This window comes from Varanus komodoensis, unplaced genomic scaffold (genome assembly GCF_004798865.1).
Source record: "Varanus komodoensis strain SLA01 unplaced genomic scaffold, ASM479886v1 scaffold48, whole genome shotgun sequence".
NCBI lineage: Eukaryota > Metazoa > Chordata > Lepidosauria > Squamata > Varanidae > Varanus > Varanus komodoensis.
The window spans coordinates 3,495,307-3,603,312 of NW_025336059.1; the positions used below are offsets into that span (position 1 = coordinate 3,495,307).

General features: G+C 45.6%; 4 protein-coding genes across 12 annotated transcripts; 1 reads left to right on the forward strand and 3 right to left on the reverse strand.

Moving 5' to 3' along the window:
• The first annotated feature begins 37,531 nt into the window (after positions 1-37,531).
• Positions 37,532-50,598, forward strand: LOC123030991 (TAR DNA binding protein). 8 transcript variants are annotated; one of them, XR_006416204.1, is made up of 9 exons: positions 37,687-38,203; positions 41,683-41,936; positions 42,797-42,960; positions 43,976-44,116; positions 44,591-44,761; positions 45,975-47,284; positions 48,180-48,276; positions 48,898-48,998; positions 49,512-50,598. XR_006416204.1 is itself a non-coding variant. In XM_044445378.1 (7 exons), exons 1-7 carry the CDS (start codon positions 38,178-38,180, stop codon positions 47,100-47,102), a joined length of 897 nt encoding a protein of 298 aa, XP_044301313.1. In that variant the 5' UTR covers positions 37,688-38,177; the 3' UTR covers positions 47,103-48,038. The 8 variants fall into 8 exon arrangements, 4 of the variants coding, with proteins under 4 accessions (XP_044301311.1, XP_044301309.1, XP_044301313.1 ...); XR_006416205.1 differs by having other exon boundaries at positions 48,180-48,262; XR_006416203.1 differs by having other exon boundaries at positions 48,180-48,998.
• MASP2 (MBL associated serine protease 2) lies at positions 50,552-67,835 on the reverse strand. 2 transcript variants are annotated; one of them, XM_044445372.1, is made up of 11 exons: positions 67,468-67,835; positions 65,353-65,575; positions 64,635-64,812; positions 64,110-64,241; positions 58,708-58,904; positions 58,293-58,440; positions 57,540-57,658; positions 55,634-55,712; positions 54,958-55,095; positions 53,030-53,104; positions 50,552-51,375 (listed from the first exon to the last, which is right to left on the reverse strand). In XM_044445372.1, the coding sequence occupies exons 1-11, from the start codon at positions 67,485-67,487 to the stop codon at positions 50,600-50,602; spliced, it is 2,085 nt and encodes a 694-aa protein (XP_044301307.1). In that variant the 5' UTR covers positions 67,488-67,835; the 3' UTR covers positions 50,552-50,599. The 2 variants fall into 2 exon arrangements, with proteins under 2 accessions (XP_044301307.1, XP_044301308.1); XM_044445373.1 differs by lacking the exons at positions 50,552-51,375; positions 53,030-53,104; positions 54,958-55,095; ... (2 more) ...; positions 58,293-58,440; positions 58,708-58,904 and adding an exon at positions 62,856-63,054 and having other exon boundaries at positions 67,468-67,829.
• A 9,132-nt stretch (positions 67,836-76,967) lies between these two features.
• Positions 76,968-81,052, reverse strand: LOC123030912 (somatostatin-2-like). Its single transcript, XM_044445241.1, has 2 exons — positions 80,951-81,052; positions 76,968-77,192 (listed from the first exon to the last, which is right to left on the reverse strand). Exons 1-2 carry the CDS (start codon positions 81,050-81,052, stop codon positions 76,968-76,970), a joined length of 327 nt encoding a protein of 108 aa, XP_044301176.1.
• A 17,298-nt stretch (positions 81,053-98,350) lies between these two features.
• On the reverse strand, positions 98,351-106,901 carry SRM (spermidine synthase). Its single transcript, XM_044445553.1, has 8 exons — positions 106,636-106,901; positions 104,895-105,015; positions 104,266-104,358; positions 102,422-102,575; positions 101,213-101,296; positions 100,381-100,526; positions 99,646-99,768; positions 98,351-99,000 (listed from the first exon to the last, which is right to left on the reverse strand). Exons 1-8 carry the CDS (start codon positions 106,812-106,814, stop codon positions 98,983-98,985), a joined length of 918 nt encoding a protein of 305 aa, XP_044301488.1. The 5' UTR covers positions 106,815-106,901; the 3' UTR covers positions 98,351-98,982.
• Positions 106,902-108,006: the final 1,105 nt, after the last annotated feature.

Here is a 108,006-nt window from a genome sequence, read left to right on the forward strand (position 1 = left end):
GCATAGGATTGTGCCACAAAGATGGCATCGGCACACAACAATCAGGGATTTCCAGAGGGCTTGCCAAGCTAATGGCAAGCCCTCTCTACCATTGCCAATGGGTCCTAACTGCCGGTTGTCAAGAACAGCAGTAGAATGAGCCTCACTGGGAACCAAGCCTAGAAGGGCATTTGCACCTGACTTGGGCCTCTCCAGGTGAGCTTGAGGAAAAAGTGAGTGAGGCTATGAAGAAGAGGGGTGGAAGTATAACTTGGTGACAGATCACATACATTCCATGTTCAGTCCCTGGCAACTTTAGTGACCAGTCCAGGTAGCAAATGATGGGAAAGACATTTTATTTTTGAGATCCTGAAGATTCCAGCCTTCTCTAGCCCGGAAATCTTTTGGACTACTAGCATTCCTAAGCATTGACCATCTGGAAGACTGATGTAGACCATATTGGTCCAGATGAACAAATGCTCTGACCTGCTTGAAAGCAGCTCCCAGGTTCAATGTTGATTGAAAAAAGCATACCAAAATGCTAATTTTTGTGAAAATCTGGTGGGAAACTTGTCAAAAGGAAATCTGGAAGGAACAGGAATGAGGCAGGCATGGTAGGGGGAATTAGAATAGAGCAAGAACAAAGCAAGAACTGTGGGGAGATGGCAAAAAGATGCTACAGCTTCTGCACAAGAAAACTATTGTTCAACCTGATGGTCAAAGTATGGTAGAGCTTTCCTGACCAGTATAATTCTATTATTCTGAGAAAAACAGGGGAAGTCCCTAGTATGTACACTCCAATCCAAGGACCTCTTATTGCTGTTCATTTAAAGACATAAAAATCTGTTCCTTGCTGGATCTCCAATAAGGGCTCTAAATCCCAACTTTTACTGCAGAAGGATACCACATGAAGTCTAGTTCATTACTAAGTCCATAACCTGTGTCATTCCTCAGCCTTAGAAAGTGTCATTCTCCTCCACTATTGTAATAGCCTGACTGATAAGCAATGAAAAGGGGCCTATATTAAAAGCTGTTAAACTGGCATGAGACAAAAGAGCAGAGAAGCTGAGATAAACCATCTCACCACAGCATTATCTTACAGGAAGAACTAGATCTAGGATCACATCTTAGCTTGCCCATCAGGGCTTATCAAGATATGGACAAATATCTGTCAGTCATGGCTTCAGTTGTGGAATCTGTAAAATTGGAATTGAAACTACATGGCTGGAAGAATAAATGTGTTACCTTCAATGAATGATTAGCAGCCGACATAGAAGAATTACAACTGGCACCTTGAGAGATGGCCTTCAAGAAGAAGAGGAGGACAGTAGCCCAAATGTAAGAACATGGAGAGATATAACCATTTTTTCTGATGGCCACTGTTTTTGGCACAGAACACCTAACTAAAATATTGTTACTTTGATAAAAACTAATTACAAAAGTCAGCAGCATAGCTTACCTATATTAACACTATACCTTATTTCTTCTCTCTGAAAATAAATAATTATTCTAAAAGTGAGGCTAAAACAGAATTTATTAGACTAGGGTTTATTAATGTTTTAATCCTACTGGCAGGGGTCCTCGGCTTGTAATACTAAAGTGCAACTTCCTCTATCGTTATATATTCATGCCAGAAAATGCTACTTGCTTCAACACAGTTGTTGAAACCACAAGTGTCCTGATCCAGGATGCAATTCTGATAGGTGTAAAACTTGCAGCTGTAATGTGGTACGGAATGGTGTGCTGTGGAGCAGAGCACTGTAAAGACTGGGAACAGATGATCTTTGGCCCCTTAACTCGGAAACCACCATCATTTAAAATTGAGAAGAGGTTGATATTTTTGGCTGTAAACTCCACTCAAGGTTGAAGAAATCAGAATTTCCTGAAAATCCAAAAACATGATGCTGGCAGCAAAGAACTCCACACTGAGTGCCAAAGCAGCTTCAAAGACCAGACACATATTAGCAAGATTGTTTGGCATTTTGTACCTGCTGCTGGTTCTGTACCACGTGTGTTGAATCTACTGGTCCATTTGGGCTAGCCTCAGTCCACACAGCAACTGGCATATTCTCAGTGTAGGTGAATTACAGCTATTGGCCATATTTTCAGTGTGCCTGACACCATACATCTGGAACAGTCCTCTGAATCTTTTCTGACATTTTTCTGCCTCTGCCTGGAGTTGGCACTTACCGTTTTGATGCTGGCTGAGAAAATGTTGATTCTAGCTTCTAGGAAATAGGAATAGTTTCTTCTTTCCTAGGTCTGCCTCCAGCCAAATAAACCATTTTCTGAAGTTCTGAGATTGCTCACAGAAATGGACAGCAAATGAAAGAAGCTCTAAAACCTTGAAATGCTGCTGCTTGATCCTGAATTGCTGCTCGATCCTGAATTGCTGCTCAAATTCATTTTCTTTTCTTGCTATCTTTTCTCTCACTCCACTTTTCTTTTCTCTTTCTGCTTTTTCCCAGTACTGCTTCTAGGGCTCTTAATGGATTGGCAAAGGTCTTGAGGGACTGTCAAAGTGACATGGAAACGCTTGTAAAAAAAAAAAAAATCCCCTCTTGGAAAGAGCTTGATCATGGAGCAATGGCACAAAGGAGATCATGCTGTGCACACGCCACAGGCAGCTTCTGGCCAGGGCAAAACAGCAGTGCAAACAGACCTCATTAAAATTAATTCCTTTTTTTTTTTCATTTTAATTTGAAAAGAATGACTGTAGCAATCTCATCTTGGTTCACATGGGTAGAAAGCACATTCTGATTGTGGAGTGTGTATTCCAGTGATTTTTAAATTTTGTTTACTTGGATGTTTAAACAATGAGGACATAATAAAAGTATAGAGATTTGACCTGGCAGTGAAATTGTTACAGCTGCACCTCTGTGGGAAGGTTATTCTATGAACAGGTGCCATAACAGAGAAGTACCTTGAGAAGAGCCTCCCCTGTAGAGCCGAGGCACAGGCGCTTGGGGTAGGGAGAAACATTTATTCAGTAATAAATGCACTATGACTACCATGTATATGGCATGGAATTCACATCACCGAGTTTAAGCTGCTCGTGGTGAGTACAATATGACTGGTATAGCAAACTCGCCTTTTGGTTACACAAAATATCTTTTCCCAGTCATATTGTGGGAAGCATATGTGATAGTAGACCGAAGAACTCTGATTAATGGCCTTTGATAGGTGGCAGAAATTCCAAACCACTAGAAATGATGTCACATCCTATCTGCCTTGCTGAAAGGAAGCCTTCAATGACACTGCCAAATTTTGGTCTATGAAATTTTTGGATGAGGGAAAGGTATGCTTGAGGCAAAAACAATTCATGAAAATTTTCCCATTCTTAACTTTTTTCAGTTTGTGCCACCTTGTTCAGACTTCACAAATGCTTTTGATCCAGTGTACAAGTGTGCATTCTGGGATCACACAGGTATTATAATAATGCCATGTCAAGCCTTTCTATACTAGCCTGTAATTTGCTATCAGTCTGCTGTTTTACATTCTGTGACAGAATCTAGACATGAGCACCACCATGGAGTGTTTTGTTTCCTGCACTTCTGCAGAAAAACTTAATTTCTAGCTAAAACTGTATAACATCCAAGTGGGAGAGTGGTATAACAGAACAGTGAAAATATATAGCAGGAAATCATCCTTACTATTACTTTCATTAAATATTGTATTTTCCCTGCTGCACAATATTTATTTATTTATTTATTTATTTAGAAAATTTCTATACCGCCTCATTCACCAAAGCCTCGGGGCGGCTCACAAAACATCAATTAAAATATAATACACTAAAAATATAAAACGAATTAATATAATATATTTCACTGAAAGTAATGGTTAGACATAGATGGGAAACTGAAGGGTCACAACATTGTCTAAAAACCCATAGACATCTCTGAATTGAGAATGATGAGCATACAATTCATGTAGAAAAGTCCATTCTTACAGTGTCTATCAGATTTGGCTTAGTGACACTACAAAGCCAAACCACAGTGAAGACAATGTTTCCAGCCTTCACTCTGAACTGATGTTTTTGTTCCCCGTTTTGACACCCTTTTCAATGAGTAAATGAGCATATCTGTGTGCATTTTGCAAAGGCCAAGTTTTATGTGAAATGTACCACACATTTCAGCTCGGTCTTATTCTTAAATTTGACTAGAAAAGAGAAAGTCTGAGGTTTAGAGCTGGCTGAGAAGAGGCTTCTAGCTGGCAGAAGCAGCTTCTAAGATACTGGAATGTGGGTTTTTAATTCTCCCTTTTAAGTGAGTATTAGACAAATTTATGAAGGATGGGTCTATTAATGTTATTAGCTATAGAAAGATTATGCTTGGCACTCCGTGTTTAAGAACATAAGAGGAAGTTTGATTGGACCAAAGGCCTCTCCAGTTCAGCATTCGATTTCCCACAGCTGACAACCAGATACCACTGAGGAGCACACAAACAGGACATGAGTTTCGCTTCTGTTGTTGTTTCGGTATTCCATGCATACTCACTCTGGATCTGGAGAATGCATATATATCCATTATGACTGGATCTGGAGATTGCATATATATCCACTGACAGATGACTTCTTCATTACTAATTAACTACTATTATAATTTCCATGCCCCTCTTCAATCAAAAAAGGTTTCCACTAAAGCAACTTAGAAACTGGTGTTATCTTCTTTGTCTTCTAAAGCCATCTATACTAATGGACATCACTGTATCTTGTGGCAACAAATTCCTCAGATTAATTATGTGAATTTTCCCCAACCTGATGCCCTCCAGATATGCTGGAATGCATCTTCCAGTCTGCCTGAGAAATGCTAGAATTTGTAGTTCAGCACATCTGAGACAGCACTGATTGGGTAACACTGGCATATGTGCTAAAATGTACTTTCATTTATTTGTCCCAAATCATTGGTCAATCACTGTTTCATTAAATAACCAGATGACTATAATTTCTACTATTATGAGAAAGGGAAAGAAAGGTCTGCCAACTTTCTATATACCATGCTTATTTTTTAAAGTAGCAGTCTTGATGCATTCCATTTCAGTGTTGCCTCCTCATTTAAAATGTGTGCATTTCTTGCTTATACATCCTTCCCCCTTGGAATTATGAATTTAAATATTTTTAACCTAATAGTCTTGTTTTGCTCAATTATACACAAGAATACAATGAAAAGGTGCAATGCATTATGCCCCTATCCCAGAAGGAGAGGGAATTTTGAGAAAGGAACATTAAGAAAAAAAAGTTTTTGCTCTGCCAAAAATGTAAGGCTGAGTCCATTGTATTCAGTGGGTCTTACTTCAGATTGGACATCTAGAAGATTGCACTGTAAGCAATAAAAATTATGAAATAATTGTGTTTTGGGGGCAATAGCAAAAAGCTATTTAAAAGGGGGGGGTTGCAGTAATGAAGGAGGATGGGTGAAAGAGGCTACACAAGACTTCTGCCTTCAGATCTTGCATCTCTCTTTAAAGCAAGGAGACTGAAAGAAAGCCTGGCCTATCATTCTTTAGCACAGAAATGCTTCAGAGTATTGAGTAGATGGAAATAAGGAAGAAAGGGGACTATTGTGTATGTGTTCTTTTCAAATGACTTTAACAAACCTTTGATTTTTTTTAAAGCAGTCTGTGGCTCAAAAATCTGATATTCCTTTACACTTCCCCACTCAAACAACAGTAGTTTACTCCAGTAGTAACTTTCTCAACCCAATATTTCTCTCTCTTGCCCTTTCAATGCAGCAGTCAGTAAAGTGTTGCAGAGATTAAGTTTGCAGGTTGAGGTTGTTCCTCTTGGAAAGTGCAGGAACAAAATTCATCTAGGGCAAGATCAAGAAACTGATTGTTCCAGCCAATGCATTCCAGATGCTAAGGTGTTGCCCATGAGCATGCTGGACCAAGCAAAGTCCCTCTGAATCAGAGAGCGACCTCTTTCAGCTTAAAGGCCCCATTTCATTTTGGAGAAGCTCATGTGGCTGCATTCCAGTAATAAGTAGAACCAAAGGCAAAAGGAGCAAAGAAAAACAAACAAACAACCTCCAAATACCAGCACACCAACATAAAAGAGAAAAGTTTTAGAATGGAGTGAGAGAACTGCACAGATGCTGAGGAACTGCTAAATTAATAGTGGTTGGGAGAAAGCGCATGGGACCAGAGGAAAGGCCTTCTGAGGGAGCCTGGAGAGCCAAATTGGGATACCTAGATGACAAGATTTGACCCTGAGCCTGAGGTTCTGTATCCCTGCTTTACATCCACCCAGCAGTCTCAAATGATTTGGAAGGGAGCCCTCATGAGTTTTCAAACAGCTATTTCTGCTGTTTATTCCCGCAAACTCAAAACCTAAATGATCCATATGTCTCCAGAACAGAATTAATTCTTCAGGAAAAGTATCCTGACTTTTTTCCAGCGAATATCACCTCCCACTATAGCTTTCAAAGCTAACACAACCTCTTAATTCTCTCCCCCACCACTACCCAAGTGCCTATATCAATATTTTAACATGAGTGTTACAAGGAAAAATGCTTTTTTCTGCCCCCCGCCCTCCGCCAACTCATCCTACCATTTCAACCTCGCATCCTCTCTCTCTCTCTCTCTCTCTCTCATTAAATCAGTGTGATGAGACTTTATTCTATTCCTTAACTAAGTGAATATCCCGGAAATTTAAAATCCCCGAAGCACAGCAACCAGATTCTGAAAGCTTCCAAATCTCACAGAGAATGAACAGCCTTGACAAAACCAGCTCCTTCTTTGCTTGTACGTGACAGAATAAGGGAGTAATCCAGCCAAAGAAAGTGGGAGACAGTTTGAACATCCCCAACCCCATTTGAACACCCTCTTGGAAAAACAGTGCTGTAACTGGCAGGGCTGGGTGTATTTCACCCAACTGTGCAGGCACCAGGGAAAGCACATTGACCTGCCATACAGGGCATTTGTGAGGGTACAGCAATGTTGAAATATTTTGCTTCCTTCAATTTCACATTGCAATTAGTCTTTCATATATGGTATGTGTGGGTAGGATGGAGGAATTATTTTAGTATTCTGCAATTGAAAAAAAAATCCACCAGAGGGCTTAAAGGGGTAAAGTAACTCCCCTTCCAACAAAATACACTTAACATGGGGGAGCATACACCTCTTTTCCAGTAAATCGATGTATTTTGCTCTAATTTTATTTGGAATATAAAAGGAAGGCTTTCGAAAAGTGCTTAGGAGAGCAAAAAGGGGGGAAAATGATAGGAGTGGCATGCACAGAGAAGATTACTCTGTCTGTATTAAGAATCCCGTCCTCACATTTTATTGTTACTGTCAGCCTGCAAAAGACAGCGCTTAAAACAAAATAATACATAATGTATTACAGGGGCATAAACATCAGCAGTCATTTTTATCTTAAAAAGAAAATGCAAAACAAAACAAAAAACCCAACAACCCAGGACAACACAACAACCATAAAGTATATAGCAATAGCGAGCTGGAGGAGCTTTAATATAAATGTTAGCCACTAAGATAATCAAAAAGGTATTAGAGGAAATGATGGAACTAGAGACTTGCAAAGGTCTCCTCAGCATTTTAGCGGCTGCTTTCTCGTTACTTGGCATGGGATGAGGGAAAGAGCGATGCTGGAGAAGAGAATGAAGAAATAGGCAGAGAAGGCTGCTTTGAAAGGGCAAACAACAGCAAACTGCAGGACAAGAGAAACAGTTCTCACTTCAAGAAGAGAAGAAGGATGTTGGGGAAAATTCTATGCCTATTCAAATAATAATTTTATTTATTAAGTTAATTCTTTATACATTATTGATTATATTTATTACATGGCAGGTATCCAGTTATATATGAAATAAGAAACCCTAGTATAAGTAAAATAATGGAAAATAAATACATTTCATGCACCTGATGAAGTGGACAATGTTCATGAAAACTTATGCCAGAATAAATTTGTTAATCTTTAAGGTACCACAGAATTCTTTGTGGTTTTTAATTCCAATAGACTAACACAGCTATTAGAGAAAGACAAAATGCTACAGCTGAAATTGCCACCATATTTCACCTAAAAAAAGAAATTTGCCCCTGCCTTTGGGTGAAACATCTATAGGAATTAAGAGGGAGTCTATAAGAATCCTGAAAATGTTTTTGCACATCTGTGTCATGCAGAGATCTATATTTATTTCCCAGAGCATAAAGGTGTGGTAGTGTCAAGTTAAGTCACATTTTATTGTATTTGGCCATAGGCCATGACAAAATTTACCAAAAAAAAAAAAAAACCCATAGTGAAAAAGTATGAAAATTAATAACAGATGTTAAAATATGAAGAATAAATAAAATAAAAACTAGTTTAATCACTATCAATTAGCCACCCCCTTCAAGGCCACCTTCGATCTAATCTTCAAAGCTGCTAAAGCAAACAGAGACACTCGATAGGATATGTAAGCATTATTATCTGATAATATGGAAACAATCTTCTTGAATTCTGAGTATGCATCAATGGCAGATAAAATTCCAGCTAAAGTTTTATCTTTTGGAGCTCTATAAAGCAGACAGGCCATCACACAATGAGGAAGATTCTCTACTACAAAAGAACCACAAATACATAGACAATGTTCTATTAGAGTGTGAGAACAACAGCCTGCCAAAAGGGCTGTTTGCATGGTTTCAAAATGCAAAGCAGTAACAGACTCTCTGAGCTTATAAGGAGGAAGAGGGGGACATTTGATTTCAAAAGAAGGCCTCAGGCAGAAAGATTCAGATTGGGGCAACAAGAGGTGAAATACATATAGGCAAAATGTCAGTGAATCCAGGGAATCAGATGCAGCAGAGATAACCAGGGCCTCTGTCTCTCAATTTCAACAAGTGCCCATGGATAGCAGAGTGATGGGACAGATGGTCTTCCAGAGTTTCAGGGTCCTACCCGTAAATGAAAAGTTTACGATTCCAGCCTTAGTGCAGGACTCTTAACACCATCTCTGAGCCACTCCCTATATAATAGTATAATTTTCATATAGGCCACCCAATTCAAGAGACGGTTTTTCTGTTGCTGCTTCTACCATGAAAAATTAAAGGTAAGAAAAATATATTGGAGAGTGTGCTTTGAATACTGGCAGGAAAGGCTTTAGGAAAGGATGATGGTGGAAAGTGGGAGAAGCTGAAATTTGAGGTAGGCTTTGATGAGACCCCAAAGTTCATTTCATTCTGGCTCAGAAGAATTTCATTAACCTCTTCACATATAAGTGACATTCCTTACTCCATCATTGAATTGAGCATCCTAGGCTTCCATTTTTATGTTTAAATATTTTTCTAGTCCTCAAGTCTATGACCAGGCAGTCATCATGACAGCCCCCATGCATGCTTCTCCCAAAGGAAAGACTCAAAGCATTGATTCATATCAATATTTCTAGCAGTTTCTGCCTGAAGCAGGTCTTTTGTGAACGTGATGAGTGTGAAAGACCAAGTCACCCCAAAATAGTTTGCATTACAAAATGGAACAATATATTGTTGCTGGGAAAACCCAATCCCTCTCCCCAGTTACTGTGAGGATTGTAGCTAAGCTCAGAGAGAACAGAAAGGCTGAGGGAAGAGGCAAATTAAGTGAGGCTCACTGCTCATCAGAAAGTGTTGGCATGAATGCACCCCTGCAAGCCCGGGGTCCACTACACCACACTCTGTCATACACTTGAATGTGTGTGAACAATGCCTACTAAATTTCAGAAGCCAAGGGAAGGGCAGCTGGGGGAGTGAGGAGTGTGTTGGCTGAATAGGATTTCCAGTTGGCAGTGTACAGATGCACTGGTTTAGACAGTCCAGCATGTTTTCATGCCCTGAAATTCAGTAACGTTATCCTTTCAGGCAGGGCTGTAACAATATGAGCCAATTGTGCTGATTCTCTTTCAAATGCGAGGAAGTTTAAGAGTCTGCAGAGCTTGACAGCACCGTAAAAGGAGGCCTTGTGGGCCCACCGGCAAAGATTCCCCCTTTCTACATGGAGAATGTTCCCGTTAAATATTTCAACTGACATCTGGATCCAAAGCTCTCTGAGCATCTGGATTCCAGCCCTCATTCCCTTCTTCCTCACAACAGTCAGCAAGTACCTTTCAGTCTCTACCATTTCCAGGTGTCCTCGGGGATGGGAAAGTTTTTGCCTCCATTTCCACAAGATTGCCTTAGCTTTGTCACTTTATATTATACAGAATAATATAGCAGGATCAGAGGCCACAGGCAGGGGATGACTTGAGCCTGGAAGAAGTACTTTTCTGAGGGTAGGGAGGTGTATATCAGGAGGTCTAGAACAAAAAGAAGACTGTGTTTTGGTCACTTTTATCTAACCTCATAGTGTTTCCAGGATCATACCCATGATGCATTAAAAAGCCAGAATTTTGTAATGCAAATGTACCATTGAAAGCTGACTTTTTAACTTATCTATATTATGCAAACCGAGTACATTTCACATATAATTGCTTATTTTACATAATCCTATCTTTGTTTATTGTAAAGTAGGGTAAATAACTTCAGGAGTCCTTTGCTCACAAAATCCTTTTTCAGCTACCACTTTGGTTTCCGAAGTTTCTCAGCTACCACTTTGGTTTCTGAAGTTTCGGCGGAGATTGGTCTTACACTTTGATGTCCCTCTTGGCAGCCACAGGGGCTAGCCACTTGGCTTTAAAATTTAAACAATAAGATTCTCTGGACATGAAATTCTGTCTAATGCCAAATACTACACTGAGTACATTTATAGCATGAACTTTCTTCAAGGAACTCAGGGAGCACTCACCACTTTGTTTTTGTAACAGCCCTGTTAGAAAGGTTGTTGCAAGGCTGCAATAGTGGCTAGCGACAAAGGAGTGATAGTTTGACATTCTAACCCTGGGGCAGGCAGCCTGGCACCCTCCTGGTATTTTGGGCTGTGGTTCTCATCAGTTCAGGGCAGCATAGATCACGGTAGGTAATGATGGGAACTGTAGTCTAAAAAGCTGGACAGCACCAGCTTGAGGATGGCTACCTAACCACTGTGCTATTCTCTTGCAACAGATTCATGGAATGCACACATCCCTGCTTATCTTCCTTATCATCAGCAAGACATCAGGGTTGTTTCTCTTGTTCATTCTGAGGTTACACAGCCAAAGGTATTATTCATTTTCTGTCAGGAATCTTTGGGCATGGCAGGATCTTGCATCAGAAAGTAGGTTATACTGGATGGTTGCTGGGGTCACTTTGCTCTCATTTACCACCCACACTTTCCAAGAAAAAGATGCAACAAACAAGCAGGCTATGAAGCAAGTATGTTGTTCTTAAATAACCAGATCATCCTGTGAATCTGGTGTTCAAGACTAGTATCCTAATATAATGAAATAAAAGGGATACACTAGATGAGGAGGTGTATGGCAACAGCAACTCAAACTGTAAGGAAAGAATTGAAACTAAAAATAGAGATAAGCATTTCACCCACCTACCTTTCCCCACCATACTGTCCTCTTCTGTATTTCCTATATTGTATCTAACAATGTAATTGAATTGTAAGCCGCTCTAAGAGCTAATGGTAGTTGAAACAGGAGGCATATGTTATGTAAGTAGAAAAGTTTGTCTTCTGATTACTAGGGCTTGCTTTCCCTTCTGAGAATTGGGTACCCAATATATTAGCAAGCCCATTCCCCAAGTCGCAAGTCTCGTGTAGCCAATGCTACACCATCCATGCTGCACCATGGTTTCCATGTGGACAGTGGATATTTCAGACATATACCATATCTCTTCAGTGTGCCTGTTTAAAAAAATCAGTTTGCTTATTTTAAAAACCAGCTTTTAATTGCTGTTAAAATCATTTCTCAGTTTCATATTTTTAAAATACTAAAATACATGTGTAATAGTGCTTCTTTGTAATTGATCATTGGTTTGGTTAATTTCTTGGCAGAAAATGACAGATTCAACTGTTTGTTGGGCAACAATTGTTTTCAACCTTTCCCAAACAAATTAAACCTAGGATCAATTATAATTACATGCTGTTGTGTGCATATTTCAATACTTTTTGTTGAAAAAATGTATGCAACTAAGCATTTTAGTGCACATTTTAAAAACTGATGTAAAAACAACGCAGCTAAAATGTTCAGGTACCACTGTCTCTTCTCTGTCCGTATGGCTATGTTAGCTACCGGTGTGGACAGAAATGAGTAAGATGGAGAATATTCTCCATCTTGGATGTTCAGACTTTGAGGGCCATTACTTACATAGGGAAAATAGGACTACTCTCACATGAGAGGTAAGTATCAACATGCTTGGTAGAACCCCAAGGTTTTCAGAAATACAAATCTATTTTGGGAGGAAATGTGAAGCAGGACAACCCCCAAAACAGTCAAATAAGAAATGAATGTATTCATTGGCCATGGTAATTATCTGTTGGAATGTGGGGGAAATGGAAAACTGGAGGTGAGGTAAAATGGAATGGCTGGAATCCTGAATAAGAAGCATTTCACACTGTGCTCTTTTTGTGTGTTCCTCTTATATAATAAAAGCATTAAACCTGACCAAATGTGGAATGTCAATTGCACTTCCATATGTAGCTTAGAGCAGAAGAGAAATGAATGCGCAGTGCAAAACACCCTAGACCAGAAGCATCACAACTGTCCTTACCATTCAACTACTAAATACCTAACAGAGAAGACCTTGCAAAGTTTTAATCGTCTAGCCTGCTGCAGAAGGGAGGGTCCCTGGTGCCATCTAGTGCTGTGAAAGAAGAACTGCATAGTTCCTGTATGTGACATGAGAGCTGCAGGTGCAATGGGTTTAATGTGGGAATAAAAGAAGGTCCATATACTATAGTTCACAGTATTGCACAATGTTCATCTGGTTTCCACTTTATTTTGTATCAAAAACAGGAGAGAGAGAGAGAGAGAGAGATTGAGAGAGAGAGAGAGAGAGAGAGATTGAGAGAGAGAGAGAGAGAGAAAGTTTAAAGTGATTTGAAAGGACTTCCAGTGTTTTGTTCCCCTTCCTGTCTCTGGTTTTAGAAGCAATATTAAAGCTTGTTTGTTTAGAGGCAAAAATGGGATGAGTAGCTGTGGACCTTCTTTCTCTAAAAAGAACTGAGATAATTCAACAGTTTGTCGGCAACCCAATATGCTGAGGTTGGGGAAACTGATTGTTGGTCTGTTGTAGAGCTTTTAATGACACAGAATCTCCACACCCTGGTGTGTGTTTGTGTGAGGTGGGGAAGGGGAACAAAAGCGGCAGTATTACATACTTTAATGCTGGTGTCCATTTTACAGATGGACAACAGAATGACTTTGCTCAAGGACATCAAGCAGGAGTTCATGGCAGTGAGTAGAATTACACTCTGTTCTTCTAAGCCTGAAAAGTTTTGTGCTAATAGTTGCAAATTATTTGTTCCTCTCTCTGGCTCCCTGTGTCTAATTGCAACTTTGTCCCTTGAGATGTCCCAGATTGTGGCTCAGATTACTGCATTGCCCAGCATGCTGAAGGAGAGGACTTGGAGGGACTAGAGAAGTGAGAGTTATGTGAAAGTGTTAAGAAAATAAAGACAGGAATAAGCATATGGGAGGAGTAGCCCATTGTCTCTGTATTGGCTTGACCCATGGCAGGTATGGGAGCCTATCGGAGGAAGAGGGAAGCAACACAGATGCCTGCTTGAGAGCGCCGTGGGGGGGAGCATAGATGGCAAAGGGTATAATTATCATCCAATAATCACACCTCATGAATGTTACTCGGCAGGATGTGTTATTCTTCCCCGCCTCCCCTTTTCTTGCATGTCAGGGATAGAGCCAAGCAGCTACACAGGTTATTATTGAGTGAGAAGTGGGAATGGGGAATTTGTTCACAAGAATTGCTTGGAATTCCTTGGTTCTCAATCTCACCACTGCAGCCTTTGGCTGGGTGTGAGCATCTCTGTGGAACAGGCTGTTCACATCCAAGGTCTTCAAAGGTTTTATCAGAAAGTGATAGCCAAAGGCCTTTCTGCTCAGACTGAAGGGTATATAGGTATTACTATGAAACTCCTAGAGGATGCTTTTCATTTTTCATGGTATTTTGCTTTAAGTGCATAGCTGATAATAAAACTGGAAGCTGAAAATGCAACTGTATATGGGGTCAGGAACATCACACAAGTCAAAACTGTTGATTTCTCCATACGTGTAGGGTATACCCCAAGTGTGGCTGCTTTCCAGGGGTATGTTATTGGAAATAGGCAGAAAAGGGGTTCTAGGAATGTATTCAGATGGACGAAGTTTGGTGTACTAAGCACATCTGCAGAGTAGTGCTGGCTAGAGACCATATCACCTAAGCATGCTAAGTAACCAGACTCAAGACAATTCCCAACACATTTGCAAGGGCTGGATAAATGTGCTGCAGTCCTATTTCTTCTCAGAATAGTATCCCTGCTGCTCTGTACAAGCAGGGGTACAGAAGCACAGGCCCAGGGTCCAGATCAATGCCTTGGTAGTTCCCACCCCACCCCACCCCCCGTGTGTGTGTGCATGCATGCGTGCACGTGCACACAGTTTTGTCCCCATTCTAAAAATCAGAAATGCCTCTAAGGCCTAGTGACTGGTAGGAAAAGCTACAAAATAATCTAGGATTTTGTTCTGTTGTTTGTTGTGCCTCACTCTTTTGCCTTTGGTCTCGGCCCATTTGCTGAGCCCAACCTACCTCACAGGGTTGTTGTTGTGGGGATAAGATGGAGGAGGAGAATGATGTAAGCTGCCTTGAGCCCTTTGTAGGGAAAAGGCAGGATAGAAATCGAAAAATAAATAAATAAATAAATAAATTTGCACTGGGCCCTGCCCGGCACTGAAATGCTGTCCCCCAGAGCTTCTCCAAAGCAGAATTCAGGCCTTGGGCTGAAAGAGGTTCCGCATGAAGTTCATGGGAAGAAGTTCATATTCTTAAGGTAGAGAGTAAGGCTCAGACATCCTCATGAACAAATCCTTTGGCAGGAAAGGCTCCAGCCTGCTACCTACAATAGAACCCTTCCTTGCTGCAAATCTAGTTCACCTCTGTGGGGAAAGGATCCATCAGTTGCATATTAAGGAACAGGTTGGCTTCCTCCCACCAGCAGACCCACTTGCAAGGAAACACCTTAGGCTGTTGCTTCACATGTAAGGCTAGCAGGCAAGCAAATTGGCATGGGGAGCATTGTGTAGGCAACCAGTTTTCTCTTTGACCAGGAATTCATGGTCCCATTGTGAAATCCAGACCAGAGCAATTCTGCAATTTCACATGGAACGTGATGCAAACTAAGCTAGCATGTATCAGTAAACATCTTGGGTGGTACAAACCTATCCACGTCTTAGCCTGACATGCCTGTTTGGTTTTTCTTTCTTTCTGAGTCTTCCATGAGACTAATCTCCAAAAACAAAAGCAAAAAACCCCCCAAACTTCCTTGCATGCAACAGTTTCCTTGAACCCAGTTAACAAGGTCCTTAAAAACAAAAACAGAAAGCACCAATGCTGTAAGAAGTTAATCAGAGTATCTGTATTAATTTTTATCTTCGCCGCAAGCTAATAATTGCATTAGAAAGATGAATACATAACGAAGCTGAAACCACAGGAGCTGAAATGGCAGGAGGGGAGATGGAGCTGATCGCAGGTGGAATCCCTCACATTAGAGGGAGCACAAAGACCAAGTGCAGTTTTTCCATAGCCACAGGCAAGGAACCTCCAGGAAGGCCTGGGAATGCTTTAGAGTCACAAGAGATGGCAGTAGCAGCAGTAACTTAGCAACAGAACTGCGGAAGGACTTGGCCCCTGGGTAAGGCCTCCCAGTCTGCTGTCCTTAACGGCACCCCAAATCCACCATCTTGTTTTGATGGCCCTCCATTGCAACAGGCAGGTTGGTTCTGATAGACTTGTAGCCTTGGGAAAAGATGGAGGCTATGATGCTAAGAGCCTGACTTGTTCCCTGCAGAATCAAGAGGAACAAACAGCTGCAGAGGTGGCAATTAACCTGCCACAATTTTACAGGAGGGCCCCCCTTTCCCTCCCAGCACAGCCAGTACTCTGCTGCCCCCTGCGGTGTGTGTGCCATCTCTGCTTGGTTGGTCCACCCTCTGTCTCTCTGGCGCTGTTATGAACCCTCCAGCACACATGGTTAATTAGGGAAAATATCCTTTCTAGCAATTTAAATGATTTTGGCATTTTCAGGAGGGCACATGTAATATTCAAATTACTTCCACTCTGTGCTGCCTTGTCTTTACTTGGCTCATTCTTCCCAGGTGAATTTGCGGTCTCTGAAATGCTCTAATTTCCCCACACAAGCCATGTCAAATATAATTTTGGTGCAAAGTTGGTAATTATACCTAACATCAGTCTGATGTTAAAAACACTGAAAAATTTAGCAAGAAGAGACGAAGGGAGAGACATGCGTGGCTGAGGCCAGAGAATGAAAGGCGGGCACTCCCCCCACTCAGTATTTGTGCTCTTTAATTAATAATAGCATGTTTTCAGGAACTAAAAGGGGAAAAAAGATATGTTTTCCCCGAACCGACTAGAATTCACTTCTGTCCCAACTGTACTTTCTCACTGATGAGTTTGGCTATGGGGCAGACCTGCTGGTGACAACGCAGGGAAAAATGCAAGGCCCTGTGAAGTCCTATGAGATTATATGAACATTTGCTCTCCTTTCAGTCTCTATACAAAGACACAGACACAGACACAGACACACACACACACACACACAAGGGGGGGGGGAGGGATTCATTGTATCTGTTGGCATTTACATGTGACTACATCTATTAGGAAATAGGTTTTTAAAAAATCCTAAGATTTCCCCTAACCTGCCAGCAACAAAAACACCAAAGAAGATTTTTTGTTTTGTTTTGTTTTAAGCCTTTGCTCCAAACATTGTGTTGATTGCTACGGCCAGCATTGTATGTGGTGGAGGAATATTGCTGTTGTTGTGCCTTCAAATGATCTCCAACTTGAGGTGAACCCTTGAATGAACGCTCTCCAAAATGTCCTGTCCACATCCATGCTCGGCTCTTGCAAACGTAAGGGTTCCTGATGGAGTTGACCCATCTCATAGCTGGTTTCCCTCCTCTTTTGCCATCAATTTTTCTTGCATTGCTTTCTCCAGTGTGTCTTGCCTTGTCATGTTGTGCCCAAAGTATGAGAGCCTCAGCCTTTTCATTTCTGATTCCAGTTCTTGACTTGATCTAGGACTCACTTGCTTGTCCTTCTGTTGGTCTAGAGCAGTGAATGCGAACCTTTTAGAGACCAAGTGCCCAAACTGTAACCCAAAACCTACTTTTTATCGCAAACTTTTTATCGCCAACACTGCAATAAAACCTGAATACTGAGGTTTTAGTTGAGAAAAAACAACTCACAGCCAGTCCAAACAAATATATATATATATATATATATATATATATATATCCTTGGCAGTGCACTGACCAGTCATGAGAAAGCTCGGACAAGTTACAGCTAATGAGTCGTGGCTTGTGATGTCATCACCTGGCGCTGCTACTCCTTTCTGAGCATGTGCATGGCCCCTATGTGCACTGTTATCCGATGCTCAGCTGCTGGGGTGACTTGGCTCGCATGCTGACAGAGAGGGCTCAGTGTGCCTGCTGTGGCATGCGTGCCATTAGTTTGCCACCATTGGTCCAGAGTATGCACAAAGCTCTTCTCCAGAACAATGCTTCCAATGTTTCCATTTTCTTCCAGTCAGCTTTCTTCACTGTCCAGCTTGCACACCCATACATAGTGATTGGGAATACAAGAGTGTGGATGATCTTGACCTTGCCCTCCAGTGCAATGTCCTTACAGTGGATTACTTTTTCTATCTCCTTCATTGCTACCCTTTCTAGACTCAGACTTTTCATTTTTCGGCTGCAGTGTCCCTTTGAATTGATGTAAGATGACATTTTTTTGACAATTTCAATTTCTTTCTTGTAAAATTAAAGTTGTGTGATTTTTCTGTACTCATTTTTTCTGTAATGGGGGTGGGGTGGTCCAAGAAGAAACCTCTGGCTCTGTCCTTCACAGTTCATTCCCATTCTCACCATGCTTATGAGAACCGCAGTAATCCAGTAGTCTGCCAAAACTGCTGTAGTAATGCAAATGTCATCAACTAAATTCCTGGGAAAGCCTTTTTGTAGCCACAGTTTCCCCATTTTCTCTGGCGATATTATTTTTCCAGGTAGCTGAAGGACAGTGCCTTCTGAGTGTGATTGTGCTTGGGAGGCCAGGCTAACAAAGTTCTGCAGTGTGCCTCGTTCCATCCTGTCAACAGCACATCCCGGCCGACTTAATCTAAAACATGCCTGGGAATTAACCCTCTCACCTCAGAAGGCTCAAATACAGTTGTAAAGCACAAGGGTGTTGACAAGGTCTCCGGTATTATGCTTTGGTTGGAACTTTAGGGCTCTGTTTTCATCAAATTCTAACTCTTCCCACTCCTGTTCTCCACTGCTCTTGTACATGGAGAGAGATCCCTCCCTTGTGCACACCTTCTGTGTGACTCATACCACTTTACTTCCCAACTTGAGTTTTGTTTCATGTGCGCCCCCCCCCCCCCCGCACTTGCCTTGCACAGAGAGAGCTGCACTGGGAACACAGCAGCTTCCAGCAGGAAAACAAACACCTAGGGAATGGTCATATATGCTTCTCTGTAAGCTAAGCCCATGGTTTTCCTTTTGCAAAAGACTTGTCTGTGTAGGAAATGGGCAACATTTATAGTATTTCTATGATTACTCTCTGGGATTCACCCAAGCTCAGCAGAAAAGGCTTCCCCCCACACTTTTCATAGAAACAATGGTAAAAGGCTGTCTGCCCCCCAACCCCCAGGGACAGGTGGCCACCATAATTGCTTCCTATAGATCCTTCCTGAACTACTGTCTCATTGGGCTCGTGGTGGAGGTATAAGAGGCTAGGAATGACTTTCTGGGCTAGACAGTACCCTCCCTCCTCTAATAGCTTTATTGATATTCTGCCATGCCTTTAAATTACAAGCCTTATCCACAGCTTACCCAAGATTCTCTGTGACATGAAGCTACTAACTCCAGCCTTGAAACAATTGGGAGTTGGAAGCTTTCTGATATGTAAGGGGAGCCAGTGTGGTGCCACGGCCAGGGTACAGAACAGCAAGTATAGAACAGCAACAAACCAGGACTGAATCCTGGCACCCCTAGGAAGCTCTCAGCCTCATGTGAGTAGACAACTCTTTTGGGCCTATGGACCCAAAGATCAGATCAAGGATCCATCTAATCCAGCATTTTGTTCTCACAATGGCCAACCAACTGCATGCAGGATCTCAAAAGCAGGATATGAGGACAACAGCACCCTCCTATCCAAGTTCCTTAGCAATTTGGTGTACAAAGGCATACTGCAATGTGACACTGTTGTGGACACTGCTACAACATGGCTACCATAGCAGGCTTAGCTAGACACAAGGGACAAATAACCTATCCAGAAGACAGAATACAATGTAAAGTTGGGGTCTGCACCCCTACACACTAGACAACTCCTTTATATTCATACTTTCCAGCACCAGTGGAAACCAAATTGTTACATTATTTAGTATGTGTGGGGGTGGGGGCACATGGTTTGGCCACCTTATTGGATGCCAAGATTGAACCAGCATGTTGCCTACCCTTGGCCTAACCTGTCACGTCCATAGTCTAAAATGCAGCTCTGTGCTTCTAGGAGTAGAATATCAAAATGGAGAGCAGTACTGCCTGCATTACACCAGTATCAGATGCCAAGGGATTCAAATTAGGGACTTCAACATGAAAGCCAAAGTGTTCACCTGTCCATGCCATTGAGGCAGCTTGCAGGTTGATGCTGCACCACACTTGCAGAACAGCCAGAGCATGTTCTGTGGGTCATCGGCCCAGCCAGACTAGATACCTGAGGAAACAGCAGTGGCCAGTTTGGACCAACATAAATGTTGCACCAGTCTTGCTTCCAAAATCAGAGCAACTTGTTGCACTAAGCAGCATTGAGGGACCATCGCTCAGTGTTGCAATGCAGAAGCTTCCAGGTTCTATCTACCACATCTCCAGGCAGGGCTTTGCAGAGCTGCTGCAAGTCAATGTTTAAAAAACTGGACTAGATGGACCAAAGATCTGCATCAGTGTGAGGCAGCTTCCAGTGTTCTAATACTTGATTCAGAATAGGGCAGCAAGACTGTTAATGTGGAGTGGCTTACAATAATATATTATGCCAGTTCTCTTCCAACAACATTGGCTCCCAGTTGAAGTCCAGGTCCAATTCAAAGCCCTAGTATTATCATTCAAAGCCCTAAATGGCTTGGGACCAGGCAATCGGAAGGAACATTTTGCCCTCTATGTACCTACTTTGACACTAAAATCTTTCAGGGGGCCTGCTTCAGAAGCCCCCTCCAACGGAAGCAAGCAGGGTGGCTACCAGAAAAAGGACCTTCTCCGTTGTGCCACCCAGGTTATGACATGAACTTCTCAAAGAGGTGCGCCTGGTGCCTACTCTTTATTCTTTTTGGTACCAGGTGAAAACCTTTGAATTTTCTCACTATTTTAACAGCTTTTTTTAAACTTTAGTCTTTATATTGTATTTTATCATGTGCTGCTGCTATATCTCTGTGCTGATTTGGTTGCATTTGCTTTGGTTTTATTGTCACATTGCTTATTTATATATTACATTTGTTTTATGTCTTTTTGTTGTATGTTTTTAATTTTGTAAACCACCCAAAAAGCTTGGGATATTAGGTGGTATAAAAAATAAATAAAACAGACTCCCTTGTCTCACCTGATCCAAACTTCAGCCCCTCTATGACCATGTCTCCTGCCACTGCTCTTAGTCGCTCTGCCTGTAACCACGTCTCTCATACCTAGGAAGGCCTCGGCAGTTATAGGTGGCCTATAAATACATGTGTAAAATAAATACCTTTGATCCTTTTTGTCTGACCCAAGGTATAACCTTCAGTTTAGCCATGCCCATGTCTCCTGCCTTTGGCCCTTAACCATTGCCTACCTGTGTCAAATATGGACTTTGCTGGAACGTGCCAAAAACTAGGTCCCAGGCATACAACTGGTTCAAAACCTATTCAGCAGTCATCACTGCCCCACCACACCCTGCATAAAGTTCCCTGGGAACTATAGCCCTGTGAAAGTATTGGTGTGATGAGGTCTATGTGACTCTGTACTCAATCCTTGGCTATCACATAGGATTTGGCTGCCACAACTTTACTTTTTAACAAACCCAAATTACAACTTCTATAGGTTTCTGGAGCAAGCTGTAGCAGTCAAACCTGTGGGAAACTGGCATCATTTGGCACTGCAGATGTGGCCAACAGTATGATCTTGCCTCTTAACACAGGGTCAGAATGCTTAAAGAACTCCCTGCTCTCATAACAGCTTGCCTCCTTGGTAAGATTAACTGGAGAATTTCTTGTTCACCTCCTGGCAATATCCAAGGTATGTTTCACATGGATGTTTTTTTTAGAAGCCATTCGTTGGCTTTTGGACTCACTGTCTAGGAAAGCACTCCTTAGCCATCCTCTCTGATAGTTTTCACCACCTTGCAAAGACCTCTCTGATATCTTTATTAACTTTGAGAAGCCTGTTCGTAAATGGCATTTTGATCTGCTTTCCTTTGCCTATTTAAAATTGTGAATTGTTTTTGTTTCTGTGGTCACCTGAATTTCCTGGTCACAGTGTACTAGACAGAACTCAGTGTTAGGGTTTTCTGTCTAAATTGATTTTTCTAACAAACCTTTCCCTTTTTAACATTAACTACAGCCATTGTTCAAGTCATTTGTCCCCTTAAATCTGATGCACATCAAATGTGGGATTAAAGGCCCACAGGGCAATCTGATGTGTTCACTCTGCCAGCAGAGAACTTCTAACAGAGTTCTACCAAACATATACCCAACAAGCACTGCTTCTTCAATTATAGCTGAGGTGGTGTGACTGAGACACCTTTAACAGGCTGCTAGCAGCTACTTCCTTATCACCCACCATCCTCAGCGCTAGCAAATACGTCCAAAGGCAATCTCTGTTCCCAAGCACTCTTTCACTCTCCTCCAGATTCCTCACTACCATGCAACAGCTGCATCTGTTTTGAATCATGCCTCTCATTTGGCTGCAATCTGTCAGTTTCCTGCTACTGTCCATGATAAAGAGAGACCAATGCTGTGGCTTTCCATGGATATAATGGCCTAATTGGTGTCTTGTGTGCTGGCGGGGAAAGCAGGGTGTGGAGAGTTAAAAGTGAAAGAGAGGAATGGATTATTACTTTATGGGCAGATCTCTCTTCCTGGATTCTTGCATCCTCTATATGCTTGTCTGGTGTGCATGCAAATTTCTTTTCTTTCTTCTGCTCCAAACTTCCTAGCACATATTTCTGCCCTTCACCCCGCTGCCCCTACTCAAACTAGCAATAGCTCTTCCAGCATCCTAATTGAATTCTTCCCTGACTGAGGCAGCTTTTCCTCATCAGAAAGAAGCTTGCACATGGATCCAATCTTAGTTTGTACAGAACAGGCCTTTGGAAGCTTCTGTGGGTAGCTGACCTTGCTGGGGAAAAAGCCACCACAGCTACTGTTAACACTTACAGTAAGGGCAGGGAGCAGGGGAAGCAACCCCCTACTCCAGAAAAGCTTAACAGGACAAGAACAAATCTGCCTATACACAGCAACCAAACTATAAAGTCCAGATTTCATGTGGAGGAAAACTGAGCCAAGCCACACAGCTGAAACAGAACTCAAATTACCCATCATTGCATTTGTTTGTTATTTGTTATTCTTGACTATCCTGTTGCTCCCTATACCTTTCTGCTTTCTACCCACCTGTCAAAATTTAGACAGCAAATGCCTTGAAGGGTTGCATCTCCTCCATTCCATGAAATGCTATGTTCGTTGTAGTTTCTTATCATATAAGATCATCAATGATGACTAATGATAATAATATTAGGAAGTGTGTGTGCAGGAGCTGGGGGGAGCATATGACATAAAGAACATGGGGATATTGTCAGCAGCCCTGCCACCGAGGCTGTTGCATGGCGCACAATCAATATTTGTTTGTGCCTCTTTGAAGATGGGAGATGAAAGCCATGCTCGCCTGGGCTGCCTTTGATTAGCCTCTCATTTTTAACTTTGCAGCTGCAATTCTCTTTTACTTTTTTACCAAGCATCTCTCCCTCCCTTTCTCTCCCAAGTGCCATACAACTCTGTATCCCCCTGCTTCTCTGGGGGGATATGACTTCAAGGAAATAGAACAGAAAGGGAATGGTGGATGTAAAGAAGAGTGGACAAGATGGGAACCAATAGAGATTGGTGTCACTTTTGTTTTCAATTCCCTCCCCACCCTCAAACCACTACAGGCCCCAGGAAGGGGGGAAATCATTTGTTTCTTCTGCTTTTGAAACTGCACAGAAAATAGAGCAAGTCCCAAGATTTTTACAGAGCTGTCACAGTGAGAGATGATGCACATGAGAACAGAGAAGGATTTCATTCTGGTGTTATGGATTGCAGTTATTTCTATCACTTCCACCCCAAATACCCAACATTATGGAAGGTGGGGTATATGGAAGCAAAACATATATTTCAAGAGCTCATTTACCAAAATAATAAGTGTGCCTAAAAATGCATAGAATGATTGTTGGAGGCTGTAGTGAAAACCTTCATAAGGTTGTACTTCATCGTTGTGGCAGGACTGGGCGCCACATTTTACCTCATTTCTTTTCCACATGTCACATCTGGCTAATGTAAAAAGAAGCGGGGGAAACCCAGCTGCACATGTTTTCACTGAAGCCTTTTTTCTTCGAAAATGCAAACATTAAAGGAAGGTTTTTGCTTTGTAAAACTGAAACTGTAAAATGGCTCTGTAACCCAATCTGGGGGATTAAAGAAACCACATGAAAAAGGGACTAAATAGCTGGACATTTACTTCCGACACAGAATTTGGAGGGGAACATGTGCCTCCCAGCTTGCTGGTTGAAAAGGGAACCTTTTATGAACATCTCCATCTTCTGGTTTTATGTGGTATTAAGGGGAGAGATATTAGGGACATTATTCCTTGGGACAAATATAATTGTCCATGGCAGTCTCAAGGATGCCTTCAGATTTAACCTACCTGATAGGACAAAACCATCCCTAAACTTTTCTATTCATATGAGAACTGCCTTGGGCAATGTGTGTTTAGCTCACCCATCCGTATGACTCATGAGAGACTGGACAGTAGAATTATGTATGGCAAGGAGATGATAATGTGTATCTATGAGAAGAGAAAACATGATCACCCAGTTGGGACAAACTGGTAAACTATGTATTGTTGTAACCCACCGTTGTGTTTTCAGTTGGAGAAGGTTGAGCCATATTACTTCAGCCATATTAGAACCAGCTTAAAGGTTAGGAATTCACTGCTATCAGTGCCTGTTGGGATGTGCCAAGAAAATTGTGCCTTCAAAGGCAGATTGAAAGCAAAATCTTGCACACGTTGGTAGATTCACATGCTACTAGCTTGCTGTGAATAAATCATAGAATAGTAGATAGCTAGAGGGTCATTGGGTTCAACGCCCTGCTCAGTGCAGTACCCCAAGTTAAACAGTCCTTCTCAGATGGTTGTCCAATTTCATCTTGAATGCTCCTAGTATGGGAGAACCCACAACCTCTTTAGGAAATTGGTTCCATTGTCATATTGCTCTAACAGTCAGGAAAATGACCAGATATCAGTCTAACCCCAGTGATATTTTACTAATCTACCTGGGTACACACACCTATGTTAGGTTTTTTATTATAAAATGATCTAACCATATTATGGCACACCAGCCTGAAACACACAGATTCTTCCACTTACAAAAGCTTCATTGCATGGCCCTTGGGATACCATTCTTATTTTGTGAGTAGTGGTTATCTGAGTGACTTTTTGCAAGCCTGGAATAGGCTCTTGCTGTATTTCTAAGCCATAAAACCAGACAATTCCTGACATGGTTGAGAGGAGCTATTTTATAAGCCATATCTTGAATCAGATATGAGCTGGAAAGATGTGTTAGTTCTAGAAGGAATATTTGGGTCTTGATCCAAGCCACAAAGTATTACTATAGCCTTGATCACTTGGCAATCTTTCACTTCTAAAGCCTCATTACAGTGTTTTCTCTTTCATAAACTTCAGTGCCCTCAAATGTCTTCCAGCAATCACTTTATCTAATATTAGGATATTAAAACAAAATACAGAAATATTTTAAGAGACTTATTAAAACACAATTAGCAGTGTGTACAATTTAAGCAGCAAAATCAATTTCTCTTAAAAAAGGAAGAAAATCCTCTCCCACTACACACAGAGAAGTTGATTGGTTGAAAGCCCATACACCTTTCAGGGATAATAAAACTGTCAATCAAGGTCATTTTCAAATAGGGAAATGCTCATCTTTTATGTTTTACAGCCCTCTCAGTGAACATTAAGACTTATGATGCTCCCAATGCAACAGTAGTACTCCCCCTCCCCAAATCTGTATTCATAACTACAGCCATCATATTCCTTTTCTGTGAGAGCCACTCGTGTCTTAGTTTGGGCTTGCCCCACACCTTATCCTTCCAGTGACCAGGATCCTCTGTGATTTGATTCTGATAGCCAGAAAAACAAGTCTGACTTGCTGAAGAGGAAAATGGTATTCTCCATTTTCCCATATACATGCATTGGAGTAGGAAAGTAAGAAAAAAAACAACATATTACTTCTTTCAGAATATCAGAATGAGGAAAAAGCAATTTCTTTCCGATGGTAGTCATAGAACAGATAACACTGCCCCCTCATGTCCAAAGTGAAAATGCCACCACAGGGATCATAGGATTAAATATTTTCCCATGTGAGTCTTGCAATCACCCTGCCTCATTCATGAACTTCTATGGGGATCCATAAGTCATCTACATGTAACGCTTGATTAAGGCCTGCTTCTTCCATTTGCTTTCGGAGCATAAATATAAACAAGAACACAAAAATTAAAGAGGGAAAGACATTATGCTTTTTGACTGGTAGTCCTAGAGTCTACTATCTCCCTGATGCTGAAAAACATCCAAAGGGTGCACTTGTACATAGGTTTAGACAAAAATAGCACCCCCAGTTACAGTGCAACTATATACATGTCTTCTCAGATGCTAAGTTCTACTGCATTTAGTGAGAGTTATTCTTTCATAAGTAGCTCTAACTACACCTGCTAAGGAATAAGTCCAGTTGAATGCAGTGGGATTTATTTCTGGGTAAACATGCACAGAATTGTACTCTTTTCTTTTTTGCAAATATACTGTTTTGGTAGGAGTAGATTGTAACAACAACAACAACATGGGGACTGTGTCACAAAACAAGCATGATCTTTATGTCCATTCACTTCGTCCACACTTTGCATGGTGTCTATAGTGCAATGCCTTGTGTGATCTGTTTTACACTTAGTGGAAACCACTTGGGCTGTGGGCACTGAGCCCAAGAGTGCACTGCTAGGCTAGTGCAGGAGAAATGTAATCAGGATGTCAGCCATAACCCAGGTTACCAGCTTCACTAGTGGTAGGGGCTTCTGTGGCTTTCACAGTTGCATAGAAAGGTGAACTTAAATGTTTTCCTCGTGGCCTCATGGAGACAGTGATGCAAACAGCCTCATTTGCTCAAGGTCATCATTCAGGCTGAAAGCTGCATGGGACAAAATGTATCTTCTTTGATCAAACTTCTATAAAGCAACATGCATATAGATGCTTAAAGTAACAACAAATAAGTGAACAATACCCATAGGCTGAACATATAAGTCAGGTTCTGGCCTACCTGCATTGGCTGCCTGTATGCTTTCAAGCCCAATTCAAGGTGTTTGTTTTAACCTATAAAGCCCTACATGGCTTGGGACTGCAATAACTTTCGGAGCACCTCTTCCAACCCTGATCTTCCAAGATATTGCTCTCAACTTCATGGGCCTTTCTTCAAGTGCCAACCCTATGAGAGGCTCAGAGGGTAGCAACTAGGTGGAGGGCCTTTTCTGAGGTCCCCCCCCCCAATCTTTGGAATCTTCTCCCTGCTAGGGCCCAGTCAATGCCAAATTTGCCAACTTTTGTGCCAGGTCATGACTGCCCTCTGTGCAGATGGCTTTAAAGACCTCCTTGGTTGTCCAGGGTGCCTACACTACACAATACAACTACACAAGTCTTTTCATTGGCTCCAAAGCAAAATTGCTGACCAACTTGCCTCTTGGAGACATCATTATTTCCAGCTTGTAGAGAAAGGGTGAGCCGTTGAGATATTAAACAGACTGGGACAGGGCAATATAATTTGAATCCTATTTATGATTTTTAAAAATGGTCAAATGTAGGAATGATAATCGTGCCTGGCAAGCACTAAAACCAGTAACAGTTAAGATAAAGCTAGAGTTAAGATGGCACATTTTGAATGAGAGCTGGCATAGCATAATGGCTAAGTGGATAAAATATAAATCAGAAAATCCTCATTTGAAATTGTGCCTCTGCCATATACCCACTAGAAGGCATTAGGCAGGCCATTCTGTCCCCCTCCCCCCCCCCCGTTTATCCTGTGCAATATGAGTCATGGATGCCAACATGAACAAGAAGGGATTTGCTAAAGAGGAAGGAGTGGAAGTGGCATGAAATAAAGTAGACATTGCCATAAACTTGCTCCTCAGAGTTCACTGGTGCTCCCATCTTCTGAGGTGTTTGTTCTGGGTGATGGAGCTTGTGCCCCTTCTCCATCCACCATGGTGTGATGTCTACCACAGTACTGGCTATAGATTTGGAGGGCCCTCCATCAAAATACTCATATGAGAATGCTTTCTTACCATAGTCACCACCACCACCACCAGTTAATTTGCCCTCTCCTTCTAAGCTGGATCAGCACCACTGCCCAGAACAACCCTGAAAATGCTGCTAAAGGGTGGTATAGAAACCTTTCCAGTAGAACAAATAAAATAAACATACAAATATAGGAGTGGTGTTGAACCACTTTCACTCTGAGAACTGAACTGAATTCAATTTTACACAAGTTGTTTGAAGAGCCACAGATCTATTTTCTCTTATAGCTGCTACTGTCACAAATGAAGCTTTGGATAGGCATTTCAGCCTCTTGGAGGACAGAAATGTACAAAAGCCAAGATGCTACAAAATGATAGGTGGTCAGAGGCCTGAAGTTCTGCTCCCTTGAAATACCCCAAAAGAGCAGCACTACATAGCATAATGACAGTGGCCCTGAGACTGCAGAGAAGACGGCACACTCTGGCCAGAGCACCAAAGGAAACAATGTCGTTCACTTCCCATTACAAAAAGCAATCCCAGAGAAGAAACATCTGCAGGGAGCTTGTTTCACCCTCTATCAGAATACGATACAATACAATCCTATATTGTATACAATCCTCCTATACAATCCTAATTTTGTAACCAAGTTCAAATTCCTGAATATGCTTTATCCTCCATCCCAATTCCTTTGCCTTTTGTCTTTTAGTTATATTAAGAAACATACACAGTTTACATAACCTTCATTTTATCCAACAATCCTTTGAGGTAGGTTAAATTATAAACCTAGGGACAGTAACTGTCTCACTAATCTTTGTAAGCTGATGTGGGAACTTTCTTCAGCTGAAAAGCATGGTGGCAACTGACTGCCACAGAGACAAAATCCAGGGGCCCTAACAGGAGTAGCAGGCACAGTGGTTTGAATCTCTTCACAGTGGTTCTGAAGGGGTCATTACTTGGTGATAGAACACATTTTGCAAGCAAAAGATATCACATTCAGTCCTTGGCATCTCAGGCGAAGTTCATAAAGAATCCTGCCCAAAATTCTGGAGAGCTGCCGCCCAGCCAGTGTCAACAGTCCAGAGCTAGATAGGCCAAAGATGTGCCTCAGTATAAGGCTGCTCCTGATGAAGCATTGCTCTGGAGTGGTGCTGTGATGGGGGTGGGAGCAACAGGCATTGGGTGGAACTGATTACACTTTTCTCAAAGTCCTGTGTAAGGAAAATAAAAGGGGCTACCCAGCCCTGCCTGGACATTCAAGCAAGCATCTGTGATAATGGGCCCAAGGAGTTACCCAGCTATGCCAAGTGCTGATGCTGGGCTTGGATGAAGCTTCCTAAAAATTGCTTCCTCCATCACTGCCAGGAAATATTTATCTCCAATCCTGGCAAGTCACATCTTAGCAATTCCCCTCCAGGGGTCAGACTTGCTCTTTCTTTGGATCTCCTTGTCATTGCCACTTGGGAAAACGTGCAACTTAGAACAGCAACAGTTCTGCTTCTCAAAAAGACTAGGGCCATCATCATTTTAAGGGGGAAAAAAGGGGGGGGGGAAGAGAGAGAAAGAAAACAAAGGATGCAATGGTTTCCCTAATTTGATTAAGAAAGAAGCTGAAATTAATTTCTCACAATAGTTGCACAGGGAATGGTGAGAAAATGTATGTATTTCATTCAATAGCTGAGGCTCTCTGGGTGGTTAACAAAAGTTAAAAACATACAAAGAAGAAACAACATAAAACAACATAACTGTATAGTATCCAATACTACTTACCCTGGGAAGAATTACAGACACCATTCTCAAGGACTTTGGAGCAACTATGAACTCCACAGATACCCTATTTTAAAAGGACACAGTTCTCATGGCTGCCATATACTTTGACTTTCTGTATAAAGGCAATGGTTTGCATGTCGGCTGGGTCTGATGTGAGCATGTAGGTTAATTTCTGAAAAGGAGGTAGGGCAAGGCTCACATCTGCTCAGGTTCTCCATATTATTTCATCAAGAAGCCTGACCCCTGCAGCCTCCAGGAGGAGGGGCAGCCTGTGGGGATGGGAAAACAGGCTGGTATCCCAGGGCCATAGTCAAGTACTGTACTAAAGGTACTAATTCTTGGACTGTGCTATGGTATGTGTGGCTTCTGGGAATTTAAACATTTCTGCAGCGATTTCACTGTTGCCTGATGAAGAGTTGATGAGTCTCCTTACACATCTCAGGGTTTGTACACACTTTTGTTGGCAGTTATGTTTCACTTGGTGACATGATACCTTTGTCAAAGCCAGATTTTTGTATCCAAAGGGATGAGTTTCTCCTTCTATTTACAATCACTTCCTATCCCTTTAGTGCTACGCTGGAGAGTTTGAGAAACAATCTAAGCTATAAGGAGAGGAGCAGTCACTAAACCCCTGCTGCCTAAGCCCAGATGCCACAAGAAAAACTTTCTCTGCATTTTGTGAGCTTGGGGCAAGGTTGATTGCAAGGCAGGGGCACCTGGCAAGAGCCCATACCACAGCAGAGGATAATTTAGAAAATCCTACTGGAGTTGTTCCTCCTCATCACTATTACAACCTGCTTGTTCACCTCCTGCTTGTTCTGGCCCTGACAATGGAGGTGGTAAGTAAACTAACTGGGATGAAACTAATTGTGGGTGCTTTGCCCAGGGCCTATAGACAGCACTGATTCCAACTGCCTGTTCCTTGATTGGTGAACATGCAGCATGTGGTGGCAGTGCTGGTTAGGGCTAAATGCTCACAGTAATGACCACAAGAAAGCTTTAAACATTGTGGCTAAAGGGTTTTGTCAATTGCCCTTCAGTGCTCCTACATGAAGAACAATCTTCTGAGAGAAATACACAACAATGACACATTGCTCTGTCTCTCCAGACCATTTCAAGTCTCTACTAATCACAAGCCAAGGTGTAATAACTGGACAACAAACATCGCCCCACACGCGCGTGCACACTTTGCCCTTTATAGGGACAACTAAGCAACATTTATTCCTGGCCTCTTTGTTGATGCTGCTGCTTCAAGTCCCACAGTGCAAATGACTTTCTGGTTTTAATGAGAAAACAGCTGCGCTGGAGCAGCTCTGCTGTCGCCTCCTGCTGTGGTAATTGCCAGTTCTTGTATGGTATTTAGACTGGGATCTTTTAACTGCTTACATCTTGCTGTGCAGAGGGAGCTAATGGCAGAGGAAGGCAGTATGTTTGTAGCAGCCACGGCAAAGGCCGCTGTGTGTGCCCTTCGCTGACAAACACACATGTGGATATCTTGCCATCCTCAGCCCAAGGTGTTCACTTGAGATGAAGTGTCCACATGCCTACCTCACCTCTACCTTTCCTTGGTTTTAAGCTAAAATGGGAGAGCCCATTTTCAGAGCAGATATTCACTTGGGTAAACCAGTTTGAGACATTTAGGCACACTAAACTGATGTATTTTTTTAAAACCAGTAAAATGTTACTTTCAGATATAGTTTTCAACTGAGAGAATTAACATGAAAACAATACATCCAGAATCCCTGTTTCCACCTAATTCCCCTCAGTGTAGACTTCAGGCAATTTCACTCCTAGCATTCATGTAGAACACACAACAGACTTTTTCTTTTATTAGTAAGTAAAAATAAACAACAAATTCCCATCTATTTTGGTTCTGCCATCAAAATTTCTACAGAAGTTGGCACATCTATTTTCTAAAAAGTAATATGTTAATTATGATTATAATTTTATTTTATACTGCATTTTCATCTCACTTCCAGAAAATTATTGTCTCCTGATGTGACTTGTGTCAATCAAAAAGAGATGGAGGCCCCACCATTACCTTGCAAAGTAAAAAGATAAGACACACAAGAGGAGGGTGTTGACAGAAAAAGGAAGGCATGGGGTAAAAAGTAATATAGCCCTAGTAAGTCAAAATGGAAATTCACTTTAGCTGTAGGAGAAGTTCAGGGACCAGGAGCCCTGCCATCTGACCAATGGCAACTCTGAGCATCTTACTTTTGGTTTCTGAGCAATGAGGGCTAGGAACTTGTATGTGGTGTTCTTGCTTTTTAAGTACAATTTACTGAGAAAGGAGTAGGGCTGACTTGAATGCTGATGATCCCTTTCAGAAGACTGAACTATTTTATTTATCAGCAATGTTTATACGATTCTTCTAATTCAGAACATTCCTGAAATGATTTACAAAATAAAAACAAACAAAGACAATTCACCCATTCATACCCCCCACATGAATATCATGAAGTCAGAACAGAGATAGCTTGTGGTTGGGAGGAAAAATAACTTTAACAAACACTTAAATCCTATTTTCTCTCTAAAGTAGATGGGCAGTAGGAAAGAGACTGCAAATAGTCAGTACACAGAGGGCAGAGCAGTTACATCAATCAGCCCTCAGAGTGAGTTATTATTTTTGCTTGATACAGGAGTAAAACCAAAACTGGACTGAAAGTTACAAATGCCATGCTTGGGAGTTACCTGTAGCTCAACACTTTAGCACAAAGCTATATTTAGATGCCCGTTAAGTGTTCCTTCACCACTCTAGTGCAGCCTTTATGAGGGCTAGCAGCTAATCATTGCACTGTGTTGCTTGTCCACCCGGGCACACTTAACCTGGGGCAACAAATCATTACTGTAGTGTGTTGTGTACTGTGCTGGTGGGTGCACTTTGCTAAGCACACTTGGCAGCTGCAAGTACTGCCTTTGTTTATACCCCAGACAGCACTCTCTGAACTCTCGCCATAGCAAAAGGGAGCTGGCAAAGCACATATCTGTGTGCCCAATGGTGTTATTAAGCTGAGGAACATGCTTTTTTCTTAATTATCTGGCTTAAAATTGCAAAGAAATGGGAGAAGAAAAGCAATATTGCCATAGAACAATGTTTACATCTGTAGAAAACTTACACACTGGCTTGCACTACATGCAAATTTGAGCTCAAAATAGCCTCTTTTTCTGTTACTGTTTTTACGGACTAGAAAACACAGGTATCTTACCTGCACAGCATCTTCCTTTCCACATTGCTGCTGCTTGTATCTCTAGAGTAATCCTCACTACCATCTTCGTTAGACCAAGGTTGGTTCAGTCACATGCTATATAGGGGAAAAAAAGAAACTTTCAATAACCAGATTTAATAATGGCAGGTGACATGCAAATACAATTGCAATAAAATTATAGAGCCTCAGGACAAACTTCTTTTTTCCTTCAAAGTCAAAACTTAGCTTTGGGACATGAAGTAATTCTAAAGGAAAGGGGTCCTTGAAGCACCTTGTGATGGCTTTCATGCACAAGCAATCCTGCAAAGGAAGTAATCCTTCTAGACATGCTGGGTTCTTTGGTTCTTTACTTAGTTAGAAGCATGGCTAATGAGGATTTCTATTTTGCTACATGTGAAAAGGAGAATGAGATGACATTTTACTTGCATGCTCCCCCATTAGCCATACAGGGAATAGATTTCAAAACGCAGGGCTATCGAAAAACAGTTAATGTATGTCTGCCCGGCCTGGACTGGAGAAACTGTGTGTTCATCTTCACTAGTTTTCTTTTGTGATATGTTACATTTGGAGGTGGCCTTTTAGTTTAGGTAGATCAATGTAGAATTCCCAACTAGCCTAGCAAGCACCTCAGGTGAATCAGGTGAAGTGGTGTAATAGTACATTTTGAAATGCTGGTACACATTATGACAGCCCCTGTAGTCACCAACTCAAGAGGAGCCCAAAAATTCAGTAAGCTGTGCTGACTCATATCAATAAACTAGTTCTAGCCTTTTTCATCTTTACTAGGGACATGGCTTCTGTAAAATTAATGGGTCTAAAATTATCCACTGAAGACCCAAGCACCTCACAATTTAGAGGTAGGGATCATCACTCAGGGGTAGAACATGGGTTTTTCATGAAAAAGGTCCTGCTGGTTTCTCCAGGTAAAGCTGGAAATACTCGTTGCCTGAAACCCCGGAGAGCAATTGACTGAGTTAGATGGAGCAGTTGTCTGACTTGGTATATGGTCATTGCTTATGTTCCTAAAATAGTTTACATCACAACAGGAAACAGTACCTGGTTGCTAATGAAATTATTTTTTTCACCTACTATGAGGCTTGCAATATCACAGGGAACAGGGCAGTCTGAGGGGCCTAGCAGCATCTCTTGTAATAAAAATATGCCAGTGCTGTGTCTCTGTGAGCCCTGGCTCCTCTGCTCCACTGATCTTATGTACATTCTTTAGGATGCCTAAAGGAATGTCTTCTTCCCTATATGCCCTCCTGCCCCTTAAAATCAGCAGCAGAGGCCCTCCTCCAGGAACCGTCTTTGAAAGAGATCAGGAGACAGAGCACTTGAAGGAGGGCACCCCTTTTATTTGACCAATATTTTAATATTAATCAATCTTAATTGCTTATTTAACTTATTTTAACTACTCTATTTTATGTATTCAGTCATGGTATAGCTAATTTATTTTGGTTAGGATTCAGACTATATTATAGTGTAAGCCGTCCAGAGATGTCAGTGATGGACAGCCTATAAATGTCCTAAATAAATAAATTCTAGAAACTCTGGTGTAATATTGGTTAATGTTGCCAAGGGAGGACAATTGTCTATCTGAAAGGCAGCTCGTGGACCATCCTTTATTTGAAGGGCTGTTTTGTCCAATTACCATTCAAAGATAAAAGAACCCTAAGAACTGTTGCCCATCAACAGCATCTGGACAGCAAACTAAACAGGCAGGCACACAGAGCACCTGGATATTCAGGCTTTCTCATTAAGGAAAGATGCATTGTATTTATATGTAAATCATAATAGACATATGAGATACCACATAAAAGTTTTATGCAAATTGTGTTCCTCTTTTGGGATTTATAAGTGACTCTTCATAGAGTTGCCATTAATCAGAGATAATTTGATGACACATCACAACAACGTAAGTGGCTACCCTAGCCAGGTAAGCAAGTGGGAGGGAAAGGGAAGGTTTGGGAGACGAGTAGGAATGGGTAGGGCCTGTGAGAGATGAGGACTGCATCCAATTGTGTCTCCAGATGGAGGCACCATGAAATCTGAATTACGGTGTATCTCTCTCTCTCCCCATATACATATTATAATAACAACTCTATCTGGTCCAATTCTATTTGAAGTTCAATGCTGAAACTGAGGGAAAAGGTGTGTTTGTCAGGACCAGCTGCTCACTCCCCCATCCTGCTCACTCAGAGTGCTAGCTGGCCTGCCTACCCAACTGGCCATCCACCAGGCTCCTGGGCTGTCACAGGAGTTTGCTCACCTCTCCCAAGAGCCTCCCACAGCTGGGCCGAAAGGCAGGTGTGAGCAAGTGGCTGTTGGCCAGCCGGCCAAACAACTAAGTGGTTGAGGCTGCTGCTAGTGCTCATGTTAAGAAACCCAGCAGGAAGCTCTGCAAGTTGCTTTCTTGCTGCAGTAAATGCCCCTGTGGTGTGTGTGCAAATGTACAGTTAATGAAACCTGCAAGCCTCATTCCCTGAGCTCTTACCTATCAATGTTGGCATGTTTAAATCAGAAGAGTTTCAACTGTAGCTTTCTCTTTTTCACCACCTTGGCACTTGAGACCATGTTACATTGAAGGTGCAAGATATAAATTATGAAAACAAAAATGTGTATATTGGCATGTTGTGTGAACCCTGTCAAATTTGCAATTTGGCTTTATGTAAACCTAGCTTTGCTATCAAACTATACAATCAATGAAAAGAACCCATTGTTTGTTGTTAGCTTGTGAACAGTGAGTTGTTCATGGTTATCAAACTATGATTTAGCACCAATAGGTTCATACATTGTATTTGCATTTATACTGCATTTTATTCTATTTTATGAATTGTTGCAACCCTCCCAGAGTTTCAACTACTGGGCAGTAGAGAAATAAAATAAACCCACACTCCATCTATCTTCACATATATTCCACAGCAGGTACCTTCTGAAACTATCCCATTTTCTGCCTGCTTTCTTGATATTATTTGATATATCCAATTATCTGTTTGATATACAAATCAATAGGTATACATTTCATTAGTTAAATCATGCACACATTGACACATAACCAGGCCTAACCACCCCCTTTTTTTTCCAGAAATTAACATGCATGCATCCTCAAAATGTAGCTGACACTGACCAGGCACCAGTCCAGAGAAAGACTCAGACGATCCGGGTTCTTGTCCCCGCTCAGCCATGGAGCCAACTGGGTGACTTTGGGCCAGTCACAGACTCTCAGCCCAACCTGCCCCACAGGGTTCTTGTTGTGGGGATAAGATGGAGGAGGAGAATGATGTCAGCTGCCTTGAGCCCTTCGTAAGAAAAAGGCAGGATATAAATCAATCAATCAAGCAAGCAAGCTAGCACTTGGCAGACAACAGCAGCTCTAATAAAGGGCAATTCACCCCAACCTCCTCCTCTCCTCATCTTTGCAATGGCACCCCATCCTTCCTCCAGGGCACCTTCCTTATACTCTTTCCAGTGCCAAGCAAAGACCTTCCTTAAAAAAAAAAAAAGTCAATGCCACTAAACCTTTGTTTGTATTTTTATCTGTATTTTATTAGTACTGTATTTTTTATTGTAGTAATGAGTTTTTGAGTGGGTTTTTTATCTTAGGGTTGTGAGCCGTCCAGAGGTGCTGGGACACAATAGGCAGCATACAAATGTTTTAAATAAATAAATGGCCTAGTGGGAACGGTAATTGTGTTACATGTTCCCCTTTAACAAGCAATGTAGAAAAGGGCCAATTGAGGGCTGCTCAGGTGCGCCCTCTGGAAGGATTTGCTGGTATTCAGTTATTCTTGAGAATAAATCCTTTAAAAAACCTTTCCCTGTTGTGTGTTTTGGGTATAGGCACCCCAGGACCATCTGGTTGATATGTTTGTTACATTTGTATCAAGTTTGTTTTTAGTTGGGCGTTTTAAGTTTTGTTTTAAAAATTGTTTTGGAACAGTTTAGGATAAGTCATGTCGACAAAGACAGGGGGATACAAATGTTTTACAGTATAAATCGAATTTATTTATTTAAAGTTTTTGTATGCCGTCCCCTTGCTACATAGCCTCAGAACGGCTCACAACATAAAATGCCATGTGCTTTAGTTTAAGTTGATTGTATTTTCTTATTCTGAGGTACGCCATTCTAGTCACCCAAAGGCTATTATCCAAATATACTGTCATGGGGTTGCATCTTTGTTTTCTCTGATTATTTGTCCAAAACGCAACCCCACATAAAACTAGAATGCGTTCTATAAAGCGGACGGAAAAGCCCTCTGCACGCGCTCAGGGGCACCTCAGGGAAGAGCCTTGATTTTTTAACAGCTTTCCTGAGTTAGCTGCTCAACAGAAATAGAACATAAATACTCAAAACCGAATTTAACACAAGGCAATTTAACTAACATTCCATAAATTAGTTTAAAAGAGCGCTTCCTCAGGTATTGCGCATGCGCTCATCCAAAGCTTGCGTTCCTCACTGCAACGGTTTTTCCCGCCCTCTCCCGTCAATGAACGTCAAAGGAGGGCCTCCCTTTTACGCATGCGTAGTAGCCACAAACCGTAGTGTGAGAGCTTCGCTCCAAATTCCATTTCCCCCACCCCTCTCTTCGCTTCCCCCATTAGCTTCACGCATGCGTTTTATAGTTCTGAGAGGACTGGACCGTACCAAAGAATGTGCGTCCTGGGGGGACCACTTCTCACACTAGGAAAAATAAAGATGTATATGCAATAAGATCAATATATATATTAAACACACATATATAATAAAAATATGTATAAAATACCCCTTTTTTACAGTTTTCTGATTAGATGGGAATATTTCATAGCAACAGCCAAAAGTGCAGAGACACCCCTCCTCACAGGGTCAGAGTGGCTCGTTTCGAGACCGCGTCACCAGCCCGTCGCTTTCTGAGAGGAAGGAGGGCGCCGCCATTTTGTCGGCAAGGAGGAGAGTGGAGGCCTGAGCAGGGAGCTCGCTTGATCCTCTTCGCACACGGCGCTAGGGGCAGGCAGAAACAGCAGCCGTTTTTTCGTCCCTTCTTCGCCTCCTTCAGGCCTCGGGCCACCGGTGAGCGCGGGATTGGGGGTTAGGCCCGGTCTGCAGCTGGCTGGCGGAGTGGAGGGCTAGGCTAGGCCAGACCGTACCGTGCCGTAAGAAGGGTTGGGCCTAGCGCGGGAAGGCCGGCGAAACGGAGGAGAGGTTGAACTACATGAGACAAATAGAGTATATGTAGAATGATTTGAAAATATTTTTGAGCTCTATGTTTTGGGTTGAGCCCATATTAATAGTTGTCACACGCACACTGAGTCTTAATTATGGACGTGGCCGGGGCCCGCTGTCTTCGGGTGCCTGGCAAAACAAAACGTGGCCTATAGTTCAGATCAATGCACACTGTTACACTTGAGAGAAACATTTGTTGGGTTCGAGTGTTGGACTGAGACTCAAGAAATGAGAGTCCTAGGCCCGCCCAGTTCGGCCGTGAAACTCGGTGGGCTAAGTTTTAATCTAGTCACTGACTGTTTGCTTAACCTAACTCGCAGGGTTTTTGTGAAAAGAAAAGGAGTTCTTGAAAATGAGAAGTTCACTGAATAGTTTTGGGTAAGGCACTGCTTCTCACCTAACCTTCCTCTCAGGGTTGTTATGAAGATTAAAATGGAGAAAGGGAGTATCCAATATTGATGCTATTTGAGGGTACTTTTACTTGACAGCTGTTGCCGGTAGTACTATGCACGCATATGCATGCACAAAATTATATACATGCATTCACAAATGTGTGCATGCATGTGTGCACATAAATACTAATATACATGCACACATTCATTTCCCATTTGTTATTAACATAGTGTCATTGAAATAAAAGAAAATGAAGAAAACATAACTAACATACAAACAACATGTTAATTTTCTTAGATAAAATTTGAATTGATCGATATAGCTGAAACATATGAAATGTATACTGCATTATATTTCATATAACGCAGATAAACTACTGCTTGTAAGCATTTTTATATGTTATATAAGCATACGTATATAAAGAGTGCAATGTTGAAGCGACAATCTTTATCCAGTATAGATGCAGCCACTCTGAAGAGAATGTGTATAAAGGAGCAACACCAAAGTAATTTCAAATGCATTTAGAGCTAACTGTTTTGGTTTCCATCCCTACCAGTAGCTGTCATGTTAAGTGGATACTAAGAGCAGCTTACAAGATTTTTTTTTCATTTGCTCATAGTCTCTTAGATTTATAGTTGTGTTCAGCTGAACAAATGGAAGGACACTAACACACTTGACAGAAAGTACAATTTCTGGAGCTACAGACCCAGAACTTGTAGTTCATGTGGCCTTAATTTGAAAGATAATTCATAAGCTTTGTATAATTCATCTCTCCTTTTTTTTTTTCCTTAAGAATTTTTGCTTCTTACATTTCAAGCTACTGCTCTTGATACTCATTTGACATCATAGGTACTGATGAGGGCAGAAGGCAAAATGCCTAGTTCTAAATATATTTTGAGATTACCTGTTATTTGGCATCTCTGTATTTATATGTACATCAGTGCAACCAGGCAGACTTAGAATTGCTGAGAGATATAACCAGTCAGAAGAAAAGTCAGTATTTCCAGTAAAGCAACTGGCAAAGCAGGAATAAATGTATCATTTATTATATGTAAGCTACTCATTGGCAGAACATATTTGAATACATAAATAATTATAATAAAAAGGTGCTTTATCTCACCTCTGACCATTTCAGGAATGTCATGATCAGAGGCAACCTACCTCCTGTGACAAATGGGGCATAGTGCTTTCATACCCTGCTCATGGGCCCCTGAAAGCATCTGGATGGCTGCTGTTGGAAACCAAATTACACATGATGGATGAGCTCTGGTCCAGAAAGGCAGTTCTTATCTGCTAGGCACTGTGATATTTAGGGCAGATGCATCAGTGTACAGAGTACCTGTTTGCTGAGAGGCAGTTGCATTTGCAGGTTGCCTCCCTTGTTTGCTTTCCAAAACTGCTACCTCCTTGCAGTATTTCTGACATTCCTAGCAGCATCTGATTGGAAGCATGATGCTATTGTAGATGGATGAGTGACCTTTATTAGGTTCTAATAGGCAAATTAATGGAAGATACGTATTTTAATGGTTATTTGTTGCAGTTGCTGAATAGAACCCCACTTTGGCGTTATGCTTTGTTTACTTATTAAAGGTTAGGGTTAGTGTGAGACATGGTAACTAGGTTACCTAGTTTTTTTAAAAGCAGCATCTTTGCCATGCAGTTTCGTATCTCTTCTTTTATGGACTGTTGTACTCCATAATAATGGTGGCCATCCTGCTTTGTAGTGTTTGGGCTTTACCTTGGACTTTTTACTTTTTAAGCTTTTAAACGGTTTTAATTATAAGTTAGTTTGGGGACCTTATTCCAGCTGAAAGGCAACCCATATATTTACAAATAATGAAGTATGAGTAGCTTCGTGTCGCAGGGATCTACAGTAAAGCATGCAACAGAATAAAATCAGCACAATAATGCAATTGCAGCACACAATAACATATTTAAAGTAAAGTAGCAGGATATCACCTGTTGATGCTGTCAAAAGTTCTTTAATCATTTTCTGCAAATTTCTGATGCCTCTATTACATACTCCTTGTGATGTCCAAGTTATATTCTTTTGCTCTTGAGTTTACTCCCTTCTCTGGGTACCTTGATAATTGTTTTTTCGTTTGGTGGCATAGTCATAAATTGTTTTTATTGTGCTTTGAATTGGTGAACTTTAGCAGCAATTTCATAGCCATCTTGTGGAATGCTTTGTTTGTAATCCCATTTTATGATCTAACTCAAGAATAGATAAGAGATTAGTTTTCCTAAAATTAGTTCATTGTTCAGCAGAGATTGTGCATCAAAGGTAGGCCTTGTGTTGTCTCATCATTTCATTCACATACATCCTTCCTGTTTTCCTTTTTTACTGTGTTCCTTGCTATTTGAATCTATCAAGATTTCCTAAATGCGTACCCATGATGCACTTTTGTGTACATTTTGATAACTGTTTTGGCTTCCCTAATCAGCGTCAAGGTTTGAACGAAGAAAATTTATATGCCAAATCTGCCTGTACAGCTGTTGGTTTTCTAACAACGCTACATCTTAAGTGTGCATCTACTGCAAAATGTTTGTTTGCCTGCCTTTCTGTTTCCTATAGTTAATTGAAGGGAAGCACACTCTGGCCTGAGCAATCCACCAGAGGAATAAGGGCCATTGAGAGGTGCATGGAAAGGTACACCCTCCATGAAAGAACATAGGTGAGACAAATCTGCTGCAGCAATCGGCTAGAGTTGCAAAGAGCTTTCTCCCCCTCCCTTCCCCAGCAGAAAGAACTCTGCTTCAACTGCCAGTTGTCCTAGAACTGCAGAAGTGCAGTGACATATTATTCTGACCTCTGCTGCCAGTGGGCGGACTGCCAGGTAGCTGAACATCTGTTTGAGCAAGACAACCTGCTTGGTTGTAAGCTGGCTATAAATGCACTTTTCCAACTAGTCACTTTGTTCTGGCCATTCTCCAGCGCTTCCTCTACTCTCTTTCCTTGTATGTCCTGTCTTTTCAGTTTGTAAGCTGAGGTTGGGACCTATTTCTTTGAAGCTTTATGAGATGATTTCATCCTGCCTTTCAGACAACATCAAGATGAAAATAATCTATATATAGGAAGATGGGAATCTGCCTTATACTGGGCCATTCTATTTATCCATCTAGTTCAGCTCTCCAGAGACCTTTCCCATCATCTGTAATTTTGTCATTTTAACTGGAGATACCAGAAGTTGCGTTTTGGGCCTTCTGAATGCAAGGCACATACTGAACCACTGAATTACCTTTCCTTATCTTTCACTTAACTGTGTATTTGGAGTGTATGCTGAATGTCTTACTGTGAGAGCCAAGGATGTGTCAGTTATGATATTACTTAAATAGGAAAATAGAGGAATGGCATTTTGCATTTGAGATGGACTTTTACCGAGATACAGCCATTATTAAAACTTGGAATTACCTTTTACAAGTTAGATGTTGCTCACTTTCCTCTCTTTAATCCTTCTATTTAGTAACACCACGGCGGAGATGTCAGAATATATCCGGGTTACTGAAGATGAGAATGAAGAACCCATTGAGATTCCTTCAGAGGATGATGGGACTGTGTTGCTCTCTACAGTTACTGCTCAGTTTCCAGGGGCCTGCGGCCTGCGCTACAGAAACCCTGTGTCTCAGTGTATGAGAGGGGTCAGATTAGTGGAAGGAATTCTGCATGCACCAGATAATGGCTGGGGAAATCTGGTATATGTTGTTAATTATCCCAAAGGTATGTGCTCAGAGTTCTACTTTGCTAAAGCATTATTTACACATAGAACTCTAGTAGGAATATTTTATTTATTTATTTATTTATTAAAACATTTTTATGCCGCCCCATTCGCCGAAGCCTCGGGGCGGCTTACAACATTTTCTTTCTTTTGGCTTGCCCACAGCTTTAAAAAAGCGATCCCCATCACCCACAGAGTTCTGAATTGAGTGAAAAATGGGATTGGTTAACAACAAATAGTAGTGTAGTGTCTAACTTGTAGAACTGGTTCACAAAGCTATTGTGATTTTTCATGGTTCATTTAAAGCTTGGTAGGTTGTCAGGCCTGCAGGTTGTCAGGCCTGCAGCTGCCATCTTAAATATCAGGCTGTGTCTTGTCATGTCATCTGAGTACAGGGTTTTTTAAGTTGTGCAACCCTAGCCAAACCCATAAACTCTTTTAGGGTTGTGCGTGAGCCATTTAGCCTTTGTAGAACCCATGGTTTGGATGACACAACAAGCTGCAGTTGTAGCTTGAATATTCAAAATTACAACTGGGTTACATCACAGCCCACTCGGATTTAAATAAACTATGGTGGGCTGTTTGTGTGAACCAGCCTACCACAAATACATTCCAAGGTTGCAATTCTGAACATAGTAACTAGGTGATAAGCACTATTGAACCCAATAAGACTTCCTTCTGATTAAATTGCCTGTGTTTGCACTATAGGAGACCAATCCTGTGTGTGCTTACTTTAGAATAATCTCTGTGTTGTCTGCACAGGAGTTTGGTGCCAAGTCAGCGTAGGGCTGGGCTGTACATAACTTTAAAATGACCTGCTCCTTCAAAGTCTTCCACTTAACTGGGTTACCTTTCTGTTTAGATAACAAGAGGAAGATGGATGAAACAGATGCCTCGTCAGCTGTTAAAGTGAAACGAGCAGTGCAGAAAACCTCTGATCTGATAGTTTTGGGTCTTCCATGGAAAACAACAGAACAGGATCTGAAGGAATATTTCAGCACTTTTGGAGAGGTTCTCATGGTGCAGGTATTTGACATTCTTTTCCCGGAATAGTGATGACCCTATAACAGTTCGAAACTGCTATTGTATGCATGGCACTGTCACCTCATAACACTTGTAACAGTTGCTCCTAGTTTTGTAGAGGAAGAGAGAAACTAAGTTTTCTTCTACTGCTGTTTAAGCAAGGGAGCAGGATTAACCCTTTTTGTATAAACCATAATTAGCCAAACGATAGAAGTGTAACTCCTGCTCTGTGTCATTAATTTCATTATTATAAAAAGAGCATTATTTAAAGCCTTTTAACCCCACTGCCCAACAGAAAAGACTCCTGGATCAAACAGTCTCTGCCCTTAAACTTTATGATCTAAAAGACTCAGCACAAAAAGAAAAACAGATGAGGACAGAAGAAGAAGATGAGTCAAGTTGGACACTAATTATTGTGACATGGCTCTTATATTTGACCCAAGGGAATGGAAATAATTCAGGGCCACAAGGAGCCAGCCAGAGCATGGTTTTTCAGTACAGTCAAGGGAGCTGAGTTGCCCTGCTTCTCCTTTTTTCCTTTTGCTACAGTTTGAACAGCTTTTAACTTTTAGATGGCATTTGAGGAAGAGAGAAACCTAATGCTGCAGCTGTTCCGAAAGGAAGGCAATTCCTGGTGAAGGCTTCAGCCAAAGAGCAGACATTATCATTTTTGTGTCCCTTCATTTGGCAACTTGGTCTGTGAAATAATTGTGTGGAGTTTTTTTCAGTATTGAGAGCCAGTGTGGGGTAGTGGTTAAGAGTGCTGCCTTGGAACTCAGGTGATCTTGGTTCTAGTCCCCACTCAGCCATGAAACCCACTGGGTGACTTGGGGCCAATCAAAGACTGTCTAAATTACCTCATGGGGCTGCTGGGGTGCCGATTAAGTGACGGGAAAGAGAACCTTGTGAGCCACCTTGCATTCCTTGCAAGAAGGAGAAAGGTGGAGCGTAAATGCAATGTAGTAATGGTGGTGGAGGTGGCGATGATATCTAGCCATCTGATTTTCTCTAACTGTAGGTGAAGAAGGACATCAAAACTGGCCACTCCAAAGGGTTTGGTTTTGTCAGATTTACAGACTACGAAACCCAGGTGAAAGTCATGTCTCAGCGCCACATGATAGATGGAAGATGGTGCGACTGCAAGCTCCCGAATTCCAAGGTATTCCTTGTGGCTTGTTCTTGACTTGTAGTCATGCTGTGCCAAAATCCTTGTCAAGAACTTGTCACAGATGATTCTAGACAGGGAGATTCTATATAATCCTGAATATATTAGCTGTGATCCAAAGAACTGGACACATACCAGATGTCTCGTATTATGTGGGAAGTTATTTATGAAGATGAGGGACTTTGAAGTTGAGTTACTTTATGAAGCCGGTTGTGATATTGTGATTGTGGAAGTAGAGTGAGGTATTAAAGGAAAACAAGCCAGTGCCCCTGCTCAAACCCGTTCAGAAGATCATGTAAGAATATGGAATATATTTTATGATTAGCTGCCACCTGCGTAGGAAAATTGGAAATTGTTCCCTTGTAATTTGTACATGTATATAAGTGCCCTCCATATGTGCATTATTATAGTCGCTGAACAAAAAAGAATTTTCTATTAACCTGAGTCTTTGTTCTGCATTGACACTAGCAAAGTCCAGATGAACCTTTGCGTAGCAGGAAGGTGTTTGTTGGGCGCTGCACCGAAGACATGACTGCCGATGAGCTCCGTCAGTTTTTTTCGCAGTATGGAGAAGTGGTTGATGTCTTCATCCCCAAACCCTTCAGAGCTTTTGCCTTTGTTACATTTGCTGATGATCAGGTATCCATCCAAAGTGTCCGGTTGTGTGGACAACTTGTTCTTAAGAGTTTTCCATTAAGCTTCCATTTATTTCCGTTGCTGCAAATGGCTCATGAACAAGAGCAGCTGCAGTTACTGCTAATGTCACTCCTGTCTGGCACATAATTAGTTTTGCTTTGATGTGTTGCTTATGTTCCATGTACATGTTATCCTGTGTAGTAGCTTACTACGTAGGAGGGGGAGTGAGGCTACACTTCTAGCCATGGCTCTGATGTCATGTGTGCGTCACCCACACATGAAGTGTAAACTTCATGCTCAAGCTGCTGCTTTATGAGGGGGCTCTGTGCCACTTGGATACTCGTCCAGTCAAGGCTCCCGATCATGTGGCATCCCGTTGATGCTCATGCAGGGAGACTCCCTGGCAAATTGCATGCCGGTTGGAGGGTGTTACAAGAGTCATGACTGTTGCTATGTGGTAAGGTCTTACCTGTGAGCAATGTGTGAGTAGGCTTTAAGCTTTGTTTTAACCCAGAAAAACATAACCCTGAGATATTAAACTTGACTGATATTCTGAAACATAACCAAATACCTCTTTAACGGGGCAGCACATAATGGCATTTTGTGGCTTGATGTTTACAAAAAAAAGGCCTTGCAAATAAATGCAGCTAAGTTCCTTACCCAAAGGAGTTGACTAGCCTCAATAGATAAACATCCCTGTTTGCCATTTGTGGCATGCTGACTTTGCAAGGAGAATCAGGAGTAGGGGTAAACCTACAAGGTTGGAAACTTTGTTTCCCTGCTTCCTGGGAAGTAGCCAGTTTCTGTCACAAGCCACCAGGCAAGTTGTTGAACTACTGCTTTGCACAGTTTTATTGTTAATTAGTAAACTGAAATATTGAGATAACCAAAGCATTTGATCATTTCTGTTCTGGAACTTTTAAGTTCATGAGTTTCTGCTTTCAAGACTCCTAAGTTAGCTGTTCCTATTAAGGAGAAACAGTATGAGGTATAATGTACTTAAAATGAATACTATCTTTAGTTCCATTTTTTTCCCCCGAGGAGACCTATATTCTGCACTACAGTAAAGGGATCCGTATGACTTTGCAAGGAGTACTGTTTATTAAAATTAAGCACCTAGATTTGTATGTTGTTACTGTTTAAAAGTTACATGTGTGTAAATTTTACTTTCTTTTCTCTTTAAAATTACTCAGTCTGCATACCTTATTTCTTATAGGTTGCCCAGTCCCTTTGTGGCGAGGACTTGATCATAAAAGGAATCAGCGTCCATATATCCAATGCTGAACCTAAGCATAATAGCAGTAGACAACTAGAAAGAGGTGGAAGATTTGGTGGTAATCCAGGAGGCTTTGGGAATCAGGGTGGATTTCCTAACAGGGGGGGAGGCGGTGGAGGTGGAGGGTTGGGAAACAACCAGGGCAGCAACATGGGTGGTGGGATGAACTTTGGGGCCTTTAGCATCAACCCAGCCATGATGGCAGCAGCTCAGGCAGCGCTGCAAAGCAGTTGGGGAATGATGGGGATGCTAGCAAGCCAGCAGAATCAGTCTGGGCCATCAGGGAACAGCCAGCCACAAGGCAACATGCAGAGGGAGCAAAACCAGGGCTTCAGTTCAGGAAGCAATTCTTACGGAGGCTCGAACTCTGGTGCAGCGATCGGGTGGGGCTCCTCAAATACAGGCTCTAGCAGTGGGTTTAATGGAGGTTTTGGATCAAGCATGGATTCCAAATCATCTGGCTGGGGAATGTAGAGAACCTAACACTGACTCTTTGGTGGGAAATCAGATTTTTTTTTCTAGAGCTCCTGGTAAGTATATTATAAGATGCATATACTAAAACGAAAACAAAAAAAAAACTCCAAATCAATTTGTTCAGCGTGTAGTATATTTCAACAGTATTTTTGACACTTTTTCTTTTGTAAGGGGGGAAAAAAAGAAAAGATTAAATGGAGTTTTATAGGTTTTGTTACATTGAGTTGGAATACATGAGTTGGGATATTGAGTGGCTGAAAGAGAACTGCTGTTTGCCTGACTGGTAAACGGACGCGCTGCAATTTGGTAGGAATTTGTAAAAAAAATTTGATTCCTCATTTCCTAGTCAGCTGAGATCTTTGCATGTTTCAAAAATGGAAGCCATTTTTCAGAAACTGCATCCTATCCTTGTTAGTTTTTTTTCTTTTACAATTTAATTTGATCCCCCGCCATAAGAATTTCTCTCTCTCTTTCTCTCCCTCCCCCTCCCCCCAAATGTCCTGTGTGGAGAATGCAATGTTGGTGTCGGCTTTTTTTCCTTTTAACACTGTCTCCCCTCCTCATACTAAAGTACGGTATGAAGACCTCATTTAATCCTTGCAGTTCATCTCATTTCAAATGTGTATGGAAGAAGCACTTCATTGAAAGCAGTGCAGTAAAAAAACACACACACACACACACAAAACAAAAAAACCCTGCCTTAGGAATATTCCTGTCTCCATGCTTTCCTCATCCAAGACTCCTTCATCACACTGCACATGCTACGTCTTAAGACGGTGGGTGTTCCATTTTTATCCGCTACTCTTTTTATTTCATGGAGGTCGTATTCAACGCTATGAACGCAAGGCTGTGAGATGATGGATACCGGAAGGCTTGTTTGAACTTTTGAAAACCTTGTGTGGGATTGGATTGGTGGTGCCGAGGCATGTGAGGGCTTGGTATGTGCGAGAAAAAGGAGGAGGCGCATGCAGAGAGAGACTTGGTGGTGCATTATGGGATTTTTTTTAAAAAAAACTTTTTTTCTTGGCGCGATGTCCCTCGATCCTGTGACTTTGGTGATGAGAGAGTGTGCGGAGAGCAATGGGAGAGGACGTACGAGTGTTTTTTTTTTCTTGCATTCAGAAGGACATCCCGATCTGGAAGAACTTAATGGGGGGAGGGCTTTTTACTTAGTTAACCAATTAGTAGAATGTGTTAAGTGAAATGAATATCTGTATTTTTTTCCCTCCTTTATGTCAACTCTGCTGTGAATGCTGTATGGTGTGTGTTCTTTTCTGTTTAATGATCCTGTAAGTGTGGTCATGTGAACTGGAGGTGGGGCTTTCGATGGGAACGCCCAGCTCATGGTGTGCTTTGCCAGTGTTTTTGTAGCAAAGCTCATTTCTGAGCTCAGGGGTTCCCTTGTGGGTGGAAGTTTCTCTGTCTGTAAGATATCCATATGAATGCTGTTTGCTGCAGTTCTGTGTTTGGATGCTTTTTATAAGATTTGTCAATGTAGGAAATTCTTAAATAAAACTGATTTAAGTAATATGTGTGTGTGTTTGACAGCCCCTAAGTGCAAAGAATTCATAGGAGTTAACTTGGTGGGGTTTTTAAAAATACCTGGTGTTGGTATAAAACCACTGTAAAGATGTATTTGGTATTTTAAATTTGCCTCTTTTGTTAATGTAGTTGATACCCAGTAGCTTGGCTCCAGTCCCATCTTGGTAGCGTTTTGTGATATACACATCTGAAATCCGGTTCTGCCAAATGAGGTACCCCATCCCTGGTGAGCAATTCCCTCTAGGGTACTGGGTGTTGGAGATAAGAGGCCTTTGAACCCATCTGTGGTATTGACCTATTTCAGTGTACTCTACTTAGATAACTGAGTTGGTGGTACAGTAGTGATAATACCCCACTTAAGGGAATACTGCCAGAACAGTTAGGTTTTCCTGTGTTGAACAACAGGATCCGCAAGATTATGGACCAAGTAGTCCTAATTGTTACACCACTGGTGTCAGCCTATTTATTATTTACTTGATAAAAACGTACAGCTTCAGTTTTGTAGACTGTGTAAGCACCAAATGCATAAATGACCTACTTAAGTGGGTATAGTCCTGTTTTTGTGAAAATTGTCCCAGTACCCTGGAAGATTTCCTTCCTGCTTTCATCTGCTTTAAATCCTTAGAAAAGACACTGATGGACACTTTAAAAAAGGGTTGTTGGGGCTTATGCTGGCATTACTGGTGAATGGTAAAATCCATATAAAATCCAGTACGTGGTTCTCCATGTGAAACAAAATCTGTCAATGTTCCAGAGAACAAATATTTGTTAATGAATTGATTAACCTTTTCTGTACCTAAATCAGATCTCTTGCCAAACTCTGTACCATCTGAATTTTGCATTTTAGTACTTGCACTAATACCATCTATTGCTGCTGAATAACACTTAATATGGTATTCTTGGACTTCCAACGGCTAAACTGTGTCAACCCCGAGAAGGATCAAGAGGGTAAGTTTTATACCTCACTAGCATGGTTTCAGTAATTTGTTTCCACTTGTTTTTTAAAAAAGTAGCCTAGGGCCCCAAATGGAAGGGGGGAATACAGGTTGTGATATTTTAGTACAGTGAGAGCACTAAGGATTTTATTCTCCCCTCCCTTCAATCCTTCAGTGTATTAGAAATGTTTTCAAACATTATTCATACCTTTATTTTTATTTTCCATTAGTGTTGAAAGTGAGCTAATAAAAGGTGTTCTCATAACTTGATTGTCTGGAGTCTTGTTTTGCTTTAACTTTCCATCTATTGGGCAAATGTGATTTAAAGTAGGAAATGAACACAGTTTAACACTGCTAGAAGGATTATCTTGCTAATGAGCTTCATTTAGTCATAAAAAGCATAGTAATTTAACAAAGGCCCTATGTGAGCAAATGTGTTGTGTGTTTCAGTTACCTGCTGAGCATCTCTTAATTACTGAGGCTTCCATATTCAAATAGATGTAATGTTGACAATTTCCTCTTGCAGGCCAAATTTGTGTGGGTGTGAATTGAGTCTTGAAGCACTTTGGTCTCAGCAGTTGCAAATGTAATGTTGCAGCTGATTGAACAACACCTCTGGGGGTCTTGCCGTGTTCCTCTGAGCCACATCTATGGGATATTTTTTTGTTTTTGTTTTGCTGTTGGTACTGCCTACTGATAAGAACAGAACAGTGTTTGAGATATTTTCTTTGCAGTATTTTATAAAAACTCAAGATTAGCTCCTGCTGATGTTGAACAGCTAGTCTCCTGAATTGGCTGTAGAAGAAAAATCATTTAGATCCAATGCCTGTGATTTGCAAAGAGAATGGAAGAAATTGTAGAAGGCAAGTCTGTCAACAGCAATTAAAGTAGCCACGAAGTTTCACTCTTGAGACTTGGAGCATCTTTGCCTCATGTTGGAAGAAACTGCAGAGTCACATTGCATGAACCATCTGGTTCGAGATGGCCGGTGGCTATAATAACGAGTCACTTTCTCAACGTTTTGTTGAGACCCAGGAATATGAATTTTCTCAGAATCAGTAAGGCCCTCTAATCTCCCCTCTCTCAAACAGGAATAACATTTCTACTTCACACACATGCTTTGAATCAAGCTCCAGCACTGGAAGGATCGGCACAATCCCAATTCTTTTGACACCTGAATTTGAGGAAAAACAAAGGTGCTTTAACTGCATGGGGTGTGTGACTGTTCATGCGCAGTGTGGCAGTTCTCCCAGAGGAATGGGAAGGGAGATGAGTTTAAAGGTTGGCTAGTCAAAACAACGCACAGCCTCCCAGGAAGAGAACTAGACAAGTGAGGCAGATGTACTGATACCTAATTTAATACTGCTATTTTTTATTTTATTTTTGCAGTTCTGTTATATCTAAGCATATCCTGACTGAGCTGTCAATAAAAAGGTCTGGAAATGTTTACTACACAGTACTGTATCTATTTACTCGTACATCCTAGTTAGCCGGATAGGGCTTACTGCCAAGTGATGTGTACTTGGGCCTACAAATGTGCAAAACCATTTGTTGTAACAAAAGGAGAAGAGTTTGCATTTGTTTTATTGAAATAAAACAGTAAAAAAAAATCAGTTAAGAATTCCGAGCGATTATGTCTTCAATCCACGAAAGGTAATTCATTACTTTAGTGTATACGCCGTACTGCTCTGCAGAGCCACATTCCAAGCCCCAGGATACGATGCCACCGACAAACCACTTCTTGGTCTCCGTATCGAAAAACGTCAGTGGACCCCCACTGTCTCCACTACAAGAATCCCTCCCACCTTGTTCGTAACCAGCACAAAGCATGTTTTCTGTCACCACAAGTGGCTTCCCTTCCAGAGTGTGGTTTGCATATGCCGCCTTGCATTTTTCTGGATCAACAACATCTAACTCGGTATACAGCAAGGCAGAGGATTGCTGCCTCTTCTCTGTTTTCCCCCAGCCAGCAACCACACCAATATCACTTGTGTTCACATGGAATCTGCTGCTTCTTGCTGGCAGGCAAATGGGAGTGATATTTGCATTAATGGGGACTTTTTGTTTCAGTTTAATCAAAGCAATATCGTTGTCAAAGTTGACCCCGTTGTTTGTAAAACCCGCATGGACAAAAGCAGATTCTGCCCAGGCCTGGTGGTAGTGAAGGCTTCGTTTGCTTAGAAGCCCCATTTTCAGAATTAAGGAAGATGCAGCGTTTGGATTGGAGATGACATGGGCAGCTGTTAAGATCCAGTTATCATACAGAAGTGCACCTCCACCTGTTGATCCCTGTGGGCTGGTGATCAGAACCTGCCAAGGAAACTGACCAGGCAGGGCCCTCTTGCCCCCAAATATCCGCTTCAAAGCATTGGAAGTTTGGACTCCGCAAACTGAAAGGGAAAGAAGTAGGCTCTTTAAGTTAGACTGTCCTTAGGAAAGTGAAATACGAATGTCATGCATTTTTGTTTGCTAATAAATTTAAATACATGTTTCCTAAATGATTTGCAAACTGTTTCCCTGATCCTTAGAAGAATTGTATGGACTGCCTGGTAGGATTCAGCTGTTTTGTTGTGGTTCTGGTTCCCTTCTCTGTTGAAAGAAGATACTTGAAATACGGAGCCACAAACGGCCATGGAATTGGATACTCATGAGAGGATAGCCTAAACTAGGCATTGGTTGCTTGTGACTGGATGCCCTTGACTAGATTCTTTGGAGTGGAATACTGGCATTTAATTTTCCATCTCTTGTTTTTCATTTGCTCAGTAGCTGCTGCCCAGTCAAACCTGTAGGCTTGGTTCTTGCTGAGAGAGTTAGAGCGTGCTCTGTGAGACTGAAGGATGCAAGTGGGAGCTTGTGTGATGCGGGGAGGGAAATTGACTGTATACTGCTGTGTTTGCACATTGAGAGGAATCCTTGTCCAGGCAAGTAGCTTGCAAACTGATCCTTCTGTAGTCATTAGATTTATGCCCCACCACTTTCTCTTTTGTTTAAAGAACTCAATCTTACATCAGACCCTTCCTGCTCTCAGTCTTATCCCCACAACAGCCCTGTGAGGTAGATTGAGATGAGAGGCTGTGACTGGCCCAAAGTCACCCAATTGGCTCCATGACTGAGCAGAGACTAGAATGCAGATCTCCTGAGTCCCAGTCCTAGGCTCTTAACCACGACACCACACTGGCTCATAAATTTTGTTACGTTTCTATAGTGCCCGATAGCTGAATGATCTAACTCTTAACCTCAAGCAAGCACACATGGACCTTTCAGCTAGGAAGGGAAATGGTGCCAGCCAGAAATAAGGGAGAGATTTTTAGATACTTGCAAAAATACTTGAAAATGTCTAATTGTTTTTATTTTAGGGGGAACCAGCCAGGTATTGGGCTAAATAGCTTGGGACCAGTTTGCATGGTCCACCTGTACCTATCTGACCCCACCTGATCAACCATGGAGGTGTCCAGCTCACATACTTGCTGGATTTTATTTATTTATTTATTTAGAGTTTTTGTATGCCGTCCCATCGCTTAATGCCTCGGGATGGCTTACATAAACAAACATAGTATAAAAATACAGATTATACAAATTAAAAACCCAGTTCACTCCGGCTGCAAATTAAAACCTATAGTTAATATTAAATGTTATTAAAATATTGTTTAAATAAAAAGGTCTTAGCCTGGCGCCGAAAAACAAATAACGACGGCGCCAGGCGGACCTCTCTGGGGATATTCAGATACCCTGGATTTCAACTCCCATCTTTCTTGGCTACAGGCCAGGGATGCTGGGAGTTATAGTCCAAAACATCTGCAGAGGGCAGGGTCTGACTTTTTTCAAAATGTTGAAATAATGATTTTCTACCATGGTCATTTTTAATGACAGCATGTAATCTGCATTACTATAACAAGTCAAATTTGAGGTTAGTATGACTCACTCAAGGTTGCTTAGGTATACTAGTAGTAAGCAAGATGGAAGTGCAAAACTCCCACCACCTATATTGAACATATCCTGAGATAGCCTTCGTTCACGTATTCTGTATTTTGTTACATAGGTTACCTGGCTCACAGACAGGAGGTGCTTTTTTCCCTCTGGAATCCTGCCAGAAGCCATTGGCTGCACATTGGAAGTTACCTGCAAAAGCATTTGAATCAACTGAGATGATAGTGGAGAGATCCACCAGAAGAGAGCTGGCTATTTCAGATCAGTGTGAAATCCAGCTCTGCATGTTTCCCAGTCCCTGATAAAGTTTTCACTGAAGTACGGATTGGGAAGGGATCTTGGAGATCATCTAGTCCAGACCCCTCAATGCAGGTTCTTAAATACCTTCAGCATCCATCCCTCATGCTTGTTTCATAAAGCAATCTCATCCAACCAGACCTTCATGTTGGAATTGCTTGATTATCCCCATTGCACCCAACCCATTGAGGTGTTTCAAGCTGAAAGGTAATGAGCAGCGTGACTGCAGAACTTGGATCTTTCTAGCCCATACAAGCAGGTAGGCACACCCCAGTGACCTGACATGAAGTGTGTGTGTGTGTGTGTGCTGTGCCATCACACCAGCTCAGCTAATGACTGGGAAGGGAACCTTTGTTGCATTTCTGCCCCACCCTTCCGTTGGGGAACTCAAGGTAGCTCTTTGTGGGACTGGAATGGGTACTCTGTCCTATTGGCTATATCATCAAGGCATTCGTTACGCACTGCCGTTTCTGACGAAGGGCAACCTACCTGTCCTTCACAGCCCTGCTCAACTCTAGTACATTCCAGGTTGTGACTTTCTTTTATAGAGTCAACCCTTCTCATAATTGATCTTCCCCTTCTGCCTTTGATGTTCTCTAGAATGCTTGTTTTATTCAATGAGTCTTGACTGCATCGGTTTTGTCATTCTTGTTTCTAGGGAAAATTCTGGGTTTAATCTCGAACCCACTAGTTCCTCTTTCTGTCACTCCAGGGTGTTCACAAAGCTCTCCTCCAGCACCCTGTTGCCTTCACTGTAATTTTCTTCATTGTCCAGCTTTCACACCTATACATGGTGATTGGGAAAACGAGTGCGGATGATCTTGGCTTTGGTCTCCGGTGAAATGTCTTTATACTGGACTCTTTTCTACTTCCCTCATTGCAGCCCTTCCAAGACTCAGTTTTCTTTGAATTTCCTGCCTGCAGTCTCCTTGTGAATTGATGACTAAGGTTGAGTGTGCAGAATCTTTCACAATTTCAGTTTCTCATTGACAGTAAATGTTTGTTGTGCATGTAACAAATTTAATTCTTCAGATGTTCATCTTAATGGAGCCCAAACAGATCCATTCATGCACAAGAGTAGGTGTCAACTGGCCCTCAAGTTAGCAGAAGTGTATCTTTTAAAGTGGGAATCCTAAAAATAGCCCGTATGAACTTTGGCCATGGAGTACTGCATTGACTTTTATTTATTATTTGAGGTATTTCTAACCCATCCAATCACTTAAGTCTCTTAAGTGACTTTGCTCACAGCAAAATCTATAAATACAGCGATAAATATAAATAACATATATCCCAAACAATAATAAACTAGATATCCCATGAGTGAAATAAATAAAATTAAATTAAAATCTATTAACATTAAAATATTGGGTGAATAAAAAGGTCTTGACCTGGCACCAAAAAGCATATAATGACGGCACCAGGCCAACCTCTCTAGGGAGCGCATTCCGTAGCTGGGGTGCCACTGCAGAGAAAGCCACCCTCTGGGTATTCTGATTTCCTTCAAGGAGGGTTCCCGGAGCAGGGCCTCTGCTGCAGATCTTAGGGGGCGGGAGGGCATATAGGGAAAGCAGGCATGGCTATTTTGCCTTGAAAGGGGGGACTTAACACAAGAGCTCCTTATAGGCAACAATCCTTAGCAAGCTTATTTGCAAATAAGGTCCCACTGGGACAAATGCAACTGACTTCCCCGGATGCCTGAGCGGGACTGAAACCATTGTTGCCCAAATTAGAGAACATTTTTCTCTTACTGGAATGTTGTGACTTCAGCTGATAGAAGCGACTTGCGCAGTTATACTGGATCTTGGACTGGTATGTGGTGTTACGAGGTCCTGTGACATACTTCAGTTTTCCATTTGCTATCTCCTCAGCTGGACCACAGTCAACAACTGAAAAATAGATAACAGGTTTTAATTTATTGTTTAAACCCCAGAACAGCGGAACTGTGCATGTGGCTTCCCCCAAGTTCAATTCATAGTTCTCTCCAGTTAAGAGTTTTTTAAAGTTATAATTTCACATATTTCACATGTATCAATTAAAATATATTCAGATGCATGTAATACTTATTTTTTTGCCCCTCCCCATTTTTACTTATTTCATTGTGTTTTGATATTTGAATTAAAAAAAAAAAACCTCAAGTGAAAAGAGCCAACTAGCAAAGCAGTGCCAAAAACCTCATACCCAATTTTACTTTCTAAGCCACATTCCGGAGCATGAAGAGACTTGAATTTTCAAACAATTGTTACAACAGTAGGGCTTGGTCTGTTGGCTGCTGAGCTGCGTTCCTGGCAAAGATACTCCTGAGAATGCCAAATTTATATATTTCAATTCAAGCTTGCTTAAGCTCCTACCAGAAACCATGAAATGCGTGATCCACCTGCCTGTTGCATGTCCCTGCCCCCATGCAAACTACGAACATGGACATACTGGTACACTGAGCCATTGGCCTGCTCCAAGAGCCATCCTTCTGACATACTGCTGTGAAGGACTCCACAATCAGCTCGTTCTGTGTGGGAGGAAAAACACAGATCCATTTATTTTCTTCCTGGAAAACAACTGCAGCTCTGGCAGCCCAAACGGATGTACCCCTCTGGAGAAATACCTTTTGTCCAGTATGCACAAAAGCATTTGCCACTGGTTATCAATAACAGCAGTAAGGCAAGCCCTATTCTCCCCTGCCTCAAGCATTGTGTGCTTTTCCAGAGGCAGGCGAGGCTGAACTGGCCAAGCACAAGTGGAGGGGCTCCTGCACTTCATCAGGTCCAGCCTCTTCCCCACTGCCTGGCTCAGTTGCAGGATCTGCGGCAGGCTTCACCAGCCAGATGCCCTCCAGGTTCCGTGGACTACAGCTTCCGTCAGTCTACCAGCATGGCCAGTGGACAGGAACAACGGAGATCATCGTTCCCAACCTTTCGTTAGGCTCCAGACTGGGAAGACGGATTTATGGATCTATTGTGCTTAAGCTTAAAGACGAAGGTCCCTTGATTACTCAAAATCTGCTTCCTTGCCATGTTTATCTTTGTTCTTGCCCTGCTCTTTGGACCAACAGAGATCAAGGTTGCTCCAATCATTGCAGGACAGACTTTCAGACAGTTGAAGATAACTTTTATGTCTTCTTTAAACTTTCCTTCTTCACTTGAAACTTTCCCTGCTCTTCCAACCATTCATTGTAGGACTTGATTCCCAGCTAGGTAAAAGTGGCAGCTTTGGAGTAGTGTCCTACGTGTGGCATACCCTACCCAAGAAGGCTCATCCAGTGCCCCCAAGTTATCACCGAGTAGCAAGTCCTGGCTTAAAAAAGGAAGAATCAATCTCGGGTTTTTAAACTTTTCACATTGTATTTTTTATGACCCAAGCTTTCCCCCTTTCCCTTTTTAGGTTACATTGCAATTATATTGTTTTAGGTGCTACTGATTTTTTTTTTTGGGGGAAGAGGAGATATTTTTGCTTCCATCAGCCACCCTGAAAATGCAACTGTGCTTTTATTATTTTTTATTATATCAATTGAATTTGGGCATCGAAACAGAAGGACAGAAAAGAAGCAGGGCCATTCCACAGGCTGTGTGAACAGACCTGTTTCTTTTGTTTTTTCTCAAGCTTTTTCTGTCCCAACTGAAATAGGCCCCAGTCCTGTCACTGTAAGAACTCCTAGTGAATTTGGTTTTCCTTCTTTTCCTATTCTCTTTTCCTTTTGTGTAATGGCCTTCAGATTACGGTAGCTCTCCAGATGTTTCTGAACTCAACTCCTAGTATTCCTGGCCATGGTTTCAGCTTTTGGGAGCTGAAATCACAAACATCTGGACATCCACCTTCTGTCTACCTCTTATTTAGATTGTAAACCTGAGAGTAAGGACTACCAAGGACTCTCTGGGTGCTTTTAAAATAAAGTCTCTGAGAATAATCCTGGGGCTCCTAGACAGCATCTGAAGGGCCATAGGATATTTCAGTGTCCCAGATCCGAGGTCAGAGACAACATACTGAGGAGTTTTGGTGGGAGGGCAGGAGATGGGAGAGGCTGGGACACAAGTTACCCTGAATCCTTTCCATCCTCCTTACCTCCCCCCTCAAGTTCTTCAGCAGGATAGTGGACAATGCAGGGTAGGAGAGTTGAGAGTGAAAGGTTGCCTCTGCTGCTCTTTCCTTTCTGCATGCAATGGCCCTAAGCCTCTTGAGTTCAGCCCCAGGGTTTTGGATGAAAGAGCCAGATAAAAATGCAATTCATTCATTCATTCTAATTAACTACTTAAATGATATCCACCAGAATAAATTGAAAGAATAGAGCAGTACCAGCTGAAAGATGGCATCAAAACCCAGCTGCAATAGCCGAACCTACTTCCAAGAGCATGTAGCCAACTTCACAGGAGAGATTGTAGACGTCTTTCATAATGTACTGTGCTTGCACTGGATAGATGTGGCCATTGGGTGGTGCTTCAGGGCTGGGGCATGGCAGAGCTGTAGAAAGTTGAGAAACAAACGGAGCAAAGAACCTCTCATTCCTGCGTGTTACAAAAGTAGCGGACTCAAGTGTTTTGCTCATCTGCCCTGGGAAGGTGGAGGCGGCTATCTATCTCCAGCCCCTTGGCTTAACCCCACCCGTGAGATTGTGACCCTCCTGTGCCTCTCGTTGCTCGGAATGAAGTTGCTTCTTCCCAATTTGCTAATAGCCCAAGAAACAGGCTCCTGGTCCAGCTGCCCCAGGGTTGCCCACACAGGTAGGCAGCAGCAGCCCCAGGTTCAAGAAAACAAGGAGAATGTCTCTGGATCAGTGGCCGTGAGGAGGAGAAGCAGCAGGAGATGCTGCTGCCTTCTTGCCGAGTGCCGCTCTGCCTCAAGCAAGGAAGCAGAAGTGATGATGAGGAGAGGCGGGAGCATCCAGTAACCACGGCGAAGAGAAGGCGGCGCACCGATGATGGCTTGCCCAAAGGCCAACAGGAGCGTGGTACCAGGACCTTGAGGTGAGGCACCCGTAGTCCCTTCAGAAAAACCAGGCTGGGGAAAACCAAAGCTTGCCTCAGCCACCCGTCCAAACGGCAATCCCAAGGGAAGGACTTCCAGCGTGGGCACACCCGTCTTAGAATTGTTTTACCTGTGGTGGTGTATTTGAGCTTCCATCCCGTGTGAATTCCAGAAAGGTCCGAGGTGAACTGAACATCCACGACGCTGCTGCGTGTTTCGATTTTTGGAGGGAGCTCCTTGCCACAGAATGGGCCAAACTCTCTCTCCGGTGTTTTAACCTGGAATGGCAAGAGGACAGTCTCGGCCTAAGGACAAATCTGTGTGCGTTTATGCTGTCACAGTTGTCATTTCTTGCTCCCCGTGGCTTCTAATCCCACCTGCTCCAGTTATGCAGATACATACCTGACAGGGAATAACTCTTCTGCATCCCGATGAAATGGATTCTAGTTCACAATAGTTCGTGCTGTAATTTGTGAGTTTTTAAAGATACTCTGCTACTTTTGCTGCAACAAACAGGAAAGGCCTGGAGAACAGGGCCAACTAACCTTTAGGATATCATAGGGACATGACACCTCTGGATGGATTTCTACATCAAAGGATCCCACAAATTCCAGGATGACCATAAATCCATCTTCCACACGGATGCCATAATTGCACTGAGAGAGTTTAGGATATGGGTTGGGATAATGTGGGCTGGTGAACTCTCCCGATCTTGCCGTCAACACAATATTTCGACAGTCAGCTGAAAAAAGGATGTGGGAAGAAGAGAAGTTTTCAGGAAAGCAAATTCATGGAAGCATTTCTTTAAAATGATATTTCTTATAATGGCAATGCTCATTCTAGTTGTGCACACAGATGTGATCATTTAAGCAGTGCTGTTGAACCTTTGGTCCAAATCTGGGGTTCCTTTCTCCGGGGAATATGGAAAAAGTTCCCCATTCCTGCTTGACATGTTTAGTCCCTCAATCTGGATCATAGCCTTCTGCCTCTTTCCTTCCCAAAATCTATGAAAACAACCCACCCCACTGCTGCTCTTTCAGTTGTCAGACATGTGTAGGAGTAGAAATCATCTTTGCGACAAGCCTGGCTGGCATGCTTGGAAACACAGACTCCCCTGCTGGCAGCAGGCAGTTAGCAAGTGCCTGAAGGATTTCTGCTTGTTGACAGTTCTTGGTACTCACTAGGAGCTGGGTGCAAATTCAGATCCCTGGAGAGAGTTTGCAACACCAACTCTCTCTCAACTGATTTATGGAGGTGGTTGGGCAAGGGTTGACTCGACATAAACCCTTGGAATATTTCTGCTTTCTCAGCAGTAAAGCTCTGGGTGATTCAACATCAGAAAAGCGTTCAAGCTTCTTCCATTTCCCTTCTCCCTGCTTGCTTCTAACTTCCCAATATAAATGTGAGGAGAGCGGGGGGGAAATTGTATTTTTCTGCTGGCCTTTTTTAAAAAAAAACTCCTTTTAAAAAGATGCAACTTCATCCTGCCCTCCACCTCCCCACAAAATGGAGAATCTTTGCAGTTCCATCTTCCGTGCCACAATGTACTGCAGCACTTCTTCAAGAGTAAAGCAGAGCATCTATTAATCTTCTTTAACAGCTTTTCCCAGGCTACAGATATTCCATCTGCTGTGTTGATAGAAGGACCCTGGTTTTCTTTTTTGTGCATTGTACTTTTGTCCTCAAAACAGCACGAATGCTGTAACCCCATTCCTTTCTCTGGCACTGCAACTTGTTGAGGCAAACCCTCTTTTAAGATGGACTGACCCTTTGGAAAAGTCTGGAATTGGAAGCCACTTGAATTTACAATCTGCTGTACAAAAGCAAGGACTGGATAGGACCTGGTGGAAAGTCATCAGCTGTGGTGTTCTACTGCAGTGGCACCCCAAGAATTGGACAGTAGTATTGTGGTGTATGACTTTGCCTGTGATAGATTGGTATTGTGTGTGGGAAAGGAGGAGATGAAGAAAGAACAGAGAGAAGAGAGAGGGAAACAGAAAACAAGGAGAAACAGGACACGAGCAGAAGAGGAAAACAAGAAAGGAGAAAGAAGAACTTAAAGAGGAAAAAGAGAAAGAAGGGAGAATACAAGTGAGAACAAGAGAAAGAGTGAAAAGCGAAAAATAATAGTGGCACAACAATGATAAACACATTCTGGTACTGGGAATCTTGGCAACAAGCAGAAACCCTGGTTTGGTTATAGAGGCCAACATGCAATTGGAAGAGTATGAGCGAAGCTGAGCTGGGCAAGTTGTAGCCCAAACGGCATTTCGAACTGTGGTGTCCACACTCTCCAGTGACTGAGCAGGCTAGGCGGGGGAAAGTGGAATTTCCACAGTCTAAAATTACAGTTCTAACACTGCCTAGCTGCACCCTGAGTACGGGGCCCAGTCAAAGCAGGGCATGGGGGAAATTGCCAGGAAATGCTAGACCCATTGTTGAAGATAACAGAGCGTGGCAATCCCATGTTTAAAATTTTCATTCAGGGGCGCATGCAAATGCCGCAGGGGTGTGGTGCTGGAGAACTTGATCCTGAAATATTTTTTAAGCCCCCACCCGCCCCCGCCCCCAAATATTTGGTAAGAGTCCATAAGAGAGTGGCAGGAAGGGAATGGTGTCAGGGGTGCCTGCACGAGTTGGCAGTGCCCCCTGCCAGTCCATGCCAGTGGCATTATGCGCATGAGCCAACATGTGCCGCGGTGCTTCCCAGCCATGTTCTAGACAGCATTTCTACAGCAATTGATGGGGTGCAGGGGAAGGAGTGCAGTGGGGCCATTAAGTTGTAAGAACAGCCAGTTGTGGTTATGACAATGACACCTTTTAGAACTGGTTCGCCTTTTGTGTTTTATACCGTTTTATATGTCACCGCAGGGATCTGCCTTTATTAAGGGCTGTATTTTTATTTCATAGATCTGTAAGTGCAAAAAATCTATAAAATAAAAGTCTTGCGCAAGAGGAATAGGATAATTTTTCACACGGTCCTTGGCCATAAACTCCAACTGAACTTTAGGGGCGCCGGGAGAGCATTCAATTACACCTAGGTCTATATTTTTATTAGAGATACATGGGCACTGCCCACAGGAGACCTGAACTCTGAGAAGCAGGCCTGTCTCAACTTGCGAACTCATGATGGCTGGATCATTAGGTCGGAAATTAACAACGGGCTGTAAATTACATCACTGCATGTCCAGGAGAGTATATATAGAGAGCAAGGTGTATAGCTAAGAGTGGAATTGCTTTGGATTTTAAGGCTGAGCTGAGATGCTCGATCAGGAGTGGCCGATAATCCCATAGTGATGCTGTTATCCTCTGGCTGTAGCGATGTAAGATTTCAGGCAAAGAGAAAGCACATCCTTGCCTGACATGTCTCCCAACACCCAGTCCTGGCATATAGCAAGCTAGAACCTTCCTATTGACTTTCCATAGAAAGTGGGTTTTAAATGCCTATGTTCAGGCATATGCAAGGAGCCGGAGTGGCATACCGGTTAGAGTATGATCTTGGTTCTAGTCCATGAAGCTCCCTGGGTGACACTGGGCCAGCCACTAACTCTCAGCTTCACCTACTTCCCAGGATGATTGTGAGGCTAAATGGAGAGAAGCTGGAGGAGGATGTGAGCTGCCTTGGGCTCCCAGAAGGAAAAATGGTGGGACAGAAACTAACTGAACTTCTAAACCATGAGGTCCCCTCTCCTTCTGCCAGTCTTGCCCCTTGCCCTTCTTCCCTGGAGCCCTAGCCATCCGTGTGTGTTCAGGACTCATGTTACGTGTCGGTGTGGCACACTAGTGTGAGACCCCTGGAGCTGCTTTTGTTGGAAGACTGCTTAACTTTTGTCCTCTTCCTTCTGCGTCCCACTTTCCTTCAGTGTGGTATTTTTATACGTGGTAAGCTTTTGTGCAGGGAATCGCTTGCTTTTGCTGGTTGTTTGTAGGACATGCCGAGAGCCATCTTGACTGAGGGGTGGAATAGAAATGCTTCAATAACAGACACAACGAATACCTCCATGAGCCACGATTTGGATGGTCAGCTACAGCACCTGTCTGTTGATTCTCTTGCAAACCACCGGCTCAAATAAATTATGAAAACTCAAGTATGGAGAGGGCCATGAGGGGTAGTACCTCTGCATGCTTAAAGACCCCTGTTCAAGCCCTGGCATTTCCAGATAGGACTGCAAAAGTTCCCCCCCACCCCCTTCATTGCCAGTCAGTGCAGATTGGGGGTGCTGAACTGCCCTCAGTTCATTTTGGGGGAAGTGACTGGGAGCAGTTTCCATTCCCCGAGTCTGTGGGGCTCTCCACTGTCCTGATCTTAATAGGAGCCACCCAAGCTGTTGAACACTGCCCCCACACAGATTCGGTGCCTCGGAGCCCCTTGCCTCGCTCCTGTAAAGCTCAGGACAACTGCTGCGGTTCATCAAGATCCACACAGACACAGGCAAAAGAGGCAGGGCCAAAAGGGGCCCAATTGAGAGTTGACAGCCGGGGCAGACAGGAGAGCCGATTGGGCGGGTAGGATAGGACGGCGCTGCTGCAACCTTAGTCTAATCGAGAGAAATCATGTGTGGCCCTGAACTTGATGCCAATCATTCCAGCCTTTGTTCTGTACAGTTCTCTTATCAGCCTGGATCATTCACTTTCCTCGGAAGCTGGGCTGGGCATGTGGCAGAGTAAAGCAGGCCTGCAGAAAGCTTGGAAGGCACAGAGAAAGCCATTTTATTAACTGCAGGAGGCAGGCCGGGCCTGAGGCAGAGGGAAAAGGCCCATGCTAGCCTCTGATGGAGCACAGCACTACATGTGATTGCGGTGGAAGGCTGCGGGCGGCTCAGGAGGGAATATCGGCTCGTCTAGCTCCATCTCTGCCTAAGTCGTGCAGAAGCGCATTTAATGATTTCGTGCTGGAAAACAGAGATGGGAGAAGAGAGGGACAGGCAAGGAAAGAAACAGAACGAGAAAAGAGGCTGGTGAATATGACCCTTCCTACACACACAGGCACATTATCTTACAGGGCCATCTCCGGCGTATCTGTTGCATTCCTTGGGGCTTATTCCCAGAAAATGGATGCAGGATTGCAACTTTGACGTATGCTGCTGCCTCACTGTTTAACGTGAGATTGTGGCATTTTATTCTGTGTATTTTTTAAAAGATTTTTGTAATCTGTTCCAGGAGATCCAAGGAATGCTGGTAGACGAATCTTTTAAATCAGCAATACAACAGATAACGTAAATCTGCCTTCCCTGGATCTGTCTTAAGTATGTTGGACTGCAGCACCAATCAGTGCCATGGGAGCTGGAAGTGACGGTTGTTTTGCTGTCTAGACACACATGCAGGTTGCCATGTGGGCGAAAGGTGCTTTTGGGTACATAATGCACTTATTTGCTTAAAATCCAGTAGAAGCAGAATCCCGTGGCTTCTAGTTGCTGTCTGGGTGGCCATAGGAGTCTCTCGCCCTGGAAACTTGCTGAGCTCCCTCCCTCGCTCCCTCCGCCTTTGAAGCCAGCATGGAAAGGCCTGACCTGTGCGGGCTGCATCTCTGAGGCTGAGAGACTTCAGAGATGGAGATTTGCGGGTGTTTGAGGGAGTGGGGCAAGCAGGAGAGAAAAGCTGCTGACATACATAGCGCACTGGTCATGCCTGAGCCCCCCCTGCTTGAGCTCTGGGGAAAGACTGACATGGCCAAGATCAGTGGGAAGAACATGGGGGTGACCTTCACCTCCACTCTCTCTCTGCCCTCCATAGGTTGCCTATCATTACCATCTGCTTTGGGAAGGTTCTAGGCTGCAATGCTGGGTTGCACTGTAATTTTTTTAAAAAAAGAATAAATATATCTCCGACTTAATTTTAGGTCAATGGTTGCGTTGTAAAAAGCCACACCTCTAATCAAGTCGGGTGTTCCAGGTTACCTGATGATCTTCAGAGTTTGGGCCTTCCCGTTTTTTTGGGATGCACTCACCTGTGCAGGTCCTTCTGTCTTTGTGGAGCACATAGCCGATTTGGCAGCTGCAGTAAAATCCGCCCAGGTAGTTGTGGCAATGGTGATCGCACAGCGGCTCGTCATCCAGCTCCTGACTGCACTCGTCGATGTCTGGAGGGGGGGAGAGGAAAGAGGAGGCAGGTGAAGCTGGTGTCCAGCAGGCCACCTTCTCCTTTATATGTCCAGCTGACCTTGGAGATCTACAGAGGAGACTTTGCTGGGCAATTCGCAACCAAGAGAACGACCTGTGAAAAAAGCAGGGCCTTCTCAGTAGCGGCACCCACTGTCTGTAACTCCATCTCCTGTGCTGAAAATACGGCGAATGTTGACTGTTTCTGTGTGAGAACGTCTGAAGAGCTACGGTGGAGCGAAGCAAGGTCCACCCAATCCCATGTTCTGTGCAAACGGTGGCATGGAAAGCCGCCGCGCTCTTCCAAAGCTATGCTGATGTTTCCACAGGGCCTTCCTTTCCCAGAAAAGGAACCCCCCAGTTTCACTTCTCACCTTCAGCAGCAAAGAAGGCCTCGAAGCCTGTGAATTCCTTCTCGTTGGAGTAGTCTGATCGGAAGGTGACAGCAAGGTTGTTGTCGACGGAGTGGTAAGTCTTGTCTCCTGGAGCTTCTTCGGTGTCAGTGCTTTGATGTCCACACAGGGTGGCCAAGACCTTCCCCCCGGAACGCAACTGCAAAGCAAGGCGGGGGCAGAACAAGTGATAACGGGGCAAAGCAAGACGCAACGCCGGCCTGTGGCGAAAGCATTTTCTGCCTTTCAGCCATCCATCCATTCCCACTATTTCAAGCACGTGATTACCGGGACCGGGCCTGCTTTGCAGGGCTGAAGACAAAAGAGCCAGAGCCAGTGACTAAACAGCTGTGACCACAGTACCCAAATGCCAGCACAATTGAGCTCACCACTCTTACTGCCAGTCTGTAAGCTTTAGAAGAGGCATTGCAACCTTTCTGAAAAGTGGCACAAGCAGCTGGGAAACAGGAGTGTGATTGGTGCCTTGGGAAAAGCAGGTGTGGGTATAACGAACCCCAGAGGGCCAAACTGGGACTCCATGTGGGCTGGATTGGATTCACGGGTGTGAGGCTTAACCCCTCACTCCTACATCAACCCTGTTTACATGGGTATAGTTAACCGGGATTATCCCGGAGAGCTTTGGTTACAGGATGGTACAGAACTGAATTAAATGAAGAAGAGTAGAAATGGTTGCACATACTTTCACATAGTCGTATTCGCACCGGTAGGACAGTTCCATGCTGAAGTGGGCAAAATAGATCCGGATGGTGTAGCCACGGGGCACAGTAATGTTCCAAGTCCTTTCCTTGCTGTTTGGATAGACGTTTGGAAAGTCAGGAGAAGCAATCCTGCCATACATCCTCTCCAGCTGCAGGACGTCGCTCAGCACCCCGTGGGCAAAGGCAACTAAGAAGAGGCAAAGTCTGGGGAAGAAAATGGCGGAAGTCAGCAAAGGGTGAGGAGATCTCCTCCTCGACTCATCAGAACATGAGTGAGGCCTGGAGCTGGATGACGCCCGGGGTGCATCTGGTCCAACGTTCTGTTGGCACGGTGGTAGACTCAGACCCTCAAGCTTGCCAACAGGACGGGTGCAACTGTGCCCTCCCACCCATGTTCCCCAGCAACCGGGGTGCATAGGCCTACTGCCTTTGGTGCTGGAAGTAATGCATACCCATCAGGACTCGTCGCCCTTGCCTTCCCTACAAATTGGTTCAATCCCCTTTTAGAACCATCCGGGTGGGCGGGTGGCCGTCACACCATCCTGTGATAAGAGACCGTATAGGTCAAATTACACTGTGAAGATAAACTTCCTTTTATTCCCCCGGCTCAGCTCTGGCAGCCTTCATAAGGCGTGGTCTTTGTGCCTTTTAGCATCTTCCTCTCTGGTGACTTTGTCCTTCTTGACTGCTATTCCTTCCTTCCTCATATTCTTGGCTTCCCCGCTTTTTCCCATTCTTCCTCCCCCCCTCCCCCTCAATCATTTGCTTTTTTCACTCCCATTTCTTTCTTAAGAGCTCAAGAGGAGCAGATGGACAGACTGAGGGCCCACTGGTCCAGCAAAAATTTTATTTTATTTAAACGCTGTTTTAACTGTTCATGGTTTACTTGTTGATTTTAAATTGACCAGGCTGTTTCCACTGTTTTATTTTATGTATTTTATTGATTTGATGAATTTTTGTATTTTATACGGGATTTTAATGATTGCAAGCCGCCCCGAGGCTCATGCGATGGGGCGGCATATAAGTTATCAAATAAATAAATAGATAGATAGATAGACAGATAAATAAATAAATAAATAATTCTGTTTATATAGGGGCCGGCCATCTGCTCACGGGTAACCCTCAAACCAGTAGACCTGCTTACGCACTGGAAGCCTTCCTGAATCAAAAGGCTTTTGCCTGCTGGTGGAAGGAAAGCAAAGATGGTGCTTGCTTGGTCCACAGCCTGGGAGTGACCACCTAGAAGGCCGTCTTGGCTACTGCCAAAGTTGCCTCTGGAGGCAGTGGTACGGAAGCAATTTTGTACACTCTATTTCGTAATGCCAAGTACATTTCTTTGAACCCTTTGCTTTTTAGAACCTTTGTCCTCCAGCTCCAGGATTTCTCAGCATTGGCTAAGCGGGTCGGGTCAAAACACCTGGAGGGACTCATGTTCTGTAGGGTGATGCAGTGTCTTACTTTATAGAGGGCAGTCCTCTATTAGAGCTATTAGAAGACATTCCAGTGTTTGAAGGTGTCCTCTGTTTGGGGGCTCTGCTGTCCAGTTCTTTTGCAAAGCTTTGAAGGTGGCCCTCAACTGCACAGCAGCTTAGCTGCACACCCCCTGGTCAGCTAGCCAGTCTTTTTCACTCCGGTGAGATGTGCAGCATTTCTATTTAAATTATAGCTCTCAGTTCTATATTCCTCTCTCTCTCTCTCTCTCTCTCTCTCTCCCTCCCTCCCTCCCTCCCTCTCTCTCTCTCTCTCTCTCTCTCGATATACTGTATATAATTAGTATATGTAAATGTTAAGCAGATGGGCATCCTTTTCTGTCTTCTTTTGGTTGTCTCAGGTAAGTGGCCACTTACGTTCTAAAGAGGTTCCCCTGTAAAACTATCCAGTCCAGAGACTAAAATGACCTAACGGTATCACTGGACCAGGCCACGTAGGCGATGTGCCACGGTGTAAGTTACAGGGGCACAGGGCGGCCCTTAGAACCCCACATTTAAGAGGGTAAATCTTGTAAGTCTCTGAGTTCTCGGGTATCAAAACAGATCCAAAGAATTGTATTAGGCTTCCCAATTCCCTAGAGAAGGAGATTTTGAGAAGAAAGTTACCTCATTGCTGTGGAGTCCATGGGGAATCTGCGATCAGCGGCTGTCTTTGGGATCTTTGCGCTGCTGGGAAACACCACCCTTCTGTTGGTTCAGTGGTGTTTGCCTGAATTTTGAAATCCAATCCTTATCGCTTCCTTTCCCTTTAGTCCAACACCAAGCCAGTACGGTGGGTCACGATTGATAGAAGCAGACATGCACTCACTTCAATGTTTGTTTTCTCTTTCGTTTCTCTGTTTTTGTGGCTCAAAAAGTGAGAAGTGCAGGTGGCAAACTTTTGGCTGAAGCCCAAAGTATTCAGAAATAGGGTTATTGTTGCAGTCTGGGTGCTGGAACAGAGCACCAAGTCCCAGGAGATGAGTGAAGGAACGGGGAAGTTCGCAAATCTTTTTGGTGCTTGAGAGGAAGGGGAGGGAAAAGTGTTTGGCAATATCGGTTGTGTTTCGTCAGCTGTGTGTTCCCCACTCTTGTGCAATGTGGGTAAATATATTGAGAATTTAGGATCCTTTGCTACAGCTAGTTTATGAAAAACTAAAAGAGAAATATACTGAAAGAGAAAGAAAGAGAGAGGATAGAACATCAGTTTGTACTTCCTCAGAATATTGGGGGTTGTGCACAACACTTGCTAGCTGGGGCTGATGGGAGTTGAAACATCTGGAGGGCCCCAGGGTTAGGGCAGCTGCTTTAAAGAGTCATCATTTCTGTGTTTAGTGAGGATGAAGTGTGTCTGTATGCATTGGAGGCGGGGGGAGCTGCCATCTGTTTAAACTCAGGTGTGCCATTTATGATGACACAGTCCGTGTGTACTTTGCAGTTTGTGTACTGTCAGTAGGAAGCAATGTATAGTTTTTGTCAAATCCATTCCGTCTGGCTTTTACAGATCGTTTCATTGCTCATCTGCACATTGACAGAACTGGGTGTTTCTGGAGGTGGGGTTGGAAAAGAAGTTCACTCCACTTATGCCATACATGCATTTCTTCTGATGTCCCATCAGCAAATTTGCACAGAACCTCCAAAAGTGAAAAGGTCTGCAAAGCCACGGAATCTCTGTGGCTTGGGAAAAGGCCATTTCACTGCTAGGGAATCTGCCGGCTTGATTCACAGAAATCCAAAATCATTTGAATCTGTTCTGGATTTGTTTTGCTTTCCTAGCAGTTGGCTCAAGTGTGCAAGACCCAAATGCAAGCTGATTCCATGGGACGGGGCTTTAAAATGGGGGCAAGTGATGGGTTGGGAAGGTAGGATTCTCCTACCTGTGCGTGCTAGTCCCAATCTGGATCTGAGCTCTGCCTGCTAAAGAAAAGAAATTGCTTCACACAACACACGGTAGCTTAGCAGAGAATTTAAAAGTACTGTTAAAAGCCCCTCTTTTCAACCACATGGTCAGAAGTTCTGAGGAAGGGGGATTCCAGCTTGCCTGGATGCTTGCTGTTGCTCTGGAGATGAATTTCACCTAGCGATTCTGTAATTACACTGCCATCTTATCTCAGTCAGCCCTTGTTATCGGAGGTGTCTGTTCCACAAGGCAACATATACTGCCCTGTCACCTTCAAATCTCTTACAGCCTTCTCAGCCCCTCGATTCCGAAAACTAAACTGGCACTTTTCAGTGTGTCGGGGGGAGATATCCAAGAAAGGATTATTAATATAAAAATACAGAAATAAAAAAGCAGAAAATTCAATTTCAAGCAAGCAGACGGATATGCTTGCAGACTGTGTTTGTCACAGCATTGAAATTCCTCAAGCATCTTTTCTTGATCAAAATATCGTGGGGAGACAGGTTGTGGATGGAGGGAGGATGTTGAGAAATTCTGTATAAGGCTGCCCCTTTTTCTAATTGCAAGAAAGAAAAAGAAAAGGGGGGAAGGAACAGAAAATGTCTCAAGGGTTTCCCCTCTGGGGAGCCTCTTTGGGTTGAATGAGGATGCTGATTATCCTATGTATTCAGTAGTGGTATTTATACCCCATTGTTCAGCCAAAGAGCTCCCAAAAGCTTCCGAAATTCTTCTAAGGTTCTTTGCTTCAAAGTTCTTATGAGCAGACTTTCTGGCAGTTTTCTGGCTGATGAGCGGAGCTTGTCTGGCCCCATTTTTTGGGCAGAGGGAGGACGGAAGTGGTCACCTACACCTGCCTGCCTGCTATATATTATATTTGAGTAAGGGCAGAATGGGAAGACAGGAACGAGGTGAGCCAAAATGATAGAAGGGGAAATGACCTGGCATGGGAGAGAAAGATTATTGTTAAGGTAATTGGAACTGTTGTTAACCTTATAGTGAAATATGATTTTACTATTTATTTGTAAACTCTTTAGGGATCTTTCAATACTTAGCAGTATAGAAATAAAGATAAAAGCATTTCATTTTTAAATACATATCTCTCCCTTCTTCTCAAGGAGCCTGGGTCACCAACAACCCGTATAAAAACAATACCACATATGGGACAGTGTTAAAATCAGAATGGGACCAACGTGGTCCCAATTCTGCTTGATGTACTTTCCTGATGGGCAGCATTTAAATGGCAGGTCTAGTACTTCCCCCCTTCCCCTTTAAACTGGCATTGGCTTGCCCTTCTCAAATCAAAAAATCGCCTGACATTGTAAAGACAGAAATGGGGAATGAGCCAGCCAGACGCGGCACTCATGTCTGTGTCGTGAGCCAAGGTGGCAGTGGAGTGGGGATTGATGAACAGGGAGGCAACAAACTGTGAACTGAGCCAGTAAAGCTACTTTGTGGTAAAGGGCAGAACAGAAGAAGGTGAATAAATGCTTTTAAAGCTAAAGGGAGCACGCTGAAATGCCCTGTTCCTCTTCACTGGGTCTCCGTTGATGGAAGGCAGATTATGTTTTCTTCACCCTGTAGAAGCGAGTGGCAGCCATGCAGTAGAAGAAGGGTTAATAACAGGGAGCAGAGAACACGACTTTGGGGGCTGTAAATACCTCCACCCCTCCCTGGAATAGAGAGGGATATGTCAGCTTCATTCTGTTTCTTGTTTTTCCAGTCTTCAATTCATTGGTTTGAAATGAAGTAAAATGAACACCTCCCCCCACCCCCAGCTTATTTCTAGGCTTCCCCTAATGCAGATTTTTTTTTAAATCACACATTATTGCCTAGTGTATTTTGTGTAGCCCCCTGCCAAACTCTGGAGGGCCACCTTGACCTGGGGTTCAGCACCCCCCTGCATGGCAGCATCACAGAATCCCGTCTGGAACGGCCTGTCTCTCTGTCTCTCCAAACAGAGGGAGTGAGAATCTCCTAAGGGCAGCCGGGTTCTGATTTGGCCCACATTGGTCCCAGATCCTGCCTGCCTGGCCCAGTGTCGCAGAGCCCAGTGGAGAGGACAGATAAATGTCACTTGTAAGCAGCCACACTCGCTCCTGTGCTGTCGCCTTGGCGCTCGTGGCAGCATCCGCATCCCGGGCTTAAAATTCAGCTGGCGCTGACTGCAAGCTGCCGTGGCTTGGAAGTACTGCTGGTGGCATGTATGGGCTTCGTGCACAAACAGATCTCTGCATTAGAAGCAACTCTGGCTGGGAACGATGGCATGTGTAGTCCAACACAGCTGCAGGGCAGCAGGTTCTATTTATTCTTTATTAGTGCAAGTGGAAACAAAAAAACCCAATGTAAAGAATAATGCGCAGAAACATATATATTCACAGACCATATCAGTTAAACTTCAACAAAGGCAGGCCGAATATCCCTGTGTAAATCCATCTGCAAATGGCTGCCTATGTGCCGCCTCTTCAAATTCTGAAAGCGTCGTTTGGTCCTTAATCCATTGCTTTACAGGAGGTGAGCATTTGCCCTTCCAGTGCCATATCATTCTTTTATCAGTCCAAAGGGTGCAGAAGATCCACTTCTGTTGACCATGAGCTTTAACTTCCAGGAAATGGGTAGATCATTTAAAAGAGCACATGTCTCAGCAAATGTGAATGCCTATTCCAATATAACATTTATCTGTATTATAACCTCCCCCACCACCCCAAAGTCATGGATGTGGCAAACACTTTCTGAAGGATTAGTACTATTATACCTTTAGCAGGTAGCTGGCTTAGACTAGCCCAGGTGATCAGAGGTACAGGACTTCAGGCTGGGGAGGCTGTGCTACACACTGCGACCCTCAGGGGTTTTTTTTGTTTTTTACTGTTGACTGGGGCTCATGGGAACTGAAGTCGAAAACATGTCGAGTTAGCTTGGCTGATCTAACCCCCGGTCAGGGGTCAGAGGGACCCTGTTGGAGTGTGGATCCTCAGCCACTGGCCAAGCATGGTGACTCTCGCCCCATGTACGCTCCACTTAGGAGCATCCTTGGCCCCTGCTGGGCAGGCCGGGAGGAGCCAGGCGGACTGAAGACAGTGCCGGATGAGTTTCCCTTTTCCTTCTTTGTCACCTCCTCGGTTCTTGAGCATGAGTGGCATCCCAGTAATGGGAGCTGACATGTTTTCAGGAAAGCGCCGTAATGGAGTCTGAAAGATTTGAGCACCATTGTCCTCCCCCCGCCCTTGGCGCACACACTCCGTTGCTCCTGGATTGCAAAACAACTTCCGAAGTGTATAATTGCAATTTCACACCTTCAGGACAAAAGATCTCCTGGGAAGGGGTTGGGGCTGGGGAGGGGGAAAGATGAAATGCCATGGACTGGAATGAGAGAAGCTTAAATTCAGCTGCTGTTTCTTTTGTTCCATGTATTTCATTTTACTGCTTTGCCAAAAACTCTCCCCAAGTGGTTTACACAGAGTCAGTTGAACAAAACAGTCCAGCAGCTATACCATTTAAAAAGACATGATACTCAAGGAAAAGAAGATGGGGAGGGATGAGGAAAAGAGTCTTTCAGTAGGGTGGGTGAATTGTCCCACCTGTTTCCCTCTTATTTTCCTCTGTACAGCCTCTTAGAATTCAGGCAAATACTGATTTTGTATGATTTTTTTTGAAATGTAGAACTTTATGGCAGTGTGCAAAGATTACTTGAGTTTCAACTCATATAAGTGCTTTGAAAGTGTGAAATTAGGTAAGCTCATATCAAAATGTGAACTGAACAAATTTCTCCCCTCGTGTCTATCAAAGACCAACCATTCCACCCCAAAATGTGAGCCAGTTTAAAAAAAAAAAAGACACCACACCGTTTCAAAAACAGAGCAAGTGCCACAAAAGGATATTCAAAATTTTTTGAAGACTTTCTACTCTCCTTTTCCATGAGATGTTGTCGAGATAAATCAGGTTTCGAAGTGGCCAAGTGAAAAAAGCCATTTGGGCCATCTGTGTTCCATTTGCCGCAAAAGGGCTTTTCATCCATTCTCATTAGGCGGACTTCCAGAACGTGGGCGGAAGGGTGAGGCCTGGGCAGCTGCCCCGCATGCCAAGCTAAGGAGCGCCATATGGAGAGCCCCCGTACAGCATCGGAGGGCTAAATTGAAAGAATAATGGCTCGTCCCTTGGCAGGGCAGCCGCAATGAGGCAAACTTCAGCACTGATTTGTCAGAGGCAATTTCTCGCCATTATGACACCGTTAAGCAGGGACCCAATGGACAAGTGGGAGAGATTAATCTGGCTTCAGCAAGAGGGATGGTCTAGCCTACAGTCCTGTCTTCGTCTTCTTCGGACAACGTACTATCTCTGATAGCAAAAGGAATGCACTCTCTCTTTGTCCCTTCTTTTCTCAATTCTATGGGAAGCAAACACCCCCCAAAGCATTTTTTCGGCAGGTGGAGAATAAGCAAACCGCACAGCATGTGTGCTAAGATGGCTGACCTTCTGGACTATGCTCTGTATCGGGGCGTTGAACTCTTTCACCTGAGCTTCGAATTCCCTTCCAGAGACGCTCTCGGGGGCCACCTTACAGTGGTGGCAGGGGCTAAGGGGAAAGGGGCAGGGTAAAAATACCAACCTATTTGACCTGAAAGCTCTGATGGCCAGAAACGAAGCCTTAGGCAAAGCACTGCAACGTATCAGAATGGGGAAGGGGTGGAGGGGTGGACCTGGAAAAGTGGGGGAACCCCAATTGCTCTGTGGGTGGGGAAAGGGTCCTCTCCAGCTGGCAAGGCTGCAGATGTGTCAGAATTGGCCTGCAAGGGCTTAAATTCAAGTCGGATTTTTCAGGGAAGAGACCCTTGTTCAGTGATGGGGTCTCTTTGGAAACTCCAAAGTTCAACCTCCAGCGCCAGGCAACAGTTGATGGTTAACAGCCTTTTCTTTCTGGGGCCTTGAAGAGTGGCTGCCAGCCAGTGCAGGGTATGCTGGGCTAACCGGCCTTACGACCTGCCCTGATTCAAGGCAGTTCCTTGTTCTCCATGTTATGCTTACATACTACACCAGTTCCACTGAATGTCAGTTTCTTTTCTTCTCAATTCAAGGTGCTCTCTTTGATCTGTGAATCCCCAAATTGCTTTGACCCATTTGCCTTCCTCTATATGGGAACTTGTTGGACAATGTGACAAGCTAAAAAATATATTTCCATTTATTCAGTTGGTTGTTACCTCTATACTCCCACCTTTACCCCTTTTGCAGGGAATCCATGGCAGGTTCTGCAATTTTCCTCTCCTTTCTTCCTTTCACAGCAACTCTATGAGGTAGGCCAGGCTTAGACTCAGAGCCTCCCTGTTGAGAGGGTGTTGCTCCCATTGGGCTTCTTCACCACCCACTCAGAGTTTTGTTCCCCCTAAATATTGCCTTCAGCTTTTGCAAACTTCTGGCTTTCTCCAAGCATGCGGAAACCTTCCTTTTTTCTTTTTCTGGCAGCTCCATTTTAGCCACAAAGCCAGTATAATGCAGCACCTGAATTTGCTCTCAGTCTGGATCAGTGGTGTGGAACCTCTTTCAGCCCAAGGGCCAGAGGGTCCACTGATCAGTGGGGCTGAAAGCACGCAAGGCTAGCCTATTTTATTGAAAACTCTTCTGGTTAGTTACTAAGCCTTAGAAGAGGCATTGCAATTTTTATAGTGGATGGAAGAGAATTCAAAAGCTGGAAAAACACAACAGAATTGGCAGTGGAGTAAAGTTAGGGCTAGAGAAGGGGGTGTGAACACCTGGGCACCTGAGGACTCACTGGGACTGTCAGCTTAAGGGTCTCCCGCTGCTGCTTATAGTGGTGGATGCATGTAGGGCAGGATTTGTTTTGCTGTGGGGCCAGAGATCTGAGCAGATGCAGGCCTCCCTGTTTCCAAAATTGTTTGCTTTTCTACAGGCTGCAGAGTAGTTTCTGTTCAGTCGGATTTTGGCAACGCAGTCGTCTTTAAATTACTTTTCTATTGCTGCGTTTCAGTTTTCTTTAATCCTCTTTAGATAGTTCCGGGGATTTGACTGGTATCTGTTGTGTGTGTTTTAAAGGATGCATTTTATTTTTGTTTCTCTTTTTGACGGTGAGCTGATATTAGAGACAGACATGACAGCTGGGGCTTAGGCGTATTCACGTGTCAGGAAAAATAATGCTGCTGCTGGGAGTAGCCGTGCTTCTGGTGGCAATGCTAGATCTTGGGGGTGCTCTCAGATTGCAAGCCTGATCCTTTCAGGGGAATGTAGCTCCCTCCAGAACAGGTGAGCACGCTTACTGTGCAGATGAATCGCACACAAACCGTTTTCACAGTGATCCTGCCCCAGAGCTGGCGTCCCTGCACATCTGTGGCCACCCCCTTTGGAGGCCTCTTCAGTCGCATCCCTGTATGCCAGCAGAAGTCCTCTCAGCCACCAACACCCATATCACAACATTTTCCACTTTCCTTCAAACCAGACGGCTGTGCGAGGGCCCTTTAGGCTGACCGCCCCTGTGGCTGGGTGGTGGATGGGATGCGGGAATCCGTCGCTGCCTCTCTCCACATCTGCAATCTTCAGACCTGGCACATTCTTTCCATGCGTATCTCCTGCCCCCACATTCTAGCTTGATGAGACCTCCCAGGCAGACCTCTCTCCCCCCCCCCCCCCGGCTCTCCTTGCTTTCTTCCTACCATTCTCGGCAAAGGGCATATTTTGTTCTGGTATTTGTGTATTTGTCAGGCTGCTTTTCTGATGCCTCGTTGACTAGCGAAGCCTGTAGCTGTGCAATTTTTGTCCCTCCAGAGGCTGCTGGAGACGGGATATTTTGATCCTGCCGCTGCTTATCTGCAGGCATTGAGCTGAGCATGATAGGGACAAAGATAAGGTTGTGGGTGGTGGTGGAGAGAATGTCCTCTGTCTGGAATTGCTGGATCATTGTCTGAGAGAAATGAATGGTCAGCTGGTTCTCCTGATTTGCAGCAGTACAAACCCTCTGACAGTCAAACTGGGCAGTGAATGCCAAGTGGATCAGAGCCCAATATAAGGGGCCACTAGGAGATAAGGAGCATCGATGTGATGTGCAGAAGTGCACGAAGCATTGGACTCTCTCTTTCGGACTCTCAAACACAGACACACTGGTGGGGTTCAGACAGCGCAGGAACCCCTCCTGCAGGGCTGAGCATGGGCTGCACAGGGGTTCTCACTGAACCTTGGTTGTTGCTGTGTAGTCTGAACCCAGCCCCTCTCTCATTCTTGCGCACACGTACACTTGCTTTCCCTTCATTAGACCCACTGGAGTTGTGAATGTGACATCCCAATCTGCAGAATCAAATCTGGCCCTCAGACTGAAAGAAGGTTGCCATCCTTGCTCTAGGATGACCGGTCCATGGGAATTCTCCTTCTGCCCTAATCCTGGCACCTGAGAATTCTCTTGGCAATTCCAACTTCCGTTTCCTTAAAGCCTTTCTGGGCAACTTCATGTCCACCAGCCTGTCACCTGCCCTGCAGGGCTCTTAAACTATGAAATTTGGCACTACAAGAAGTGGCTGCCCATTTGGATGGCTTTAGAAAAAGATGGAGAAGAGTCTGTGGGTATTTTCTCCCTTCCGGATCAGGAGGAATAAGATCTCAAACAAGAGATGGTGTATGCTTCCAATCAGTCCGCCCCCCAGGAACCCCCCAAACCAGGTCTGCCCCAACTTAAGCCAGGAAATGGCTACCCCCAGCTCTGGAAAGATACAACAGGAGGAAAGAAGACACCAGAACATCTAACGTCATGTTCCCAGGAGCCTGTATGCCATGCTTTATTTGCGAATGGAGCCATCATAAAGCCAACACTGAAGTCATTCAATGAGAAAGAAATCAAGTGAGGAAACCCAAAACCAAACCAAACAGAACCATGGATGGGCAGATGCTGTTTGCAAGGGCGAGGAGAGTTCGTCATGTGCTAGCAAGACCAGGGATGGAAAGATGTTGCCAACGTTTGAGTAGGTCCTCGAAGGTGGGGCAGATTCTGGAGTACCATTTGATCTGCAGCAACTTGTAGGCAATTGCGTCTTAATTGCTGCTCCTTGCTATGAATTAGCTTGCCGTACTGATTTCTGCAGATCAACCCTCTGTACAAGGGATGGGAAGACCCTGTGGATGCATTTCCCCCACCCTGGCCCTGGCCCTGTTGGCAACCCTACACAGTGGGAGACAAAGTTGGAGAGCTCCCCGATCCAAGGAAAAGGGGATCTGGGGAGTGGGTGCAGCTGGTGTCTTAGCAGGCGGTGAAGGTTTTCCAGAAGAAGTTTTTGCAAGGGGCTTTGCGATCTCGCTGGGTGATGTGGGATAGCCTCCCAAGCACAGAGGGCTCTTCCTCCAGTTTATTGTCAAGCAGGTCTTCAGAATTGGAAAAGGGTGTTCCATCACGTCCCACGTCTGCCCCATCCAAGAGATCGGCCAGCATCTTGAGGATCAGGCCTGAACGAGCTTTGGTTTGCTCCTGCAGTCAAGGAAGATGAGAAAGAGCAAGGGCATGAAGGGAGCCATTTGGTGGAGAGTGTGAATGCCTCGCTTTTATGAATGCCTCAGAAATGGCAGAATTACAGAATTTAGAGCCGTGAGAAGAACTCCTCCTGTCCAACCCCTTGCCCTGGGTAGCAGCTTTGCAACTACAGCCTCCATCGCTGTGCCTGGAGAGACCTCTCTTGGTATCCACTGCTTTAATTTTTTGCACATTAAAGTTTTCACATTTTAAAAAAAATCATGCTGTGAAGTATTGGGTGCGACAGAAATGTGAAAAAGGAAGCCATGGCTGATGGTTCCTGTGTCAATGGGGCAGTGCATTCATTTTGGGTTGCAGCCTGAACTTAGAAGGAACTCTTTATGCTGCTGAAGAGAACAGGGCTCATTACCCCCCTGAATGGATGAATGGATGGACCAATCAACCTAAGGAAAGATTTTCTGCTCTGTCTGTGAATCTGTCTAGGCTGCCAGGTGAAGGTGGTGTTGCTTCATCCTTCTGTGTGGAGAGGCTGCCAGGAATTGATCCCGGGACCTTCTCGCGTTTGAGGTGGGGAGTTCTCCACCACTGAGGACCAAAGATCCCTTCTCTCTAAAGGCAGCCAAATGTTTTGCATGGCTCAAAATGGACAGAGAAGCCTACCTGCAGAGGGAAATGCCTCTCCCACTCTAGGTTTCCACCTGAAATTCCAAGGATTGGCAATGGAGCCGAACCTATTGCAGGAATATGGGTTCAGCACCATGGACAACGTCTTAATAGTTTGGACGAATGCCCCAGCCTGGGGTTGAAGTTTCTCCTAAGGCTTACTTCCCTGCAGAAAGAGGTGTACGTGAAAAATAGGCTGAAATTAGTTTGTATTTTTGCCTCTATCCAGCCTTTGCCCCCTTGCTTCCTTCAAGAGCTTCTTCGAAATTGAATCTGGCCCTTGGGCAAAACATGTTTTGAGAGCCAGTGTGGTGTCGTGGTTAAGAGCACGGGACTGGGACTCAGACGATCTGGGTTTGAGTCCCCGCTCAGCCATGGAGCCAACTGGGTGACTTTGGGCCAGTCACAGACTCTCAGTCCAACCTACCTCACAGGGTTGTTGTGGGGATAAGCTGGAGGAGGAGATGTAAGCTGCCTTGAGCCCTTTGTAGGAAAAAGGCAGGATATAAATTGAAAAATAAAATAAAATAAAATGTTACAGACCCCTGGCTTGCCTCCCCACTGCCTCTTCCTCCTATCTGAATTCACCCAAGATCGAGCATCTCCACACGTACCTTCTTTGCACGGAATGTCAGCCTGAAAATCAGTTGGCGATCATGTGGAGTGGCACATCAAGGCTTGGGCCGTAGCCGTGTGCCTGTGGCGGTTCATTGCCAGGTCCATTTTGTATTTCCAGGGTTCTATTTTTATTATTTTGATCAGTTTGATCTCAAGACTCAGTATAAAGGCAACTTCCTAGATTCCTATTTAAAAACAACTCTTCTTTCAGAGCAGTGAGGACTGAAATCTTAGTTTGTTGTTAAGGGAAAGACCATAACTAAACATTTATTATTTGTTTATTTCATGGATTTCTGTGCTGCCACAATAGCCCATATCTGGGCTCTCTGTGCAGCTCACAATATAAATAACAATATAAAACCCTTAAGCTGCTTTGCATGCAGAAGATCCCAAATTCAGTCCCCAGAATCACCAAATAAGGGCTAGAAATGCCCCATCTGAAGCTCTGAGAGACCATGATGGCCACCCTCTTGTCTTTCTATGTGCCTATAATGGTTTCATAGGTATTTCGGAAGATATCCCGTCCCTGTTGAATATCTTAAATTGGCATGGTCTGCCTTCCCCTTTGCATCTGGTCTCCCAATTAGGATATATTAAGAGTTTCATGTAACAGGTGGCAGCCCAATATGGGCTGATTCCTTTCCAAGCCCCGGTACAGTTACAGTGCACTGGGAGAAGCTACGCCAGTTCAACCTCTGCCTTTCACACTGCTGTCAAAAAGCAGCGACAAAGACTTGATCAGGGAGGAAAGCCGGGCACCGTCACCCGCAGTTTGCTTCTTAGTTTTCTTTTTCCCATTAGTGAAGATGACAGTTCATCACAGTCAAAGCTAAATTACAGAGAGTCACAAGGCAAAAGGCTTTTAAAAATCATCATCATCATCATCAAGATCCTTTGCTTATTTCCTGGCATGTTACAGCTGCACTCTGACCTATTCAACACCTGTATCCTCAATTTAACCCATTTAAGGGACAATTCTGCATGGAGTTAGTCTTCCCAAAAGCAGCATTTCCCATCAGCTGTAGTTGGCTGGGGAATGCTGCGAGTTCTAGCACATTTTTGGTAAGACATTTTTCTGTTTAACTGCGCCTAACATTTTCCTTTAAGCAGCATCCCTGTATACACTTACCTTAGCTTTAGCCCCACTGAAACGAATAGGACTTACTTTTGAGCATACATGCTTAGGACGGTTCTGTTATTTAAAAAAAAAAGTTAGCCCTTCTCTGAAAATATAACAAAATGGGATAACATGTCTGCTTCACCTTGTCCCACTAATAAACCACCTTGTCCCACTAATAGGCCTCTAGGAACAGGCAAATGTCCAAAAGGTGCAGTCTTCTACCCTCTGTTGTAGGCAGAGAGGAACACAAGAACCTTGCAAGTTCCCAATGAAAAGTTAGCCTCTTTTAACCTTTCCCCCCCTCTTTTTTGCAGGATGTTGGTTGTCTTGGGGTGGGACCACTTTGATTAGGCAGTTATACTGTCATAATGGATACACCTGTGGATTCCAGAATTAACCCCCGAAAATTGGGAATTGGTTTCACCTCCCTTCTCTTCAACAATTTTCACCAAACCCTGCCTAACCCTCTCGCTTGACCCCCCCCTTCTCTTTTTCAGAATTTTCCCCAAAGGATACCAGACACATAGCAGCACAGAACCCATCCCAAAGTCAATTCCCTGTGCAGAGCTGTGCGACTGTTCTAGATCAGGGCCCTTCCTTTCCAAGCAAAGAGGCAGCAGCAGCAGCAACGCCTCCGGTGATGCCTTGAAGAGGAACCCCTCTGTTTCGGCAGAAGCTGCCCACTTCATCAGCTGCAGAACAAAGCTTCTGTTGGAATAAAGGTTCTCGTCTTCAGGGAGCCACAAGATTCTTTCGCTGCTTTTCTGCAACAGGCATAGGTACCCCTCTAGAAACCTTTAAACAAGGAATCTATACATTATTTTTTGTTTGTTTTTCAAGGTTGCTTCTTTTGGATTTTTGCCCTGTTTTCTGTAAGGCTGCAACACTTTCTGCACTTCTCCCGGAAGGACAAAAGAAGCCTCATTTAAATGAGAATTATTTCTAAAGGGATCTATACAGGATCGTGCTGTTTATCTTTTGTCCTTTCATTCACCTGGAGTCTTGCTGCTTGTTCTCTCTTGAAGAACCCCTTGCAAGTGCAGGTCACATACCTAGAGATTCTCTCCCGCTTATATATTTAATCCCCATCCCCATTGCTATAGCGGCTTCCTCCTTCACCCTGTTTCATCAGATTCCCCCCTCTTTCCATCACTTCTCTTTCTGAAATACTGATTTCAACTTCCCAACCCCTTTATTTCCATTTCTCTCTGTGTGGGGAAATGCCCCTGTGCACACGCTTCTCAGCAGCCTGCCCTTCCAACGCTTTACCAAAAGGAAGCCAGAAACCCTAGAAGAAGTGCCCTTCGGTACCAGATCCCAGATCATGCAGGAATGCCGTTCCTTTCCAACTCACCCGGCTGCTCTGCACCGAAAACTTATCCTCCCCTGGCAAAGCAGAAGCTCTCGTGCTCCAGACCAAGAGCAGCACGGCTAGGAACCTCGCTGTAAACTGCATGACAGACAGATCTGGGCACTCCTTGGAGAAGATGTGTCAGAGCTGCTTCCCCAGTTTTATCTGGCCTCAGAAGGGGGCTGCAGCAGGCCCTTTTATGAAGTGTCCCCCACCCCCTCCCTCATGAGCTGTGCCAGGTGACGGAGACCGTCAAATCCATCTGGTGAGCCAATGAAACTTCGGAGGAGCCTCAAGGCAAGCGTGGTTGGAAGGCTGAGAGAGCCCCGGTTATCCCAGGGAGTGACAAGCCCAGGGCTGCGCTTTGAAGCAATGGCAGAGGGCAGCGGGGGAACAACGTGTAAGGAGAGAACTCCCAGAGCATGCAGGGGGGGTGTGCGACTCATGCTTTCAGTCTGGGCGTTCATGCTACTTTCTTGTAAACTGGGCAGCTGTCTGCAAAGGCAGGTGTTGGCGGAGCCATCTTCTGGCCTTGTAGCTGGGCAGCCACCTTTGGGTCTCCCTCACAGCCCTACAGCAGACACAGCTGCCCTGACTGCCTCTCTGAAGGCATCAGAATAACCTCAGAGGTGGGCTTTTGGGGTGAAGAGGGGGCAGGACCACTGCAGCCACGCTAAGATGGATTCTGGTGGTGCTCTTTCTAAGGTATTGCACATAGATGGCTAAGTGCTTTGCAGGATGAGATAGAAACATGGAAAGTTAGAAGGGGGTCTCCCGGGCCATCTAGTCTGACCCCCGGATCCACTCATGACATGTCTACCTTGCGTATTCTCCACTCCTTCTGCCCTGCTCAAATTCCCATAATTCCCCAGTTTTATCCTGCCAGTTTAATTTTTTCCTCTTCCATCCTCATCCCCGTTTGCTTGTTTGCTTTTTGTTTTGTAAGCCGGCTTGTTTACTGCTTTGTTTACCGGTTGAGGTTATGCTGGTCCAGGAGCCTTGTTTGGGCTGCGAAGCAGGATAAGAACCTTTGGAATAGAAAGAAATAAAGAGCTTCAACGATGGGGTGGCACATAAATGCAATGCATAAAAACATAGAAACTGAATAAAACTAATAAGCAGAGAAGCGATTTCTTTCAGTAATGCAGGTTGAAATCTCTATAGTACATCATGTATGTATGATTACGAAGGGGCAAATAGACTCAATTGTGCGTTGTAATTAAGGCAAATTGCATTTGCATATGAAGAGCAGTTTTAAAGAACATTGTTTTCTGTGTGTAATTGCACAGTAAAAATTGCAAAAAGACCGATAACTGGAGGCCAGGAACAGAATGCTCTTCTATACTATACCCCTCTGTGCAGGTTAAGAGAGGCATTGTGAGTGTTTCTTAATACGGGTAAATGTTGGCATTTCCTTTGTACGTTATTCTGTGGGAGTAAGGTGGGGTGAAGAACTTGAGGGAGCTGTGCCCCCATTTCTCCCAGTTGGCCAGTCATTTAGCAGTTTCTTGGCTTTTGTGTTGGTCTGTATTTTCCCGCATTCCAGAAGGCTGAACGGTCTGATGCTGATACATTGGGCTCTTCCCCCTTTGACTCCCCTCACCCTTTACTGGAACATGGCCCCCGAGAGCTACTCCAAAGCTGACGTTGGCCCTTGGCTCAACATCCCCAATTTACAGTGTCCGCTGGAGGCTGGAAAAAAAATGACACTTGCAGCCAGGCACCTACCTCTTGCCTTCCTCTCGGGCCCAAATCGCAGCTGACCTCAGAGGAATGCTGGACTTGTGGCCAGCGGACTTTAGCCATGGACTGAGGGGCCATTCTGGGTTCAGCGGTGAATTGCTGCTCCTGATGATCACTCGCGTGTTCTTTTCGGGGATGCCAAAGGGCTTGGACGTTGCTCAAAAGCTTTGTTGTGACCGGCAGTTCCAGAACACAATCTTCTCTTAAGGTAGCATGGGACAGAAGGGATGCTGGTTAATTTGCATATTTAATTAAATGTGAGGCTCTCAATCAGCCTATAATTTGAGTAAAACCTAAGGGAATGTACAGATTGGCACACTTGTTTCCCAGCAAAGCTTTGTAACCCTTTAATATATATATATATTAGGTAGGGGGAAATAATCAGATATCTCAATGTGGGAACATATTAGCATTTAGAAATGAAGACTTTTGATGTTATTGCGAACATACTTTTCAAAATTGTGTGTAGTTCGGTAGGGAGGGCTGCTTTGGATGGCCTCCTATTACTTTTCTACCCGTGTTGAGATATGGCAGGTGGGGAAAAGTGTAGAAAATTACAGCCAAAATGTTTTCTAGTGGGAACAGAAAGAGCGCAGCATCTGGGGAACTGTTAATGTAATTATCACTGTCTGTACTTTTTGAATTTCAATTGCCACCGAGAACCTTCCTGGCCAGCACATTTCTATAAATCTGCCAAATGTGAGTTTAACACTAATGCATCTGCAAAACAAAGCTTATGCCAGAATAAAATGATAATTTTTCAGGTGCCACAGAACTTGGTTGCTTTTCCTGCCTGCCCCATCTACCCCTGTGGAAAACATTAGGGGGGATTCAGCTCAGGAGGAAAAATGGTGATCAAAGAGGGGACAAGACGGGGACATATAAAATTAAATAGGGTGTCTAGAAAGAGAATCATTGAGAACTTTGCCCTCACCCAATATGAAAAGTCAATGTGGTAATCCTATAATGCTTTCAGTTCCGACGTTAGATGTTGCTTTTGACTGTAGATTCAGGCTGGAAGCAAAAGAAAGTATTTTCTTCACACAGCACGAAATCTGCTACCCAGAAGGTGGTGGACATTCCCTTAGGTGGATTTTAAAGAGGCTCAGTGAAACTCATGGAAGAAGAGACTCAGTGTGCATGGTACTATGCATCAGGAAAGCAGGCCCTCTGGCCCAGCCAAGGGCCAGTCTGAATCTGCTTGGGCTCCTAAGCCAGTGCTGTGGGGTTTTCCAGCATGCTGCCCCCCGTTTCCCCCAACCACCAACATTTTGTGTTCCTTTCCTTTTGTGCCAGCTTCCCCCGCTCCTTCTGCAATCCCTTTTCTGAGCCTCAGTTATCAGCAGAAAGGGCTTTAATGGTAATTTGGGCCCCTCCAGTTTTGACTTCTCCCACCCACCACCAGAATGTGGCCCCCAAGAGCCACTCCACCCCAAAAAAATCCCCAAAAACAAAACCCCACTCCTCGGGTTGAAAGAGCTTGCATGCACTTGCCCTGCAGAGCTGCTGCTGGCCTGCCCTCTCCCCTCGTGGGCTCCCCAGTCAAATCTGACTGGCCACTTTTTGAAATGGATGCTGGAGCTTCGGTCTTATCCGGCAGGACCCCTATGAAGTGAAAACGTAGTTCAGAAGAAGTCCTTCCTCAACCAGCACATCGTTCAGCTATGGAATTATTCACCACATATGGCCAGCAATGGACACTGGTGGCTGGGGAACATAGACTTTGGTGGCCATGGTTTTAGCAGAAGCCTGGACCTGAGAGACCCCCGGCCTGACCCAGTGGGAGAGGGGAGAGTTTGGTCCTGCAGTTGGCAGGAAAGGACGCGGCTTTGGGTGAAGCTGTCTGGAGGGATGGCCGTGTCACAGCAGTGGAGGAGGCGTGTTTACTGCTGCCAGTTCTGCAGGAAAAAATGAAGCAAACCCTTCTAGAAAGGAAGGAGATGTATTGGTTATGCATCTCTATCTGTAGCTGTGAGAAATGGTGCACCGCTCAGGAATAGCTCCACTGACATTTCAGGCAGTGGGCAGCTCCTCAGAAACTAGTCTGAATGTTGCACAAACTACCTGTGTGCTTCCTGGCCAACTTCCTGGCCTTCCGGGGGAGACAGAAAGTCCTTGAAAACATAGAAACAGAGCGAGTCAGAAGGGGCCTCCCGGGCCATCTAGTCTGACCCCCGGCTCCAGCCGGCTCCACTCACGACATGCCCACCATGTGCATGTCCAGCCTGTCCTTGAGCACCCACACCGATGGAGCCTCAACCACCTCTTGTGGACGCCCATTCCACACCCTCGGGGTCCTAACTGTCCAGAAGTGCTTCCTGGCATCCAAATGGAACCTGGTTCCCTGAGCTTTGCTCCCTTAGAGCGCATCCTGCCTTCCTCTGCAGGGGAGAACAGGTCTCTACCCACCTCCGTGTGACATCCCCTCACATACCTGTATGTCACCAACAAACAGTACTCCTTCTGTTTCTGATGGCTTCTTTCTCTGTGTCTTTCTCGTGTCTGATCCTGGTATCCAGCACCTTCAGGAGCCCATTGGTGGAGCACACGCTTTGGTTCTGTGTTCAGTCGCTGGCATTTCCAGCAGCTTCCCCAAAACTCTGAAGAGCTGCTGCTGCAACCAGTCCAGTCACTGGGCCCCGTGGATCAAATATTTTAGTAGAAGCCGGCTTTATTTGTTTGTTTATTTTTAAATTTATATGATGCTGACTAGTCGGAGGATTCTCTCGGTGGCATATAATGGGCTTCCTATGCTTCTGTTTCAAATCAGGTCTCAGTTCAGAACCATGAGGACTAGAACCTTACTTTACTATTAAGGAAAGGGTCAGTATAAAAGCAGCATAACTATAATATGTTCTCATGGAAAGCAGAGGCGAAATCTCTTCCCTCATTGTGAAATAAGCATTGTATCTGGAAACTAGTTAACTAAGGAGGGGATTGATTTTTTTCCCCTTAGCTAGAGCAACTTTCTTAAATCTGGTTCCCTCTGAATGTGTTGAAATACAAGTCTTATCCTCCCCACAATGGTGGTGATGGCTGTTGTAGTCCTGAGAGGAGCAGATCGGGTGATGGCTTTTGCAGAATAACCCTCAGCCGCTGGCAAACTGAGCTTGGCTCAAAACCCCAAATGCAAGTTTTGGATCACTGAGTATAGACAGGAAGAAATATTGTGCTGCATGTCGATTTAGCTGGTTAGAGTAGGGTTTACACAGCCCTTTTTAAAAAAATCCTGTACCACCTCCCTTTCCACCTCACGCAGCGATGAAACGAGAGGCAGTGTCCAGAAGGCAACTGAAGCCTTGGAAAGCTTTCAGCACCTTGGACAGAGACGACGTCTCCTCCGAGGCCAGACGAGCGCTCACTTGACATGGTCAAAGGAAACGGTGAGATTCACTGCACCTTTACTTTCTATGTGAAGGGTTTTCCCTTTTCCTAGGTGAGTTTTGTTCATTGTTCCGTATATGGATGGGAAGAACTTGAGAAGGCATCGCAATGAAAGGAATACTATGTCGAGCTCTGGTCATTGCACCTCAAGAAGGCTATTGCAGAATTGGAAAATGTGCAGAAAGGGGCAACTCAGACAATCAAGGAGCTGCAACAATTCCCCACTGAGGAACAGTTACAGCCTCTGGGATTGTTTAGCTAAGCAAAAAGGGGGAAGCGGGGAGAGATGTACAAAATTATTCGTAGTGTGGAGAAAGTAAGAGGGAGACATTATTCTCCCTCTCTCATCTTGGTGGAACTGAGCAGGGTCATCCATGCAGCTGATTCGGGACAGATTAAAAAATTTCCTCACAAGGCGCGTAGTTAAACGATGGAATTCCCTGTCACGGTATTTAGTGGGGGAGTGGACCAATTCCTAGAGAGGAAGCGATCAGTGGCCACTAGCTGGCTATTCTCATGCCCTTAAATAAGATTAGTCCTCATTGCCATGATTCTAGTCCTCTTGGCTTTTCTTCACAAGAACCTTGTACAGTAGGACGCGCTGAAAGTCAGTGGCTGGTGCATAGTCAGTAAACGTCCCATGCTGTTATGGACCCACCCTTCGAAATGCAAAACAGAGTCATAGGACACAGTCTGATCAAGCTTTATTTGAGAATAGGCTCCAAAAATATTTTTGAAGAGTATCAAAAGTTGATACTCTTCCCCAGGGAGACAGAATCAGGAGTTTGACACAGTATTTTAGACAGTCAGCAAGCAAGGTCTTTTTGCCTGATTTCAAAGCGTGTCTAGAGAACAATCAGAGAAAGGCAGTTTTATACAAAGAAATGGTGGAAAGGCTTGGCTTAGAGCCACTAGTCAGGAAATGGCTCCTCCGTAGAAATCTCTCGCAGAGCCCTCTGCACATAAGTAGAAGCACAGATTTTGGCAAGTTAGGTTGTCAGAGAACCCCCAGAGCTTCAAAGGGATTGGTGACATTGGGGACCATGGCAAGGGAAGGACTGTAGCAGAGTAACAGCAGCCTGGGTCTGGTACTCAGCGGCTCCCGGTAGGGCTGAGGAAGAGCTCTTCTGAAGCACCAGCGCTGCTACTTAGACTTGAGGGATCAAGGACTAGCTCAGTACAGGGCTGCTTCTATGTGATGAGAAAATATTATTCATATTCTGTGAGCCTCAATGAAATGGCATCTTCCAAATGGACAACTTTATGTATGGAGAGAGACGTTTGGTTAAGCCTTCCTGTACAGCTAACAAATCGTATTTGTTGTCTGGTATTCTGCAGTGATGTCCTGTATATAGTAGGATGTGAGCAGGTCTGCTAGCTTCATGTTGTGCTATAAAGGTGAAAGGTGGTTCCTAAAATGCAAACTTTAATCACTTGTGGAGACGAGCATGCCTCAGGTATGGTCACCTTTCCCCAGCCAGGTCCAGCAGATGCAGCTGGAGTACCATCTTCATAGTACCCAATATGAGGCCTTCTGATTGGAGGTTCATAGTTTTGGTCCAACAACATCTGGGAACTCTAACTTGGAATAGTTTGTCTTAGTTGCTACATCACCCGATGGGACATTGGTTGAAAGGTGTTGGTAGGTCAGGCTGCAATCCAGGTCTTGTCTGAGGATCCATCTACACCATTCAGGATGAACATTTAATTTTTCTTCCTTTCTTCTTTCTTGTTAGGCTCAGTAAGACCTCCCTTTAATTTTTTTAAAAAGTTGGTTATTTTTTCAATTCCTTTCTTAGCAGCATCCCTAGAAAAATCTTTTATCGCATCGATTATGCCATTAATCTGTAGGGAAAAAAAAGAGTTAAATTGTACTTTCTACCGAAGTAGCTCAAATGTCCAGAGCATTTCTGTGCTTCCTCTTTCCAGGACCTTTCCCCTGAACCTCATAAACAACGTTGGGAAGCTGAGTGTGGCACAAGGGTAGGCAAGGAACAGTTTCTGCCACCTTGTCCTCCTGATGAATTTATGAGGGAGAAGGTAGGGGTGGGAAGAGCGTCCACAAGCACTATGGTGTGCCCAAAAGATGCGTTTTAGTTTTCTCCGTGTTCGTTTGCTACAGACCCCATTCTCCCACTAAATGCATTTGCAAATGCTTCGTTTTTGGGATAACCCAGTGACTGAGGCCTCTGAGAGTGGGTTTGGAGGGCACAAACAGTGTACTAAATGAGCTGGTTCACAACTGATGACCGTGCAGCTTGCCGTAGCTCATTTCTCCCTTCGTCCTTCCTGCCCCTGGCAAAAGCTAATCTGTTTATTTGATTTATGTCCCCACGTCTTTCCACCCAAAGAGGGCACTTGAAAGCAGCTTACCAAAACTATTTAAAATGGATTAAAACAGTAAAACATTAAAAAACCAGGGCTTTTTTTGTCATGGAATGCACCGGAACGGTGTTCCGGCACCGTTTTTTGACGGATTTTTCCAAGTGATTGTGAATCACCCTGTTGGGCGTAGCAGATCGGTAGCAAAAATCATTAACATAGTGCCTGTGGGCTGCCTGTGTGTTGGCGCTGCTTGTGAGGGTGCTGCTCGGCTTGGGATGCTGCTCGGCTTGGGATGCTGCTCGGCTTGGGATCGGTCGTGTGGTCGTGTGCCGGCGGCAACCATCACGTTTATGTGTGTGTAGAGTGACTGGCTACGTGCAAAAGGTAAATAAGTTCTTTATTTCAAAAAAAGTTGGTGAATTGAAATTCTTTTTTAGTGTAAAAGTGTGACCCCATGACATGAGTTCTGGCACTTTTTTTTTTTAAACAAAAAAAAGCACTGTCAAAAACAATAAGAATATAACCGCTACAGAATAAAAACTGTACACTATCCAAGAGATCTGCTTGCAGGCAAAGGCCGTCTTTAATAAATGGTCTTTGCCTGCAGGGGGAAGGTTAATGGAGAGAGAGAAAACCAGCTGTGAGTTCTCAGGATGATGGAGGAGGAGGAGGAGGGGGATCACTTCCTTTCAAAGGAGTTCCGCTGTCTAACAGGGCCTGCAGCCGGGTCACCACAGGTACTCCTAGGAAGGGGGGTAAGGGGGGAGCAAAAGAAGGGTGCCTCTGGGCAGGTTTGTAAGGAGAAGGCACTTTCTTCAGGCATCCTGCCCCAAGCCAGAGAGGGCATCCTGGGTGACAAGGGAGTCACATGTCCCCAGTCGGCAGCTTGGCCACGGTAATCTTAGAGCAGCCAGTTTCGGAACAGTTCCCAAAGCGGGGCCCATGCAACGGTATTCCTGTGGGCATTCGCCACACGGCCTCAGCAGCTTCCATCTCGTGCAGCAGCGAGGACAGGGGCTTTCCTTCTTCCTTTCCCAGGGAGATTTGCTCGAGTCTGATACTGAGCTTTCCACCCTTGGGAAGAGTTGCACCAATTTGCTATGGCACAGTCATGAGCACCTGTAAGTTCATTAGTTACCATGGATTTGCTTTCATGGAGGAAGGGGTGATATTCCCAGGCAAAGCACTTTGCTGAGCCAGGCAGTTCCTGGGAATAGCCAAGGTGTACAGCCAGCGGGAGGGGTCTCTGCAGACAAGGAATTCTCAGATGCAGGCCACCCCGCCCCCTTTTCCCTATGACAAGGCATCAGCAGAGATGGGAGGCCCAACGAAATGAGCAGGGCACAGAAAGGAGGCTTTCCGAAGGCCCCTCCCGAGGGGAAGGAGGGCCAGGCATGTTTATAAGGAAAGTTCCTGGAGGTAAACACTGGATTGGGTTCAACAAACTGCTCTGCGCATGCTCAGAGATCCATTCTGGCCGATTTGGACTTGGGAGCAATACAGAACCTTTCACAAGGAAAATGATCTGTGGCTTCTGACTGCTCAAAGGGGGAACCTCGGTCCATGATGATACCTCATAGCAAGGGGATAAGCCCAGCGCTGGCCTGTTGTAACAGCTGCTCAAGGGTGCAAATAGAAGGCAGATAAATCCGTGCACATGTGCAGGGCCATAAAGTAAAAATAGTTTTTAGGAGGCTTAGAAATGCATCAAGGAACTCTCAAGTGACCTTTAAGAACACGAGTAGAACCCGGCTGGATCTAGCCCAGCATCTTCACACAGAGGCCCATCAGGGGCCCAAGTAAACCCACAAATGTGACACAAGTTCAAAAGCACGCTCCTGCTCATGTTCCCCACCTCATGGAGCACATTTATGTATTTATTTATGCATGATATTTATATGCCATCCTTTGCAAAAGCCTCAGGACGGCTTACAAAGCAGGCTGCATCTGATCCTTAGCTGGCACTAACAGTCACCGAAACCTTTATTCACCAGGATGGTGTTCCATCTCGATACCGATAATAAAAATACCCAGAGCTGCTCTGAATCAATTCTGTTTTCTTTCTCACACACAGATATAACGTATTTGGCATGACTTCAGCTTACCCTCTGTTTCATTGTGACAGGCTTGCCCATTTCCTTCTCATTGGGCGGCTGAGCATCTGAAAAGCCCACAATCAAAAGCAACAGAACTGTTGCAAGCAGGAGGGGCAATGTCTTCATGATGGATCAGGCCAAATGGAGGTGGCTTGGTGAGGCAGTGCCGCTGCTCGGTCTTGGAGGGTGCCTTCTGGCCAGTTTATGTAGGCTTCTGTGTGGATCATTGGCTGATGCGCCCTGTTCCTGTACCGAAACCAAATGCCTTTTGGGAAGGATGAGGAGCCATTTCATGCTTGGCTGGGGAACATGGAGGTCCTTTCCAGGGATGAGTGGATTTTACGCCATTTCACCAAGCTGTTCCATGTCCCCTCCCCAGTTCGTTTTATTTCAGCCTGAATCCCAGCTTAACTAGAAGAATGTGCACAATCCGTTCCATTTATGCAATGCTTTCTGCTTCCTTCCTTCCTTCTTTCCTTCAGAGTGGAGAACTTCAAGCTGAATATCCTAACATGGCCTTCTTGGTCTCCCCATTCAGCCTTTTGAGGTTTGCTGGAAAGCCACGCCTTTCCCTAGCTACCAGTTATTTGGAAGTTTTCCTTCCCCTAACTCTTACGGCTTAGTTACTGGTGGGAAAAGTGAAATACTTCCACAACAGATCCAACAACTCCGTCATAGCGTGAGGATTATTGAAGTGTTGGTATGGACCGACCACCAAACAGCAGCCAGTCCAGTTGAACTCGTTTCAGCTGTTTTGGCTGATGCACAGTGTTGGGTATCTGCATGCTATGTCTTTGGGGGACCCCCTTTTAGGAATGAGTAATGCAAAGTTAAAAAGGTAAAGGTAAAGGTTTCCCCTTGACGTGAAGTCCAGTCACGCCTGACTCTAGGGGGCGGTGCTCATCTCCATTTCCTGGCCGAGGGAGCCAGCGTTTGTCCGCAGACGGTCTCCGTGCTCATGTGGCCGGCATGACTGAACACCAAAGTGCATGGAACGCTGTTAGGCCCCTGTAATTAAGATACAGTTCTTCTGAATATGTCAATATACCATACGTACGTTCTCCTTCTTCTTGTAAAGGCCTCTTACCTTGATAGTACATCTTCCACTCCTGTGATCCACTCTTCCATTATCTGTACCTTGTCCAAAAATTGTGTCGCATGCACAAATCTAATACGTGGTTCATTCTTTTCTAATCTTTTTACAGATTTTCCCCCAGGCTGTCTTGAATACGTTCTAGTTTACTGAACATCTAATTGTTTCTTTAGTCTTGTCAAGATCCGTCATACATTTTTCCAGCTTCATTAATTCCTCTTCTAGTTTTTTTACATGTTTTGTCTCATCTATCTTTGCTTTTTAAATGGGCAAAGTCCTTCAGTAATGGATACAAGTGCTCTGTGATAGGAACAAGGTGGAGGTTACACAGTGACCTGGTTGGCCGGCCAGGTGGACAGGCACTTATCCCTACTTCAGTTTGGTTCACCCCATTGGTGATTGCATCACTCCGCGAAGGGCATGCCAAGGGTATTTCTCCAGGTACATTGTTCCGCCTCAAAGGGGACTGTGGTTAAAATAACAATAAGCAAACCGCATTCAACCTGATTCCATGCACCTGAGAAAATAGGTCTTTCGATTTGCAAGGAAGGATATTTAGGAATGGGTGCATGTGGGAATGGAGAAATGTGTGACTTTCACCCTAGATTGACTTAGCAACCGTGTAGTGAGTTGGGACGGCTGGCTGGCTAACATGTAAATGGAGGAACGGATAAATTCCGCCCTGGCCCCTGTCTGATCCAGCAGGGCCCTTCCTAAGCTCTTGAAGAGAAGCGCAGCCCACCAGCACCATCTGCCATGGGCAATGAGCGACCAGGTTCAGCAGAGTTTTGGAACTCCCGGTCCCAGCTCTGCCTTGGACTTGGGTCCTTCGGCCAGCTATTTTTCTTTCTGTCTCCCCAGTTTGGCTTCTGAGAAACAGGTGTCCCATTGTATGAGGGTGCCACAACACTTTCTCAAAATTCCAAATGTGTCGACACACCCGGAAAGACTGGGGGCCCTGCCTTTGTACTGTCCTGCGCTTCCCAGGAGTCCAGGAGTGGGGCGGTCGAGGGCCAGGTCCACCACATCCTGTTTCCTTTCAAAGAGAGACCTCTGGTGGAGCGTGATGGAGTGCTTGCGCGTCAATGTGCTTTATTTAGACAGATCCAAGTTGGAGGCAAGCAGCTGAGTGTCCTGAAAGGCAGGAGCTTGCTAGTGAACGTCAGCACTCCAGACAGACGCCATGGACTGGTCTGCTCTAGTTTCTTTCCGTTCACTGAAGCCATCCCTCGACAGCTTCCGCCGTGACTTCCCAGAGCCAAAGTCAGAAGCAGAAGTTCGACCTCAGAGCTGGAGGTACACCCTTGGATTCCCATCCCACTCCTCACAACCAGCATGGAGAGAAATGCCTCAGCTGCATCTCCGAGGTCAGAAAACCAGCCTCGCAGCGGAGATGAAGAGGGACTCCTGCAGGGCAGGAAAGGGGGGCACCCAGGACACAAGCTCTCCGGGCAGAGCGCCACTGTCCGTCCTTCCCCAGCTGGCTGTCTGGCTGACTCGCATGGTGCAAGGACTCAGGGGGCAAGCCTCCCCCGCTCCCCTCCACTCTGCCAGGGAGCTGAGGCCAATGAGCACAGAGGGCACAATCCACCGGGCTGAGTAAGCGAATGTAGCACCTGAACCGCACGGCGACAGTGGAACTCCGCCTTGGGCCCTTGCTCAAGGATTACGGCCCTGGCAACCTCTGCCACTGGCCATGTGGAAAGGACAGGCTGGCCACTTCCTGCATTTCTGCTCTGCAGCCAGGAAGCCAAAGGGCCCGATTTGTTCCTGATAAGGCAGCTCGCCGGATGGCTGGTTCTGCAGCCGGCCACGTGTTGCTCAGGGAGAAAGGAATAAGTAGCAAGGGCATCTTGTGAGACGCAGTGGCCCTGAGGAGCAGCTCTCCCTTCCGCCAGCCCAGGAAGCCGTTCTCACGTCAAGGCATTATGAACCCCTCCAGCCGCCTCCTTGCTGCCACGCTGCTCATCTGGGCACTGATGGCTGTGGAAGAGGTCTGGGCAGGAGACGCTGAGAAGCCGGTGAGTAGAAAGGCCGGGTGGGGGCGGGGGGAGCATCTCCTCTCCCTGCATCCCAAGAGTATCACATCTTGAAATCACGCCTTTAAAAGGCAGCAAGAAGAGAACATGTGCAATAACATGACCAGGCCACGAATGAAATCAAGAAAGACGCTGACCATGAACGCTCTGTTGCTGCCCCGGCTTGCGCAGCAGGAGGAATAAGAATGTGCATTCCATCAAAATAATGAGAACACGCATTGCAGAGCACTGGGCTGGGGCCGGATTTAGGCGGGATCAGTCGCTGTGGCCGGCGAACGCCAGAGCGCCTCCTCCCCACTTATGCAGCCCTTCCAGCTGCCTGATGATACTATACTGAGGCTGGGCTAAAACCACAAGAGCAAACCCAGCTGGAATTTGCCCCGGAAACAAAAAAGCAGGGGTAATTCCAAGGCCTCCCTCCTGCTTCTGGCAGACCGGTGAGTCCATGGCTCAGTGACCAAGCCCTGCAGAGCGGCATCTCCGGGAAGGGCAAGGGCAGGATCTGGGCTGAAATCCCGGGCAGCTGTCGTGTTCCAGTCTGGGCTAAATGGACCCAGGGTCTGACTCGGCACAGGGCAACTGTTGATGTTCCACCCAATCTCTCTTTTCTCTTGTGGCACCTTAAAGGTCCACTCTGATTCCTTGCCTTGGGCACACTTCATTAGACCTTTTTGATCAAGTGAGGACCCTCAGATGGTGAGAGAAGCTTGATCTCCGGAAATCTCTTGATCTTCAAGGCAACACAAGAGCCATGTGTGGTCTTCTTGGAGGAGACCATCCGGTCTGTGGTCACTTTTGGAGGCTGCGCTTGCTGAGCCTTGCAACCTTTCTATTTTGTTGTCTCCAGGAAGCATCAAATGGCAGGACGGAACTAAACCATAAAGCAAAGCAAGGCATACTTGGCGGTCTATTAATCCATGGTATATTTGGAGCATTAAAGAAAACATTCCAGCAAGATGGAGAAGTAATTTATCAACCTGCACCCGACCACCCAATAGCTATGTCTTGAGGACCTCCTTTCTAAAGATAGGATTGCTACTCATCAACCTTCTTTGTAGCCCAGATTCACACAGACCAAATGCAACCTCTACCTTATTCCTGGTTGACAGCAAGGAACGCCTGCATCCCGTTCATGCAGCCACTCTTGGTTGCTCTTAACCTAGAACATCTGGTTGACTTGATCATCTGGTTCCATGAGCAATAAAGCTTGAGCTGAAATTTGTTGCCCACCCTGTGTGTGTTTTGAGGGTTTAATTTCAGGCTGGTTCCCTCGATGCAAGAGGCAGCATAGCTCTTGGGACCAGGCCCCTGCCCAAAGCTGAATGAGTCACTTTGGTCCAAGCACGAGGAAAGTTCTAAATGTATCGCTCCATTCCTAGGAGGACTTCCCCCAAACAGTGATCTCCACTGGTTTTGGATTACATACATCCCATCATTCCCGAGACTGCCCTGGCCACTCTGATGGATGTTGAGTACCAGAATCATTCCAAGTTTATCAGGTTTTTGTTGCTGCTGCTGCAAGGACATACTGATATGCATATGAAAATCCTGGACTGCACTGGGGCTCTGATTTGGCCCCTGCAAATGGACAGGGGCCCCGCCAGCCCCTGCCACTGACCCAGTGCAAAGGGCAGGGTGGCCAAGAATGTCCAAGAAGGGGGGTTCTTTTCTTCCGGTTCCACAGCTGTGAAGACACACAGCCCAGTTCTTCCTGAGAAGACAGCCGGTGGCACGACTGTGGTGCGAAGCCGGACACTTCCTTGCTCGGGGAGACAAGGGTGAGCAGCTCCGGGGAGGCCGAGCAGCACTTAGGAGCAGCCGGCCCTGCGGGGCAGGCCAGAGAGGCAGTTCCGTGTCAAGAAAATATGGAAAGCTCGGCCAGCCTGCTGCTGCTCTGGGTGCTTGGGGTGGGGACTCGGAGCACCTGGTGAATCGAAGGCAAGATCTCACACGCACCCCCACGATGCCTGTGAGGAGTGTAGAAATGGCACGAGATGAAGCGGCAGCAGAGAATTCCGCAGCTCCTGAGCATTTTGGAGTTCACAGGATACTTAGGATCCCTGGAGTGGGAAGTACCATGCTTTACTGGGTGGGACTGGAGACACTGGTGGCCTGGGCCATGGCAGCCATGGAGGAGGCATGACAAGAGGGCCAACAGTTGGCCTCAGACAAGGCCACCTCGACGGAAGGCTCTCTGGCCCATCCCATGACCGGAGAGCAGCGTGGTGTAGCAGTTAGTGGCTTGGGGAGTTCTAGCCTTCACCTGGCCCTGCAGCTCCCTGGGGGAGTCTGGGCGGGAAATGGAAACGAGAACTTCTGAATGTGCCTCGAGAGGCATTAATTTGTCGGAGCAAATGTGAGCCTTGGGGAGAACCCGTTGCGGGAACTTGCTCTCTGTGAGGGGAAGGGGACACCCCAAGGTCAGGCCTCATTTCTCTTTCCTACCCGCAGGAGGCGCTCCAGAGCCGAGGTTTGCCCCCGATCGGGACAAAGCTACGCGTCGTCTTGAAACCCTCGCTCCTGCTTTGCAAGAGTTTCGTGGGCACTTCGAGAAATTGCTAAGCCTCGGACGGGGAGCACTGTAGACCCCCGAGCCCCACCGGCTCCCGCTGAAAGCTTGCAGGAGCTGCCTCCGCGGCCGCTCGTGTGGATTCTCCAGCAAAGTGTGGCTGAAAAACTCTCCTGCACGCGAGTCCCACTAGCAAACTCGGACTGGCTCTTCGTGAATCACTTATTTGGGGTTAGCTTTTATTGGCAAGGAACCCAACGAAACGCCCCCCCCTCGCGACAACCCTGTGAAGTAGGCCAGGCAGTGCGGGCGCCAGGCTCTGGCGGCTCCCGAGCGCCACCTGGCGGCCGGGATTGAACGGCCGCGGCGAGATTGGGCCGGCGGGGCCCTGGGAGGAGCCCCGGGGCGCCTGCGCCTCGCGGAGGCTTCCCGGAAGGCGCCTTCCCGCTCGCGGGCGCCGTGCCTCGTGCCCAGCTCTGCCGATGCCGCCGCCGCCGCCGCCGCGCCCCGGAAGCTGCCCGGCCCTCCTGGCTCAGGTACCGCCCTTGGCTCGCCGTCCCCTCGCCCCCGGCGTCGCCTGGCTCCCGGCCCCGGCCTGCTCCTCGACCGTAACCCGCCTCCGACGCGACTCTCGGGCTTTGCCCCGAGGCCGCACTCGGTTGCGCGCCCCCGCCTTGCCCCCTAGGGAGGCCCGGGGCCGAAGCAGGTCTGCCCGAGGCCCCGCCCAGCGCTCTAACCGCTAGGCCACTCTGGCTGTTTGCGGAGCACTGGAACGTGTGCCCTGCTCCACTCGCTGCCCCGCCTGCGGAGAAGTCTGGAGGCGGAAAGGCTCGAGCTTCAGCCTCCCGAGAGAGCCCCCGAGTAGTTTTGGAGCCGTGGCCAGCGGGGAAGGAAGAGGGCTTGGTGGGGGTTGCCGCTGAAGTGGAACCGCGTGCGGAGTGCTTGCCCCCGGGTTGTCGTGCATGCCCATCGTGGGAGCCAGCCTTGTTCCCCGCCCCCTTGCAGTTGCGTCTCCCATTGTGATACGTGATTTGAGTCACCCCTTTGGAGCACGTCCAAATGCTTCCCTGGAATTTGCACCTGGCCCTTCCCCGCTGCTCCCAGGTGGCTTGCACGGGAGACAGGCGCGACCATCTCCCTGGAGTGGAGCGGGGCCTTGCTTTGCCATGCCTGCCATCGCGGCACCTGATACCTGCCCTCTACCCAAAAGCTCGCAGTGCGAACGCGCATGCCATTCACCGGCCAGTGGGATCCCAGGTTGCGTCGTCCTGGTAAAGGTATTTCCACAGCACTGGCTACATCTTCAGAATGGTGGCGTAGCCAATCCGCGTTTCAGTCTGACCTTTAAAGCGGTTTGTGGTACTGAACCCATTTTGGGGGAGGGTTTGGCATCTTGGATAGAACATTGAAAGTTCAGACCAAAAGCTGGAGTGGATACAGTGTTCATTGACTTTGGGCCTCATACCTGAAATTGCAAAGCAGGAGTGTATGGTTTGCAAGCTTTTTGGTCAAGATCTATGGAAGCAATTACCAATGCTCCACATGCAGGTCTCTCTTGGCCCATCTTTGGATTGTTCCGTTCCTTACTGTTAGCCAGGGTGAACGTATCTCTGTCCTCAGTCATGGGCTGAAGAATGCTAGGGGTGTTGGGGGTTTCTCTCTCGAAGCATGCATAGGATTGTAAAGTCCACCTGCACCATTCTGAAATGTTGAAATGCATCTCCAAAGGCAGGAAGGACTTTTACTTAAAATATGCTTGTTGCTCCTTGTATGTTTTTGCCTCCAGGTAGATTTTACTTCCTGTAGCAGAGTTGTGGTTTGGTGGCTTTAAGTGCAATCCTTGTAGGGAGAAAGATTCTAAATCAGTACATCAGTGTGTGTCCTTCTTTTAGGTCTATTATCATATGGTTATAACCACATAGAAATGCTCCAGGACATGTTGCTAAGAGAGAAATGTGGGGAGGCCGAGATCTGGAAAGCTGTTGAGCTAAAAACCTCAGCTGTGCTCTTTGTACTTCTGCTGTTTAGACACACTTCCATTCTGCCCCCTCCGGGGGGACGGGGGGGACACACCATACTGGTTCCTCAGTGTATTTCATTAATGCTTGGTAGGGCAAACCAACTCAGTTCCAGCACACAACCCTCCATAAAAAAGATGGGGACTCCTGTCCAGCTTACGCATCTCCTCCCCTGCTAAAATAAATAATACATATGGGCTTTTTTGGGGTTATTTTACTATACAGGTGCGTTAATTATTCTCTCTGGACAAAGTCCGGGAAGCTCCCCAGTGCTCAGATGGTGCTCAGAACGCCCTTCCCTGCATTCTGCCCGCTAGTACGCCACAGTGGGGCTCCTGAGAGCTCATCAGCTCTGTGTTGATGGCACTCATTCTGTTTTTTTCTTGGGGGTGATGTGAGCAAAGCAGAAAAAGTATGGCAAAGAGGGGCTCCCAAGAAAACTCACCCCCCATCAGCCAATCCGTGGCATTGCAGGGCAGAGTGTCCGATTTGTTATCAATTATAAATACAGACATTTGAGCAGAAAGGGAAACGGCAGAAGCCTGAAGTCTATATTAAGATGCTGAGTCCTGAAAGAGTTCAAGCAATGCATCGGCGGCCAGGATTCTGGGGTTGGTTTTCCAGTCTCAGCCAAGAGGAAGCCAGAGTCTCTTCTTTCTTTAAGAAAAACTGAAATAAAATAATACATCATCGGAAGGAATGTTTCACTGGCAGAGGGTCCGGCTGGGCCACGGGCGGAAGGCTGTTCGGTGCCGCCTGGAGGAATCCCGCCACGCTCATCTCCCTTCAAAATCCCTGGGGCTCTGAGGCAAAGACCCGCTGGTGTTTTCAGACGATGCTCAGCGCCTGGCAGGGGAGAAGCAGAAAGGGCGGAATCACTGTCAAGCTGTTGAAGAAAGGGAGCACGATCCGTAGCTGCTGGTCATGTGCTGTAGCCCAGAGTAAGTGAAGGCACATTGTCTTGGGCTGAGATATTCCCCTGTAGATTCCAGAGAATCCTTCTGGTGTGTGCGTGTGTGTGCGTGCGTGCTGGATAGCAACTCCCATTCGCCCCAGCTACTGGCCCTGGTGGCTAGGGTGGATGGGAGTTGGGGGCTCAACAGCTCCTGAGCAGGCTTTGATAATGAACCTCGGATGCAGCGCCATTTGGGACGAGGGCAAGAACAGCGCTTGAAGAATGCAGACGATGGCTGGACAAAACATGCAGTGATGAGACATTTTCACGTTATAGAGCGGGGCAGACCTGCGAGAAGCAGGCAGCATCGTCGAGGTCAAATCCCGTCAGTTAGCTAAATAACACAGAACTTTTTGGTACCTCTTCCAAACCGAGCCCCGTCTTTGCTCCACGTTTCTGCATATTGGATATTACAGATTTCCGTCCTCTCTCGCACTTGGGACCACGCCAGCTGGGAAAATTCCCCCATTCAAGGGTCCCTAAAGCCTGTGGACCTAAGGTTCAGGGAAAGAGAAACACCGTTTTGTTTTTTTTACCTTTCGTGCAAATTCTGGCAGAATGAAAGCCGCCTGGTGGATGTCTGCGTTGTAATATTTGAGGTTCATGCTGCTCACTTGCCCGGGGGTCAGTGGCTGGATCGGCTGCCTGAAATTAGTATTCTGCGGGAGGAGATCAGACATAAAAAACACGGCATTGACTCACCCACAGCTGCAAAGCAAGGGGAGAATCCCTGGCCCCAGGAGGTGTTGGCACACCTCGGGGAGGCCTGGCCAGAGGTGTAGTGGAGGTGGAGCTTGCAAAGACAAACCGCGGCCACCTGTTCCCCACCTGCCGCAAACAGACTATCCTGCGTTTTCCCAGTAACCACAGGTCTTTTCCTGCTGTGATGCAACACATTAGAGAGCGGCCTGGTGCTGAATGGCCAGTTGCTTCACCAAAAATCCACTCCCAGTGGAAGGAAAACTGTTAGAACTCGCTTCTCAAGGCAACCAGTGCGGCAGGTTCCAGCTTTCTTGGAAAGGGTTGCGGCTGCTTGCTGGCAACGGCAGCAGCCTCGGTTCAAGCAAAACGCAGTTTTAAGAGCTCCTTGGGCAACCGGCAATTCTCAAGTACCAACTTGCAGATGTGCGTCAGATCCCTTTCCGGGATGTGAGCTGCCTGGCACAAGAGGGAAAGGCCCCAGAAGGGGCTGGCATGAAACGGGCACAGCCACACGGAAGAGGAACTGCAGGGAGACGACGCGCGCGCGCGCGAACACAAGCGGGCCTTACTGGGTTCTTGCTACACAGCATAAAGCCGATCTGCCCGCTCGGGTACGTCGGGATGGTGCAGTAGGCGTACTCCACCACGGGGAACAGCGACCGGCAGAACTGGCGCATCTCCTTGATGAGGTCGAGGTGCAGCCACTGGCATTCGCCTGGGCGAGAGAGAGTTGGGAGAGGGAGCTTAGCCCCGTCCTGGGGGATGCAGCAGGGCAGGGGAAGTGGTCATCCTGCATAGGGCAGTTCAGCCCCTGGAGCGCTTCCCCTGTCGAGCCTTGAACACAGGTTCAGAATCATGGAACACTGAGAGCTTGGCAGGGGCCCTAGAGGTCAACTAGTCTGACCCCTGCTCGATGCAGGAATCTTGCCGCTGTGGCACCCATGACAGAGGCCAGTTTAAAAACCTTCTGCGAAGGAACCCCACCAATCCAAAGCACCAAACCGCCCTTGCCATTAGGAAGTTTCTCCTGATTTTTCTCTGACACCTGCCTCCTGCCGTCTCTGCCCATCCACTCTAGCCCAGCCCTGGGCAGAGGCCAAGAAGTGCCCTGCTGGACCTTCTGCACAGCAGCCCTCAAATATTCCAGAGACTGGCACCACCACCTCTTCCATGGTTCCCTACAGGGGCTGGCGTCTCGGATCTCTCACCAGCCCAGCTTCCAAAGCACTGGGGCACCAAACACCAGGGAGGGAAGCCATTAGCCAAGCAGGTCCAGCGCCTCACCCTCGTTTGCCGTTAGGCCAGGCTGGAGAGGCTGAATCCAGGCCCGCGACCCCCGATCCAGCCCACCCACACCCTGCATCTGGCCCGCCTGTGGTCCCAAGCCAGCCAGGCCTGTACCTTGACAGCAGAGAATGCCGTCTTCCCGCAGAGCAGTCTTCATCAGCTGGTAGTAGGACTCTTTGAAGAGGCTTTCTGCAGGACCTGGGGAGGAAGGGGCCGCCTAGTCGCTTTTGGGCGCAAACTGGAAAGCCGTGCAATCGAGCTTAAGAGAGCACCTCGGGATGAAAGCTGGGCTGCAGCTGGATTGGGGCTGCTTTGCAGCAGTGCGTATGAGTGAGCAAGAGTGACAAACCATTCCCGAATATCTCTGACTTGCATGTGACGTCCGAGTGAAGCTCGCCAGTTACGAGCTATGGACCCACCCGGCATGTTGCAACTGTTCTCTGAAGCCCCCCTCCAACGGTGATCAGAGGAGGGATACATGGAGGGGGGCCTTCTTGGTGGTAGCTCCCTATGGCAGGACCCTCCTTCCAGTGGGGCTTGTTGAGTGCCAGTGTTGCTGTTCTTTCAGGACCAGACAAGACTCCCGTAAGGACATTTGAAGAGCCCCGCAGCATCAGACCAGGGAGCGTCTTGCCCAGCACCCGCAGTGGTCACCAAGAAGCCACCGGAGTCTCCAGCAGGACAAGGCAGCCATCACAACAGCCTCCATGAATCCCTTATTCCCCTTTCAAAGCCTTCCAGGCTGGTGGCCGTCCCAACACCTTGTGGCAATGAGTTTCCAGGTTTATTTATGTATTTATTTAAAGTTTTTATATGCCGTCCCCTTGCTATATAGCCTCGGGACGGCTCACAAAAATAAATAAATACAGTATAAATAACAATTACAATTAAAACCCAGAAACACCCTGGCTGCACAATTAAAACCTATAAATATTAAACATTATTAAAATATTGTTTGAATAAAAAGGTCTTGGCCTGGCGCCGAAAAACAAATAGCGACGGCGCCAGGCGGACCTCTCTGGGGAGCGCATTCCACAGTCGGGGTGCCACCGCAGAGAAGGCCCTCCTCCGGGTACTCACCCTCCTAATGTCTCTCACGGAGGGCTCCCGGAGGAGGGCCTCTGCCGCCGGTCTCAAGGGGCGGCCCTGAGCTCCTTCTGTCTGTCGGTTCTGAATCCCCCAAGGATCAGCTGCAAGGGGGGACCCCTTTGGAGCGCTGGAGTTACAAGAGAGGGGGAAAGGGGTCTCCTCTGCCCCTCGCAGCGGTTCCCACACGTCCATCGCGCTTCCCCTCACACGCCCTTGTCCGAGCTCGAGACTCACCCATGGGGTCAGAAGAGTCCGTGATGATGACATCAAACGCCTCCTGGTTTTGTTTCATGAATTCAAAGCCATCCCCAACATGGAGGGTGAGCTTGGGGCTGGAGTATCCCACAGCCATGCCCGGGAGGTATTTTTTCGATGCCTGGATCACATCCTGAAACAAGCCATGCGTTCATTTATCAGCACCTGGGGGTAGCCATTCCATGAGCCACGCGGATTATCCGACGGAAGGGCCGTCTCAAGAACTGGTCCTGGAGCCAGCTTGCTTTCTTCCACCCTCCCCGTCCTCTTTTCCTTTTGTGCTGTGCCTTTCCAAGAGTAGGCCTGAGGGGTGGGATCACCTGAAAAAGGGACTGTAAGCCACTCTGGGTGTTGCCTCTACGTAAAGGTGGAGCACATAACGATGTAAACCTTTCCGTGAGGTATAACGCTTTGAGGCCTTCTTCCTGGCATATGAAGATTCTAAATACAAATATTTTAAATAAATAAATAGATATGTATGTATTGCAGCAAAGTTGCTGGCAATCTGCGTGGGCACACAGGTAAATCTCCCACCTTTGGAGAAGGCAGCAGAGTCCCTCACCTGCACACCTATTTGCCTACGTCATTCCTGGAGATGCAAGAACACACCTGCCCAGTTTCCCACCTGGTTCTGCTCCTTTCCGCCCACCAGCTAGGTCAGGGGAATCTGTGGCCGTGATCCCCTAACCCTGCTATATAAAATAATAAGTAAAAACTAAACCCAATTGCTTCTGGCACACCTTGTCCCCCAGGGCAGCCCAAATCTGGTACTCTGAAGAGCCCTTTGATGGAGAAATTCGTCACTGACCTATCCCTGCCTGTAGGCCAAATGTCTCAAATAGCGCCGTCTCTGGTGAGGCCCAAGCCAAAACCCTCATCCTCCGGCTCTGGGAGAGAAAGCAAGCTGCCTTCCTCTCCCTCGGGCACGAAAATGCTTCATTTCCTCCTCCACCCAAACTTGGCAAACTTTCTTTGAAGTCATCTCGGCTTGAAGCAGAGGAAATCCAGAGCAAAAGCGCTGGCTCCGAAAGGGTGCCCATCAAGAACATCTTGTATGCCCACATGGACAAATTCACCCCGTTCTCCACAAAGGCCACCTTTTCTTGCTCCGAGAAATGAAGGCCGCAGAATATTCCAAGAACAGGAAGGGCCTACAAAAATAATTGCAGTGCATCTTTGCCCGTTAAAAAGCTTCTGGTGAAAGGCAGACTTTCCCAACATTGCGCCAGCTCAATCTTTATTTTTTTGCCACAGATCCTTGCATTCCTGAGAATCATTGGCCTTGTGGGCTGGGGATGATAGGCACTGAGGTCTGCAACTTGTCAAGGGCACCAGGCTGGGGACGCCTGCTAGAAATGCGAGCAAAATCCAGGCCAGATCCCTCATCCTTGACTCCCTCCATTTTTCCTTTTCTTTAACAATAATTCAGTTATTCCTGGAGGCACACCTTCCGTCTGGATCTCTCCCTCATTGTGGCCTTTGGCGGAAAAGGGACTGGGTGGGGTGGGTGACCCATATGATATAGCGGTCAGGGTGCTGAGCAGTGGGTGGTCATCTTGGGCAGAGAAAAGTCATAAAGTGCCCAGCAGCCCTTTGATTAATCATGCTGGGAATTAATGGATTCCCCCCTCCCCCATTTCATATACACATAAACATTCCCTGCACTTGCTCAGAAACCCTTCAATGGGAGAATGAGACCCAGTGAAGCTAGGCGGCCTTGCAAGGCAGCTGCATTTCCCATGGTTCTCTGATTTCACTGGTACCAGTTTTAAGTAGGAGAAAATAGTAAGCTTTGGATTTAGACACAAAATACATCGCCGTACCTCGTCGATTTCGCACTGTATTACAGACTCGACTGAGGGGTGCTTGACCACTTCTCGCAAGACCCCTCCATCTCCCCCACCAATAATGAGCACCTGCAGAAAAAGGAGAATGTCACACTTTATACACTTGCTTGCTCCTGTCAAACAGAACATTCATGCTTCCAGTCCTCGTGAGGGGGGGGAAAGTACCAGCAGGCTAAACTATATTCTTAAAGCAGAAAAATGTTCAGGGAAGGCTTAATTTTGATTTGTCTCCAGAAGCAGAGTATATAGTTAATACTTAAATGTGAAATATACATATGGAAGTCATTGCCACAAGGTACTGTAGTGGCTGCTGAGGGACAACGACTCTAAGAGGGAGTTGGGCAAATTCAATCTACCCAGGACTGGTAGTCACAAAGACTACCAGGTAACTCAGGAGCAGAATGTCTCTGAGCAACCAGCCACTGGGGAGTGAAGGATACTATATCCTGGCCTTGCTCGTGGGCATCCTTGAAATGTCTGGACTGACCACTGTTGGAAACAGGGTGACAGGTGAGCTGAACCTTCTGCCTGATCCGGCAAGGGTCTTCTTAAGATGGGTCCCCTCCCAACCCTGCCCCCCAGAAGGGTGACACAGCCCAGCTCACCTTCCGTGGGTTTGGGTGACTGCATAGGGGCAGGTTGGCGATCATTTCCTGGTAGGAAAACTCGTCTCTCTCTGTGCACTGGATAACGCCGTCAAGTACCAAGACATTCCCGTACGTTTTGCTGTATGGGGAGAAGCGGAGGGACAAAACAGCTGGAGGGGGAGCGAGCAAGACAGGGATTCCCGCCGTGTCCCAGCTCCAGCTGAGTTTTCAAATAAGACAAGGCCCCCTTAACCCTGCTCGTTGGACCTGATGGCCCCTTCCAGCTCAGTCATTTTAGAAACACCCATTCGCTGCTCCTCAAAACTTTCCCTTCTCCTCGGGTCTCCCACTGCCCAGCTTTAGACTGGAAATTCCTTGGGGAAACCCTTGTTCTTAACAGGCAGGACTAGGCAGGGCCCCCACTTGCAAACAGGAACACGGAAAAGCCGTTCCACCAGCAAGTGCTACCTTCTGTTCAGCTCTTATAATATGGTGGTTGGCAACCGCTTGGTATTTTGGGCTGCAAATCCCATAATGCCTCATTAACCAGGAATCATGGGAATAGTAGAATGCAGAGATTCACCCCCCCCATGGCTTTTTTTCCCTCCCCAGCCCCAAATTGACACTTTCCAGGGCACCGTCGTCCTTGTTTTCTCCCTCCCTTGGCTATTCCCCTTCTTGCTTCCCAGCTGCTCCGCTTTGGCTGCACTTGTTTGCCCTCAGACATAGGATGGGGTTTTGCTGGAGCAATCGTGTAATACAAGACTCCAAGACCTCCTGCATCCTCCTTTCAAAAGGAATCGGTGGGGGGCAAGGAGAAAAGGTATTGTAGGAACAGCTCAGCTGGTGAAATAAATAGTGCAGGATCGGCCCGCAAAAAATCTGTGGCTGGACAGAGGCGGGAAGCGGCCACCCAGCACCGGTTCGGCCCAAGACTGCACATTCCCAGCTCAGGCTGAGCGAGCGCCTGTCCCATCACCTGAACCCTTCTGAAAAACTGGAATTGAAAAACGGGGATTGTGCTCAGTTGCTCTGCTCTGCCTTGGCACAGAGGTACATTTCGCATAGAGAAATAGACCAGGTGGGATCTTGCGTCTCCACTTCAAACGGCCGAAACTGAATGACAGCGCCTAACAGAGAAGGTCCTTGATTCAAACTCTTGGTTAGGCTAGGAAAGAATCCTGCCTGAGACCTGTTGCTTCCAGTCAGCGTTGACAACATCGGAGTGGACGTTGCCTCAGTATGAAAGCAGCTTTTGGTGTTCTTACTTTATCCAGCCCTTTCTTTGAAACCATGAGGACTGGAAGCTTTTAGGAACAGCTCAGCAGTAGGACCCCTGCGTTGCATGCAGGAGGTCCCAGGATCGCTAGGATGGGAACAGAGCCTGCCAGAAACCCCGTCGCGCTCTTGCCTGTCCGTGTTGACAAATCTGATCACGGGTCTGCCTCGATCTTAGGCGTTTCCACGCTTCCTTTTAGCATCCGCACTGGCGGGGCCACCCAAGGAAAACCCACCCTGGAAAGATGGTGCAACGGGGCAGGGAGCGCTTCTTCTGGAGAAGGCTCTTCGTTGGAGGGAGGTGGGGGCTCGACTTTCACCCCCCCGCTCCCCCGCCGCGTAGAGCAGCCGCCGCTGCCAACCCGTGGGAGGAATGCGGCGATCGCTGGCTTTGACAGGCTCTGGGCTCACGTGTCCGGCTTCACGTGTCCCTGGCCGTCTTCACGTGCGGAATACCCGCTTCCCCTTCCCCTCCACCAACCTCTTGAAGACGAGGATCTCCTGGAAGGGCGATCGCTGGTGATGCAGGACCTCCTCCACTTGCAGGGAGAGCGCCTGGCCGGGCCACAGGCTGCAGGTCTCGCGGAACCAGCCGTCTTGGATGCAGGCTGCTGGAGCCGCCTCCCCTTCGCCCGATCTTCCTTGCAGGCCGGAGTCCATGGCCGGCCAGCTCGGCAGAGGGAAGCGGCCGCCCCTCTTCGCCGCCCCCTCCTCGCCAAAGGCCACCGCGAGCCGCACACCCTGCGGGGCTACCTGCGCACGCCGCAACCGAGGCGCCGCGTCGGCTTCACGGGGGGCGTGGCAACTGCCGCCCCGCGCGACGGCCAATGAGGAGGCGCGCCTGAGCGGCCAGCGCGGCTCCCATTGGCGAGAAGGGGGAAAGAGGGGCACGGCGGCGGCGGCGGCGGCAGCAGGCTAGAGTGCGCGCGCCCCGGCCACGTGGGACGCTGGGCGTGCCTGCGCGCGTGTGCGAGCGCGGTGCGGCGGCGGCGGCGGAGGGCGGGGGCTGGCGCGCGGCTCTGATTGGCCGCGGCGGGAGGGGCCTTCCACGTGGCTCGGTCGGAAGGGCAGCTGAGGCCGCGCGAGCTCTCGCCGGCTTACCGGCGCGTAAGCGCCTTGCGGCCGGTGGGGCTTCTCCGGCTCTTAAAGGGGCCGCACAGCGCGCCGTGGCCCGTGCCTGCTTCCATCGAGGAGGAGCGTGGATCTCGGTGAAGCTTCTCACAGTGTTTTCCTTAAAGGCTGCAGGTTCTGGCCGCCCCCTGCCTCAGAGCAAGGGTGTCGATCTCAATCCACCACCGCCCTGCATGTTTAAAAAGGCCCCGCGCGCTCTGACTATGTCAGGAAGCCCATTCATTTCGATGGGACTTCTCCAAGTAAAGGCCGCACAGGACGCGGTATCTACTTACACAGGAGAAACCACATTGCACTCCATAGGGATTCTCTCAGTTTCTAAAAAGGCTCCTGCCACTATTTATAGAAGGGCGAGTGCCTGAACTCAAGGCAAGGTAGGGGTTTCTCCAGTTTAAAATAATAATGCGGATTGCCAGATTCATAACCGTTAGAACATCCCAGGGGATTAGCAATAGCCATGTTTAAGTCTCCTGTAGCAAAAAGCCAGCAAGGAGTAGATAATTGAGTAAAAACAGTAAAAACAGATGTAGTGAACTTAAACCTCCATCACCCCTTCCGTGGCCAGTGCTCGAATTCTGGGGGTTGTAGCCCCAAATACCTGCAGGACACTAGCTTACCTGGGGAAAGATACCCCAATGTACACAGACGGGAGTCCCTCGCAGTTTCAGCCCCTAGAATGGTGGCTTTTCCCAGAAGGTCTGGAGGACCTGGCTGGCCCCTT

What these genes read in the sequence shown, in the direction of transcription:
- LOC123030912 (XM_044445241.1), bottom strand. Translation starts at nt 81,052, where the DNA reads ATGCAGTTTACAGCGAGGTTCCTAGCCGTGCTGCTCTTGGTCTGGAGC. An exon ending in TTTCGGTGCAGAGCAGCCGG is followed by an intron (nt 77,193 to 80,950) that starts GTGAGTTGGAAA and finishes CCTTGACTGCAG; the next exon opens with GAGCAAACCAAAGCTCGTTC.
- LOC123030991 (XM_044445374.1), top strand. Translation starts at nt 38,178, where the DNA reads ATGAGAAGTTCACTGAATAGTTTTGG. An exon ending in TGTTGTTAATTATCCCAAAG is followed by an intron (nt 41,937 to 42,796) that starts GTATGTGCTCAG and finishes CTTTCTGTTTAG; the next exon opens with ATAACAAGAGGAAGATGGAT. An exon ending in GCAAGCTCCCGAATTCCAAG is followed by an intron (nt 44,117 to 44,590) that starts GTATTCCTTGTG and finishes CATTGACACTAG; the next exon opens with CAAAGTCCAGATGAACCTTT.
- MASP2 (XM_044445372.1), bottom strand. Translation starts at nt 67,487, where the DNA reads ATGGACTCCACAGCAATGAG. An exon ending in GGCCTTCTTTGCTGCTGAAG is followed by an intron (nt 64,242 to 64,634) that starts GTGAGAAGTGAA and finishes CCCCCCCTCCAG; the next exon opens with ACATCGACGAGTGCAGTCAG. An exon ending in ACCTCCTGTCTGTGAGCCAG is followed by an intron (nt 51,376 to 53,029) that starts GTAACCTATGTA and finishes TTTCCCTTTCAG; the next exon opens with TTTGCGGAGTCCAAACTTCC.
- SRM (XM_044445553.1), bottom strand. Translation starts at nt 106,814, where the DNA reads ATGGACTCCGGCCTGCAAGGAAGATCGGGCGAAGGGGAGGCGGCTCCA. An exon ending in GTCACCCAAACCCACGGAAG is followed by an intron (nt 104,359 to 104,894) that starts GTGAGCTGGGCT and finishes CTTTTTCTGCAG; the next exon opens with GTGCTCATTATTGGTGGGGG. An exon ending in GGACTCTTCTGACCCCATGG is followed by an intron (nt 101,297 to 102,421) that starts GTGAGTCTCGAG and finishes CTTCCTCCCCAG; the next exon opens with GTCCTGCAGAAAGCCTCTTC.